Raw genomic sequence first — 135,539 nt, forward strand, 5'->3', positions numbered from 1 at the left:
AGAAACCTGTGGATGCCACCATGGGAGAGTTTTACTAGGGGATTTTGGGAGAAAGCTACTGAAATAGAGTAGTCAAAGGCATTTTCAGATTCTGGAGCTGGTTCCTAAGTATGTTTTAGAGGAGAGAAACAGGGTTTCAATGTTTCCACTTATGCCTTCACTATTTTTGTAAAAATAATGAGAATTTTGGGAAAGAAAATAACGGGGGGGGGGGAGCTACACACACACCGGTTTCCCCTGGGAATGGAGCCCCAAATGGCTTCAATATGTAGAACGGGGAGGGACTCCCTGAAAATGCTCATAGATCTAAGATTATATTCCCTCATTTCCCAATGGCCAGAGCCATAGCATACAAGGAAATAGTTTCAGGGTGTAGCCGTGTTGGTCAGCAGTGAAACAGCTAGGTTGTAGTCCAGTAATGGGTCCCCAAGGTGCTGTCCATAGGGATCATAGCGCCCATCAACACCATTCTTAACCCCCACCAGGTGTTTTAGAAAGTAGGTGGGCTCAGATGTAATTCTTGCCTGGTAGGCTGTCTGAATGGTCCTTGAAGATCTGATGGGCTACACAGATTAAAATGTTGTTTCAATGGCAGCTGCTACCAAAGTGTGTGCTATATTCTCTTTGGCTCCTCCACTTTTCCAGTGTGTTTTAATTACCTCTTTTCTGTCCTCCTCTTGGGCTTTCTTTGGTGTGTGCCCTCCCCCCAACAGCCTTTTTCTGTCTGCCCAGCACCACCCAGTGCTCTAATTCTAAAGGTGCACACAGGCTCAAAAATGTGACTCCTGCAGTTGCATCTTAGGGGCAACAAGATTTTCACGGTATTAGCATTCAAGGGTCAAAGGTGCCTTTTTCGGATAAAAATAGTTAAGAGACAGGAAGTAGAAATACAATGCAAATTACAGGTAATGTAAGTAAACGAAGGTTGGACCATAAGGAAGGCCGAGCGTCAAAGAATTGAGGCTTTTGAACTCTGGTGCTGGAGAAGACTCTTGCGAGTCCCTTGGACCAGTGGTCCGCAACCTTTGTTAGGCTGCGGACCACTGCGCCGGGGTGCGGGGAGAGGGCGACCCGGGGCCCCACGCGGGTGCGGCACCCCCAGCGCAAACGCGCATGCGCGGACTTGCCGTGTGTGCGTGTTTGCGCCCCCGGACGCAAACGCGCATGCGCAGCAAGTCTGCGCATGCGCGTTTGCGCCGCCAGCATGCCGGCGCCCACGGGTCCCTCTCCCCGCCCCTCCAGGTCGCAAGGAAATCGGCCGCCGAAGCAGCCGATTAGCTTGCGGCCCAGCAAGCTTCTCTTCCCGCCCCCTCCCAAAGCAAGAGGCTTGCCAGGCCGCAAGCTGATCGGCCACTTTGGCGGCTGATTTGCTCGCAGCCTGGCAAGCTTCTCGCTGTGGGGGGGGGCGGGAAGAGGGAGCCGCGGCCCAGCGCCAAGGCCGCGGGTTGGGGACCAGTGCCTTGGACTGCAAGGCGAACAAACCGGTCAGTCCGAGAGGAGATCAGCCCTGCCTGCTCCTTAGAAGGCCAGATCCTGAAGATGAAACTCAAATACTTTGGCCACCTCATGAGAAGGAAGAACTCCCTGGAGAAGAGCCTAATGCTGGGAGCGATCGAGGGCAAAAGAAGAAGGGGACGACAGAGAATGAGGTGGCTGGATGGAGTCACTGAAGCATTAGGTGCAAACTTAAATGGACTCCGGGGAATGGTAGAGGACAGGAAGGCCTGGAGGATCATTGTCCATGGGGTCGCGATGGGTCGGACACGACTTCGCAACTAACAACAACAAGTAAACATGACCTTGTAAATTAACAACAAAAAATCGTACTCAAAAATAGCCTGGCAGGGACTGATCATGGTCTAATAGTTGGTTTTTATACCCTGTTTTTCACTATTCAAGGAATCCCAAAGTAGCTTACAAATACCTTTCCTTCCTCTCCCCTCAACAAAGACACTGTGAGGTAGGTGGGGCTAAGAGACCTCTAAAAGAACTGCTATGTAAGAGCCCTAAGAGAACTGTAACTGGTCCAAACTCACCCAGCTGGTTCCATGTGGAGGAGTGGGGAATCAACCCCAGTTTTCCAGATTTGGGGCTGCTGTTCTTAAATGCTACACCACACTGGCTCTAGAAGGAACAGAATGCTTAGAGTGGCCCAGAGTTATAGTGGGGGGCGGGAATCAACCTGATCAAGCCTATGAGAGCTTAACAATTCTGGAAGGGAAGATCCTAGTGGGGGGGGGTTATCAAAGGTTCACAAAAACCCTACCCCTGCTTGTCCCCATGCAGACTGAACTATGGGGTAACTTGAGTCACTCCTGTCATAAGGCAAACACAACAGATTGGTATTTCATCCCCCTTGCTATTTAGGGGAGGGCAGGTGGCAAAACTGGAGCAAGAGGTCAATTCGGCTCCTATGTCCAGAATTAAAGCTTTACTGATATTTGTAGAGTTACTGTTTTGTTTTTAGCAGACAGTGTCATCTGAATTCCTGCAAGCTTCACCCAGGACTCAAAGTTATATCAAGTAGCATATTTATAGAAAAAATGGGGAGAGTGGGTGGCTGATAAGAGCAAAAATGACATGGGCTGTTGATCAAATAGCAAAAGTGATTACTGAAAAATAATGAACAGATTAACATTTATAAACAAACTGTCCCCCCCCCAAAAAAACCCCCATATTTTCAATGAAAGATGATCCATCAAGTTCTTGCTTATACCAGTAGCTTTTTCCTGGCTCTGTTGTCTTAAGTGCAAAGATATAACATCAGCAAAATCTGTCACTGATGGAAACTTTTTCTTGTTTGCTAAAGAATGGCTTGGGTGGCAAAAATTATGTGGATGCTATTGTACAGGGAGTTTGATGGGAACCATTAGGCTAAGATTCAAAAGAAACTGATGGGAGTCAGAAAAACGTGGTTAGATGGTGAAAAATCGAGAATAAATTCAGCAGACCATAAATAGGGAGGAGGGTTTTCTTTTGTTGAAGAAGAAAGGATGACTAAGCCAAATTGGATAAAATTGAAGCCTTGGGATCCTGGGGATGTTTAAATTACATACCTATCATTTTATGTGAATGTCATTTTTGAGTTTTATATTCTTTCATACATTATAATATCCTGAAGACTTGGAATTGATATCTGCATTTCCCCCAGCTAATCAAAACTATTGTACTTTATTTAAAGAAAAAGATTATTATCATAAAAGTTGATTGAGCAACAATAGGTGGTTATGTGCAAATTACAGATAGGTTTTAAAATGTGCACCAGAAGGTGGGATGGCCCCATGGCCTCTTTTGTGCTGCTGAATGATCTCTTGGCATGTGGCACTTAATGTAGCGCTTTATCCCCATAAAATTCTGTTCCATGGGGCAAGAGTCTACTATGTCTTCTCCAAAATAAGCGCCTTTTAGCAAAGATTTTACTTCTTCCTGAAAAGTTTGTTTGGCTCTTAATTTGGAGTCTTGTTTATTACCTCTTCTGTTGTGGGAGTGAATGGAAGTTGTGGGAGTGCATGGGTTAGGTGCTGCTTTTTACTTTATATCCAGCCCAAATCACTGCTAATAGCTTTTATTGTGCACAATCATAATAGCACAGTTACAAAACTAAAGGATAATTCTTAGTGAGTGACTCTGTCTGTCTTCAAAGCAGAAAATAATACCTGAGGCCTTCCATCCTTAACAATAGTTGTTCATTTTCAGTCACTGGAGTCACTGGATGGATGGATGGAGTCACTGGATGAATGGAATATTTTCTTAAGTATTGTATATCCAAGTTAATTTGACTTTTGAATTAATAAAAATACTCTGCGTAAATCAGTAACTTCAAGGGAAGGCAGGACAGGAGGAGGTTGCAAGGCACAGAATGCAGAAGGCTTTGACGTCCCACTCTTCACCAGTGCTTCAGAACTAGCCTATGCTGTGGTAGGACAACTTTTGACAGATGCAGCTCAGAGCAGCTTTCGGGATCCAGGCTTCCCCCCCCTGCAGTTCTCCCACTGGTCACCAGAAGGCGCAAAAGATACACACAACTTTAGTTCCTGCAACTAGCCTTCTAGAATGTTCTTTCTCCAAACTAGCTAACAGAAGCAAAACAGGATGTGGCTCAGAAGCGCCCATGTCAGGATTCTGTTGTTATTGGGCAAGCTTAAAGATGACCTCAGTGGGACGACACTGCAAACAGGGAACTGGTTTGACTGCACTGAACAGGAGGGAGAGAAGAAACTACTGTTGAGAAAGATACAAATGGGTAGCCGTGTTGGTCTGAAGTAGCCCAATAAAATCAGAGTCCAGTAGTACCTTTAAGACCAACAAAGATTTATTCAGGGCATGAGCCTCACGCCCTGAATAAATATTTGTTGGTCTTAAAGGTGCTACTGGACTCTGATTTTATTGTACTGTTGAGAAAGTCCTTGAAGTCTGAGACCACAGCCCCCTGGGAGGAGGCCTAGGCCAATGGCCCAACAGTTGACCCAATAGGGAAACAATATATGAGCCACATTAAAAAGCTGCTGGGCAGCCCCTCCCTTGCACATCATATTAGCCAGAGAGATTTCTGACCTATTTCCGTCAACCTCCTCTGCCTTTGAAAGCAATGTGCTCCTATTATTAGCTTGTGTCTAGTTCAGGACCTGCTATAAATAGAGGGAAACCGCTGCAGGTGAGCTAGCAGGTGAACCTCACAGCCAGAGGAGATAGTGCTTGGGTAGACCTATAAAACATCAGGCCCAGCCTTACCAATCTCCAGGTGGGACCTGGAGATCTGGGATTGCCACTGATCTCTAGACTACATACACCAGTTCCCCTGAAGAAAATGGATGTTCCTGGTGAGATCTCTCTCCTTCTCAAACTTCACCTTCCCACACTCCCCCCACAGATTTCAAGGAATTTCCCAATCTAGAGTTGGCAACCCAACTTAGAACCCATTAAGTCTCTCCCCTCTACAAATCCTTTGCCTAAGCCCCACCCACAAATGACCAAGAACTTACTAGAGTTGACAACTAAACTTACATCGCATTGAAGTCCCTCCCATTTCCAAACCCTGCTATCCCTAGGCCCCACCCCCAGATACCCATGGATTCTCCAACCCAGAGATGGTAAGCCTATCCTCCTTTTACAATATCCTGGATGAATTCCAAATGCCCACCGTATGAGGCCCTGTATCCCACATGCAGTCCAGCGAAACAAATGAGATTCAGACTGTTGGAACCCATTGATAGTCCAAATAAAATAACAAAGCCCTCCTGACCTTTAAGGTGTGCAGTGTGTGTTCCTCTGGGCTACATGGGGAGGGAAGAAATACTGGGAGAACAATACCATGAGAGATGAGAGATATGAAGACTGGAAACCACTTTAGGCGAAAGACTCAACTTGCCCCTTTATTTATTAACTAGGAAACTTCGAACTGTAAGGCAGAAGGAGCAGAACAAATGGAAAGTGCCCAATCTGAGGGCAAACCCTTAAAGTTACAACCTGAACAAGCAATAGATAAAACACAAGCAGCTAACCCAAGGGCAAAACTGGGAGCAGGAGCAGCAGATCCTGCTTGTCACTGGTATGGTTACCCCCACTATCAGACTCTCTTTGGGAATGTGGAGACTGTTTACTCTGCAGTTTTCCTTAGTATTATTTTGGGAGGTTATGGCACCCATTTTCCTGGTGCTGCTTGGGCTGAAACCCAGCAGGCCTCTAGTATGGCTGTTGTGAGAGGAGCCTGTGGAAATTCCTGGGCTTGAAGCGCTGGGGAGGTGGGGCTGTAATGCGTAGAGCCTTTGCAAGGAGTTTATACTTACGGATTTGGTGCAAGATCTCATCCGTCTGAGTGCTAAAGACACCTCTGCCCTCAAAGGGCAATTCTTCCACCTTTGCCCTGATGTCGCTGGGTAGAGGAGTGGCCCGAAGCCAAGCGTGTCTGCGGAGAACCACAGCAGAAGCCATAGACCTGCTGGCTGTGACTGCTAGATGGCGCGCAGCATTGATCTGCTGCTTGCCTATTTTAATGCCCTCAGCTTGGACACGCTTGGCCAGGGACCTCTTATCATCAGGTAAGGTATCAAGGTGTTGTGCGAGGAGTTCCCAAAGGAACATCTGATACCTCCCCATTATTGCATTCAAATTTGCTATACGCAGTGTGAGTGCAGCAGAGGTATAAATCTTCCTGCCTAGAGAATCTAACTTTCTCCCTTCCTTATCTATGGGAAAGATATGGGCTCCAGAACGCCTTGATGGGAAAACCTCAGCCACCATGGAATTGGGCACAGGATTTGTAAAAAGGAACTCACATCCCTCCTGCTTTACTTTATACATCACCTCCAACTTCCTATCAGAGGGAGACACTGAGGCAGGTTTGGCCCAAGCTACTTTAGCAATGTCAAGCAAGCCCTGGGACATTGGGAATGCTACTGGCCTGGATGACACTGGGTAAAGCACTTTGAAGAAAGGATCTGAGGACAGCGGATGCGAGCACACCACATCCAACCCTAAAGACTTCCCCATGCGGATGACTTGTTCTCTACTGAAGTACAAGTCCTCGGTAAGCGAGATGGAGCCGAGGGCCCTGATCACTTTGCTGGGTGAAAGTTCTGTCAGGGCATCGGAGCTAATGTCAGGAACAGGCATGGCCCTCGCTGAATCCGAATCCTCTCCCTCCTGCTTCAACAGGCCCCGCGGTACTAGGGGTTGCGAGGACGACATGGATGGTGATGGGGGATGCTTGGAGCCCCGTCTCGGAACTGGGGCTGGCTGCGCAGACTGGAAATAAGGAGAATGCTGCTCCTGAACCAAATTAGGTGGGCTGTGCGTGGGAGGCAGAGCCATAGAGTAAGGGAGCCACAGGCAACATGGTGGCCCCCAAGGCAACGGAAGCGGTGGAACCGAACTGTTGGAAACCTCGGACATCTTTTTCTTCAGACGTGGGTGAGTTGGTTCCAGAGAGGATGGCTGGACCTCCGTGACCAGATTGTTACTGCAAGATCCCAAGCTAGCGGCTGGAGACAGCGGCGGCGATGACATACAGGGACTGGGTGCCCAAGTAACCGAGGCCTTTGAAGGCACAATATCCTTGGCAGAGGAATCTTTAGGTCTGGCCTTTCCTTCTGTCTTCAGCTTCTTAGATGGTGGTTCCGAAGACCCCCTCCTTGGCCCCGGATCTGACAAGGATCCTGAGGGTGAGGCTGACCCCACTGCAGGGGTCCGGCCCCGAGACTCCTGGCCCTCGGCCCTCTGGAAGGGGGGCTGTGCTTTCTCCAAGGCCTCCAGCGCTCGTCCACAGGACACGCGGGCAGGCCTCTCTTGAGGGAAATGGCGCGAGCCAGCGCGGGCCGCTCCTCTGTGGGACTCCCCCGGGCAAGTGAGACGCCGCTCGTGGTCGCCTGACCGCGCCTCCTTCGCCCCACATTTTTTATAGACAGCCATGGAGAGAAAGAAGAGAAGGGCCTCCCCAAGGAGCGGAGGGAAAACAGGCGAGGCGCTCGAAACGGGAGCCGCGAAGAAAGGAAGGGAAGGAGCCCCCTCCTCCGCCTCTGCCCCGTTGCTGCGGTTGGAGGCGGGAAACGGCGGCTCGGCTTGGAGCGGAGGGGGAGGGCGACTCCGGAGCTTGTGTCCCGAGGGACGCTGATCCTTTTCTACTCCGCAGTTTGCAAAGAGCCGCGAGCCTTACTTTCTCCGGGGCCAGTTTTCGGGGGGGGGGGCTGCCCAGGGGCCGGGGAGTTCTTTTTGGAGCTGCAGCCCAAAGAAAAAGAACTGCAAGCAAACCCCGCGGAACCTTGATTCGAAAACTGTAGTTGGGCTTCCCTGGATTGAAAACTTTGTCCTGGGGTACATTGAAGTTATGTGTGGATGCGGCAAAGGTGCAGGCATTTAAGAAGCTTAGGTGGGCTTTGACCTTAGAGAAAGGTAAATGCAGTGCATCTCCTCGAGGTTTTTGGGTAAGCTTAAAAGGGTAAAGGTAAAGGTATCCCCTGTGCAAGCACCGAGTCATGGCTGACCCTTGGGGTGACGCCCTCTAGCGTTTTCATGGCAGACTCAATAGGGGGTGGTTTGCCAGTGCCTTCCTCAGTCATTACCATTTACCCCCCAGCAAGCTGGGTACTCATTTTACCGACCTCGGAAGGATGGAAGGCTGAGTTGACCTTGAGCCGGCTGCTGGGATCGAACTCCCAGCCTCATGGGCAAAGCTTTCAGACCGCTGCCTTACCACTCTGCACCACAAGAGGCTCTTTGGGTAAGCTTAGAAGCGTCATTTGATCAAAAACTGCAGTTGCCGGTTTGCGACTGGACATATTATGCCAAGTTGAATGCAACCTCACAGTTTGTTTCTGTGCTCAGTTCAAAGGGCTGGGTTTGACCCGTAAAGATAATGTTGAATTAAATCTACTTATTATATGGTGTACACAGTTGTTGTTGTTAGGTGCGAAGTCGTGTCCGACCCATCGCGACCCCATGGACAATGATCCTCCAGGCCTTCCTGTCCTCCACCATTCTCCGGAGTCCATTTAAATTCGCACCCACTGCTTCAGTGACTCCATCCAGCCACCTAATTCTCTGTCATCCCCTTCTTCTTTTGCCCTCGGTCGCTCCCAGCATTAGGCTCTTCTCCAGGGAGTCCTTCCTTCTCATGAGGTGGCCAAAGTATTTGAGTTTCATCTTCAGGATCTGTCCTTCTAAAGAGCAGTCAGGGTTGATCTCCTCTAGGACTGACCGGTTTGTTCGCCTTGCAGTCCAAGGGACTCGCAAGAGTCTTCTCCAGCACCAGAGTTCAAAAGCGTACACAGTAGCTAAATTAAAATCAAAGGGCCTGAATATCAGCCTGCATTAAAAACCAGCACAAGCTTCACATAAGATGTAATACAAAGTGAACTTGTCAAATGCCCAACAAAAGACCATATGTGTTTCCACCTCAAGGGTTTTCCTCAGTGGACAGTAATACAAACTTTATCAAAGAGACATAGAGAAAACACTATAAATCAATCGTGACCAGGTGTTGCTATTTCATATATTGTGTGTTATGCTGTAATTTGTTAAAGCAGGCCATGGATCTCTTCTCACACATCACACAAATTGTGAGACAGGAATTGATCTATAGTGTTTTCTGTATGTGTGTCTTTGGTAAAGTTTGTGTTACTGACCACTGAGGAAGGCTCTTGAGGCTGAAATGCATATGGTCTTAGATTGGTCATTTGATAAGTTTATCAATTTTGTATGTGAAATTAATACAGCTTGTGTGAAGCTTGTTTTGACTTTTAATTCAGCCTGATATTCTGGCCCTTCATTTTCAACTTTGCTAATCGCCAAGGGTCAGACATGACTGAACAGATAACATCATCATCACTGAACACCATATAATATTTGCCGGCATATAAGACGACTGGGCGTATAAGACAACCCCCCAACATTTCCACTCAAAATATAGAGTTTGTTACATTACATTACAGAACCTGTCATTGTCATCATTGTACGGCCGCAGCACAACTACAGCGCCTCCGGCCCGCCCCCGCATCTCCCTGTGACCGGTACTAGTGCGCATATACGAGCTCTGCGTAGACAAGGGATGGGCTGGAGCGCCGCTGCTTCCCCCCGAGCAGAACGGGCCGGTCAGGCTGAAAAGGCTGGCACCCCTGTCTCACTGCTGATGCTCGCCACAGCCACACTGATGACCCGCCGCGGCCGCGCTGGATACCGCACGATACTGGATGATATGTAGAATGAGGTGGGTGGGCATCGGGAGGCCACTATGGGCACCGGGCGGGCATCAGGTGGCCACTATGGGCAGCTATGTCTATCCTAACTGAAGTGCACCCGACGTATAGGACAACCCCCCCACTTGGAGGCATGTTTTTCACGGGGAAAAAGTAGTCTTATATGCCAGCAAATACAGTCATTCAATATAATTTTATTTGATATAGGTTGACTCTTGCAGTGTTATTGGTGTATTTTGTGTTAAGTTTCTCCTTCATTTTCCGCTAACCCTTAAAGCCCTAAATGATTTATAGCCCAGATCCCTCCTCAGATATCAAACTACCTGCTTGAATAAGCTGGAAAGATCCCATGTTCTGCCTCTTTCAGGAGTTTGGCATCTGGGCACACTGGCAAGACCTTTTTGATGATGATAATAGAGATTACACAATTCTCTTGGAATTTTTGTGTTCATCCTTTTCAATAACAGTCCTTTCCCCCGCAGGACTGCCATGATAATAAATAAATAAAATAATAATTTCTGGTTTATTTTGGCTTTTATGTGCTGGCTCTTGATTTTCTTTCTGTTTTGAGGGAAGCTAACTTATAACTATTAATAATGTGCTTGTTATATTTTTATTTGGAACTCCCACGCAAGTTTTTCTTAAAGTTGGAAAGTTTTTCCTAAAGGTGGAACCGAGTCCCTTACAGCAGAGAACAGTTTACAAATTTAAATAAATAAAGCAAGCAAGCATGTATTTTAAAAGAAAACAAATGCAGGGATCTTTCATGCAGGTTTTCCCACTGTTTGTGTGTCAAATTGCAGTAGCTTTCCTCCTAGCTTCCTTACCTTGTTTTCCATTTGTTGTCTTTCACAGAATCATAGAATTGGAAAGAGCCATACAGGCCATCTAGTCCCACCCCCTTGTTCAATGCAGGATCAGTTTACAGCATCTGTGTTAAGTATCTGTCCAGCCGCTGCTTGAAGCCTGCCAGTGAGGGGGAGCTCCTTAGGCAGCTGATTCCATTGCTATATTACTCTGACTGTGAAAATGTTTTTCCTGATATCTGATTTATATATATTTATTAATACTTTAGACCCCACTCCTGGAGTCGCCATAACATTAAAACAACACATGAAATAGCCCAGCACTATCATTATCCAGGATTAAAATACAATATGCATCACAATTACTTGCATCTGAGATCTTTGGACAACATGAGACGTCAAGGTTTCCAGGAGAGACCCTCAGTGGCATTTGTCACTATCCTGGCCTCAGCCAAAAACCTGGCAGAAGAGCTCCATCTTACAGGCCCTGACAGAACTGAGCCAGTTCCATCAGGGCCCATAGCTCCCCCCAGAGCTCATTCCACCAGGTAGGCGCCAGGACCAAAAAGGCCCTGACTCTGTTTGAGACCAGGCAGACTTATCTCAGGCTGGGGACAACCAACCTATTGGTATTCAAAGAGCGGAGAGCTATCCGGAGGGCGGGGCATAAGCAAATAGGTAGATACGCTGGATCCAGACCGAATATGGCCTTAGGTGAGATGGAGCCGAGCTCAAAACCAATACCTTGAACTGCATTTGGAATTGAACCGATGGCCAATGCAGCTGCCTCAGCACTGGCTGAATGTGGGCTTTCCAAGGTGTTCCAGTGAGAACATTTTAAACCACTTGCAGTTTCAGGGCTAGGGACAGGGATAGGCCCGCATAGAGCGAGTTGTGGAAGTCTAATCTGATGATGGCTGTTGCATGGATCACTGTGGCCAGATGGGCACTAGTAGCTTTCTTTGCCTGGCGAAGATGCAAGAATGCCGACTGGGCTACTCTGGTGATTTGTGCTCCCATAGAAAAGGGAGTGTTGAAGATCACTCCCAGATTCCTGACAGACTGTGCCACCTGAATGGTATCCATGGTCCCGTATTTTATTAGCAATAACAATAGCAGATCTGTAAAGATCTCCATTGAGTTTTTGGAGAGCAAAATGTCCTCACACCATGGAACTGTTTAGAATGCCAGCTGAGTCTGCATCCAATCACAGGCCTTCTAACTACTTTATTAACTCCAGCTTGGTCACCCATAGCTCAGCATGTGTTTGTGTTTCCTTTAGAATATTTATATATACCTTTCTCCTGACAATCAAGACTCAAGTCAGGTGACATGAATAAATGCAACATAAAAATAATTAAAATTATTAAAGTAATCAATTAAATAAGAGAAGAAGAAGAGCTTGTTCTTATATGCCCTTTCCTCTCCCCACAACAGACACCCTGTGAGGCGGGTGAGGCTGAGAGAGCCCTGATATCACTGCTCGGTCAGAACAGTTTTATCAGTGCCGTGGCGAGCCCAAGGTCACCCAGCTGGCTGCATGTTGAGGAGCACAGAATCAAACCCGGCTTGCCAGATTAGAAGTCTGCACTCCTAACCACTACACCAAACTGGACCACAGTGATCCATGCAACGGTCACCTCTAGACTGGACTTCTGCAACTCACTCTACACAAGCCTACCCTTATCCTTGACCCAGAAACTGCAACTGGTTCAGATCGCTGCAGCCAGGATTATTACCAATACACCATGGAGATCCCTCATCCAACCTATACTTCAACAACTCAGCTGGTTCCCAATTGAATTCCAGATCAGGCGTAAGGTTTTGGTTCTTACCTTTAAGGCCATACATATGCAGTCTGGGCCCAGTACCTGAGACCCCGTCTCTCTGCCTACATCCCCAAAAGAGTATTATGCACCACCACTGCCAACTGGCTGCTGATCCCTGGCCCCAAAGAAGCATGTCAGTCCTCAAGAAGGGCCAGATCTTTTTCTGTCCTGCCCCCCATCTGGTGGAACGAGCTCCCTGAAGACATCAGGGCCCTGTCTCAACTCTCACAATTTAGCAGGGCCTGCAAAAGGGAGACATTTGCCTGAGACCGACCAAACCCAATAACATCCACAGGTCCCTCCTCAGACATCCCCTCCATGGCCTGAACCAGCCTGACCTCTCTGGGGGCCTTATCTAAGTTGCCCCTGTTATATTATTGATCAAGAGCATATAAATTGTGTTGATCTAGAACCACTGTTGTATTGTTATTGTTACTTTGGACTATATGATTAAGTCATTCCATGTATCACCCCACAACATTATATGTAAACAGCCCTGAGCCATATGTGAGGGCAGTATAAAAATCTAATAAATAAATTTTTAAAAATTAAGTCCATAATTACTACATAGAGGTTGGAGATAGCTAACCACCTCTGAATGTATTTTTTCCCTTTGGAAACCTGAACGGGTCAGTTTAAGTATGCTGCTACTTAAAGGCACTTTCCCCCTTTAATCTTGATATGCCTTCTACTGCTTGTTCTGTTGTTGGCTGAAAGCTGACGTTTCTCTAGTGAGCTACTGGGGCTACCAGGAATAATTTTTAGGCAAGGAACCCATTTCACGTTCCCTGATTGCTTCTACTGTTTCTGTATCCTTTTTACCTGGGAAAAGACCTCACTCCTCTCCCACCTTACACACTCTTAACACTGCCTTTCAAAGGAAGCCCTGATTGTTGCTTTTTATCTAAAAAGCAGGTTAAGGAATCCTCTCTTTTTATTGGAGGGGATGTTTCAGTTTGCATTTTTGCCCCCAGTCAAGATACCTCCACTAAGCTGTCTTCATAGTTCTCTCTCCCAAACCTCTAATGCAGAGGTGGCCAGACTGTGGCCCTTTACATCTGTGGCCCATGGACATCTGGAGAGCCAGTTTGGTCACCTCTGCTATAATGTATGGGTGGGAGAGGTAAGTGAACAGTAGTGTGTAATATGTACTTTGTTCCTGCTACAAAGAAAGGAATAGATTGTCAGTGCTCACTTTAAAAATGACCATTGAAATTATAATTTTCTTCATAATTGGGGTTTTTATAGGAATTTTATTGTGTTTTAACTGTTTATGTTGTAAACCGTCCTGAGACCTATTTGAAGAAGGGTGGTCTAAAAATTAAATAATAATAATAATAATAGTAGTAGGCCCCAAACTGGACTGATTTAAAAGGAAGGATTTTCATTTCTGAACAAGTCTCAGCCCCAACCTGCACTCAGAAATATTAGTTTGGTGCTTTCCCTCATAGCAAAAAGGCAGTCTTTATCAAGTACCTCCACTTGAGCAGGGAACTTCAGTCCAGGGTTGGTACTCATGGGAGTTATGGAACCACACTCCTTGCATTACAAGCCCCCAGATGAGCTGCCATGCAGGAGGAGGGGCTGTGAGGGCGCTCCTGCTCCTAATGTGCATTCCATTAAAACTACATTGTTAGCCCCCTGCTGCTCTGTACACACATGCTGGTAGAAGCCAGGACAGGCCAGTTACTCAAACACTGGAGAATTAATTTTCAGGTCATATTTTCAGCAAAATGGGGTTAAAATTGCCATCGTCACTTAAAAAAAATACAATCTTTTTTTGTGCCTGTGGTAATAAAAGTTATTTTATTTATTTCCTTCTCCCATTGCCTTTCATTCTTCTCTCCCATATATTCTCGTAACAGCAGTGTCAGGTAGATTGCTCCGCTGCAGCCTCCTGGGACTCCAAGCCGATCTTGTTGAAGTAGTTGAGGAGCACTTCAGACTGCTCCTCGGAGGCTGCCTCTGCCCCATCTCTCATTCTTCTGCCAGGGAGCGCCCAGTCAAGCAGCACCCATCCCTCCATGCAGATACTGTTGCTGCTGGGACTGGCTTCCCAGCATCCATTGGCTGTGCAGGAGTATTCCAGAGCTGCTTATGACAGATAAGGTTTAATTTATAAGGGGCTTTTGTTTGGAGGGGGGTAGCAGTTTGAACTTATCCCTCATTCAGCTGACTGAGAGCAGGGCTCAAAGTCACCTAGCCAAGCAGTAGGGCAATCCAACTGGAAGGTCAGGCACAGGTTGCTTGATAGGCAATTCTGCAAAGAACTGCATGAGAAAGCCCTACCTGAGCAATTAGTGGTGTGATCTAACCACTTTGGATGTTTTTGGCCCCACTGAAGGAGAATGCAAATGTCTCCAAAGGGACACATTTATATCCCTCCTGTTTTGAGATTGGCTTCTGGTATCGCTAAACATTAGAAATATATCACAAGGCACACGTTACTACTGAAGCCCCCTATAATGATTTTGCTTTATCTTGACTTCCTCCCACCTCTCTAAAGGTTCATGTTGAAATCCTCTCATAGGCCTTACACAAACTGTTCTTTCCCAATTCCTATCACAGCCCAAATTGATGATAGTCCTGGTTCCCAAACCTGGTTCACGTTCCCTGCAGGCAGAGGTCAGCTGCAGTGAACTAATGCTTAATGCACACAGGTTAGATTTAGCACAGGGAAACACTTTCCCTATTCACCATTTTCCTCCAAGAACTGCACCAGGCAGCCCCTTGCCTTGTTGCATGTCTTTACCTACACAAGATGCCCCTAGGCAGTTTTGGGAAAGGTAAATAACAAGAAGCCTTTCCTCCTCCCCTGCCATAGTCTATAGAGCTTTGAAAAACAATTCAGATAGCTGCCTTCTGGCTTTGCAGAATGCAAGTTGAGCCTCGAATCTCCTGAACTGGTGGGCTAAAAATCCCTAATGCATAGTGTACTCTGCATCTCTTTTAACTGTAACCAAGAGGCTCCTGGGGGATAGCAGTATCTTACGTCCTCTCCCAAAGCCGCCTCCTGACTTTGGCAGTGATGGAGTGGGGGCAAGGAAAGTGCAGGGGAAATTGCATTGTGGTTGCTTCAGTGCCATTCCAAATGTACTCACAGCGGCAATGAAATTAAAGCTGCAGAGTACTGCTGCCATGCAAAAAAGGCTTACCAATTACAGCAGCAGTTCTTCCATAGTTCTGTGGTGGATCCAGGGCAATACTCCCCCCTCCCCAATCTCACTTATCAAGCCTCAGCACAGAAAATGGATTGTCACTGACAGTTCATTCTTATCAGTGAAGTAGCTTTATCATTTCTCTTGGAGGTCTCTCCCTCACTTCTCTTTGTTCTTCCGCTGAACATAGTGGCAGAATCTTTTACAATTATGTACTAGCTCTCCCTTAAATCAGGAATTTTCTATTTACACTGAATTCCTATTTTACTGTTGTGACATGAATGTCTTCAGATTTCCCTGCACAACATTAGCATATAGAATTTGTTTGCTTTATTTGGCTATACCACAAGAATAGTGCAAATGAATGCTATAGTGGCAAATTCCTATGTGATCCAGCTGGAACTTTGAAATGTGTTCATTGTACTTCTGTCTTTGTCTAGACCAGTGATTCTCAACCTGGGGGAAAGGGATCGCGGCAGGGCAAGTAGCTTGGGAGGCTGCCATCCACACAACAGCCTTGCAGGGTAGACATTCATCTGTCTGGAGCAGCGGAAAAGAGTGAGATCGGCACGGTGGGACAAGAGGCAGAACTGAACTGAGAAACCCCGGGGAAAAACCAATTACATGCAATCATGAAAAATGGATCTTCATGCCATTGGTCAGTTTTGGTTTAATTTCTGTGAAAGAACACTTGCATAATTTTATGGTTGGGGGTCACAACATGAGGAACTCTATTAAAGGGCATTAGGAAGGTTGAGAACAACTGGTCTAGACTGAAACATGTACGGCTTACTCGCTAGCTTTGAATGAGGATTGCAGCTCATGGAGCTGTTTGCTCACTGGCATTCTCTAAAAATCAGCACCCTCTCAAAGAGCTAGAATTGAGTATTCATCCAACAGTATTTAATCAGATTATGCAACATACCAAGTGCATTATCAGAAAGCAAGGACACTGTAGGGACTTGAACCCCATCCTGGAAACCAGGAGTGCCAACCACCAGCATCTTTTGCTTTTTTTTAGTAATGCAACAAGGTGAAAAGCAAAACCTGAGAAAACAGATTGTTCTCTCAGGAAAAGAAAAACCTTAGAAGAGATACGAAGAAGTCTGCTTCACAAGCTTCCACTTCTGACCACTTAAAATGACCTGAAAAAGTCTTAGCACATAGTTGCAACAACCCTTCCCACAGCCGCCTATGCTAAACTCAGCTGACACCTGCGATAATGCAAGACAGCTCCCTAACAGATACCCACCCAGATGTCCCTCAACACACACACACACAAATGATATAGCATTAGATGTAGTTATGGATCTTAGCCTGTCATACCTATAATAATTTTTATCAGTGTTTATAAACTCAGTTTTGATTGATCATTTAATTAGTTTCCTTCAAATATGAAGTTTAAATTCCAAGTTAACAGGTACAGGCAAGATAAATTGTCCACTAGATATATTTTTAAAGTCCATATATTTTAATATTTTACCTTGAGAACAGCAGCACTGGACAGGAGCCAAGCTTTAGCAAGGAGTCAACGCTGTGTGGTGTCTGAGCTAGGAACTTAACGGCTGTTTCTGAAAAATTCTTAGGAAAAACTGGTTGTGGCATAATCCCTGCCCTCCTCCCCTTTGTGCACTTCTCAGTGACACGATGTAGACCATGATCTATGAGTTAATACTATCATGGCCACATATTTTGCTGCCCGCTACAGTTACTGTGATGGGCAGCTTTGAGGCATATGCCTTTTCTAAGGATATATAAAGCCATGGTTTACATGAAGCTTTATAGCTGTGACATCAGCTTTACTGTCACTTGGACTTGTCACAAGATATATGAGGCCAACAGCACAAAAGCTGGGCCTTTGCATGAGGAAACCTGCAATGTCTTAAAACAAAACAGGTCTCAACCCATCCTCCCAACGCATCTCAAGGTTTATTACATTTGTATTTCAAGATGTATCATTGAATTGCAATTTCAGCATGAAGCTGGGCATAATACTTAGGAGGACACTGAATAAAGTCTGCTTTTAAATTGTAAAAAAATTTAATTGACTTATGCTTTGCATAAACAGAAAAAGATTATTCACCTGTTTTTTTTTTGTCCACTGAAGTGTGAGCTTTTGTTTCTGGCCCGTTCCTTCTACTGGTCTGTGAAAAGCAATCTCAACACACTAGGTTGTCCCCAAGACCCCAGCAACCCCACAAAAAGTTGGTTACATTTGTTTTTTAAAAAGCTATTCTTACTGATGTGACTTCTTTCCTCATCATGAAGACCTGGCTTATTTGGGTGTTGTGTCTCCTTGAACAGGACTGTTAAGAAACCAGAAGAAACCCATACATTGCACCAAGAACTGTCATTGGCTGGTAGACTGTAATATTCACTTGCCAGTTAAGTTTCTTGAAGCTTTGTTGCTTTGGAAGTTTATATTTCTTGTCACTGATCTCCTAAGATGCATCTGGAAGAGACTAAAGGCTTCAGTACTCCCTTCCCTCCCCCAGTGCCAAAGAAAAACAAAAAGGCATGTTACCTAAAGATGTACAGTCAAATACAAGTGCCTCTCAGTCAACAATGCTGTTTAAACTGCAGGCTTTTTACTCAACACGTAAAGAACTTCTCTCAAACCACAGGCATTTGTCACTCAGCAGGATTTTCTCTTCAACAATCACTACTCCACACTTAAAACGGCAAGCCGATTCATACGCTCTACACAAGCAGATCAAGCACACTGCTTATTACTTGCCAACTCAATAGATCTGCTTCAGACACGGTAATCTCTGTGAAGTCTGTAAAAAAAGAAAAGCTAGAACAGAGTAAGCCCCACCCCCACCCCAGTGTGTAAAAATTCATAACTGTGGATAACTATAAATGAATTCCTCACTGCAAGGGCATCACATGACACACACACGGAGTGTGACAACGGGAAAGTCAATCATGAACTTCAAATGATGGGTTAGGGTCTACACATTATGAGCTGAAGCTTCTGAAAAAAGCACTCAAGAGTTGCCCTGTTTTGCCACCCCCTCAGAACTGCCATGATGTTAACTGGATAGATGGTATTACTAGCTGTACAGGAAATGGATGCAAGCATATTTAAATAGCATGCAAAATTTCTATACATGGACTTAGTGTTATTTTAGTTTTAACTACACAAAAACATGCCCAGGTGCTAATTTTGTACTTATATTTTTGCCCGGTTAAAATTAGAGCTGAAACTCCAGGGGAAAAAAGAGCTTTTTTAGCTTTAAGTTACTCACTACTTTACTTACCCCAAACTGACAAGTATTTTCCCCACTGGTCTAGTTTAACTCATTTTAGATACCGTCTCTTGTTCAGAATGTTTTCCTTAGTTCCTTAGTTGGCCTCTACTGCCAAGTCCCTGTGTCTACAGTTTGTCTCAATGGTGAGGGAAAGGAGGAAAAGCATTTTGCATAGACTTTCCTGCCTGATTTAGAGAATCAGTCTTCCACTCAGTTTCTGCTCTTGTCCAACAAAGACCAGGTGTTCACGGAGAAAGAGTCTGAAAGATCAAGAAGAATTCCCCCCTTCCATAGGCCCCACATCTATGCACATGCAACTATTAAAAGACAGCACATTTTATTTAAAATGAAGACAGCACTTTCTATTCTTAGAAATCATAAGTAATTTTATTAATGTAATGTGAAGTTTAACTCGTTTGGGTTTTTTCCCCAAGTTCTTGAATGTTGTAACAATTTTTTTTACTTTGTTTACAAACTCTCAGAGAGAGTATAACATTTAAGGTAGCCTCCAAGTAGAGGATATGCACTGTCTGGCATCTTTGTTAGTGCTACTTGTAGGGGTTCACACACATCAAGTGGACAAAGCAATTGAGCCCTTAGCATTAAGTTGTTTTAGGAGTTAACCATGAAGTCGACTGGGGGCCAGAGACAACCCCAGTAGAATCTTATTAGCAACCCAAAAGTCAGTGCCAAGATGTCCTACACTTTTAGTATTTAGTAAACCCACCCTTGAACAAGTTTTAAAACCCACCTTTTCCTGACATGCAGTACTAGGAGAATTAATAGAACTTATCTGTAACAGACGCATGCTCATTTAAATGGCTCCCAGATGGAATGAAGAAAGATTTTCTCTCCTTAGGAGTGCTGACCACCTGTCTGAGGTAAACAATGAACACAGCACAAGCCGCCTCTCCTCTCACATCCAACAGACTGTCCATCCAACACTAGAGTGCTTTGCATTATTTTTTCCTTTCAAATTCCATTAAGATTTATGAATATTTTGGTAGGAAGCGCATTTGTTGTTTTCCCCTTGAGGTTTCCTTTTCAATTTAAACACAATATTGCAGACACGGAATTTTTCACTGCTTGATCCTCATTTCATAGAACTTTCAAAATTTCACAGAAAATTATGGTATTTCATAATCAATCCATATACTTCAAATTTGCCTGTTTCACTGCTCATTCTTTTTGTGGATTTTTCCCCTGTTTGTAGATACTGGACTTTCACTTGTTAACATCTGAGATCTTTTCCATCGATTAAGGAGTATTAGAATTTTTCTGCCTTTACTTATCATTCACCAAGAAGCTGCTCCCTCTGCTTAGATGCCATGCTTTTCCCAGGTTCCTTGAGGCTAGATTTCTTAATGCAGATCTGAAAAAGGTCTATAGACAAAGAGTTGTTCCCCACACCACGCCCCCCCACCAGACACAAGACAAAGACACAGTCAAGCCAAAGCATTACATGGAGATTTCTCACTTTTAATTATGAATATTATACTCTGCTTACATTAACTATTTACGTCTGTTGTCATTAATATCCCCCCCTCAATGTTACATGATCAGAATCATTCATACAAAATACGCATGTAATTCCTGGACCCAAAGACTCATTTACAATTAAGCAAAAGCAGAATCTTACTTGGAAAATTACACAAGCTACCATCAGGATTCACACCAGGATCATTTAGACCTTCTTTCTCCCTGAAGTCTCTACAGTAGCATTATTTTAAGTACCTGGAAGAATGCCAAAAAGAAGAGAGCCACAAGCCACTGTATCTAAGTTCTGAAGATTTCAACCCCAAGCCCAAATCAACCATTAGCAAATCACAACAGTCCCCCTAGCCACAGTATCTGCAGTTTTGCTTGAAATCCATTACCAATTGTTGTACCAAAGCTTCCTTTACTCCTCATACCAATTATTTATGCCCCCAAATACACAGCATTCAGCTGGACGGGACTTCCAAATAGCTATTTGCAGTTAACTGTAATTTCTTCTGAATATTTTCCATTAAGATTGCCAAGAATAACTTGCCGGGCTAGAAGCTCAATATTCTTTTTTTTCCAGTCTTAAAGTAATGGTATTCTAGGAAGAGAGTCTGAAAACAGAGTTATCCTGCCCCTCCCACCCCCACATGATCTGTTAAAAGCATGATGCCCTCTCCCACATCACATAACACAAGTTATCTGGTTGTTTTTTTTGTTAAGAAACAACTTAACTTTCAAGTCCCCAGCTGTTCGACCACGACACCTCAACACACTTTCCAACTTTAGGAACTGTCCTTTCTTCCAAGGAAAAGTAACTCCAACCTCTGGGAACTTGCCACTGCAGGAACACACTTCTAAACCAAGCCACTAGGGGCCGCTACAGTATCTGCAGAGAGTCTAGAAAAAAAAGGCTAGGTTTATCCCCTTACCCTCCCCTTCCAGTGAACACTAGCATTATTTTTTGTATACTTAACGCTTGAAGAGAAATGTGCAGTTCTAGAGACCCGTCACGATGGACTCGAGCAATAGCTCTCCTGCTTTTCCACTATAGGGGCCAGAAAAGTCACCTTTCTAATCACTGCCATCAGCAAGTCCTCAATATGCTCTTTTCTTTTTTATACACTGGAACTCCTCTGGCTCTACACATATGTACCTGAGGGGACAAAAACTCAACAACATTTTGCTGCCCACCCTCCCCGCAAAGTAATAGAAACTAGAAAATATACTGTCACCCTTTGCAGATGGTTTTGGCGCTACCTGCTGTGTCCTTTGTTCACCATGCTCTTGACTCGCCCATTCTCGGGGAAGTTACAGCCACAGATGCTAGCTACCACGACAAAGGAACGTTTCTAACCTCAGGAAGACGGTACACACAGGCCAGGCCTCCGCAGACTGCCCATTAGGCTCCCAGCAAGACGCAACGAATAAATATGCCTGCAAAGAAAGACACCTACAACACAACTCCCCTCCCCATAATACAAACCCATATAACAAGACTTCCTAGGATGACCGTCGAAAGCTTTCGGTAGAAATGCATTATCAACTACAGAGCCTCTTCCATTCTTCGCTCATTTTCCCCCTTCTTGCTTCCCCCCAGAAGGCTTCTTGAGCTACAGGCTTCTAATCTAAGATTCTTCCCATTCTCTTCCTCGGCATCTTGTTTTCATGACCCATTCCTCCTTCAAATTTCACCGATTTGCACTGGCTCATCACATGCCTGGCTTCCTATTGTTGCAGAGCACGATTTCAATGACGCCTTCTGTAGCCCGCTGTTAAATGGCTTATTCTAGTTCTTAGTTATGTGCATATTATGAAAATTCTTCCCACTGCACCAAACAAATCATGAGAAATCTCACAAAGTCCTTAAGCCAAAATTACCGCACTGGCCACAAGCAATCTTGGTTTGTTTTCTCAGCAAAGCCCAAGCTAAGCTACAAATGATCTTTTTCAATTTTGCATTGTCCTTTCTTCCCTCCTCTGCTCTTCCCATATGTTGCAGTTGAGTGCTGTTTGTTCCTTCCCCCCCTTTCTCTTCCTGGGTTGTCTTCTAAGTTGTCATCTAATCTTTTCTCTTCTAAGTCATTCCTCTCTTGAAGTCTTCCCAATCTTGGTTTTCTAGCTTCAGTAATTAATTTTAAAAATATCTATATATTTTTTTAAAAGACTTGTTTTTCTCTTCATTTTCTATGTTATTCCTCTCTTGAAGTCTTCCCGACCTTTTTTTCTAGCTTCAATTTTTCTAACTTCAGTATTTTTTAAAATCACATCTCTACTTTTTAAAGAAAAGCCTTGTTTTTCTCTTCATTTTCTATGTTATTCCTCTCTTGAAGTCTTCATAATTTTTTTTTAGCTTGAGTTTTTCTAACTTCGGTGTGTTTTTAAAACACATCTCTAGCAGATTTTTAAAAACAGCTTTCATTTTTTCATTTTCACTCTGCTTGAAGCAGACTTCAGAAACATCTAAATTTTTCATTTTTTCATCCAAAACTAGTCTTCAACTAGTTTAAAGCATGAATGCAGCTTAAAGAGTAATCATGCTACTTTCATCTTCATTTAATCTTCCTTTTTTTCTATCTTCAATAATTTTTCTTAGTTTCTTTTAAAATCTTCAATACTGTTAATTTTCAATTTAAGTTCTTTTAGGGACTTTAAAGAAATCCAAGGGTAAACAATTTACCCTTCTCTAAATTCTACGCTGTCTTCAGTCTTCTATTTTCTTCAAAACTGCCTTTTAATACACTTTCTTCCATTTTGTTTTAAAAGATCCCTAGTTAGATGCATCTTTTTAGTTTAAAACTATAAAGAATATTTTAGTAGAGTAAAATCCTTTGTCTTACTTTATAAAAATATTAGCTATAGTTTACAAATGAATACTAAACTGTCCCTTCGCTTTTAAATTTATCTCCCCCCTGTCTTCTGCCACCCTTCCTCTCTGCCTGGCTCTCTCCCTACAGCTCTCACAAGAGAGGGGTGGCGACAAGTATTTATACCCAGGGTTGTGTCACTCAATGGCATGTAAATGATCCTTCCGCTGCTCTCTGAAAAATCTGTTTATCATAATCACAAGATATAGTTCTTGGCGATGTTAACATTTTAAACATGCTTATCTACTGACAAAGTTTAATGGGACATTAAAATTCCAAAAACAGGCTTACACATTGTTGGCTAACTTTTTTATCACGGTTACGCTAATATTTTATTTTAAATAAAACAAAGGAGTCAGTAAATAGAACTGGAACAAGGACAGCTAATGTCTGTTCTTGATTAGGAATTATTTCAGTAATAATAACTAAATCAATGCAGGCTTTTGTTAGTATTGATGCTGTGCTTTTTCATGTCAGCTAAAACTAGAAAAAATTACATTTTCTCACTGTCCTTTCATTATCAAATCCGAGAAGGCACATTATGTCTGAGCAAAGATTTGCAAATGTTATTAATCTTTTTGGGTTAATGTTAATTTCCTACTAGGTCCTGAGGTTCCATTCCAAGAAATGTTAAAATAAATTTTGGGCCAACTATTATTCTAAAATGGCCTTTGGAATTAAGATACATCCATGCCTGTTTCAAATAACAAGCACCAGAAAGGCCAGCTCCTCCTTTTTAAATAACTGACTTTCCCTTAAAATATCTATAACTATTGTAATATTTTGAAATGTATAATTCAAATAGAATATTGTAAAATTACTCTTCATATAGTTGGACAATTGGAGGAGGGAAAGTGTCATTTTAGTAGAGCTATGGTTATTTTTATTCCAAATGAACCTTCATTTTAACACCTAAGGGAAGCTCCATTATATGCCTTGTTTTTCTGATCAGGGTCTCAAAGAAATGGATTAACTTTACTGATCAGTTCTCTTAATACTGCAGACCAATAACAGTCTTGGCAAAAATAAGGTCTTCGCTTTTAACTGGAGTCATTTACAAAGTCCAACATTCAAACGACGGTAAATGAAGGCGGCTTCAGGAAAGAGATGTTTGGGGGATACATTTTGGACAAAACCCTAATTCCTTCCTTCCTGATCTGCCACCATTCCCTCAGTAAACCAAGACATTGATGTAACTATGAAAACAATGTTTGTCGTTGTGTTTTGTTTTTAACTTCCTGAAACATTCAGCATTTGAGTCAACACCCCGAATGAAGTTTTAGGGCCATATTTTGGGGCAGGTCTCCTCACACAGGCCTCATCCACACCTCCACTAACGAAGTACTTTTTACTAGAAGGCAGAAAACACATAGCGCCATTTTTTCCTCTGCGTCTGGTTTAACAGCTTGGCTGACCAGCCGGGCGGGAGGAGGGGCAATGCTGTGTCGGTATTCAACAGAGCCGGGGCGAGACGGAAGCGAAAGGGGGAGGGACGCCCAGCGCGGAGGGATATCAGGGGTGAGTCATTATGACAAAGGGAAAAAAAAACGTCCGTCCGTGTCGCAGTTGTTCTTGCAGTCGATGGGCGGGGGGGAGTTGGCGGCTGGTGTGAGCCGGTTCAAACTGGTTCCAGCCAGTCTGCGCGGCGGAGGCTGTGCCGCAGTGACCCAGGACGCATGCGCAAGGCCGCTGGGCTGCTTTGGTGCCTTCCCACGTTTCGCGTTGGGGGAGGGGATGAGGAGGGAAGTCTGAGAGAACTTCCCTTAGAAGGGAACTTCCCTTTTCCTCTCCCAAGTTTGAATGATGAGCTGGGGGAAAAGGAGTAAAAGGCGTGAAAGAAAAGGAGTGAAAGAAAACGTTTTGAAAGAGAAGCCCTGTACATTCAGACAGCACACCTTAAAGCAGTAGTTCTCAAGACTTCACCCTAACAACTGGGCCCAAGGCTAGAAGAGTTATTGGTTGCAAATTTGGTTGACTTCATAATTTTGCAGCCTGCTGCTCAGTAATTCTGTATGGTTTATCAGTATTAAAAATAAAACAGAAGGTTTAGTTTTCGCTCTGGCTTAATGAATTCCTGACTTTCAGGAGCAGTTCTCAGGGGAGGGTAGAGATTAGGTTTTAAAAGGAAGCTCAATAGGGATGTCATGTTATAGGGAGGTAACCATTTTCTCCAGAGAAACTGGTCTCTAGTGTAGCTGTCACTTGTCTTTTCAGGACTCCAAGCCCCACCTGGAGTTTCTAGATAAAGTTGGCCACACGGTTAATTGGAAATTAATCCTGTGTGAGGTAAAAAATAATTTATTTCTTAGAGTAATAGCAAAAAGCTTCTTTACCTAGTATAACTGAATATATTTTCTTTGAGTATTTTCTTCAAATAGATGGTTCTTCACAAAATACTTGAAAAAGTAACTTTAATTATGATAATTGTTTTCCTGGAGCTTGGCAACCAACAAAATTCCCATTTTATGTTGTTAAGGGCAAGGGCAAAATGGAGTTACTTTGTATGTGGATGCCTAACCTTTGGAAATGTGGGTCAGTTTAGAAGTGGATCTTGCTTCAGAAAGTTTGTGAACCACTGGCTTGTTGGACTCCAAGTGGAAACTTCTGGAAAAACTGATATCCAGACTTTAGATATCAAATCACTTTGAGAAAATGACCGCTTTGGTTGGAGGGTGACTTTATGACATTATACTCCACTGAGGTCTCTCACTTCCCAAAACCTTGGCCTCCCCAGACACCAGCCCATAAACCTCCAGGAATTTCCCAAACTAGATCTAACCCTAACTACTGTAACCAGTTGTCAATATGTCCTTGAGATTGTGGCCTACATGTATTTATTTAGAAAGTTATACTATCATAATGGATGATAACATTCTGCCCTTTGTTCTTTTTTTTCTTGTAACAACAGCATTGTGAGGTAGGCTAGATGGAGAGAGAATGATGGGTCCAAAGTCACCCAGCAAGTTTTGGAGACTTGCCTAGAAGTTGGTACAATGTGTGGCAGATCACATAGAATCAGTTCTGACAATATGCCAGAGGGTGTCTGGTGCCAGAATGCTGTGTGAGCTAGCAGTCTGCTCGCATGAGCAGCATGGGAGGAGCAAACCCATCTGAAAATTACCCACTTCCTTTCATTAACTAGTTAAGGGAAGGAATTAGACAAGCTTGACCAAGTTAGTGACTCCTGTGCAACACTGCTGACAGGAGTAGCCTGTTTACATGAGTCACTTATTCCGCAAAATTAGTGATGTCACTCCATTCAAACATACAAGTGTGCTGGCATGCAGAGATCATAAAGCCTTCTCAGGTAAAGCTAACACTGATGTACATAGTATAGATAAAGAGAGGATAAAGCAAACCTTTTATAGGATTCCCTGGGAGACAGAAGGGATTTCAATCCACAAAATGCAACATCCCTTCCTCCAGTTGCAGAAACAAATGCCTGCTGAGCCTGAAATGGAACTCCTGGGGGACAGAGGACCCCTCTCAGAACAGCCTAAAGGAGAATGACATCTACAGTGGAAAGGGGCAGTTGGAGAAAATTGCTCACCTTGAATATGTGGAAATAATGTGGTAGTTCCAGGCCAATAGATGGAATGCATTATGGGACAAGAGCCCTTTGTTTAAAGAGCTTTAAAAAGGGTTTGGGTTAGACCATTTATGCACTGGGACCTTCACTGCCCCACCGGCCTGTCAGGAGCACAGATCAGGGGTGGATGAGGTGCACCAGGCCAAATGCTCCCCCATGTGGGTGCAGGAAGAGATGGGGCAACCTGCCACAAGTAAAACTCCAGCTTGCAGCCCGGCATGAAACCTCCAGTGCATAAACGGTCTTAGTGAAGACATCAAACAATGGTTTTGTGTCAGCCTAACCTACTTCCCAGGACAAATTGGGATCCTGCAGCTCTGAACTCCTTAGAGGAAAGGTGGGATTAAAAATGTATAGATAGATGATTGCTAAGTGGAACGCTCATGTTCAGAAGAAGCATGTGGAGCAGCAGCATCAGGCTGGCCACTGTGGGAATTAGGATTCTAGATGCCTTTGGTCTGATCCAACAGGGCTTTTCTTATGGTACGCAAGGAACAACTGATGGTTGCACTACAATTAAAAAAATAAAATCAGAGTCCAGTAGCACCTTTAAGACCAACAAAGATTTATTCCAGGCATGAGCATTCGAGTGCAAGCACTCTTCCTCAGTCGAAAGCTCGTGCCTGGAATAAATCTTTGTTGATCTTAAAGGTGCTACTGGACTCTGATTTTATTGTGCTACTTCAGACCAACACAGCTACCAATTTGATACAAGACTCAGAGTTCATCAGGACAGATATATCATCCCTCAGGCATCCATAACAACAGAACAAGGGCAATCTGCAATCAGCTTCCCCTTTTGCCAAGGACAGCACTCGAGCCTTACTAAAAAGGAAGGAGAGCCAGTCCACTTGCAACTAATAGAGCTGTAATCTGAATCACTGTACTGCAATGCAGCAACACAGAGAACTAAAATGTTCCAGGAAATATTTCTTCTCTTTTGTGCTTTGCTGTTCCTGTAGCATGTTACTACCAGGGGGGATTGTTTTTATTAATTTTAAATATTATTTTTAAAGGAAAAAATTGAAAATATTAGGGATATAATCTCATGTTCCCCCTTCAAGGAGAACTCTGGTGCTGGAGAAGACTCTTGCGAGTCCTTTGGACTACAAGGCGAACAAACCGGTCAGTCCTAGAGGAGATCAGCCCTGCCTGCTCCTTAGAAGGCCCAATCCTGAAGATGAAACTCAAATACTTTGGCCACCTCATGAGAAGGAAGGACTCCCTGGAGAAGAGCCTAATGCTGGGAGCGATCGAGGGCAAAAGAAGAAGGGGACGACAGAGAATGAGGTGGCTGGATGGAGTCACTGAAGCATTAGGTGCAAACTTAAATGGACTCTGGGGAATGGTAGAAGACAGGAAGGTCTTGAGGATCATTATCCATGGGGTCGCGATGGGTCGGACACAACTTCGCACCTAACAACAACAACAACAACAACAACAACCTCTTGTTTCCCATCCTGCTTCTGCTCTTCAAAAGCTCCTTTTTGCATGCTTGCTACACCAAACACAACTTGGATGTAATCTTTCTCCTGTGTAGAGAAATTAAGGAGAAACGAAACAAGAAATAAATAAAACTTTAACATGCTGTCAGGCATGGAAAGGCTACCCCAGGCTACCCCAGGGGGGAGGGGACTGCAACAGGATCCATTTTAATAAAAATGTTCATGGCTGGAAATAAGTATACGTTTATATCGGGCTATGTGGCTGGGTCATATTTGTCAAATATTATCTCACCCCAAAAGATGACAATCATGTTGGGAAACCACAGTAGAGTCTAAAATCAATGCCAGTATCTCACTTATAAAAGTGTGTTATCTGCACCTCTAGTCAAACTTATATTAAAAGAAAATTAGGGACTCTCCAGGGGTTCATGATTCACTTTTTTACAACCATAAAAGTCCTGTGAAGCCTTCTGAGCGTCAGGGGTGGTTGCTAAATAGGCCCAAACAACACTGACAAACACAACATTTGGATACCACCCTTCAGAGGGGACTGAATATTCTGCAACTCAGCTCCGTATGCTAATGCTTCTTCCCAGCACTCCACACCTCTAACAAGGATCTCTTGGTGTCATCCATCCCCTTGTGACATTTCAGCAGAATGTCCTCTTTATCCTCTGCACCGTTGAGAATTTGAGCTGGTACAACAGGTGAAAGAGCATTAATGCCAGAGTGGCAGCCATGTTAGTCTGTCTTAGCAAATCAAAATGGAAGTCCAGTAGCATATTATAAAGACTATAAGGACGTTTATTCCAGCATGAGCTTTGTGAGCCAGCACACTTTTCATGTATAATTTTCATGTATCCCTGATTTTCACCATTCTTCTGACTATAGTTATGGTTCTTAAAGAACCTGGTCAGGATTGTGAGGGCTGAGGCATTAAATAAGTCAATAAACATGTGTCTTCTTGTGTAGATCTTTGTTCACACACCACAGTGGGATTCACCACAGAATGACCCTGCTGATTATGGACAGAAATATTAGAAAATTGAGGCACTTTCTGTGCAGGTAAAACTTGTATGCCAGTTCCAGGTAGCATTTTAGGAAGCTGAAATCACTTCTCTGGTGTGTAGGAAAAGAGGAGAGTCCACACAGAGTATTGCCAGGCTTCCAGTCACATGCATGTGTTCCATGGGCCTAGGCAGATTAAAGCCAGCATTTTCATTTTGTTAAGAATGTCAAGGTATTTCTGTACAACGAGACAGGAACCTAACAGCCACGCAAGCTAAGCTGCCTCAGAAATTCAACAGCGCTCCAAAATGAAGTTATGACATTTTATTCAGAACAAACTCTAGGAGGGGGGAAAAGCCCTGTCATTTGTCTCCTGAAATCTGTGGGGAAACGGAGGTTTCAAGGCTTCTCTTAAGCGAGCTGTTTCATAATGTTACCATGACCATATATGGGAAAGTCCCCCCCCCCCCCCCCCGTGATTCCTTGGCCCCATCCTGTTTTGCTGGCATTCAACACAAAAAGCTCCCATCTGCATTGGGGGATGGAGAACTACACGGTGATCCGAGGCTTGTTTTTCTCTGGAGCGCAATGGAATTTTCCCAGAGCCAGCCACATGCGCAGAACTGGGGTGGGGGGAGGGGGAGGGGAGGAACACCATCCCTTTGTTCTGTATATTAAGCTTCCTGAGTCACTGGCTTTTTGGTTAGATCAGTACTGCAGCCGTTGCTATGGGAGCAAGCTGCTGCTGCCTGGATTGGTCGATCCGTTGTTGCTAGGCCAAAAAAAGCTCGCTGTCTTTTTATTTTGGGCGGCCGTTTGTTATGGAATGGTGCTGACTGTCTCAGCGACCTGCACAGAACAGGAAGTTATGTAACGTCTGCCCACTTCTAATAAACGACTTTTTACAACATTTGAATGGATGTAGGAGGGCTGCAGTCCCCTACGAGTTAAAGAAGGCGTACGCCTGGATGGGGGCTCTTGATTGGAAGGCTGGTTAGGAGAGTACTGAGCCTCCAGGGAGGACAGTATATAAATATAATAAATAAATAAAATAAATCTTCAGATTTACACCAAAACTAGGTGCAGTTTGCAGCAAATGGCTCGCCTGGCCTTTGTGAGGGGTGAATTATGATTGCAACCGTGAAAACAACTGTTGGCCACAATTGGCTCTGGAATCAACCTTTAATAGGGATAGAACTGTCTAGGGTTATCCACTTTTATGTGAGTCTCCTGGCATTACGTTTTATATCCCATTCCCGATTCCCGACTACAGTGATAAATTTCCCTGGAGAAAACAGCATCTTTGTAGGTTGGATTAGGGTTTCAGCTCTCTCTGCTCCTCAATTCTCCCCCCCCCCTTCCCAGACACTGTTCCCAAATGTCGAGGAATTTTTTCAAGTCACAGTTGGTAACTCTAGTCATTTAGGAGCCCAGAGGGCAGGACCCCTTTGGCATGTGTGTGTTTTAATATGAGCAGAAGATACCTTGTTGCCACTGCACACCAAGGCTGAAACTGCATATCACGGTGGCAGACTCCCAAGTCGGACCAAGGGAGATGAACTTTCCTTACATTTCCTGCCTCTCCCAGGAGACTGTCTTCCGCCCTTCTGCAGAATTAAGAGGATGAAAGCAAGCTTGGCACAGGAGAAAAGCACTTTATAGGGTTCTCAACCTTTGCAACAGGTCCAGTTTGCTGTTTGTTTAACATTCGTTTGGTCTGCAGCATTTATCAGTTGATTTTAATAAGAACCATGTTATGAAAGCTTCAAGTACCTATTTCTTCCTAATAATCATTAATTAAAGTAAGGTGACCAGATTGTCCCACTTTTGGAGGGATATCTGGGGACACCTGGCAAATTGTATCTATGTTGAAATTTAAAAAATATATATATTACAATACTATTTTTGCGTTCTATGCATTTTATTAAAATTTTTGTTGCTCCATATAGACCACATTTTAATCAAGAACCCCCCCCCCCCCAACCCGGCCAATGGGCTCCCACTTTACCAATGTTGAAATCTGGTCACCTTAAATTAAAGAAAGACCCTAAACATTTCTACAGGGCCTGCAAAAGGGAGCTCCTCCGCCAGGCATTTGGTTGAGGTTGACTCAAACCACTGCTTCCAATTGGCCCTCAAGTCCCCCCCACATACTACGACTGACATTAATCAGCTTTACCCACTGGGTCCCAGTAAGAGTTGAGCTGAGGCTCTTGCAATTTCTATTTTATAATATTATTGTTATGATCTTGTTAAGTTATTGTTATAATATTATTACTGTTATCACCTGTTACCATATGTTATCTGTATCTTTTCCTGTTTTCTGTAAACCACCCTGAGCCCTCAGGGAGGGCGGTATATAAATATAATAAAATAAATAAATAAATAAATAAAATGGACGTTTTTATTCCCTGTGGCCAGCTGACACTCTGAGGGAGACAGACTTGGGGGGGGGGGATTAAGTCACAGGCCAGGGAAGCTTAGTATGCTCAACCCCCTTGCTTAAAACCACACACAAACAACCTAAGCTTTATACAGACACAACGAACGCTAATCTTTTCCCAACCCAAACTATTATATTCTTTATCACATCATCTAAACCCTTTACTTTCCTCTTCTATGCTTGTGTTACTTTAAATTATGTGAAAGTATGTTAGGGCTTGTTTCATTTCAAATTCTGTCTCTGTCCAAGTTTTCTGACAGGGATTACACCCTCATATACATAGGTGGAGATCTTACTTGTTCCACTCTTACTCAGTAGTCTCCTTGAATACACTGATTTCTCCATCTAATATTCAGGAGAAAAGTCTATTTTGGTAACATACTGGTAAATTTATTTTTAGTTAAGTAGACCAGGTCATTTTAAATAGCAAGGTAGCATGTCTCCTAATAAGTACATTATTTTGATGTTTTTCTTTAACCTTTGCTGCCCTTTAGAAAATTGTACAAATAACTGCAAGGGAAAAATAAGGGAAAAGAGAAACAACAAGGGACAAATCAACATTAAATCTGCATAAATCTCCCAAACACAGGAGCACAAATTCTATCATTAAACAGGCGATAGAGTAAATTAATCACAGTTATTCAGGGAATTCATCAAGGCCTGTGATGTATACTACTGTGTGCTTAGCTTGCTGAAGGTAGAGTCTTACTATATAATTTTCATATGTTTTACTGTAGTCCTGTATTTAGAATTCTGATTGATTCTGTGGTATTGTTTAGAAGAAGAGTTGGTTCTTATGTGCCGCTTTTCTCTACCTGAAGGAGGCTCAAAGCGGCTTACAGTCGCCTTCCCTTTCCTCTCCCCACAACAGACACCCTGTGGGGTGGGTGAGGCTGAGAGAGCCCTGATATCACTACTCGGTCAGAACAGCTTTATCAGTGCTGTGGCGAGCCCAAGGTCACCCAGCTGGTTGCATGTAGGGGAGTGTGGAATTGAACCCGGCTTGCCAGATTAGAGGTCAGCACTCCTAACAAATTTCAGACAAAATGCCTGCTAAAGCCTAAATTAAAATCCAGCATACCAAAACCACAAGATTGGCGGTGAATAATAATCCTCCTTCCACCTCAGTCTGGCAGCCTGCCAGCTGTCATAGGGAAGGCGTGGCGACTCGCCTGATGGACTGGCATAGTCTGTTGGACTAGCCCAGCCAGAGGCGGGGCCTCTGATCTTACTTGCTATAGCCTCAGCCAAAGATCTGGTGGAAGAGCTTTGTCTTGCAGGCCCTGTAGAATTGTACCAGCTCCCTCAGGGCCCTCAGCTCACCCAGGAGTTCCTTCCATCAGGTCGGGGCTAGAAGCAAACCTGACCCTAGTTTAGGCAAGGCAAACTTCTCTGGATCCCAGGATCCCCAGCAGATTAGCACTCACAATGCAAATAGCCTTGTTGGGGGTATAACAAGGCAAACAGTCCCTCAGATAAGTGGGGCCCAAGCTGTGGATGGCCTTAAAGGTTAATACCAAAACCTTGAACCTGACCCGCACCACAACTGGCATCCAATGCAGCTGCCTCAGCACTGGTTGGATATGGGCCTTCCAAGGTGTGCCTGTGAGGACCCTAGCAGCTGCATTCTGCACCAGTTGCAATTTCTGGATCAAGAACAAGGGTAGGCCTGCATAGAGTGAGTTACAGAAATCTAATCCGGAGGTGGCCATTGTATGAATTACTGTAGCCAAGCAGTCCAAGGACAGGTAGGGCGCTGGTGAAGGTGACAGAACACCATGCGGGCTACTGCTGTGACCTGGGCCTCCATTGATAGGGAAGCATCCAAGATCATGCTCAGATTCCTGGCCAAGGGCGAGAAATTGTTGCACCCCAGCCAACGTGGACAGGCGTGCTTCCTGATCTGCCACTTTTCTGCTTTACCGCAGGATCTCTGTCTTGGGGGGGGGGGTTAGTTTATGGCAACTCTGCTCTAACCACCCAGCTATGGCTTCCTAACAACTGGCAAATGTATCTGGGGGGGGGGGGAATCCAGGTGGTTGTCCATCAGGAGATAGAGCTGGGTGTCATCCGCACATTGCTGTCAATCCAGCCCATAGCTCCAGACCAGCTGGGCCATAGGGTGCATCAAGATGTTAAACAAAGTAGGTGAGAGTATCGCCTCCTGTGGAACCCCACAAGGGAGTTGATAGGGGTGCAACAACTCCTCCCCTACAGCCACCTTATATGTCCGGTTCTGTAGAAAGGAGCGTAACTACTGGAAGACTGGCCCCTGAATCCCAATAACTCATGGCTGACCACATCAAAATCCCAGGTGCTGGTGGCAGACAATAAAACCTATGTATTCAGACTTATATGTAAACCAGAAAGGCATGGCATAATAACTTAATTAAATAAGTCTCAGGTACATTTTGATAGTGTAACCCTCTCAAAATCTTTCCAAAGTAGCTGAGGAGACCAGCTTTGGGAGTGGCTTTGGCGATTTATTTTCAGAGACCGACGTCAATGAAGGAAGGGATGGGTGCAAAGTTCTGCATTGCCAAACAGCAATGACAGCAAACGAGGGCAGCAGAAGAGAGGAAGCAACCCTTTTCTCTGTCAGATCTGAAGGCAACTTCCACAGAAGGGAATGAGTCATTCCGCCCAAAATGGCTCCGTTCCACAAGGCAGACCTTGCGTCTGTCCTCTTCATGCAGCCTGTGACTCAGAAGTCCTTCCCATCAGCAGTGTTGTAGGGAGTATCCTTGTCTCCTGCTCAGTTTGGTGAAAGTTAATAACATCAAGGACTAGCTCGGTCAGCATGTTTCTGCTGAGCGGAGAAGCAGAATATTTCATGCTGTTTTCCAGGGGCAACACATAATAATTAAATGGTCCTTTTCTTCCACTGAACTCCATGTACAGCCACCAATGAAGCAAATAGTGCTACCAGAGCCATTGTAAGTTAGGACAGGGGTAGTCAAACTGCAGCCCTCCAGATGTCCATGTACTACAATTCCCATGAGCCCCTGCCAGCATTTCTCCTAACTCAGGAGCCGCAGTTTGACTACCCCTGAGTTAGGAGAACAGCAGGAGGAGCAAGGCAGAAGTTCGTCACATGTTATAGTTCTGATTCAAATTATAGTGTCACATGCTTAAGATTTCCTAATGGGGCACTTACATTTGATGTCTGACTAAAAGTGCCTGTGGCAGTCACACATATAACACAGCATGTAGTCAGACCCTTAGTGTAAACTGGGAAGAGAAGACAGCCTGCATCCTACAGGGACTGCCCCCTAATAAAATCTAGGCGTCATGATATTATTAGCCAAGAATGTCCAAAGGAGGCACATCCTCTGAGACATTCTTCAGAGGAGACTGTCAGTGGTATGAGTCTACGGACACTGAAACCATGTGGGTGATTCATTGTTGCATTGTTTACACATGTACCTGAAGAGCATGAGGGAAAGGTAATTAACAGAGGGCGTCACACCTGATGATAGCAACACATTGTGACAGAACACCTCTGTCTCATGACCTTCCGCTTCTGACTGCATCCACTGGCCTTCTCTATGGAAGGTACTCGAAACTGAAAATGTGCCCCCAAAATAATCACACTCCTCCGAACAGCGTATGATGGTTCAACAAGCCAAGTGCAAATTTGCAATGACCTATCAGAGTTCACCATCCAGACTGGAGTGCACCAAGGAGATGTGGCCTCTCCCCTAATTTTTAACATCGTAGTTGATGCCATTATGAGAAAAGCATGCAAGAATAGATATGGGGTTCAGTATGACCAAAACAACTTCCTGACAGATGTAATGTTTGCAGATAGTGGCATATTAGCTAATATAGATGCAGAAGATAGTGACATCCTCTTTGCCCAGTCTTACGGTTTAAAAATAAATGTGGACAAAACCAAAGTCATAACCACAGATGGATCATCGGTAAATATATACTTCAATGGGGCCCAAATTGAGCAAGTCAAAGAATTTAAATACTTAGGCTTATTGGTGCAAGAAAAGAAAGTGTCATCTACCACTTAAGCCCACAATAGGAGTGGCCAAGCAATATCAGCATTTCCCACACTCAAATGGTGCCTCTGGAAGAAGAAAAACATCTTTATCAAGACCAAAGTTCATCTCTTCCGGACACTAATCCTGCCAGTCCTCCTATATGGATAAGAAACCTGGACTCTACTAAAACCTGACATAAACTCAAGACCTTCCAAATGCAATGCCTGCGGCAGATTCTTGGTGTCTCTCTGTGTGATCATAATCAAAAGGACCCAGTTCGGACAAAATGTGATAACCAGCTGCAAATTAAAAAACAAATCCGAAAGGACAGAATGCAGTGGGTTGGCCATGTCTGCAGAATGAACACCAGCAGACTGCCTCATGAACTCCTGTGGCGAGAATTACCAACTGACTGGAACATCCAACGGCAGGCGTCAAAGAAAGCATGGCTTAAACAGATCAAGGAAGACCTGACAAACCAGCGATTGACTATCCACATGGCCAAATCTACTGCCACCCATCGCCCACAGTGGAAACATATTATAAACAAGGCAAAAAATCCAGCAGCACCTACAGCAGCATGTTGGCTGGGAGGACAACCTGCTCCACCAATTGCCAGATAAAAATAATAAGATCTCATGACCTTTTAATCTCGTGGTTCACATTTTCCCTCCACGTGTACTATGCCCTTCAGGCTTACAAGCTCCCTTCCCATTGCAAGCCCTGGCCTGGACATTAATCCCTTCTGCTTTCAAGGTAAACTTACTTTGCTGTTACATCAGAATAACATTGTGTGGCTTGTTCTCTTATTTGCAATCAGTTTATTAATGGGATCAAGGAAGGAATCAAATCACAGCTTCTAGTTGCATGACAGCAAACTATGATGGCTTTGAGATCTACATGGGTTACCTACTTCATGTTCAATGCTTTTGGGAAGTGGTTTCACAATGCTTTCCCACCGCATTGTGCATTTGTGCACCTCTAGGGGTTCCCCTGGGCTTTCTCTGGTTTTCCCCAAAACTTGCCACAGAGTACAATTTGAATCTAGTGGCACCTTTAAGACCAACTAAATTTTATTATCGTCGTGAGCCTTCGTGTGCATGCACTCTTTCTCGGACAATGGAATCAGGATCATAAGAGTAAGGAGAGAGTAGATCAGTAAACAGTATAACAAAGGCATCCACAAATATGCTGCATGGGACCAGATTATTCCTTGCTAGAATAACAAATCAGTCCTTTGGTATTCTTATGATTCTTGTTCCATTGTCTGAGGAAATGTGCATACACATGAAAGCCCATCGTTGGCCATTTTGGGAGGCCAGGAGGCAGGTCGACATGACTGTATATAGTCATATCACAATAAATGTTAGATTAAAATAATTAACTCTCACCCATTCAGGAAACCCTTCCAGGGCTGTCAAGAAACCCCAGGGTTTCACAAAACCCTGATTGAGAAAGCATGCCCTAAAAATTCAGAATATCCTCTCACTTGCCATTAAGATACAAGGCACCCAGTTTCTTAATATTTCGAGCTTGTGCCCTTTCTCAGAGTACAACAGCTAAAAATTCCGCTACCTGTTCCATTACTTCAGGAGGTGTGTCCGCAAATAGCTTCTTGATATCATGAGCAGATGATTTATTAGTCTCCAAAAGGGAGCCTAACAACAACGAACATTGTTTAGAAAATAATGGACAAGAAGAGGTATATGTAAAATGGATCCAGGTTTGCCAAGATGATAATCACACAGCCTTTGATCATCAGGAATGTTTTGGTCTCTCCCAAACAATACCACTGATGGAAAATGTATTTATTTATATTTTTCTATGCCACTCTACCTGAAGGCTCAGAGTGGTTCACATAAAACAGAAACAATGCAGGTAACTTATTTTTACAATAATAAAGTGATAACAACAAACAACATAGAACAGTATGTTCCATTTATTCTAGGCAGCACGAATGCTCGACAATGGAGAGAACTGAGTACATCAAGAAAATACTGGGCCACTGACCCAAAAAGGAAGGTGAGCAGATCTGGTTGACTCCAGCGTTTTCTTCTCTGAATTGTCTGAAGTATGTAAATTTCCCTCAAGTTAGCCAGTAAATATCAATGCCAAAGGTATTTATTTTATGAAGAATTAATCGGAAGAATTTAGAGCAATGGGAATTAGTGAGTAAATTGGGCATTAAACTAAAGTACTTAAACTGAAAGTGCAGCCTTAACCAATATTTTTCACCTGATCCTTTTAAACTTGAAATGCAGGTGACTGGATCTAGGTTATTTGCATCTAACACTGCTGCCATAATATCGACCACCCATTGGTGACAAAAGAAAAAAAATCCAATTCAGAATCCTATCTCTAAGTCCCATCCTACAGTCTTAGATTGTGTGTGTGTCCCTTTATGTTTTCTTGTATGTCCAGTTACTCCCATGCCTTGTAAATGCAGAGAGAGAGAGAGAGAGAGAGAGAGAGAGAGAGAGAGAGAGCGCTGTGTTCCCTCTAAGCCAGCGGTAGTCAAACTGCGGCCCTCCTGATGTCAATGGACTACAATTCCCATGAGCCCCCACCTGCTGTATGTGTGAGTGGCAGTTCATTAACACAGGAAGATCCACTCAGGAGCAATTTGGAGCCATGCAGGGTCTTGTACTGTCCATTGCCCATTTTAAGATTACAGCAGCTGCATTCTGCTCAGAATGTGAATTGCTTTGCTTAGTAAGGGGGAAATATAGGGAACATTGGCTGCACCCACAAGATCCTCTCTTCTATTGGCCCAGATGGTGGGGTGGAGACATGCATATTCTTGATAAACAAGACACTGGTGACATTTACAAGCAGAGAGGTAGGAAATCAGACTGGCAGTTAACCGTTCAGCATATCATCTTTGGCATGGAAAGGGCCGATTTCATAATGCTATACAGTGTTAACAAAAGCTTGGCACGCCCCCACAGTAACAATATGGTGTGAATTTTGTTGGTTAACTGAATGCTATGTAAGATGCCCAGGAATAGAAGAAAAATTACTCTTCAGAAGCTGATGGCCTGGGGGTAAAGAAAATGATTGCAACCTTCTGACTGATCATAGTTATTAGGGATTGGCTTTAATTCTACATCCTGGTCCAAGTGTTTGGTTCTTACCAGGCAGAGAAAGCAGCCTATTCCTCTCTGGAATGTAGTTTTTGATAAGCGCTCTCACAAAACCAAAGTTTATTTCATAGCTGAGATAATCTTCATCAAAGCTAGAGTAATGGAAGAAGAGTGTGTCACTACTGTTTATGAAAACAATTGGAGGGGGGGGGAAGCATGGAAGCAGCTTTCTGGACGTGTCAGCAGTTCCTGTTGGGCCGGTATAACGGCTATAGAGTGGTCTGTTCCGGGAGGTGGAGTGGGAAGGTAGAGACCCCAGGGCATCATCTTTCCCAACCTCCAAGAACAGGGTATTTAACACTATGTAATCCTATTGTTCTCTGCGCAGGTTTGAGAACTCCTCTGTATCTATATTTCTTCTGCAGTAAAAGTTTTAAAATGTTTTTTTCTCTCAGTGTGATTAATTGGGGCTGGGCATAAGAACCCTAACTAGGCCGTTGGGCTATCAAAGCTACTTACTGTTGTCTCTCCCTCACACCTGTGGAAGAGAATAATTGCTTCTACATGGGGCATGTAGTCTGGATAGGGATGTTCCCAGGTCTGGAGATAAAAATAATCCTGTACCTTTATTTACTTCCATAGCATAAAAAACCTTCAGCTGCTCATTTCAGCACATGCAAACCTCTGTTAAAGGGACTGGGCATTTTTATCTAGGCCCTTGGACAGCCCTAAGTATGGAACAGCTATAATTAGTTCCGCAGAAAATCTAGATGACTGCTTCCAAAACAAACTGCCAGCCACCACCATGAAAAGCAGGAGGCCCCCAGATTAAAGGTGAATAGAATAGAATAGAATAGAAATTTTATTACGGTTTGCACCAGGCATGATTAAAGGGGAACATCCCCTTAATGGTGTAGTCAAGACACCGAGGATTGCCAACATACATGAAGAAAGATATTATGCCCCTTTGATAGAGGTTTATTGTGTGGAAACTGGCAGTCGAAGCTTTTTGTGGCATGGGGATAAATAACATCCTGTTAAACCTCTATTAAAAGGACAGTATATTTTTCTTCAAGCCTGCCAACCTTGAAAATTGCTTCAAGGTTACAGCAAAAAGGGCAAATAAGCTGCTTCAGAACAATCAGGATGTTGTTAGTTGCTGGCTAACCATTCCTAGGCTAGTAACTCAAAATGGTAACAGATTTTCATCAAGGAGAGCCAGTTTTAGGAAGTGGTGAGAGGTGTGCCTGAATGGTTTATCCACAGCAGCTTGTAAAAAGCAACACATAAACAGACTTGGTGGGGGGGCAGGTATGAAGAAATAAAAGTTTGGCATTTTAGGACCAGGAAGAGAGAAATTATGCAGGCACTGAGAACTGCCTGAAAAATTAAACTCCTTGGGATATAGGATCTCTCCCACTCCCTTGGAAACAGATGTGAAGTGGCAGCGTTGTAAGAATGTTTTTTTATTGATTCAGGTGGGTAGCCATGTTGGTCTGAAGTAGCAGAACAAAATTATTATTTCTATCAATTATTATCGCAAGAACAAGTCATGTCAGACCAACCTTATCTCTTTTTTTCGAGAAAGTGACTACCTTGCTGGATCAGGGGAATGCCATGGACATAGTTTATCTGGATTTCAGTAAAGCTTTTGATAAGGTTCCACATGATATTCTTGTTCACAAGTTGGTAAAATGCGAAGTGAATCCTAATTCTGTCAGGTGGATCAGTAACTGGTTGACAAATCGTACCCAGAGGGTACTTGTTAGTGGTTCAGCATCTTATTGGAAAAGAGTGACAAGTGGAGCACCCTGGGATCTATCCTGGGGCCTGTGTTGTTCAACATATTTATAAATGATTTGGATGAGGGATTAGAGGGTATATTTATTAAATTTGCAGATGATACTAAACTGGGAAGGGTAGCAAACACAACTGAAGACAGCAACAGAATACAGGATGCTCTTGATAGGCTCGAGTAGTGGGCTAACTGAATAAAATTAAGTTCAATAGGGACAAATATAAAGTTCTGCATTTACATAGGAAAAACCAAATACACCAATATAAGATGGGGGAGACTTGTCTTGGCAGTAACATGTGCAAAAAAGATCTAGGAGTCTTAGTAGACCATACATTGAACATGAGTCAGCAGTGTGACTCAGTGGCTAACAAGGCAAATGGGATTTTGGGCTGTATCAAACGGAGTATAGTGTCCAGATCACGGGAGGTGATGGTACTGCTTTACTCTGCTCTGGTTCGGCCTCACTTGGAATACTGTGTTCAGTTTTGGGCACCCCAGTTGAAAAGGGATGTTGACAAACTGGAACGTGTCCAGAGGAGGGCAACAAAGATGGTGTGGGGCTTGGAGGCCAAGACATATGAAGAAAGGTTGGGGGAGCTTGGTCTGTTAGCTTAGAGAGGAAACGACTGAGAGGGGATCTGATAACCATCTTCAAGTATTTAAAAGGGTGCCATATGGAGGATGGAACAGAATTGTTCTCTCTTGTCCCAGAGGGACGGACCAGAACCAATGGGATGAAATGAATTCAACAGAAATTCCATCTAAACATCCAGAAGAAGTTCCTGACAGTTAGAGCGGTTTCTCAGTGGAACAGGCTTCCTCAGGAGGTGGTGGGTTCTCCATCTTTGGAAATTTGTAAACAGAAGCTAGATAGCCATCTGACGGAGAGGCTGATTCTGTGAAGGCAAAGGGGTGGCAGGTTACAGTAGATGAGCGATTGGGATGTGAGTGTCCTGCATAGTGCGGGGGTTGGACTAGATGACCCATGAGGTCCCTCCCAATTCTATTATTCTATGATTCTTTGAAAATCAGAGTCCAGTAGCACCTTTAAGACCAATAAAGATTTATTAAAGGCCTGAGCTTTTGAGTGCAGGTACTCTTCCTCAGACTATGAACTACCACCATGAGAGTGGGAATATGAAGCAAAAGTTAATTCTGTTAAATTAGTAAACTGTGTCACAACATCCAAATTCAGCCGTATGATAATTCTTTGCTAAAACAACCAATCATATTATTTGAATTATCATACGGATGAATTTGGATGTTGTGACACAGTTTACTAATGTAACACGCTTTGAATAGATCTTTGTTGGTCTTAAAGGTGCTACTGGACTCTGATTTTTATTGATTTAAACATATGTATTTAGGTTCCGCCTTTTCATCCCAATGGGGACCCAAAGTGGCTGACATCAATCTCCTCCATTTTATCCTCACCACTTCAACATGCTAGCATTCTTCTGGTTTATCTGCAAACAAAACAAATAGTACAAATATACCATTAAGTCTCCAAGCTCCTCTCTTCCTAAGGAAACCAAGCCCAAAGTAGCTGTGCCCTTGGAACTCCTACTGTACTGTCATTCCACTTCCTCTAAGGAACTCAGAGCATCTTACATGGTTCTTTTGTCCATCATTTTAACCATCACAACTTGGTCAATTGGGTTATAGCAAAACAGTGACTTGTCTGGGATTACCAAGTTAGGTTAAAACTAAGGGTTAGGGTTTGTGTGTGACAGAGAGTGTTATTTATTTTTTAATTTTTAGCCCTCCCTTCCCCAGTGGCTCATGGAAGCTTACAACATAAATATACAGTTGAATAATCCATAACATTTATATATACATACATTGAATTATATCAGGCTTTCTCAACCAGGGTTTTGTGAAATCCTGGGGTTTCTCAACAGTCCTGGAAAGGATTCCTGAATGGGTGGGAGTTAAATAATTTTCAATTAATTGGGTGATATGACCAGATATAGTCCTGTCAACCACCCCCTCCCAAAGAGCAATGATGGGCACGGAGGGGGCCGGAAAGGGCCTTTGGTGGGCGTGTCCACAGCTATTCTTCCCAACCATATTCTGCACGATCGTACCACTTCTGGGGTTTCTTGAAGCCTGAAGAATGTTTCAGGGGTTTCTCTGCGGTAAAAAGGTTAATAAAAGCTACATTATATCATAAATATATATAACATTATTTGACCCATTCTGCATTCTATCTGAGGAGAGAGGAGGGGGCAGTGTGTAAGACTATCAACTCTATAATAAAGTGACTAGATGGAATCAGCCAGGGAGGCCAGCTGCAGTCAGGTGTGCCCTGAGGACTCAACCATAGACCTGATGGAACAGTTTCATTTTATAAACCCTGTGGAACTGTGTAAGGACCCACAGGGCCCTGATCACACCTTGTGGAGTGTTCCACCAGGCCAGGGTCAAGGGCAAAAAGGTCCTGGCCCTGATTGAGGCCAGTTTGATTTATCTGGGTCTGGGGATCCTAAGCAGATATTGATTGCTAGATGTAAGGGTTCTTTGGGGGATGTAATGGGAGAGGTGGCACCACAGATACGACAGTCCCAGACTTCTCAGGGCTTTAAAGGTTAAAATGACAAACAACCTGTGCTGGATCCAACATGGCTTCTATTGTTCTCTCTTTAGTTAGGTCTCCCAAATTCTAATCTAACACCTTAAATCTAACATCACATTGGCTCCTACCTCTCAATGATGTAAGAACAGAATAAAATGAATACAATAATCGTAAAAGTGTCTGTGTTCCAATGGTTTGCCAACCCAAACTTGGAGAAGGTGACAGGGTCCCAGAACACAGAGGAGGGAGATGCCTGTGTGAAGAAAGAGCGGGTTGTAATTTTGGAACAGAGAAAGAGAGAGAGAGAGAGAGAGCACACAATAAAATTACACAGATTACAGCAATTCCAACAAATATCACAGTCATAATTATAAGCGACAGGCCATTGTGATAGCAGCAATTAAAAAGTAACAGCGCTTTAAAATCATTAATCAGAACAGCTAAAGCTTTTATGGGCGCCAGCTGTGTGGGGAAATTTAAATGCCCCCTTCCCCTGAGGCTTGAAGATATAAAGCAGGCAACACGAAGTAGGGAAGGAGGTTCCTGACAGAGGGTCCCATCACAGATGGATGTCGCTTGTGGTCATTTGAGGAAAGGGCTTATAATGGCAGGTAGGCAAGGAGACCCTTAACGTACCCTGGACACAGGCCATTTAGAGCATAAATTGGTGCTGCAGATGGTGTTGAAGGAACTTAAGCAGTGACATTGCAGGGATTTGAACCCTGTCCTGGAAGCCAGGTGTGCCAACCACCAATGTCTTTTGCTTTCTTTCCTGTTGATGTAGCCAAAATTCCCCAAAAGGATCCTTTATCGGGGTGGGGGGGGAGTACAACAGAAAATTGGACTGCCCCTTTCCTAACATTCTCTCTTACTTGTTAACCATTTCTTTTTATTTTGAAAAATAGAGAGGATAGAGAAAAAAGGGAAGGGGTAATTATGTGTCATAGTTGCATATATACAGCCATTATTAGTAAAGTATAAAAACCAACCAGTGAATATTATTCTCTGTTATTACCACCATCATTACTATAAATAATAAAATAAAAAGTTATACTTTCAGTTTTTAGGACTGCTTATTTATATAATCTAAATAATACTGTAAATGGCTTTTAAATTCTTTCAAAAGTCTTCCGTTTACTAAGTGCGTCATCTTGGCCCTATTGCATAATTCTCAGTTTGTTGAGCCAAGCTGTTACCTTAAGTAGATCTGTTTGTTTCCATTGTTGAGCAATAACGATTTTTGCCACAGACGTTGCATGAAAAAAAGTTATTTAGCATTGTTTGGTATATTACCTGGAATAAAACTTAACATATAATACATAGGGGATTTCCTCTCCCCTTGCATTCTCAAACTGTTCTTCGGGGCTCCAGGGACCTGGTCCTGTAAACTCAAATTATGAATGTCTAAAGCTTGGATGAGCAAAAAACTCCCAAATAGCCAGGAAACCATCTTTTTGCAAACTGCAAAGACAAAAAGTGAAAACGAATTTGTTCCATTTGCAGAAAAGTCTGCAGGCAGTTAGAAAGACCAGAGCTAGGATGGTAGTTTACATAATTTAGTTACACAGTGGCTAACAGATGTTTGCAAGGTGACACAAACTGTTTGTAGGAACAGGCAACAGAAAGACCTCCACAAAGATGGCTGGCTTTCTAGCATTCAAGTGGTTAGCAATGTTGATTTGAAGCAGCAGAACAGAGTTTGAGTGTAGTGGCATCTTTAAGACCAGCAAAGTTTTAATAAAATGTATTGAATAAAAATCTTAGAAGTTACTCTGCATGGCCTCCATTCTAGTTATACTTGCAAAGATTTGGCCTCTCCCTGGTTTTGCATTTTGTGTTGAAAAGGTAGCCATTACCCTGACATAGCAAAATAAAGCAGGTCCCTTAAAGATCAATAACCTTGAATGACCAGTTCTGGGCAGAACCTGCTGCCTCCTTTCCTATCAGAACCAAATAAACAACAGAGGCCTGCTCTTAAATAAATTGGTATTTTAATGGCGTGATAACTCAGGACGAAAGACAAGTCCAGAGGCACTTTGAAGACTAACATCTGTTCCAGCATGACATTTTGTGAGTCAGAGCTACTAACTCATGACCAGAATGTACATCCCAATAGTATATTACTCAGCCACAAGATCTTACAGTTTACCCTTCAGCCAAAGTATTTTTACCCCCAGTAAAATGACCAAGGTCTACCTAATTTTAACACCGCTTCTTGGTTTTGCAAGTAATATTTCTTACACCTCTTTATGAATGAGTCAGCCTGTCTCTCTTGCTAGAACAACTGTGGAATTATGCATGATTAACATTCATGCTTGGAGGAAAAATGGGTATGAAGATGTCACAAGCCCATTTGGAACCAGAGACATTTCGCAGACAGCAGGAAAGCCAAAAATACCCAACCTTGTTAAAAAGTATTCCCAGCTGTTCAAATGTAGCACCCTCAAATTAGCCACTATGACATTTAAAGACAGTTACCAAGGCTGACATTGGCTTTATGGTATTTTGGAACTCTTGTTTGATTTATAGCAGCATCTAAAAGCAGTTATGTCGAACCAGCCTAAAAAACTTTTATAATTGATGTACTAGCGCTAAATTAAACTCCATATGGCTTTGAGAGCAACATGTAAACCCCCCCTAAATAGGTATCTTAATTAAGCATCTGTTCTCAAAGTTAGCTGCAGATTATAACCATAGTTTTATATAGAGCTTAACTACAACAGCCTATCTTGTTTTGAAACTTAAGAGAGGAAGGGTAAGAAGGTCATGCAACAAGTCAAACACTATTAAAAACGTTGAGTTTTATTATTTAAGTAAATGAAAGGTTGTGGGGGGGGAAACTTTATTTTAATAAAAAACAAATACATGTACAATCAATACAAGGTTTGTCATGTTTTTTGCTGTGGAAGAAAAAGTTAATTTTTTTTTAACTTACGTGCGTAGCTAATACTGTTATCCTACTGCATGGTGTAAGTAGGGATAGAATGCTTTTAGAGAACCCAACTGAAATCCTGCCTTGCCCCAAACTCAGCATATGGTGATCACTGGAATACTTAAAGCACAGTTCAAAATCCTGCCTTGGTCCCAATTCATTATATTTAGCATTTTGGTAATTGTTGGAACATATAAACCACAGATCAGCCTATTAGCACCGGTAGATTGTGTGAAAAAACTTTAAAATTAGGTGCAGTTGGGGAAAAAGGAAGAAAGATGCCAATTAGAAGTTAAGCCAGGTCACTGTAGGATGCCAGGAAGCCCCATTAATCAATGGGACTTAGATCAGAGAATTGGGGGTGCAAAGTAATTTTGTAGGAAGCTCCTGATTACTGAGCAATTCCATCACAAGGGAGGAGACCACTGCCTCATTCTAACATTTTAAAATGCTGCCCAGAGGGAGTTTGATTCAAGCAGGCTAATAGTGTGTTTGTTTAACCCCGCTGATACACAGAAGATTCTCTTTAAATATTTCCACACAGTCTGTAGTTAACAAAACGAGTCACACAATATAAAATGCAGCATCCTCCCCAAAACTCAAGTACTTGCAATTCAAAGCTATTTTCTGAAATAGAACTGATTTGATGTCATGTTTTAGTAATCCTGCCATACTCACCCTCTAGAAATGCTGTGTGTATTTCTGAATGAGCGATGGGAGGCAGAAGTGTAGCTTTGCTCATACCTTTAGAATGGACCACACCTTAAATGCCCCCCAACCTGTATTTTTAGGCTGCTAAATTTAACTCAATCAAGATGCTTCATGAAGACTCACCCTGTAGCTCTTCCCTGTCCCTTGCCACCCACAGAATTACTAACAAGTAAACTTTTATCATGTGAAAAATGTATGAAACAGGAGTTAAAATGTGAAACAGGAGTTAAAAAACCATTTCAAGAACAGGAAAGCTTTTTCTTTTTCACACCCTCATCCTCAGAACGAAGTTCTTTGCACCAAAACAGCACAGTAGATTTTTTTAAAGGATACCGTCAATTAAAAATGCATTCAAGAACGATAAAACCCAGTATTTTTGCATTTTTGGTGTGGTAATTTAATATATAATACAGCACTTTAATGCGTTTGAATTTTTAAAATTCTGATCTATCAGCTATCAAATATATTTTGATCTATCAACTATCAGATCAATGAGGAATAGAATGCCAGTAATTATCGTTTGATGCTTTATCTGGAATGGCAAGTCCTTTTAAAGCATGGCTTTGGCTATATCCTTTTTTGTGAAGACAAATTAGCCTTTGATACTAAGACCTTTCTTAATAGCAGAGAAACAATGACTCTTTCGGTTTGACTTTGCACACAGAAAACCCTGTAAGCTGCTGAGTACACTCAGGGCAGTGGTGGAGATACCAGCTTCAGATGCCCGTCAGCCAAGCTAGCGTAGGGTTGCCAACCCTGGGTTTGGAAACTCCTGGAAATTTGAGGGAGAAACTTGGGAAAGCAGGTTGACAGAGGCAAGGGCCCTTAGCAGGGTATAATGCCATGCAGTCCACCTTCCAAAGCAGCCATTTCCTTCATGAGAAGTGGAATTAATGTTATATATCAATACATAAATAAGCAAGCAAGCAATTTATGTAGACACAAGATCAGTTGTAATTTCTAAAGCTCTCCAGTCCTCACCTGGAGGTGGCAACCCTAAACTAGCAAGCAGTGGGCTTATCTGGGAAGAAAGACACACACACCCCTTTTATTTCCTGTACAATAAATAATTTACAGTGCGGCCCTAACAACCCTTTCCTTGAGAGTAGACCGGCTGAGAATAGCTCTTTGGGCTAGCTTCTTTCCCATCCATAACAACACGGCAGGTAAGATCTTATAGAGCAGCATTTCATAGTTCGCCAATGCAGTCTAACACAGCCCTTCAGCAGCCAGCCAGAAATAACCCTCGGCAAGAGAGAGGCAACAGGGTCCAAAGTTCCTTCTGCTCCGGGTTTCGGCCAACCTCAGTGAGTCGGACGCAACCACTGAAGTCTATAGAAGAAGGATATCGTCCAGCAACAGCTCTTCTAATTACCAGATTTGCATGAAATGAAGGTCTATTGGTGGCTGTTTTAAAGGCTCGTGCAAAGTCCTCTTTCCAAAATAACTTCCGCATTGCAGATCAAGAGCCTTACACCAGTGAATGACCCCCCCCACTCCCCTCCTCCCCCCCAAAACACACCACGGAAGAGGTTGGATGGAGTATGAAAAGGAAGCAAACCCTCCCCACAGCTCTGTCGCTTTGCAGGACACCTTGATAATAAGCTTTTTGGGCTGCCTGGGAAAGAGTGTGAGAATTAAGGGAAACCACTCTGTGCGCCCGTGTGCGCAGATTCATGTGAGCGCTTCTAAAAGCATCAAGATGTGGATGCAGGCTTTCTTCTGAAAAGGCTGTGAGATCTTTCAAAGGCCCTTGGTCATCTCTCTAGGGTGGTGGCTTACAGGCTGCGTTACGTGATCCGTTCACTCTCCTCTTTCTCCCCCCCAGATTCTCTGACGGTCTCCTACTGGCCAAGAGGCTTCCGTTTCTTTAAAGGTCTTGCCAGATTAGACTCCAAGAAGACTGTCTGCTTTTATGCTTATAAGGGGAAATTATCTGGAAGAAGAATCTAGAAATAGCCAGGTCATCGATCCCCACCCCGTCCCCCCCTAGGGAACAGGGACAATCCCTGCCCAGCTATAGAAAGACATGGGACATCCCGACAAATGGGTCGGGTTTGCATGGATGATTTTGTCTCCCCCTTACCCATCAACTGCAGTGATCATGGTTGTTAGACAAATTTTTGACCTAGTTGGCAGAAGGGAGCGGCGGGTGCTGCTTTTCAGTCCAGAACTGAACTCAGGAGGAGCCATCCTTGGGGGATGGAGGGGTGCCGAAGCTAGGATGTGCTCGCTGCCATCTGAAAAAGAAAGCTGCAACAAGACTTTGCACACAGACCCCACAGGCCCTCCCCGGCTATGAACAAGCCCAGTCCCTATCCCATCCTAAAAACAACCTACTACCCTGGAGATTAACTTCCTTTTAACCCCCTTCCCCATACTCACCTTTATCTCCCACCCAACCCCACCTCTCTCCCTCCCTCCCCTCCCCATTTCACATCCAGCGATGCGTTTCCAAGGCACAAGGGGTGTCTCCGCACTGCTGCACTTGTTACCATAGCAGCCTCCACCCCCTCTCGCCTGCAATGACAGCTTTGCAAACACGTTCCCTTTATATAGTCCACAAAGAGTCGCACCACCTCCCAACAGAAGGCCACACGCCCGGCTCCTCCGCAGCCGCGCAATGGGGGAGGGGGGAAAGAAGTCCCTTTCCGAGTAAAAAAAAGAAGCAGCAGCTTTTAAAAACTTGTTCTCATTTCTCCTCGCAAACAATTATTTCCACATCTAACACGATTTATATCGAGGACATTTTCCATCCCACCTTCCCTCTAAGTAGGGCAGGTTTTTCTTTAATCCTCACCCAACCCTGTGAGGTAGGGAGGTTAGGCTAAGTAACTAGCCCAAGGTCATCTGGCAAATTTTGTTTCGGAATAGTGATCTGAACTCGAGTCTTTCAGATCTTAGCACAGTGGCCACCATGACACTCCCGCTCCTCAGGTATAAAACTCACGCTCACGCCCTGAATAAATCTTTGTTGGTCTTAAAGGTGCTACTGGACTCTGATTTTATTGAGGTATAAAACAGTTAGTGGCCAGTCCCGGGGGGGGGTACCTTTCCCACGCACAAAATGAAAAACTTGATTCATTTGTCCACTTGGCTTGTGGTGCCACAGACTGGGGAGGGCACATGGGGGGTGGGATGTCTTCCTTATTGTGCATGGGGTGCACCAGCCCCGGAGCAGCATACATCATATTGAATTGGGTTTTCTGCGTGGAGCATGTGGGGGAGAGGAAAGATTCATTAATTTTGCTTCAGAATTTTATTTGACACTCAGCAGGCCAGGGAGACGCAGGGCTGGGGAAGGGCACAGCGGAGGGATTTCTGCAGATTGCGTTTGGAACCAAAAGCGCTGAGCTGTGGGTGGGAGCTTGGTTTGTTTTGAAGAAATGGCTCTTGGAAGGGAGGTGTCTGAAAAACATTTGACAGCTCCTCCCCCTTCCTGCTCCACTTTTACAGAGCTGCATCGCTTGCCCCCAAATTCCTCTCCCTTCTCTCATCGCCCAGCTCAAGATACTTTCTAACAAGGGCAGAAGGGCTCTAGGCCCGGGCTCCTCTTGGTTTTTAGGGCCAGGGATTCCTTCAGCTTTCTGAGAAGAGTACAAATATACAATTTTTTAGTAAAGACCCACAGTCCATTCATGTCTGAACAAGGGGCAACATTGATTGGGAGATTATGGGGGGGGGGTGTTCAGAGGTTGCCATGTTAGCTCTTAGAAATGTAATACTCCATCCCAAACTGTCCTTACGGAGGGCACCTCTGTATTGGGTTTGGGTTTGTGTCCATTTCTGCTGCCTTCAAGGGCAGGGGAGGTGAATCCCTGCTGTGGAAAGAATACAAACAGGTACCAGTAAACTCTCCCCAGCAGGGACCAAACACATTAAAGAATTCTGCCTTTTCCCATATTTTTTAAAAGGATGTGTAAATTCACTGCCCTGACCAGACTAGCCTCAGAAGCTAAATAAGGTCAGGCCTGGACAGTATTTGGGCAGGAGACCACCAAGGGTGTGGAGGCAAGCAGTGACAAAGCCCCTCCGAGCTTCTCATGCCCTGAAAACCTTATAGCAGGGGTAGTCAAACTGCGGCCCTCCAGATGTCCATGGACTACAATTCCCAGGAGCCCCTGCCAGCAAATGCTGGCAGGGGCTTCTGGGAATTGTAGTCCATGGACATCTGGAGGACCGCAGTTTGACTACCCCTGCCCTATAGGGTCAGCTGTCACTTGAGGGCACTCCCCCCCAATTGGGAGGGAAATAATTTGGGGAGAGAGCCTCTCTCCTGGCACACTGCTCCCCCACCCCAAAAGGGTGAAAAGCCTCCATGAAATGTTCTTTGAGAGGGAACAATACCTACTCCCTTTGCCTCATCTGGCTATAGCCTGTTTGTTATTCAGCTCCTGATGGGGGGAGAGAAAATTTGAAAGCATCACATGTTACCTCAGTCGTTACTTTGGGGAAGTTTCTTCAGGCACCCACTGTTCTGAAGGAGCTCCCCCCTCACTTCTGTGATGCTCCTGCAAGACTGCTGGATGACCGGATTCCAAAAGTATAAAAATGATGTGATATGTGAGAAAAAGATGTGGTTTTTTTACCCCCCTTTCACTACCTGATGGAATCTCAAAGTGACTTACAGTTGCCTTCCCTTCCTCTCCCCACAACAATCACCCTGTGAGGTAGGTGGGACTTAGAGAGCTCTGACAGAATCGCTCAACAATGATTAGCTCAAGGTCACCCAGCTGGCTGCCTGTGGAGGTGCAAGGAATCGAAGCCAGCTCTCCAGATGAGAAACCGCCACCCTTAACCACTACACCAAGCTGGACCAAACCAAATTAGTCTTGTGTTCTGCATTTTGCAATCCTCCTTGAGCCCCCTAAGAAAGGCAGACTACAAGCGGAGGAAATAAATGATTTAAATGTACAAGCCGTGTGATGTGGGCTGGGTTCTGGTTCATTCTATCAGAAGAAACGTCTACGAGCGTTGCTTTTGGTGGTTTCATCCTGGTTCAGTGTGCTTCCCTTCCAGCCACTGATTAAATGGGGCCGCTTCCTTATTCTTCCCATGTCTACTTTGTGTCTAAAATGTGTAAGGGTTTCTAATCCACATTCCTGAAAACTTCCAAGTGAGGCAGTTATCCAAAACAAAAAGGCTATGTCTGTGGGAGAGGCTTATGTACACATAGTTGACCTTTGCTCTTCCACCACCATCCCTGCAAAGCACATAGTTGTGCTAAACCTGTTTGGACACGCAACCACCTCCCCAGGCAGAGCAGCTGTCTTCTCCCTGCCCTGCTCCTCCCCTCCCCCCTTACAGCTGCACAGCCCGGCCTAGTCAGCTCTGTTCAAGCTCACGCCAGGGTGGAATTTTCCACTGCGTCTTTCCAGCTCTGCCTCCCGTCAGCAGAAACCATATACGTGCCAACAGGCATGCGGCTGCCTCATTGCTAAGGCATGCATTTCCTAAGGAACTTGTTTTTTAAAGGGCCCAGGATGGATTCCTGTGACCGGACGATAGACAAAGGAAATTTGTGAATGCCAGCCTTCTCTGTTTTTTAATTTCTAGAAAGATCAGGAGGCCCAAAAGCACTGCAGCTCCGCACATACAAACGATCTGTAACAGGGAAAAACCTCAGCGGCCACACCTTGAGGGTTACCGCTAGGGTTGCCAGCTTTGGGTTGGGAAAGACCTGGAGACTTTGGGGCTGGAGCCAGGAGAAGGGAGGATTTGAGACAGGGAGGAACCTCAGCTGAGTAGAATGCTATGGAGTCCCCCCTCCAAAATAGCAATTTTCTCCAGGGGAACGGATCTCTTTAATCTGGAGATGAGCTATGTAATTCAGAGACCCACAGGTCCCCCCAGGAAGCTGGCAACCCTAATTACTGTTCACAGTAAAAAAGAAAAAAATGTGCGTGAGAGTATACATGTGTGTCCTGTTTCTGGATTCCTGGAATATAAAATCACAAGCAAGCTAGAGAGCTTTAATACTGATGAGACTGGATTCAGCAATAACAAACAAAACCCAAAGTAGTTTGTCATGGTAATGAGACAAACATTGCCAACTTTGCTTAAAAATAAGTACACCTTTGCACTTGAATGTGCTATACAATGACCTTCATTAGTGAAGCCAAGTGTAGGTCTAGTTGCCAGTTCCAGAGCAGGGGTGGCCAAACTAGATCTCCAGGTGTCTGTGGACTACAATTCCCATGAGCATCTGCCAGTGCATGCTGACATGGGCACATGGGAATTGTAGTCCACAGACATCTGGAGAGCTACAATTTCATCACCCCTGCAAGTCCACCTTCCAAAGGGGCCATTTTGTCCAGGTGAGCTATATCACCTGGAGATTAGTTGCAGCAGCAAGCCTCCAGTCACCACCTGGAGGTTGGCAACTGTACATACAAATATGTCCCAAAGGCTAAGAGAACAAAGCCACAACGTCTGATACCCTTCTGAATACGTAGACGCCAACAACAATTCAAACCAGGCCTTCGCATACACCAAAACACACAAGTCCTTTGGTAAAAAAGGCAAGGCCCTCTTTATATTTGCAAAAAACCAGGAGATGAATTGTCAGCATTCCTTGCTTGGATTGTTTCCGCAGTTGAGAAAGTAGCACAGCAGTGCCCTCTGGCAGGAGTTGATGTGCTTGGTTCACTCTGAACACACCCAAGTAATGACTGTCCTAAAAAGAAAACACACCCACCCACCACAAAGCACCCAGGTCATGCAGGATTTCAGCCAAAGCACCTAAAACGATGCAAGAGGATGCTTCATCCTTGATTGCTGTCCAAATGGTTCCTAACAGGCCTGTTCTTCCTTCCCTCCTCGGAATGTCCCTGACATCAGAGCATACGTATGTGAATAGGCGCCATTTTATATATACTCTGCAGAAGATGCTAGGAGCACCATTGCTATTTACACTAGAGGGCTCTGCCCTATCAGCTTCCGGTGGCAGAAGCAAAGTTCAGTCTGATTTGGTGTGTATCTTAGCATGTGCAGCGACACCTTAAAAGATCAATGATAACCAAGGTTCAAGAGTTAAAGCCTCCCCAGGAGCTTATTTTCCAGGACCTGGAAATCTTGGCCTTTAAGGGGCACCGGAGTTGAATCTTGCTGCTGCAGACTAACTGCTGGAATGATCAGTTCAGCTAGTAAAATAACCTATTAACTGCATAATGCTGAGGACCCAGTGGGTTGCTGTGGAAGAGTGAGGTGGGGCTGGCAACTGCTTGGGGCAGTGGTTAAGGGCAGCACCTTCTAATCTGGCAGTTTCTAATCTGGTGAGGGGTTTGATTCCCCTTCTCTTCCACATGCAGCCAGCTGGGTGACTTTGGGCTAGTCACAGCCCTGATAGTGCTGTACTGGTCAAGCAATCCTGTCAGAACTCTCTCAGCCTCACCTCCCTCACAGGGTGTCTATTGTGGAAAGAGGAAGGGAAGGCCATTGTAAGCTAATTTGATACTCCTTCAGGCAGTGAAAAGTGATATATAAAAACCAACTCATCTTGTTTTCCTTTTCTCTTCTGCAGAAAAAGCATGGACGTGAGGACCTATATATATTTAAAAGGCCCATTAAACAACTGCCAGATAGGCAGTTCTGCAGGTCAGCAGGAACTAACAATATCTCACTACAAACTGTAATATGTATATTTGTGTAGTAAAGGGCTACAAGACATGTTTCCAAGACCTGGAGTCCACCAAGCGTTTTTAGAAACTGGGTGGGGCTTTTGCCCAGCAAGGCTTCCAATTGGCTGTGCAGATTTTTAATAGCGTTGATTTGGTAGTTGTTTCCACCTTCATACAAGAAGCTTTACTGTGTGACTGATGGTAAGTTGTAGAAGCTATTTTGTGGCTTGCACTGCCTTGTGTGGCAGCCATTTTGTGTCTGTGTCGTCCAGCCGATGCCAGAATTCCAAAAGGACCTGCAGGTTCAAAAAGGGTGGGGACCTCTGCCTAGTTCATCTTCCTTCATCTGGCCCTCCACTGTTTGCAACACTCCTTTACAAAGAGCAAAAAATGCAAAGGCACTGTTAGCATAATATCAAAATGCAGGGCACTTTCAGCACTCACCACCTATCAAGGACAGTCTCACCCTAAGCAACACACTGCTGCTGGGCCCTGCATGCCTTATGAATTTCACTCAGCACAAGGATCTTCACTATGTTTCTAAATGCAAGCTGTGGCAGGTATTTTGTGGCTGGCTCCACCTCCTGCAGCACCCATTTTGTGGCTGTGCTGACCAACTTATGTCAGAATTCAAAAGGTGTCTGTGGGCTTCAAAAGGTTGGGGACCCTTGTCTTAGGGGTATAACTCAGGCTGCAGAGACCCATAATAGCCATGCTGTTTTAAAAAAACACCAAGATCTTTTCAGGTTGACCTAGGGAAAGCAGTTTATCGGCAGTCCAGAAATTTACCAGGAGCCAAGGACTGCTGGCCACCATCCTCCTTTTGTTCAAACCTTTGTGCTGCGTCAATGTGCTTTGTGTTGCATCATCCAGCACCTGGGGAAACTGTTAAGGATTAAAAAAAAACATGCAAGAGTTTGTTGATTCCACTGTCTTTATTGCAATAAAGAATATCTGTCAAAAGTTAACAACTGTATATACAACTCTGCAAACAGAGATTAAGTAAAAACGCACAATTTCTTTTCATTAAAAGGCACTTGCCTGGACTCAGAGGGATTCATTGGGGAGGGGAGGGGAACAAGCATTTATTAGCAAAGCTTTACTCTACCCATAATGCTTGAATTGCTGGACCAGCGGATATCCTTGAGGACAGACTGGAACAGACTTGGAGCACGTTACGAGTTTTGGACCCGGAATAAAAAAAATCTCCAAACACGTTCTTCAATCGGGATTGTGAGTGTTGTGTGAGGGTGCCATTTAAATCAGTGAGCAATAAGAGCTGCCCAGAGGCTGGTGCACAGCAAAGCTGGTGAGTTGTTGTCCAGATACCCACCCTTGAGCATGTCTTTTGGGCTTACGGTAACTTGTAGCCGATAAAGCACAGAAACAACGGAGTCCAAATTTCCCTCTCTTTCCTCGAAAACAAACCTAAACAGTCTGTGAAGGGACAGCTCGCCTTCTCCCTCACAACTTACAGCAGTGAGCAAACTTTTTAGTAAGAAAAAAAACTAATGCTTAAAGTGTAACCTCAATGCTTAAAGTTCACCTTAGTTGGCTGCAGTGTGGGATTCGTGGGAGGTATATCCCAATCCCTGCAAGACGTGGCTGTCCATCACAGTCTGGTGGTTTTTCTTTTTCGTTCGCCAGCATAGCAGTGCCTTCCCAGACACGCAAAAACAAGACAAAAGGAACAGGATGTGCTTCCTCCTCCCCGCAAACAAATACCTCAACTCATGCTTTGCCCACAGCAGAAGTGTAGCTGGCTATACCATATAAGAAAGGTGAAACAGGTGAAACTTCAAGGTGAGACAAAGGCCCGCTTAACAAAATTCTTTGTCAGTGCCAAGGTGAGGAAGGAACAAGCACGCATCAGGTGCCACCTTCACAACCCTGGCTGCCGTTAATACACACCCACCAGGCTCATGTGACCCCACATGTAAGTAGCAGTGACCAAAAAGAAGCCATTTCCCAAAGGCACTGTTTTAGTAGAGTGTCTCGATTAGAGCATAAAAACAGCTTTTGAAAGACAGCTAAACTCAAGAAAATCCCAGAACCCCGTAGTGTTTTTAGAAGGTTTCCCCTCTAGGGAGACAGTGACCAAGCCATTTGTCACAAGAAAAAGAGCAAAAGTTCATTTTTGGTTCATGGAGGTATACCTGTAAATACCTGTAAAAAGAAAGATCTGGTGAGATTATGAGGTAGGGCAGGGCAAACAGAACCTGATGCAACTTGCAACGGATGAATCAAGCCTTTGCAGCAACGCCAATGGAAATTTCCCCTGTAGCGACTTGAGCTGTCCCGATCGGCCTGACCCTTTCCCTCTGCAAACAGAAGAACTTGCGACAAGATGGGAATAGAAATGGGACGGCCTTTGGGGGCCGTACCACCGAAACGGAAAAAGCAGCAACGTGAACCCATAAATAAATTACAGAGAAGGGACTCAACAAGGGCAGAGCAAGGTAAGGCACTCCGTAGCTCACGACAGCTTGGACTCCCAGGGAACCACGACAGAAGCAGTCAAAAGTCCCCAAAGGGAGAGCGGCGCATGTTTGAAGAAACTCTGCTCTGACTCCACCCAGAGCACAACTCAGGCTGGACAAAATCATTTAGCATACATGGAATCTATAGTTGGGCAGGGTGATGGAGGAAAAGAGTGTTACAGACTGCCTCTGATCCGAGAAGAGAGTGAGCAGGCTGGTATCCCGGTCTCAGGAAGTGGCGCGATCCCTTCCAACACCCAATGCCAAAAAGCAGTCGGTCAGCCCTGTTCCAGGTTCTCGGAGCCCCGCACAACGGAGTAGGAGGCGGGGGCGTTGGACAGCTGGCGGCCAAAGAAGGAGGCAGTCCGCCGGGGCTTCACCCTCCGGATTTCTTTCCCTGGAGCAGAAGAGAGACAGGAACAACTGGGATCTTCAATGAGACGTTACTCACAAGCAGGGCTGTGGCACAGAGCAGATGGCTGGTCCTGCCCAATCCAAAGGGGAAATCCGAGAGGCCCGGAATGCTACAGCCAAATCCCCCCAGTTACGTTCTACATTCTTATCCTGCCCTTCCCTCTGAAGGTGCTCAGGGCGGACAGGCACAATTTCCCCCTTCCTCCGCGTGGTCTTCCCAACAGCCCCGTGAGCAACACTGAGGAAGGCGGAAGGAATATCATTGGCTCAAGAGGATCCCCTCCAGTAAGCTACAAACGCTCTAGCCGCAGCTGGACAGCTAGACAGGCTCACAAATTCAAACTCCTGCTCTCTGTTGGGAGCTTCTTGGGGAAGGCAACAGAGGTACCTCCCCTCATCCCCCGTTGAGACGCTTTGACTGGCTTACCATCGTCGATGTAGTCTATGGTGGAGAGGTGCTGGATCCGGCTGCAAAGCACGCTGTTTTGTCGCTGCAGCTTGGGGTGCTGCCTGCGAGCGGGGGGGCTCTGGGGCTCGGGAGGAGGAGCCGGACTGCCGGCCAGGTCCTCAGCAGCCCCCTCAGTAGCTGCGTTCAGTTCTATGCAGTACTCGATCAGGCCGCTCATGAGTTCTGCCTGGAAAGAAGGCGAGGGAGATTACTGGGATTTCCTCTGCGGGCTCTCAAGGCCAGGTGATGCTAGAAGGAAGCATTGCCACTGCGCAGGGTGCCCCCCCCTTATTTGGTGTAGAGGAGGCTGGGATGTTTCTCCCAGAAAAGAGGAGTGACCCAGGGTGGACTCTGTAAAGCGACTTGCAGAGCAGGTGGCTCAAGCTAGTAAGCCAAGCTACATGTAACAGGAAATACAGCCACCATTAAGGCCTTTCCCGCTACTCTTAGGGTGTCCAAGCAGAGGGTGTAAGAGGCAGGTCCCCTCTGTGCCCACCTGACTTTCAAGCCCTGTACTGGAAGCAGCTCCAGCTCAGAGCAGACCCGAGTCACATCCACACCTCCCTTCCTCGATCCCCACTAGCTGCAGGCAGCATGTCCTCTCACATGCACACACCTGCTTGGAGTAGACCTTCAGCAGCTTGTTGACGGCCGTGCCTTCGTTCTCCCCATCGAACTCCAGCCACAGAATGTGCTCCTCCTCGCTGGGGAAGGTGTGATCCCACGAAAGTTCTTGGAAGTGCAGGCCAAGCAAGACATGCTGTCCGGGAGAGACAGAGATAGAGACAGCTGAAGGGTGGGAGAGAGAACATGGGGGGTGGTCAAGGGGACATATTGCAAGATGCCACAGGAAGGCCACTGGGAAAGCCAGCACTGCTTCCTCTGTTTGTCAGCCTCCCCTTTCCCATACACCCACCAGCAATCAAGGCCACAGATTGCGCAGTTTCCCCTTTCCCAGGAGTGCATCTTGTAAGAGGTTTGCAGGGCAGGTGGCTCAAGCTAGTGAGCCAAGCCACGTGCTACAGGAAATGCAGTCACCACTCAGGCTGCTGCAGGAAAGGCAGTTTTTCTTACAAGAATCTGGCTCTGTTCCTTGCCAATCAATGCCACATGGAAAGCATGTCCCTCCTCATCCCTATCAATGGCAACAGTGGGGACTTCAGGACAGAGGGGGTGAATTCTGTCCTTTTCAAAGTTAGTCTCAGTAGGACATTCTCATCAGCATACTCCAAACGGGGCGGCTGCAAGGGCCCATGGTTTCTGGGAGGGCCCACTGCCAAGGACTCACACATCTCTGCAGATGTAGCACTCACACCCTCCCACTGCCTGCTCGTGACGTCTGTGCGCCCAAGCTGCATGTGCTGCCTACCGGTGTCAGAGAAGGACACATGGGTGGTGCATGAAAGATCAGTGTCCCTGGTGGCCCTGGCAGTGGCGCTCTAGCTGCACCCACCACCCAGCATGATTGGGGGAAAGACACGCAGGCCATACAGGCAGCTTGCAAGTTGGCAGGAGGTGGGCATTTGAGTGGGTAGACAAAAAGAGGGGCCTGGTCATGGGCATAAGGGGGCTCTGGGCAATTCTTGGCCCGGCCCAGCCCCTCCCAAACCTGGAACCAAACCTGGAACAATCCAAACCTGGTCACCTTTGCTTATAAAACAGGCAGCCATCACCTCAAAGCAGGTACCTTTTCCTTGCTGTCGATGATATAGACGCCTTCCAAGCTGATGGCGACTGAGATGGCTTTGCGTCCTGCCCGATGCAAGAAGCCCTGACCTGGCTTGTCTATTTCCCCAGAGAAAAAAGCGCAGCTGGGGTTGAGGGAGAGGTGGGGGGAAAGGCAGAGAAGGATCTTGGGTTACAACACAGGCACAGAGTAGCAAGCAAAGCCTCTGCTGCTTAGAACACAAGTGACTTCCACAGCACAGCACCCATGTGGCACCACCGCCAGAGTCCCAATCCACTTGCCGCCCAGGGACACTACAAAGCTTTCAGCCAGCTCCAGGCTTTCTCAGACAGGGTTTCATGGACCCCTGGGGTTTCTTGACGGCCTTGGAAGGGTTTCCCAAATGGGTTATCTGTTCCACTTAATATTTCTGGTAAGGGCTAGGAAGAGGAGCTGGTCTCATGGCTTAAGTGCCACTCAGCGCTTAATACCCACTTAAGACTACTGTCCCGCCCCTGAGTGCCTCCTCCTCCAACCGGTTTGCCTGTCTGTCCAGTGGCCAGCCAATCGCCTTCTGTCCTCCACCCCTGATCACTCCTTCCTCTTCCCTCCGAGGCTCAGAGGCTGCAGATCCCTGCTTTGTGAGAGCTGCCCCTGCAGGTGAGTTCCCTTCCCGAAGGCCTCCAGCCTGCAGCCTTTCCAGGTCCTGGGGGGAGGGGGGAGCCATCCACAGAGTTCTTACACACACCCCAGTCTAACGCCTGTTGCATTCCTGAATGCAACGGGCTTGGCCCCTAGTATAATATATATTTATTTAAATTCATTAAACATTTATCAGGTGATATGACAATATGTGGTCCTGTTGACCTGTCCCCCACCCCAAAAAAAAGGCCAGTGATGGGCGTGGAGGGGTGGGGAAGGGGCCCCAGGTGGCCGTGTCCACAGCTATGCATCCCAACCATATTCTGCACAATCTCACCACTTCTGGAGGGTTTCCAAGCCTGAAGAAAATGTCAGGGGTTTCTGAACAGTAAAATAGTTGAGAAAGGCTGGCCTACTCCATTTGCAAGAAAGCTGGCCCTCCCTGGTTTTGCCACTAATCTATCCTCCACTAGAGATGCAAAATTCCTGGCAGTTCCTGGCAATTCCTTGGCAGTTCCTGTTGGCAGCCATTAGAAAAACTAAAATTCCCCAGAAAACAGCTTTGTCTGTGACTATTTCTGCCCTTCATCCAAGTTCTTAACATCTCTATTCCGCCCCCCCCCCCCGTTTCTTTCTTTCTTTCATCCCCTCCCACGGCGCCAGAGCCAGCAAACCTACCCATAGTAAGGGAGTTCATGGCATTTCTGCAGGTAGGCATGGTAATGTTTCTGCAGGGCAGCATTCTCCTCACAGGCCCTGTCTTCAGGCACCGTCTGGTAGGCGTGCAGCAGGCCCTGCTCATAGGCAGGTGGCCGGGCCCCGCGTTTCCACAGGGCAGAAAGGAGGCCGTGTCCTCTTCGGCAGAGATGGGAAGGCAGGAAGGAATCCAACTTATCCCTGAAAAGAGAAAACCCATTTGGCACAAGGCAGGACACCAGCCCTAGCCTGACCTGAGGGGGCTCCCTGACTGAAACCACTAGTTTGACCCATACAGAGAAACCCATTTCATGTGCTTACATTCACAACAGAGACCAGGCCCTGTAAAGAAAGGCTGAGGGATGTGGGAATGTTCAGCCTGGAGAAGAAGAGGTTGAGAGGGGACATGACTGCTTTCATTATTTCAGAGGTTATCACTTGGAGGAGGGCAGGGGGCAGTTCCTGTTGGCAGCAGAGGATAGGTCTAGCAATACTGGGTTTAAATTACAGGCGGAAAGGAACTGACTGGCTGGATATCAGGAAATCTTTTACAGTGATAGTTCAGTAGTGGAATCAACTGCCTAGGGAGGTTGTGAGCACCCCCATACCCCCACTGGCAGTCTTCACACACTGCTGGGGCAAACACTTCTTAAGGATGCTGAGAATGATACTTATTGAGCAGGGACCTGGACTAACGGGCCTGTATTCTAATTCCTTTCAGAGTCAGTGTGAAGGAGTGGATGGTGTTGGACTAGGATCTGGGAGATCCTGTTTTGAAGTCACACCTTTGCCATGGAAACCCGCTGCATGACTTGGGGCCAATCCCCTACTCGCATCCCAGCCTACCTCAAAGGGATGTTGGTGAGGATAAAACAAAGAGAACAGCGTAGGCCACTTTGGGTCATTACTGGGGGGAAAAGGCAAGGTATAAATAAGCATAACATAAATGCTCTGGACCTGATTATCAGGCCCTTAACAGATCAGGTTTGAGAAGAGGTGCAGTGCGATTGCTGCAGAGATGAATGTGATCCCACACGGATCGTAAGACAGGCCCACATGAAGCAGCTTTAAATTAAATCAGACCCTTGTTCAATCAATCAGGATTGTCTACTCAGACTGGCAGCAGCTCTCCAGGGTCATCTTTGGCAGAGGCCTTTCACATCCCCCTTCTGCTTCATCCTTTGAAGTGAGGATGTTGTGGATTGAACTTGGGATCTTCTGCATGCCAAGCAGATGCTCTGCCACTGAGCCACAGCTTTTCCCCATGCCACCTTTGGTCTTGGTGGTGAACACCAAAGTCTACCTTAGGGGTTGCCATGGGTGGTGTGCCCCTGGGGACAGTGAGGAATTTGGGGGCAGTAGGGGGGCAGCCGTCTGACTCTTCCTGCTGTGGCTGCATTTTCCTAGTGAGAGCTGCTCCAAGGTGGCTTGCCGTTGCCTGCCTCTGGGTAATGGCGACTCTAGGCTTCCTTGGTGGTCTCCCATCCCAGTGCTGACCAGGGCCAACCTTGCTTAGCTTCCTAGTGAGAGCTGCTCCAAGGTGGCTTGCCGTTGCCTGCCTCTGGGTAATGGCGACTCTAGGCTTCCTTGGTGGTCTCCCATCCCAGTGCTGACCAGGGCCAACCTTGCTTAGCTTCCTAGTGAGAGCTGCTCCAAGGTGGCTTGCCGTTGCCTGCCTCTGGGTAATGGCGACTCTAGGCTTCCTTGGTGGTCTCCCATCCCAGTGCTGACCAGGGCCAACCTTGCTTAGCTTCCTGAAGAAAATGGCAAGTTCAGAAGGTGGGCTGGAAGGGATCATATTCCTGTGCTGAGCTCCTTCCCCTCCTCAGACTTTGTCCTTCCCAGGCTCCACCCCACATCTCCCGGAATACCATAACCCAGGGTTGGCAACCCTTCCCCAAAAGTCTCTGTCTTTGGGAGGCTGGAAAAACCTTCTTGTGCTTGCTCCTGGTCATGGAAGTTTTTCTCTCTCTTTCCCCGTCTGTCTTTTCCCCCCAGTGAGGACCCCAACAGCCTCTTTTACAAAGAACCTATATACTTTTTTCCAGACTAAAATATGGCCATTGCACAACCACCAAAAAAGAAGTGTAGGCAATATATTGTTTTGAATTTGCAGTAGATGTAACACCAGCAAAGAGGTGAGTGTTCATATGTCTGTGAAGGCACTAAGGAAGTGGATTGGGAGCCAAGAGGGCAACAGCCCCAAAAAGTCTGGGAATCACTGGGCTAACTAGACCCAGCAGTTTCATACAAGCAGTTAATTCTGCAAAACGTAGCCACAACCAGTACAGGACCAGCATCCATAGAATCATAGAGTTGGAAGGGACCTCATGGGTCATCTAGTCCAACCCCCTGCACTATGCAGGACACTCACAACCCTATTGCTCATCCACTGTAACCTGCCCTCCTTTGAACCTTCACAGAATCAGCCTCTTCGTCAGATGGCTATCCAGCCTCTTGTTTAAAAATGTCCAAAGATGGAGAACCCACCACCTCCCGAGGAAGCCTGTTCCACTGAGAAACTGCTCTGTCAGGAACTTCTCCCAGATGTTTAGATGGAATTTCTTTTGAATTAATTTCATCCCATTGGTTCTAGTCTAACCCTCTGGGGCAAGAGAGAACAACTCTGCTCCATCCTCCACATGGCAGCCTTTTAAATACTTGAAGATGGTTATCAGATCCCCTCTCAGTTGTCTCCTCTCCAGGCTAAATCCTTGTGAACAAAGCCTGAAAAAGTGTGTTTGTGTGTGTGTGTGTGTGGGGGGGAGGGTGAGCTTGAAAGCAAATGGTTTTCCTTAAATCATCCACGTCAGGAAGGAGACCAGCACCGACCCCTTTGCTCTTCCTCTTGGACCCTCTCCCCACCTCTCAAGGAAGGAGGCTGAGCATCAGCTCTGCAGCTGCCTCTCTTAGCCCTTGGTAAAGTGCTCATGGCAAGCTGTGCATGCCCCAGGGAGGCCACTGTACTCTTGGAGGACCAGAATTCTCCAAAACCACCGTGGACATCCTCACCCAATGACAGCCATTGTTTTGAATCAATAAAGGCAGCTATAGCCTTTTGTTTGCAACACCAGAGAAAAGCTGTTAACAATAAGATGTTTGGAGGTCATTAATTTGTAGGGTGGCCATACAATGGAAGCAACTTGACTGCACCTAACCCACACTCGGTCACCATTTCCCATGGCAGACCAAGCATTAAAAGGCAGGTGTCAAAAGGTCTCCGTCCCTGTTTGTCAAGATGGAAAGACAGGACTCACTGGCCCTCCATGGGGCACCCTCACAGATCTCCCTGTGTGAACTATGCTGGCTTACATCTCCCCTTCAGCCATTTGGTCCGTATTTGACATGGAGAGGGGCACACACAACCCTTCTTTCCTTGTCCATCTCCGTCTGCCATCAGATCACTTCCTCTCTGGAAAGAAGGGGCCAGAAGAGTTCTGAAAGGGAGGGCACTTTGGTACCCAAGATACTTTTGTGGCTGAAACAGAAGCGAGGAACACCCGCTTCGCCTTTTCTTGTGTGAACACAGCAGGATCTCTGCTAGTTCCTGAAAACCCCACCTGTGTATTTCCCCAATTCCTCTCCTTTCCCGAGGCTGTCTGGGGCATCTTCTGGCTAAACTACGAAACAGTGAAAGTCTGTTTAAACTACACAGGCAACATCACCCACGGAGCCATTCATAAAATACCACTTGGCTGCCTGGTTTTATTCTACGTCACCCTGGAAGTGACAATGGGGGATTGTACAGCCCGAAGATCTCGGACACGCTTGCATTCCTCAAGGCCAAGCGGGCTGCAGGCTGTTCCTAAGTTCTAGCCAGAAGCAGCTGCTGCCGCCAGTCTCCTGGCCCTCCCTTAGCACATGGCACAGCTGTGCACAGATCCAAGATGATCTTCTGCTGCCATGAGATTGTTGAACAGAGAGCACCCAGCATGTGCAGAAGCAAGTTTCAAGAGTGAATGGGCGTGGCCTGGTGTCTCATTTGGAGCCGGTCAGCTGCATCTGGATCACACCACTTCTGAAAAGGGGTTTTCCTGCTATCCAGCTGCATGGCTAGACTGCTCCTGGGGAACATTTTCAGATGTATTACCCCAGGAGCAGCTCCAGAACCAGTCCTGTGTTGCAAAGGCCTGAGCAAGCATGGGAAGCTAGAGATGAAGAGGCAAGACCCTTCAAGCCCAATCCAGAGGACATGGGTCCAACCAATGGCGGACGTTGCCATTTAAGAGGCAAATGTAGCCGTGCTGCAAAAGCTGGCCCTGGGTCTGCCGTAACTGTAGCCTGGCCGCTAGTAATCCTTGTTTCTAAGAGGCTGAATGTGATACGGTCACTTTCAAAAGGGTGTTGTGACAGGTCACTTTTAAAGAACAAAAGACTGATGCAGTTTGGAGGCAGAGAGAGAGAGAGAGAGAGAGACTGCAAGTCGGGGAGAGAAAGTCTCTTGGCAGCACTGGAGCGTGGGTGGCGACAGCTCAAGGAAGAGATTTATAGCTCAAGAAGTGCCGTGTTAAGTGTGCTTCCTGCCCCCTGACCCTTTCAGAAGCCTTCTGCTTTGGGCGCTGGATCATTGCTTCCATCACCTGTTGCCAACTGGCACACGAGCTGGCCTGGCACAATCCAGCGAGAACAGGGTCACTTTCTTCCTTGAGGAAACATTTTCCTCAAGATACAGATCACCCATGATACTTGATGCAGGAGAGCAAATCCACCCACACTGCCAGTATTTTCACCAGAGGAGGGACATCCACACGTGACCCCCACTTCAGTGCTTCCCCTGTTCTGCCCCACACCAGCTTACCAGCTGCCCCCTTTCTCCTGCTTCCTTTCACGCCCACTTCACCAGCCTTGCTTTGTGTCTGCATCGTGTCTGCTTAGCCCAGAACCCAAGAGCGGGCAGCCAGTGAGCCACTAATCTGCCCTTGGCCCCACTTACTTTAAGAAACAAGCCGTGTGCCGGTCTGGGTCATACGGGCCCAAGGTCAGCCGGCAGACCAAGGCTCCGAGCATCTCGCAGTCTGCCGGGTCACAGGGGTACCTCCCTTCCAGGAGGTTGTACTTGGCCTCCTCGTACAAGAGCTGCAACACGCCCTCATCCTGGATCTTGGGAAGGAAACGAGCAGCAATCAAAATCAGAAGGAAAGTGGCTGGACATGCCTGAGACAGCCCTCCTGATATCCTAGTGAGGCTCCCTGTGCACCAAGCTTTGCTCACTTGGACAGAATTCATTCTATTGGGCCCACCTTGAGGGCAAGGGAGGAATCAACGGAGCACAGGAGCAAAGGTTCTGCCAAGAATCCTTCAGTTTTCACTAATCTGTTTTAAAAAACAATTCTGGCCTTGACAACTGTGAAGATATGCCACAGGTTTATTGGTGGTATAATAATAATAATAATAATAATAATAATAATAATAATAATAATAATAATAATAATAATAATAATAGTTGGTTCTTATATGCCGCTTTTCCCTACCTGAAGGAGGCTCAAAGCGGCTTACAGTCGCCTTCCCATTCCTCTCCCCACAACAGACACCCTGTGGGGTGGGTGAGGCTGAGAGAGCCCTGATATCACTGCCCGGTCAGAACAGTTTTATCAGTGCCGTGGCGAGCCCAAGGTCACCCAGCTGGTTGCATGTGGGGGAGTGCAGAATCAAACCCGGCATGCCAGATTAGAAGTCCGCACTCATAACCACTACACCAAACTGGCTCTCTATAACATTTATAGCTCACCCTTCTCCAGTGCCTCAGGGAAGATAACATATGAAAAACAATAAAATAAGAATGTAAAACATTAAAGATTAAAATCTGTAATAGGTCCCTTAAGTAACTCCTTCTTATAGCAGGAGGGTTGATATGGGGTCAAGGTTTCGAATTCTGAGGTAAATTTGGCTGGTGTTTTGAACAGGGAGGCCAGGATTTCAACACTGCTTTAGGCCTCAACTGTCAACCTGGCAGAACAGCTCTGCCCTGCAGGCCCTGCGAGTCTGTCCACATGCACCTGCATGGCTTGTCTTCACAATTTATGACAGCTAGAAGAACTGCTCAAAACGGAAGTTAGGATACTGCACTCTCTATGCTGAGCCACTGGGACAGTCAGGGAATGCGGACTCATATTCAGGGCCATGGGCAGGAGGGCACCGGTGGCCTTCAGAACAGCTGGCCTAAATACTGACTTAAACCATAAAAACACAACTGGTAACAGTTAGGACCTTCAAAGGCTGAATGTCATAGCATCACTATTCATTTATTTATTTTCACATTTATATACCGCCCTCCCCGAAGGCTCAGGGTGGTTTACACAGAACTGAGAACTATACAAGCAACAATACATATAAACTATAACATTAATATTATTAACTGATAATAGCAAGGTAACAGTATAACATTAAACAATAATAATACAAAAAGGTCCAGGGGTCTTGATGGATTTCTGGGGGGGGGGGAAGGGGCCCTGCAGATGTTGTCGATTGTGCCTGTTTTAGCTCCGTCAGGGCCCTGATCTCCTCTGGGAGCTCATTCCACCAGATGGGGGCCAGGACAGAGAAGGCTCTGGCCCTGGTTGAGGCCAGGCAGACTTCTTTAGGGCCACGGTCCACTAACCGGTTGGTGGCGGCGGAGCGTAGAGCTCTTTTGGCGGCATAGGCAGGGAGGTGGTCCCTGTGCAGGACACTCACAAGCCTATCACTCATCCACTGCAACCTGTCTGTATTATTGTTAAAATTGCATTCCTTTTAATGCGCATCAAATACAACTTTAGGAATTAGAAACATATATCCAGCCCATAGGCTATTGCAAACCAGTATGCTATGCACTATGGGGTGGCCAAACTGTGGCTCTCCAAATGTCTGTGGACTACAATTCCCATGAGCCCCTGCCAGTGCTGGCAGTGCTCATGGGAACTGTAGTCCACGCACATCTGGAGAGCCACAGTTTGGCCACCCCAGTGTGCTTCAGCCTTAATAGGGCCTTCTTCAAAAGTCTGATTTTAACACACATCAGTTCTTAACACATTTAAAATACGTACAATAGCCAATAAAGGCTCCAAAGAGCTGATAAGTATCAGAGTCACTTAATGAAAGAACATGTCTAGTTTTCAGTCATTAGCTCTCTTCCAAAGGCTGCCCAAAATTTTCAATGGTGTGTTTCCTTATTATTGCATGTATTGCAATGAGGAATGTGTGGGACTGGCTGTGGCACACAGGATTGGGGCTCCAGGCATTTGCCTCCCTTAGGAAGATGTGTGTGCATCACTCCTTTTTAGCTTGCTCTCTTTCCAGCACCCCCAACTACCTCCACACCTTTCCTTAGAGGATTCCAGAAATGTGGAAACACCTGGTTATTGATTTATGCTACTTAAGAGTCCTCGTTTCTCACTTGGACTCAAAGCAGATTACGCTGAGCGAGTCAATATAATTGTCAGATGCGACGTTCAATAAACAATGCAACAGGATCAGGTTTGAAGAACCCAGCAGAAGACTAAAGACAGAAACTGAAGCGAAGCGTAAGTCTTAACCTGACACTGTGCGGAAGAGAACAGGGAAGTCTAATTAGTGTCCAAAAAGCAGCCCAGGAATCCATTGTGTTTTAGACTTCCTTCTTATGCCAAATTCTATTATTAGGACTGTCCAAGGATGGAATCATATTTTTATTTGCTCACATATTGGGATTACTGTAATAACACCCATTTGTATCTTCTAGGCCTTGTAGATTTTGAAGAAAGCTTCTACAGTTCTGTGGGGCAAGAGAGGGGTATCTCCAGCATAACCACTTTCTCCTGACACGTTACCTCTTCTGGACTGCCAAGCACAATGGAACAGGCCTGCTCATAAACTTGGAGCCCCAGTGATTTAAACCAGGATCCCCAGCATGGCACCTGCCAATGGGAAGGCTTTTGACTGACAACTGGAGATCTGACTGGCTGTGCAGCCCTTCGGGGCAGACTCGTTCAGCAGCAGCCATTTACTGGTTGCTCTTACCACACTGTGTCAGAATTCCAAAGGTGCTCGCCCTTCCCCTCTATTGTTGGGGGCCACTGATGTCAACCTTTGACAGTTTGCAGCCGTCTTTATACCATTCTGTGAGATGGGGTGGTAATAGATCGATATGGGGAAGGCAAGCAGGAATGCCAAACCACATCAGTGTTTTCTGTACAGTTAACAGACAAAATCCTCAACTGCAAGAATGTGTTTTTATATCCTTCCCCCCCCCACACACACACATCTACCCATCACTTAACCTTGAACTTACCTGCAGCTCCTTTCTCTTTGGGAAAAATACATTCCTTCGTAACTGCAGACTCGGCTCATCTGTCAACGGGAGACAAAAAGGAAACAAAGCGGTGATCTACGAGTCCAGTTTTCTTTTTTTTTATTTATTGACCAAGATTTATATCTCACCCCTCTCCTGCAACGTGGGGCTTGGGGTGGTATAGCACATAAGAAAACCCAAAACACACCATAGAACTGGACCATAAGATTCATCATTAAAACAAACAGCTAAAATGTTCAATGTTCCTTTTGAGTCTGCAAAGATAAAAAGAGTGCAGGCTTGCTTGTGCTTATGACGGGCGCACCTAGCAGCCTTCTGAGCTATCAATTCAACACATTTGCACATAATCAGATCTCCAGGAAGCAGCTGGAGGCAAGAAGTGAAAATCCTTCCCCCCCACCCCACATTTCTCCAGCAGCACAGACAGGCAGATGAAGAGCAGCAACGGAAGACACTGTCTGTAGAGACGGCTGGTGAATTCAGCAGCCCAGTAAGTGAGAGCTGAGCTTAAGCACTCTGACTGCCACTCTCCCACTACCAGACTCCAACTCCGCATGGTTCCAGAGCAGGGGTAATCAAACTGCGGCCCTCCAGATGTCCATGGACTACAATTCCCAGGAGCCCTTGCCAGCATTCGCTGGCGAATGCTGGCAAGGGCTCCTGGGAATTGTAGTCCATGGACATCTGGAGGGCCGCAGTTTGACTACCCCTGTTCCAGAGCCTCAGGAAGGGCCATTGCTCATAGCCATACCTTCACAGATCTCGTCCTCAGAGTTGCTGGTGAATCGGATGAGGAGCTCATGCCACTGCCGGCAAACCTTGTAGGGCTGGTGTTTGGGCTTCAGCTGCACCTCTGCAAAAATAAACAGGTTTCTATTCTTATAAATTCTTATACACTCCACCACTGCAAACTGGCTGGCGATCCCTGGCCCCAAAGAAGCACGTCAGACCTCGATCAGGGCCAGGTCCTGGCTCTCACCTGGTGGAATGCGCTCCCTGAAAACATCAGGGCCCTGCAGGAGCTAGCACAGTTCTACAGGGCCTGTAAAGTGGAGCTCTTCTGTCAGGTGTTTAGCTGAGGCCGACTGAACCAACACCATCAGCTGGGCCCCCAGAAACCCCTCCCCACAATCTGAACCCAAACCTACTAACCTATAAGGTCATAGTTAGCAGGTTAATGCCGTCATAAGAAATGTTATAGTATCTTCAGTTATGGAAACCACTGTTATTGTTGTTTACCTGATGTTGTGAATTGCGCTGTGCTATCCCAACGTGCAAAGAGTGAGTTGCAGAAATCTAATCTAGAGGTGACCATTGCATGGATCACCCTGGGTAGGTCCAATGTAGAGGGGCAAGGTGTAAGTTGGTATGTCTGGCCCAGGTGGAAAAATGCCAGGGGAGCAACCTTTGTGGTCTGGGAAGCATCCAGAGGGAGGCACTGAGGGGGAGGCATCCAGAATCATGCATCCAGACTCCTGACAAAAGGCACCAGTGCTAGCTGGGCTCTGTTAAGAGCCGGGAGGAGCGCCAACTATCTCTGCATGCCGACCCAGCCAGAGGACCTCCGTCTTGGCAGGATTCAACTTCAGCCGAATCCACAAAAGCCATAATGGTATGGAAATAAAAATGAGCCAGACATATTAGAATGGTGAAGTCATGGAGGCGAGGTGGAATGTGCTGCAGCTGCAAAAATAATTTCCCTCAAGACCAGAACTTGCTGGACTGGATCAATCCATGCCAGCTGAAGAGAAAAAGACACTGTGAAGCCAGTCCCAAGAGCTAGTTGTGCATGCTTATCTGGGGAGGACTATAAATATACTTAGGTGATGTAACCTGCCCAAGATTCTACTTTGCAATCTCCTGCAGTCGTGCAATAAATCATTCCACAGCTTTGGAAATATTTTTAGTTTTTGTCGTTGTTTTTTTTCCCAAGGAGGGTCTGGAGTTTCCAACTCCAGCTTGGGAAATTCCTGGAGATTTGGCGCAGGGTGCCCAAGGAGGGACCTCACCCTCTGGAGCTGTTATTCTGGGAGAATATCAGGCTCCAACTGGAGGGTGCTGACCTTATTTGCCCCCAGGAGCACCCCCCCCCCAGGACATCAGGAACTAAGAAGAAAAACTCTCAAAGCTCTGCAAGGAAGAGGTGGGTTAGCTTTCCTTCTCTAGAGTCTTATTAAAAGGTAAAAGTATCCCTTGTGCAAGCACTGGGTCATGTCTGACTCTTGGGGTGATGCCCTCTAGCGTTTTCATGGCAGACTCAATATGGGGTGGTTTGCCAGTGCCTTCCCCAGTCATTACCGTTTACCCCCCAGCAAGCTGGGTACTCATTTTACCGCCCTCGGAAGGACGGAAGGCTGAGTCAACCTTGAGCCGGCTGCTGGGATCGAACTCCCAACCTCATGGGCAGACAGCTTCAGACAGCATGTCGTTGCCTCACCACTCTGCGCCAGTCTTATTACTTATGCAAAAAAAAACCCGTCCTGAACAATTCAATTTCACATAATCCATAGAATGTTTTCTGATCACATCAGGCAGGCCATTCCACAATGTGAGTACTGCCCATATGCAGGCAGTTGTCAGCTTTGCCTATTTGAGGGGTGACACCCACTAAGGCTCTGGTCAGACCAGCAATGTCGCCAGAATACGTTCTTGGAAAAGTTAGCAAGGCTACAGTTGTTTGACAGTGGGATCTGGAAATGCATGCAGTTTCCCTAATACTGAAGATCAGAATCTGGGGAGCTCTGGACAGTCCATTCACAAGGGCAGCAAGCCAACCACCCTATAAGTTGCAAACTGGCATTATGACCTACATAATCTGACTCACTAACCAAGGTCAACTACTACGTCACACACAATGCAGAACAGCAAAAGATAACCAGCAAGGAACAGAACCTTCCAGGGATTTCAAATGAAAAACGCCTCTTTCTACTCTACAGGGGAAAGCGAAATGACATGTATACATGCATCCCCTTATCACTGAAGCAGGCCCTTGGCCTTGCCTCTTCCAACCTACTCAAGTTAGTTCACACAAAAGTACAGGGCAGTACAATTGGCAGCAGCAGGGGGAATACTTCTGGTGAACTATCACCCACACTTATAAAGAGCTTTTAGGGTTTGACTCCATATTTAGCTCATTACAGCCAGCTTGGTGTAGTGGTTAAGAGCAGCAGCCTTTACTCTGGAGAAGAACTGGGTTTGATCCTCCATTCCACCTCCACAGGCAGCCAGCTGGGTGACCTTGGTCACTCACAGTTCTCTCAGAGCTCTCTCAACCTCACCTACCTCACAGAGCGACTGTTGTGGAGAGAGGAAGGGAAGGTGATCGTAAGCTGCCTTAAGACTCCTGTAGGTTGGGAAGAGCAGGGAACAAAAACCCAACTCTTCTCTTCTTCTCTAGATGGATTACGACATCTCTGCCAGATGAGACCTAAGGACAGCGAATGCTTTCTTGGAAGGGGCAGGATCTGAATTTGGGACTGACTTAATCACCAGTTCTCAATAGCAAACACACAACTCGTGATATGGATCAACTAATATGGGCCCACAGTGACCCCTGCCTTTCTGCTTTCTGCTCTGGAAGTTACAGGCCTATAACTCTATTGTTGGTGTTTACTGGCAAGGGAAAGGCATTTTGTGCGTGTTCTGTATTGTGAGATAACAAAACTAGTTACCCTCCACATTTTGGCCTTCCTCCAAGAAGACAAGGTTCTGTCCCTTTCTATTTTATCCTCACAACAATCCTAAGTAGTAGGCTAGGCTGAGAAGCAGTGGCAAGCCAAAAGGTCAAGGAGAATACCTTAAGGCAGAATAGGGCTTTGAACCCTTGTCTCTCTTTGGCCCTGTAATCTAATTCTCACTACATCACACAGGCTCTCCTAGAACACAAGAAGTCATCTGCATGGGAGTGAAGCTGTGGATAGCGATGAGAGGATGCCATGGGGTGCTTACTTCCAGAAATATTATTCTATTGCTAGTTGGCATTGAAAAGGGGTCCCTGGGGGGGGAACCACGGCTTACAAGCCCAGGAGGTCAGAAGCAGCCATGTAACGAGCTGTATTCCAGAGGGGGAACTTCTGCTGCAGTCAGAACAACAAGGAAGTCCCATGACACTTCAAAGCAGGGGCCATCGACCTTTGGTTTCATAACAGCAGCTTCTGAGCAACAAAACAGCCTACTTCTCCGGCAACAGGATTACTAATTTTTTTCCCTCTACTAGAAACAGAACATGGACTACAAAGAGTACCAGAAATGGAGACGTCCCCTGAGCAGCACACAAAAAACTATGATATAAAAACATAAATAAATAAGTAAATAAAAATAAATAAATTGAAAAGCAGCTCTTTTAGACAGTTTTTTCTGAGTCTTCTCAGACAAACTACTTCATAGCAGCCAGCAAAAGCTGCAGGTACCTCATGAGCTACCTGCTGGCAATCTCAGTCTTAAATTTATGATGGCCTCACAGTAGCTCTCCAGATGTCCAAGGACTACAATTAGTTATGTGAAGAAAAGGCGGAGGACCTCCTCCTCAGAGCCTCACCTAGCAAAGGGGAGACCAGCCACAAAGAAAAGACCTCCAGGGCACATTCTGGCAGCCTCAGGGCGTCCCGGACAAGACGATGTAACTCAAGGGCAGTGGCCGAAGGCAGGTTGTCCACTGTCAGCCGCACCTCTGTGTCATTGATCAGGTACACCACGACATCCAGAGCTGGGAAAGAAAGAACACAGGCAGACAGCTGACCTCCCATTTCTTCTTCCACTCTGTCACTGAGCAGAGATGAAACAAATCCTCAGGCTCCCTCCGTTCTGACCCCTCCCATGCTATGCAACACACTGATGAGCCCTGGATTCCTTCTCCGTTGCAGAGCAGAGTAACTAGATGCCCCAGCCTGAATGGTCCAGGCTAGCTCGATCTCATTCGATCTCAGAAGCTAAGCAGGGCTGGCCCTGGTTAGTTCTCGGAGGGAGACCACTGAGGAAGTCCAAGGCAAGCAATTAATTTTCAATGTAACTCCCACCCATCTGGGAAATCCTTCCAGGGCCGTCAAGAAACCCAGGTTTACATGAACCCCTGCCTGAGAAAGCCTGCTCTAGAGGTCCCCAAAATTCAGGGGTGACGTTGCCACTTTCCACCACGACTCAGAGAACAACAACAAAAAGAGTGTGAAATCCTGGATTCTTTGAAAGCCTTGGTACTGATAACTAAAGGTTTCTTTCAACACAGAATAGGAGCCAACTTGTAAATTGCTCCTGACCCCGCGAATGTATTTACGGTTTTGCATTCTTTCAAGCATTCTACTTGGAAATCCATCTGTCTTTTTAGTGCAGGGGCAGTCAAACTGCAGCCCTCCAGATGCCCATGGACTACAATTCCCATGAGCCCCTGCCAGCATTTGCATTTGCAGTTTGACTACCCCTGCTTTAGTGCCTTCGGTGCTTGCCTCATCCAGTCTGTTCACTTACTTCGGGGTCCCGTGGATGAGATGCTGCTTCGCTGGGAACGCTCCTCCAAACTCGGGGGTAGAGGGAGCCTGTCCCCCTCCATCTGTGGAGACCAAGGCATCAAAGATGGCATTATTGAGCTGGCACCAGAGTTCGGATCTCCCATTTGCAACAGTGTGGGGGTCCCACAGAAAATTCTATTTCATCTTACACTTAGTTACATACCACTGATTAATTTCATGCTTCAACAGCAACAAATACTTGAACTAAAAATTTGACCAGAAAAAAAACAAAAACCAAGTGCATTTTAAATGTTATCTTTATTTCTACTGGAATAATACTTGTAATAGGCCAGGCTATTGGATAGCTGAGGTTAAGCTGATCTTGACCATTCTCAGAAACCAAGCAGGATTGGCTCTTATTTGAATGGGAGACCTTCAAGGAACATGAGAGTCATGACGCGGAGGGCAGATACTGGCAACCCACCTCTGAATGCCTCTTGCCTTGAAAACCCTACAGTGTTGCCATAAAACATTCCACCACCAATACTTGCAAAAGTTCAGATACAATACAGCATGTACTTCCCTTTCATTGTTGAAAAGTAAAAAGATCTCAAAGGTACAGGGAACGGCTGAAATACTAATTTTAGCACATCCAAACAACTCTACAGGATAGACCACATAAGCAATTGTCTTCTATTCATATTTTAACAGACTTCAACTGACATTCACAGAGGCCACCTGGATGCCTCCTTTTCACTCTCACTGGTTTGCCCTTTCTCAGGTCCGCGATCACAAACACCCTTCCTGCCACGTGGCAGAGGAAATACAAACACGAGTTTTGGCTATCACCTGCAGTCAAGTGAATTCATAACTTGATTGCTAAAGTAGTATTACAGGTATTTGCCATCCCCCCTACACGTCTACAAATCAATAAAGCGTCTATGTTCTCCTAGGGAACAACACTAATTGCAAGCTTAAACCTGCCAAACTTGCCTCGTATTTTATTGGCAAAATAATCATTTCACCGTTACTTGAATTCGGAAAGCTACAATTTTTAAGGCCGCCTGTCTCTCTCTCTCTTTCTCTCTCTCCTTCGCCATCCTCACAGGGTTGTTGGGAGGATAAAACGGAGAACGAGAGCGCAACACAGCCGGCCCTGAGCTCTTCACGCGGGATTTGAAAAGCACCAAATCAATCAATATCCCGCGAAAACAGACACAAAAGCCCATGAGGTTAAGAACTCCAAGCCGGCCAAAGACGCAGGAAGACACACTTGCACGGGATTCAAAGCACATGGAAACAGGATGAGTTGCAAGCGGTGCCCGAGAGGCCGCTAATGCCGACATCGGGTAAACCTGGATGCATGATTTGGGCAAGAAGCTGGTCTTTACCTCCCAAAGCCGCCGCCCCCCCCCCGGTTGTTCCGTTTGCTCGTCCCGTTAGGAAGTAGCCCGGAGTGGGGCGAGGTCCATAAGCAGACCAGCCCGGGGGGGGGGCACGAAAGGCTCTGGCAGCAGCCGGGCGAGGGTCGCGCTGCTTTCCTACCTGCCCGCCTCCCTTCCTTCCTCCTTTCCTCCAGGAAACGCCTTTTCGAACTCCAGCCGCGGCCCTGGCCAAGTTCTGCCTGACGTCACGCGGGCTCTCCCCCGACTGAGCTCGCCTATTGGCTCGCCACGTTCTCCTTCGAATCCCGGAATTCCGTGGGCGGGGTGAAAAGAAAGGGAAGATGTTCGCGCGCCAATTATAGGAGCGACGCGGCAGTCGGTTTTGCTCATGGCGCCGCGTATGAGGGGGGGAATAATAGGGCACGCGCCAGGGGAACGGCCGGCCACTTGATCGCTCGGGCGTCTTAGAAGAAGCCAAAGTTGGTTCTTATAGGGCGCTTTTCCCTACCCGAAGGAGTCTCAAAGCGGCTTACAATCGCCTTCCCTTCCTCTCCCCACAACAGACACCCTGTGAGGTGGGTGAGGCTTGGAGAGCTCTGATATTGCTGCGGTCCGAAGGATTGCTCGTGGCAGGCAGTCTAGGGATGAGTGCAAAAGGCCGCACGGATTCGAATGGCAAGAACACTCGTAAAAACAAACAGAGCCGTCTGCGCGTGTAGCAGGACTTTCGCCTGACTCGTGGCCACCTGTTCAGTTGCCTTGAGTCACTGCCTCGTTCTCAGACGCATATTTTCCCTCCTCGCAGTGCAATTAGGACTTTCACTAGTCTTTATTTATTTTTTCAATAAAATTTTAATGCTGCCTCTCCACGAAGCGGCCTGAGGCGGCTTTATTACAAAATATAAAAGTAATAAAAGCAAAACATGAAAAGATACGAGTTAACATCCAGCACTGGAAACCCCTCCCATCATGAAAACATAGCTGTGACTATTGGGGGGGACGACAACAATCAGACTGGGGGGGGGGGTAAAATAGCCGTTTCCAGGGTTAAAAACGGTCAGTCCCCCTTAATTAAAATCCTGGGTAGACAAAAATTTTTGAGCCTGATGCCTAAAAGAGCAACAGGGGCACTAGGGGAGCCTCAGAGAGAAAGGAATCTCCCAGGCAAGGTGTCCTTACTGAAAAAGCCCTGTCTTAGGGGCACAGAGAGCGGGGCTTGAGGGGCAGATCTCAGCTGGCAGGCTGGATACTATGGGAAGAGGGAATCCTTTGAAAGAGAACAGCCCAATAATTGGTTGAAGATGGTTGCTGGGCTGCAGTTTGTATAACCAGTGTTGCCAAACTCCAGCTGGAGCCTGTAGCTCTCCTGTTATGACTGATCTCCAGACCAGGGGGGGGGGGTGGACTATGGCATTGTATCCAACTGAGAGCCCTGCCCTCCCCATGCACCTTCCCCAATCACCAGGTATCTCCTAACCTAGAGCTGGCAGTGTTCTATAAATATAATCTATGCTGGTAGGCCACAGTCTTTACCCCTGTTTCATCTCCCCACTCCTATCTGTGTTACCTGCTTTGCCTTATGAAACATCTGAACCAAGATTGCTAAAGCTATGCAAAGTTAAGATTGACACTGCTAAGCCTTGTGCTTTTAGAGAGAGAGAGTTTTCTTATTTTCTCCCTACTTGGAACTGCTACTGGAACTATATTGCTTTTAAAAGCTCTTTACCTTCCTGAATAAAATTCAAATTTTACCTAAGGTGTGTTGCTGTGAGTTACTGGGCCAAGCCCAGGGTAAACTTGGCTTCCTTACATCAGGGTGGTTTGTTCTAGGATCTTAGGTCAAAGACTGGGGAACAAATCTCTGATCAAGGTGGGTCAGGCCTGACAAGGTAGGGGAGTCTCCAGCTTGTTCATGCAAACTTTCTGTGTTTGATGCTGAGCTGGCACGCTGACACTGTGGGTGTCAAAAAGTGTTTTCTAATCTTATGCCCTCCACTGAGGGTTCTGGTGTGGCAGTGGTTCTGGCTGAACAGTCATTTAACAGTATAACCACCTTGAAGAATTAAATTCAGAATGGCCTTCATGGGCTGGAGAACTGGAAACTTACCAACTGAAGTTCAACAGAGAGAACTGCAAAGTTCTAGGCCAGCCTTTCCCAACTTTTTTTACCATTGAAAACTCCCTGAAACATTCTTCAGGTTTCAAGAAACGCCAGAAGTGGTGCTATGGTAGAGAATAAGGTTGGGAAGCATACCTGTGTCCATGCCTACCTGGACCCCTCCCCTTCCCACAACTCCAGGCCCTTCATTGGCATTTTTGGGAAGGGGGGGCAGGTTGACATGACCATATATGCTCATATCATTTGGTAAATGTTTAACAAATTTTAAAAATATATTAAAATTAATTTCCACCCATTTCCAGAGCTGACAAGAAACCCCTGGCATTTCAGAAAACCCTGGTTGAGAAAGCCTGTTCTAGGCAAAAGGAATCAAGCACAGGCACGCGATGGGGGATACCCGGCTTGGTGGTAAAAGGTAAAGGCAAGCACTGAGTCATGTCTGACCCTTGGGATGACGCCCTCTAGCGTTTTCATGGCAGACTCAATACAGGGTGGTTTGCCAGTCCCTTCCCCACTCATTACCATTTTACCCCCCAGCAAGCTGGGTACTCATTTTACCGACCTCGGAAGGATGGAGGGCTGAGTCAACCTTGAGCCGGCTGCTGGGATTGAACTCCCAGCCTCATGGGCAGAGCTTCAGACAGCATTTCTGCCGCTTACCACTCTGCACCACAAGAGGCTCTGGTTTGGTGGTAGTACGTGTGAAAAAGATCTCTGTTGCAGTCGATTGTGTGCTGAATGTGGACCAGCTGTATGATGAAGCTGTCAAATGCAGGGTGGGGTTAATAAAGTTCTAGGCTGCATAAATAGAAGCATAGAAATCAGAAGAAACACTGTAGTGCAGGGGTAGTCAAACTGCGGCCCTCCAGATGTCCATGGACTACGATTCCCATGAGCCCCTGCCAGCGTTCGCTGTATTGTAGCGAATTGTAGTCCATGGACATCTGGGGGGGCTGCAGTTTGACTACCCCTGGTGTAGTGGGTCGAGATCCAGATTTGAATCCTCACTCTGCCACGGAAACTTGCAGGGTGACCTTGAGCCAGGCATATACTCTGCCTAGCCCACCTCACAGGGGTGTTGTGCTAACAGAATGGAGGAGGGCAGAATGTTGTAAGCAACTCTGGATCCCCAATGAGGAGAAAAGGGATTCTCAATGAAAACTCCCCAGGGGCTCCCCATCCTTTCCACTATCTCTTGCTTTAGTGGCCATAAGCTGTTCCCAATGTTGCTGTGAAAGCAAGGAACTGGATGTTTCCATTGACATGGGGCTGGCATTTTCCCTTACTCCTTTCTCTCCCCTTTCCTCTCAGTCTTCCTTGTGTGTGGCAAAGAGGCTTGGCCAGCTGATTTAACTTCAGGGCTTCTCAAAGGGCCCCTCTGCCGTCAAAAATTGAAAAAGGCTAGTATAAATGATGTGAATAAATAAATAAGAGTTCTGCTGTATTCTGCCAAATTGGCTCTCATCTGGAATGCCCTGCTCCATTCTTCTGGGTGACACAATTTCAGAAAGGCGGAGCAGACAAATTAGAACAGGTTCAGAGAAGGGTGGTGAGCATGCCCAGAGTCCAGGAGGGTCAATTCCAATTGAATGTCTAGAAAAGCTTCCTAGTCAGAGAGCTGTTTGAATGGTACCAGTTACCCTGGGGCAGTCCCCACTGAAGGTCTTGAAGCTGAGACTGGACAAGAACACTCTAGTTGTGGATTTCCTGCATTGCACAGAGAGTAAAACCAGACAGCTTATAAAATTCCTTCTAATTCCAGGATTCCCCAACATTCCCTTTTTCACAGCATCCATTTATTTGTTTGTTTGTTTATATTTAGACTTATATACTGCCACATCTCAGAGACTCACGGCAGTTTACAATAAAAGAATACAAACAACATGACCCTGAAAACCCCAATACATAATACGTGAAAGACATAAAGACGGCTCTTCATTGGAGTAATTTCCGATCTCCTCCCCCCTGTCCAGCTGCAGTCCGGAGTTCTTTTGTCCTGATCTTGGAAGTTCTAATCCTAGGGGATCCCCAGTTGGCTACTCCGGGACTTCCTGCGGGAAGTGGGCTAGATTCTCAAACAGAATCAAACTACAGTTCCCAAGATGCTTTATGAGGAACCCTGATAGGTAACCTAGTATAAAACTGATAAAAGTGTTTGCGGCACAGATAAGGCCTGCCATCATAGACAATGCAGTGCAAGAAACTTTGACCCACGGTTATTTCAGCCATGGCACCAGAGGCGTGAATGAGTCCTGCTGGATTCCTTTTCCTTGCCATAACTGTAACTGATTGTAAGCCTTTGGGGGCAGAGACACTAGGTAGAAATCAGACCTCGGTGATCACTCCCTAAGTACACGGCAGCCTCCCATGCAAGTTCCTCTTCCGATGACGGGATTCTCGGATGGACGATTGAGCCAGGCAAGTGTTCTCACGTTTTTGACTGCCCCTCTTTCTCTTTACACCTTTGGAAGACAGCACTGTTCATTCTTTGAATGTCCAGCCCAGGGGTAGTCAAACTGCGGCCCTCCAGATGTCCGTGGACTACAATTCCCAGAAGCCCCTGCCAGCATTTGCTGGCAGGGGCTTCTGGGAATTGTAGTCCATGGACATCTGGAGGGCCGCAGTTTGACTACCCTAGTCCAGCCCTACACATCTGAGTCCTCCCCTGGCAGCTGTTTTTAGTCTCCTATAATACAATCTGTGCATAAAACAAACCTGGTGGGCTCCTACTGCCGCCTTGTGGTGGCTGGCCGGCCATGCTCATTGCTGATGCAGAACACACCCATATTTGTCCAGGCTTCTGTTGCCGAGACCCACGGGGGTGTTCTGGCTGCCCAAAGCTGCCCGGTAGGGAACAGAGGGGCAAACGTGGAGACTGTGGCATAGCAGAGTTCCAGGATAGGCAGGTTGCATGCATGGAGGTTTCTGCAGAGGCTAGTGGGACATGGGTGGGGCCATGTTGACGAAGTGCCTCCACTTTTCTAGCCCTGTCTCATCCAGCTCCAGAAGAGCGTGTGGGGAGAACTAGTCCCTCATTTCCTAGGAGTGCTGGGATCTGACACACTGGGATGCAGAGGAAAGGACGCCCAGTAATGGGTTTAAACTACAAGTACAACGATATAGGCTAGATATCAGGGAAAAAATTTTCACAGTCAGAGTAGTTCAGCAGTGGAATAGGCTGCCTAAGGAGGTGGTGAGCTCCCCCTCACTGGCAGTCTTCAAGCAAAGGCTGGATACACACTTTTCTTGGATGCTTTAGGATGCTCTGGGCTGATCCTGCGTTGAGCAGGGGGTTGGACTAGATGGCCTGTCTGGCCCCTTCCAGCTCTATGATTCTGGGATACCATAACAGGTCATTTCTGTGCCCACAGCTGGGTTTTGTCAACTTCCAAGTAGGAGCAAGAAAAAAAAGACCTATCCTTAAGGCATTAGGCAACAATAAAGAATGTTTTCAAGCAATGTCCTTTCTTGAGTTTCCTTTTAGCTTATTTCATTCCAACATTTTTGTTTGATTGCTGGTATTTGTGCTTATAGGTTGTGAAACAAATATACTGAGGTTAATTGTACTTAAAAGAAGAGAGGTGTGGTATGAGCATGGATGAGTTATTTGACTTGTAACAAAGCTTAAAATGATTTGTTAATTGTGATGGTGTATAACTTAGGCCTTGCCAGTGAGGAAAAGATAGTAGAAATCAGAGTTTATCTGGAAAGCCGTTCTGGCTGGCGTCCTTGGAATGAAATGAACTGAAAGTAAGCTCAAGAAGGGACATTGTTTGAAAACATTCTTTGTTATTGTTTAATGCCATAAGGATAGGTCTGTCTTTCTTATTCCCAGTTATCTGAGACTGTCCTGTGTTTATCCTATTTTAACTTCCAAGTAGGGTCTGGAGATTTCCTGGGATTATAGCTGATTGCCAGACTACATACACCCCTTTGCTTATTTATTTAAAACCTTTATTCCATTTCTCCTTGAAAAAATGGCTGTTTTGGAAAACATAGCAGTCTACCCTACCAAAGTCCCTCCGCTCTCCTGGGTTCCCACCCTCAGATATTTCCGAACCTGGAGTCAGCAACCCTAATTCACACATCTGCCCCGTGGATGCAAAGGAAACGCACTGGGGTGAGTTTAAAATACAGGACTTCTGCTGCCCTTTTGGGCTACCACAGCACCTTTCCTCGTGTCTTAATTGGGCTAATGGGTTAGTAGTTCCCTCAGAAACTCAGCAGACTCAAAGTGGTCCCTGAAAATGAACCCATGAAAGATCTTGAAATCCTTGAGAGCCAGTTTGGTGTAGTGGTTAGGAGTGCAGACTTCTAATCTGGCATGCTGGGTTTGATTCTGCACTCCCCCACATGCAGCCAGCTGGGTGACCTTGGGCTCGCCACAGCACTGATAAAGCTGTTCTGACTGAGCAGTGATATCAGGGTTCTTTCAGTCTCACCCACCTCACAGGGTGCCTGTTGTGGGGAGAGGAAAGGGAAGGCGAATGTAAGGATTCCAGTTTTTCTTTCTTTTTTGGGGGGGGGGCATCATCTGGACATGGGATCTGGGTCACTGTGGGTGGGCAGGTCATTGTGAGATTCCTACCTTGTGCAGGGTGGGTTGGACTAAATGAGCTGGGAGGTTCCTTCCAACGGCATGATTCTATGATTCTTATGCAAAAAGCGGTGCTGTCAGGACACAGGAGGCAATAGGTAACAAATTGGGATTCATTAACAAGCGGGAATTCATTAACAAGTTCAGCGGTGCTCTTTGTGCCCAGAGAAGTGCTTGGGGGTTTGAGAGCAGGCAGGTTGTCTTGCTGGAACAGTGCAAAGGTCCATCATGCTCCACCAGATGATGGCCCTGTGTGTGTGTTGCTCCAGGAGCTTTGTTTCCATACAGTGAGGCTCCAGCAAGCATTTTGGGTTGGCCCTCTTGGATTGTATTTTTGTGCTCCAGATCCTCTTGCTGCCTCCTCTTGCATGCAGCCTTCCAACCCGCAAGCTGCCTTCCAGCTGACAATGAAAGCCCTGCCAGGAAAGTTGCCAACCTGGAGGTTTCCTCCTCTGGAGGAAAAGGCTTCTTTGGAGGGCTGACTTTATGGCTGGAACCCTTCCCAGGTCCCTCTCCAAAACCTGCCCTCTCTAGGCTCCATCTCCAAATCTCCAGGAATTCCCCAGTCCAGGGTTGGCCACCCTACCAGCCACAAGTAGCCACACCCTACTACTTGTAGGGTTGGCCACCCTGGACTTGTAGGGTTGGCCACACCCTACTTGTAGGGTTGGCCACCCTGGACTTGTAGGGTTGGCCACACCCTACTACGCCAGTTTAGTGTAGTGTTTAGGAGTGCGGACTTCTAATCTGGCGAGCCGGGTTCAATTCTGCACTCCCCCACATGCAGCTAGCGGGGTGACCTTGGGTTTGCCATGGTGCTGATAAGGCACCTCACAGGGTGTCTGTTGTGGGGAGAGGAAAGGGAAGGTGATTGTACGCCGCTTTGAGCCTCCTTCGGGTAGAGAAAAGCGGCATAGAAGAAACAAATCTTTTTCTTCTTCAGCCAGTGTTTATTTAAGATGTACATTTAACATAGATGGAGACTTTGATGGAAGCCCACAGGTAGGGTCCTTTACAGATGCCGTGCTAACACAGCTTTCTTTAAATTCATTACAGGTTTTCCATCTCAGGGCATAGGCCCCAAAGGGCAGCCTCCACTCCTTCAGCTGAGGGATGGGGACAGTGACTCCAAAGTAGCCATTTTCTTAAGAGGAGCTGATTTATGCCATTTGGAGAACACCTGGAAGTTGGTGACCCTGTTCATTGGGCCCTTTTCCTGCTATCTTTCCTCTGTGTCAGTTCTTCTCTGTTGTGGATCTTGACTCAGGTCTCTTTGCAGAGCGTCCTTCTGGTTAACAGCCTGCCTCAACCCAGGTCTGCTGTAGGGAAAAGGGGGGAAACGTGCCTCAATGGCATGAACTTGGTTAAAGATTAAGGCAACGTGAAACATTCATTTGGACCACATTTCTCTCTTCAGGTGCAGATATTCCGGGAGCGCCCTGCTTCTCAGGTGTCATGTCCAGTGTGGAATTCGCTGCAGGATGGCTTTCTGGTAAGGCCTACGTTCCCCCCTACTCAACAGCCCCTTCCTCAAAAGGGGATGGAGCCTGGCTCAGGAAACGAGGTGGGACTGGATGGTTATTTGCATCCTGCCTTGAAGATGCATCAGACACCCACCCATGACCTCTGTGGAGGCCTGCTTGTGGAGACCTCTCTTCTGGAGTAGTCAGTAGTTGGAGAACAGATTTGAGTTGGTTCCACTTCAAGGAATGCTCCCCCCGTCCTTGGCCTGCCAAACGTTTTCTACCACAGATTTCAATTTCCATCAGGGAAATGCGCTTGAGGCAGAAGCTTCCTTGGGAGGTGGTGGGTTCTCCATCTCTGGAAATTTTTAAACAAAGGCTAGATAGCCAGCTGACAGAGAGGCTGATTCTGTGAAGGTTCAGGGGGGTGGCAGATGAGCTATAGGGTTGTGAGTGTCCTGCATAGTGCAGGGGGTTGGACTAGATGACCCATGAGGTCCCTTCCAACTCTATTATTCTATGATTCTATGATTCTAAGTCTCCCTTATTCCTGTTTCATCGGTGAGAGGGCCCCATGGCCACTCAGAGGTTATGGGGCTGAGGCAGCCTTTAAACTCAATAAAACGCTCTGGTAAAGATTGCTAGCTCCAGGTTCAGAAATCCTTGGAGATTTGGGGGTGAATCCTGGGGAGGGGAAGAGGACACAGGAACACCACAGAATCCCCCCTTTGAAGAAGCCAGGAAAACTGACCTCTGCCATCTGGAGTAATTTGAGGAGATCTTCAGTCCCTGCCCTCACATTTGCCCTGGATTCATGGGCACACACTAGAGTTTTCAAGCAGCTTGGGAGAAGGAGACCATGAATTGGCAAATGGCAATTTTCTATCGGCTCCATCTCTATTGATTTTGTTGTCTTAAAAAATAAGTTTTTAAACTTTGTTGATTATACTGGCTGTTTTATGTACTTTCAGACCCAATTGGGGTTGAAAGGTGCTAGGTCTAAAGTTTCCTATTGTATGGTGCATATTTTGGTTTCTAAGAATAGCCTATGGGCTTTGTGTATGTTTTTAATTTTATAAATTTAAAAGCTATGCACAATAAATGTTGATATAATTTTATTATTCAGATTGTACTGACATCCACCTATAGGGTCTGAATCCTTTTTCAGTTAGTTATTTTTATCATTGATCTTCAGTCCCCACCTGGAAGCAGCACCCCCCAGGGACCCCCACTAACCCCTCTTTCTTTTTGCTGCAGGGGCAGCCGGGCTGGTTCTTGGGCACCCCGTGGATACTGTGAAGGTGACTTGTGGAAATTGTGCAGGGGAGAAAGAGGGAGGGTCCCTACGGGGAAGGCCAAAGGGGAAAGATGCCAGCTGGAGAGAAAATGGGGGTTGAAGCATCGGTGCTTTGAGGAAACCTGGAATTCGTTACCACCATGGGGTGAAAACGGCGCTAGTCGCCCTGACGGATGGCCTCTGCTCTGAGCTATATGGAAGGGCGGTATAGAAATCGAATGAATGAATGAATGAATGAATGAATGAATGAATGAATGAATGAATATATATCCTGTCTAAACTGCTGACATGGTGCTTGGTGTGGTGGTTAAGAACGGTGGCTTCTAATCTGGTGAGTCAGGTTTGATTCCCCACTACTCCTCCACATGCAGCCAGCAGGCAAGATATAAAAACTAGGGCTAGTCACAGCACTGATAAAACTGCTCTGATGGAACAGTTCTGTCAGAGCTTTCTTGGTCCTACCTACTTCACAGGGTGTCTGTTGTGGGGAGAGGAAGGGAAGACGATTGTAAGCTGCTTTGAGACTCCTTCAGGTAGAGAAAAGCAGCATGAAAAAATCCTCCTCCTCCTCCTCCTCCTCCTCCTCCTCCTCCTCCTCCTCCTTCTTCTTCTTCTTCTTCTTCTTCTTCTTCTTCACTAGGCTGGGATGGGATGATCTGGGCCTTCAGCAGGCCCTGTCCTGCCCAACTGCATTGCCTTGGGTGATCTGCAGTGGCAATATTACCAATTCCCAGTACAGAAGGTCACACACCACTTTGAACCTGGGCTGCCTTTCCCCAGCCAGGAACAGTTTTCCTGATTCCACCCCACCCTCCTCACTCTACCAACTCTGTCCTGTTTCAGGTGCGGCTGCAGACGCAAGCTGGTTACCGCGGCATCTTGGACTGCGTGGTCAGGACGTACCGCAATGAAACGGTTTGCATGCATCGAACGGGGCCGGGTCTCCCTCTCCAGAGGCATGAAGCTGGCACTAAAAGGGTGCCAGGTGCAGCCCGTACAAAAGAGGAGCCTCAGATAGCCAAGTGCTGAAGCCCAGAACGGAGGGAGCAGACAATGAATGCAGAGGAGTGGGTGGTGTCTGGCGGCAGGGCCTTTTCACATTCCCTCTTTTACTGTACCAAGCCCTCTGTTTCTGTACTTGAATCTTTTAAAAACCAGGGGAATGGTCAGTATCTTATCTCTCCCTTTGCCCGGCTGACCATTAGGGAGACCCGTGAACCTCAGAGCCAGCTTGAGCTGACTCCCCCTGTGGATGGGGTTGCCAACCTCCAGGTAATAACCAAAGGTCTCCTGGCTTTGCCTCCTGACATGATGTGCATTTGGATACATTACTCCTGGGTCTTCTGCATTCATTCACATGTGGTCCATCACCCTGAACATGTGGTCCATTACCCTCTGTACATAGCCATGTCCGGGTGCCAGACAGTGGGGACAAATGAGGGAGGGTCATCCACACACAGCCTCATTCGGGGCTTCTCCACCTGGGAAAAGGTGACGAGGACCTTTGATGTGAAGCATTTCGTGCTTTAAGCTCAACCTTCCCTTCGAGGCTCTGAGCGGCTGCCATGGCTGGGGTCTCTTCCTGCCACGTGCCAGCTGGATCCCATAATGTCCTCTTGCTGCTAAACCTCTTGCGAGGGAGGATGTGGGAGCTGGGCTCTGGCCAGGGCTGGGCACGCAGGGCCTGGACTAATCTCTGATGCTCTCCAAGGCAACCCAAACTGTGTGCAGAGGAAAGCCAGAGACAGTGCCTTGGAGAACAGAAGTGCCAGTTTCCTGTGTTTTCTCCTCTCCTGCTGCTTGTGGGGAGGAAGAGGGGGAGAGACCAGAGTCCTGCCCCTAGGTTGGCTGCTCAGTACCTCCCTTTCCCTCCTGAGCTTCCCTAGGCATTACAGGTCACGTCACAGTAAGGGACAGTATATACCTCAAATGAATGAATGAATGAATGAATGAATGAATGAATGAATGAATGAATGAATGAATGAATGAATGAATGAATGAATGAATTCAGCAGCCATTAGGATTTGAGCCGGCTCCCAAATCCTCGGCTTTGTTTGTTTGTTTGTTTTGTTTTGTTTATTATTAGATTTTTATACTGCCCTCCCATACGGCTCAGGGTGGTTCACATAAAACATTGCAGGGGTAACACATAGAACATTCTAACAAATAACACAGTCATATGTAGGATTATATAGGATCCTGTTGTCTGGTGGACACGGTCTTTGAAGGCTGCCCGTTTCCCCTTCTGCTTCTCCCTTGCAGCTCCTCGGCTTCTTCAAAGGCATGAGTTTCCCGCTGCTCAGTGTGGCCATGGTCAACTCCATCTCGTTTGGGGCCTACAGCAATGCCCTGCTGTACCTCAGCAACACCCACCACCGGGACCGTCACTCCAACCCCCCCAGCTACACCCATATCTTTGCGGCCGGCTGCTTCTCAGGACTGGTGCAAGTAAGGGATGGGTTGTCCTCTGGATTAGGTGCGTGGAAGGGAGGCTTTCTCAACAGGGGTTTCGTGGAACCCTGCGGTTTTGCCAATTGGGTGGGAGTTAATGAATTTTAAAAATATTTAACAACAACAACAAGCCTTGAATAGCATATAAAAGTACAATATAAGAAGGGAAAGTGAAAAGGATCCACTGCTAGTAAGAACAAAGATCATGCTTTAGACATAATACATTCACGATTTCCCATGACAAGATATAAAAACTTTGCAACTGGTTCAATTATATCAGGGTTCTGGGATGTCAAAAGAAACTGAGTCTTTGGGTGATATGACCATATATGGTTCTGTTGACCCCCCCCCAATGGCCAATGGTGGGCCTGGAGGGGGGTGGGAAGGGGAAAAGCCCCAGTCGTAAAAATCCTTGCTGGCCAAGACTCATTTCCCCTGGAAGTATCTGGAGTCCAGAGAGATAAGTACTCTCATTTTAATTGCATTTGGGGTGTGTGTGTGTGTGTGTGTGTGGGTGGGTGGGGGGGGGGGAACACAGAGTGGCAGATGCCTACCCCTGCTCTGTTTACAACCTCATTTGCCTGGAAAACCCCTTGCTGGAATTGCTGTAAGTCAGCCGTGACTTGGCAGCACCTGCATACTCAGAAAGGGTAACCAGCTATTACTGCCGTCCTCTGTGTTGCTGCAGGCTGTGGTCCTGGCCCCCGTGGATCTTGTCAAAGTCCGGCTACAGAACCAGACCCACCCTTATAGCCGCGGCACCCTGCCGGCAGAGGCCCAGCCGTTGTACAGGGGCCCGGTGCACTGCGCTGCCAGCATCCTGCAGAAAGAGGGTGTCCCAGGCCTGTTCCGAGGCTCTTTGGCGTTGGTGCTGCGTGACACGCCCACCATAGCGATGTACTTCATGACTTATGTGGGTCTCTGCAGAGGGATGACTGCGGAAGGGCAGGAACCAGGTGAGGGGCGAGGCGGATCCTAAGGGGGAGGGCAGTTGGCTGGGACAAGTCTGGTCTCCCCTGGCTTTTGCTTTTGAATACCCAATGAAATGTAAGGTCACTAGGGAAGGGGAGAATGATAGGAAGGAGACAATCCTGATTTCAGGATGGAGGGAAAGGGAGATGGAGAGAATGTATCAATGGGATATTAAGAACGTATTGAATCAGGCCAGCACTCTGTGTCACACAAGTGGCCAAAACCCTGGTGGCATCAGGGAGTCCACTGGCAGGGCCAGAACTCCAGAAGCCCTCCCACCGTGCCCCCCACCCCAAGCACCAAGGATACAAAGAAATATATGATGGAGGATACAAAACTTGCTGAAAATCCCTGGCCCCGGAGAAATTAAACTGGCCTCAACAAGAGCCATGATTTTTCCGGCCCTGGCACAGACCTGGTGGAACATTCTCCCAAGTAAGATCAGGGCTCTGCAGGACTTAAAACAGCCTGCATAATTTTGTAAATTTCTGGCATGTCACCGCTCAATTGTCGTTTCTCCAAGCTGAAGAACCCTAACCTCTTTAACCATTATTCGTAGGGAAAACGTTGCATCCCCTTAATTATTTTAGTTGTGCCTTTTTTGCCCCATTTCCAGTGTTATAATACCTTTTTTAAGGTGTGGAGACCAGAATTATACACAGGGCCATTTCGCACGGCTTCAAAATAGCACAATGGTTGCTAATTGGAAACGCTACTAATTTGCCATAACCCACGACGTCGTAGACAATCTGCAACAATCCTGAAACCAACCCGCCAAAAGCGCTTCGTTGTGGCGCTTTCAGGGGAATCCAGAAAAGTGGATTCACCCTCCGGATAGCGATACACTCCTGCAACCAATCTGCAACACTAGCGCTAAAGACCTGTGCGTTACCATTGTAGCTGGTTCTTCAAAGTCCCTCCCCCTGGATCTCTCCTCCAAACTTCCGGCGAAGCGATCGCCATTTTTTTTTCTCGGAGCGAGCGGGGATAAACGCACCGGCGAGCCTCTTTCTGTTTAGAGGCTTCCCTGGCTTCAGTCCTTCACCTTTAGTCACTAAGCACAAACCACTTAAAAGCCCGTTTGCTGAAATAAAGTCCCTTTATTTTATACACATAAATTCAGCCGAAAATCGAGCCCGTGAGAAGGGGGGGGGGGGATTTTTTTTTATCACTCGAGGCAGCGTGCAAACGATCATACAATCAAACGATAGCTCACATTAGGCAGCTGGATGGGTCTCTCCGTAGCAACGAATCTACACAGATTCGTTGCTATGGGTCTGTTTTTTTTAAAAAAAACCTTCCTTAAAGGGAAAGCGGCTGTTTGGGAGCATGCTAACGGCTGCCCATTGGCTGCTTGACGGCCAGGGGCGGGACGAGCTTGGCAATAGCGCTTCCTTTCTAGCGATTTCTGCCGAGACCGGAAGCCTGTGGGAAACGCTAAAAAACGCAACTGATTCCACTACAAAGCCAGGTGTGCAAAACGACGAATTCCACTATTTTAAATGGCGATTTTTCATTCCGCAAACAATTTGCAACAAAGATCCCCGTGCGAAATGGCCCACAGTATTCCTTATGAGGCTGCACCATAGATTTCTACAGGGGCCTTATGAAACTGGCGGATTTGTTTTGAATTCCTTCCCTAATAATCCCCAGCGTGAGTTGACCTTTTCAGTGAGTTATCTACCACAACTCCAAGATCTCTCTCCTAGTTCATTAATGCCAGTTCGGACCCCATCATTGTACATTTATAGTTGAGATTTTTGTCTTCAATATGCATTACTTGGCACTCGCCTGTGTTGAACCTAATTGGCCACTCACCCAGCCTTGCCAGATCCCTCTGGAGCAGGGGTAGTCAAACTGTGGCCCTCCAGATGTCCAGGCTCCTGGGAATTCCAGGCTCCTGGGAATTGTAGTCCATGGACATCTGGAGGGCCGCAGTTTGACTACCCCTGCTCTGGAGTTTCTCACATCCCTCCGTGGTTCTCACTGCCCTGAACAACTTAGTGTCATCTGCAAACTACTTCACTGTTTACTCCCAACTCCAAATAATGAATGAACAAGTTAAAAAGCACCAGACCAAGTACTGAGCTCTGTTTACCACCTTCCAGTGTGATCACTGCCCACTTTTTGTTTCCTGTTAATCTTCCAGTTTTTAATCCACAAAAGGTCTTAGGAGCCTTTGATAAGGAAATGTTTCAAAAGCTTTAGGGAAGTTTAAATCTATTGGGACATCCTTGCCCAAGACCCTAAAAGCTTAGTGAGACAAGACCTTCCCTTGCAGAGGCCATGCTGATTCTTCCTTGTTAGCTTTTGTTAATCAGTGTGCTTACTTATTCTGTCTTTAATAACCAATTCTACCAACTTACCTGGTATCAGCATTAGACTAACTGGCCTGTAATTTCCCAGATCTCCTCTGGAACCTTAAAAAAAAAAGATGGAGGTTCCATTAGCTTGGGAATAGTGGCAGATTTTAGTGACAGACTGCAGATTTTTGTCAGGAAATCCACAAGTTCACATTTGTGGTCTTTCAGCACTCCTGGACATATGCCATCCAGGCCTGGTGGTTCTCCCTTTGAGGATGGAGAACGGAAGGGGAGGAAACTCAGTGGGGAATAATGCCATATCATGCCATACATCAGCCTCTTAGTCAGATGGCTATCCAGCCTCTGTTTTAAAAGTTCTACATCTTTGGAAATTTTTAAACAGAGGCTGGATAGCTATCTGACGGAGAGGCTGATTCTGTGAAGATTCAAGGGGGTGGCAGGTTACAGTGGATGAGCGAGAGGGGTGTGAGTGTCATGCATAGTGCAGGGGGTTGGACTAGATGACCCAGGAGGTCCCTTTCAACTCTATGATTCTGTTGTTAGGGTTGGGAGTGTCCTGCATAGTGCAGAAGGTTGGACTAGATGACCCAGGGGGTATCTTCCAACTCTATGAGTCTATGATTCTACCATCCCCCTTCTAAAGCAGTCATTTTCTCCAAGAGAAGTGGAAAAAACGTGTTATGAAAATAAATAAGCAAATAATAAATAAACAGGCCATCTATGTAGTCTGGAGTTCAGCTATTATTCCAGTTGATGTCCAGCCCACACCTGGAGGCTGGCCACCCTAGAATTTCTCCCTCCCTCCCTCCCTGAATGCATTCCCACTCCCATCTGGGATCAGGACTTCCAGGCTGGGCTCGGTTCCATTTTACAAAGTCAGCGGGTTCTGGAAGAAGACAATTCCACCCCTCCCGAAGCACAAGCACAATTTTTAGTTATGATGTACGGCTCAGAAAGCTCCCTGAAAAATGAACACTGCAGAAAACCACAAAGACTTTGAATACGTAACTGTAAATTGGAATTGCGGTATATGTTCAGCCAGTGGGTAGCGATAGCTTTTTCCCTGGCAAAGTTTTCAGCGTAAGCATCGTAAACCAAATCCAGCAGTTCTGTCGGCAGGCATCTTTTCAGAGCAGACCAAAGAAATGAACGGCAGCTGAGGTGCAGAGGCTTCCCTGCTCTCATGTGTCTCTGTGCTCCCTGTTTCCCCAGGCAATTGTTTTGAAGGTTGGGTTAGGAAGGCTTGGCTGCCAGATGAGAGCGCCCTGGAAAATCAGGTCACATGCAAGTTGTTTGTCCCAGCTTTTGACACACCTGTTAGTGGGGAGCAGGTTTTTCTCCTATTCCTTCTGTGCATCTCCCAGCCTGCTCCCTCCCGCCCCCCAGTCATCCCTGCAATCTTTCCCAAGCCTACTCTGCTTGAGGGTCTTCATCTGGATCTTCCCATGAATGCCACTTTCCATGCCTCGGTCCCCCGCAGTGGGGTGCTCCTTTTCTTTGCTTTTAAACTAGCAATTGACATATCGTTATAATATTATAGCAATCTGTCTATCAAGTTCTCTGCTTTTCATTTTTTTCTAAAAGAGTTGCCAGCCTGTTTCATTGAGGAGATATAAGGGGAAATGCATACCTCAGCCACAAAAGGGGCTGTCGATACCGGTGAAAACTGGGACTTCAGAAAACCTGACCAATTGTTATAACCATAAAACAATATGCCAATTGCAGATTTTTAAAAAAAACAACTTTAAAAGCCCTCCCGGGTGGTACAGGGTGGAAATGACTGCTAGAGGGAACTACAGCGGGAAAAATGGATGAGATCTTGCCCCACAGAAGCTCCAAGGGTGCTGCACTCTCAGCTGCACAGGAGCAACAGGGATAACCACACAAGCTCATCATCATGTGGAGAACCCCTTATTTTAGTATGACTTGCCTTATTCACCGCTATACACGCAGAGAGGATGTGCCGATCCTCTCTCTTCCAAAGTCCACATTGCCATACATGCTCAAAAGAATTCCCTTTCCCCCTTGCTGCGGAACCATCTTCTCCAACCTCTTATTCAAGAAGGGAGCTAGCTATCAGGAGATCCATCTCCTGACAACTAGCTCCCATTAAGGAAATCGACAGTCATTAAAAAACGTCCATGTCCTTTTGACTTTAGACCAGCGGCCTCCTGCAGCAGCACCACCACCTTTTGGAGGAATCTGCTCCGGTCCTCCTCGCTATCAAGACCTCATTCTCTCCCCTTCCTCAATCCTTCGTCTCTCCCACTCCAGGCCCGGTAACGGTGCTGCTGGCTGGCGGCTTTGCTGGAAGTGTTTCGTGGGCCTTGGCCACCCCCATGGATGTGGTGAAGGCTCGCTTGCAAATGGACGGGATGAAGGGGAAGGAGTACCGGGGGATCTTCCACTGCATCCTCACCAGTGGCCGGCAGGAAGGTCTGCAGGTGTTCCTGAAGAGCCTTGCCCTAAACAGCTTCCGTGCTTTCCCTGTGAATGCAGTCACCTTCTTGAGTTACGAGTGCATCCTCAAACTTGTCGGCTGAACTCTGTGGCCGCCGTGACTCAACTCTACCTCACCCCGTGGGAATGGAGTAGCACTCCCAGACAGGCTTGTGCTGTGACTTCTTGCTGCACAGAAACCTGTGGAGAAGAAAACAAGAGGCCTGCGGTCCCTTCTGTTCCAGCATCCTGTCTCACACAGTGGCCAGCCAACCAGTTCCTCTGGAGGGAAAAGGGGGCACAGAACAGAGACTGAGGCCTTCCCCTGACGTTGCCTCCTGGCACAGGCTTTCAGAGGCTCACGGCCTCTCTATTTGGAGGCTGCCTTTGCTCACCGTGGCTGGGAGCTACCGATGGGCCTCTCCTCCCTGAATCTGTGGTTGTTATGTGCGAAGTCGTGTCCGACCCATCGCGACTCCATGGACAATGATCCTCCAGGCCTTCCTGTCCTCTACCATTCCCCGGACTCCGGGGAATCTGTGGCAACCCCCTCATTATGACGTTCATTGGCAGTGAATCCCACAATTGAATTTCTCATTGAATGAAGGCGTATTTATTTTGTTCCGTCCTCAAGTAGCTGATTGTCAACTTCATTGGTGGCCTGCGAAGTTTAGTATTATGGGAGTGGGAGAGAAAATGATCTCTAGTCACCTCGTTCATGCCTGATTTTACAAACTTCTATCATGCCCCCCCCCTCCCTGGTCATCTTTTTGGAACCAGCTCGATCTGAGCAGTGTGGAGGCCCAACAAGATTTAGGGATTATGAGCTCTCTGGAGTCAACTTTCCTTTCGCATCTGACAAATGGAGGTTTGGATGCTCTCAAAAGATCATACCCTGAAAATCTTGTTGGCCTTTAAGGTGCTACTGGACACATATGGATAGTCCAACACATCTGTCCTCTGAAACCTGTTCTCACCAGGCTGTGATCGCAGGGGCTGATGGGAATTGTAGTCCATGGACACTTGCAGAGGCACAGTTTGGCTACCCCTGGTTTAGCCTTTCCTTACAGGAATGTGACTTGAACCTTTTAATCATCTTGGTTGCTGCCTTCTGTACTTTCTCTCCTTCTCTGCAGTATCTTTCTTGAGATACTTATGTATTTATTTATCATATATGGCAGGGTCACATACAGGGAGAAGAGTTGTTTTTTTATACCCCACTTTGCACTACCTGAAGGAGTCTCAAAGTGGCTTAGAATCTCCTTCCCTTCCTCTCCCCACAACAGACACCCTGTGAGGGAGGTGGGGCAGAGAAAACTCTGAGAGAACTGTGACAGGCCCAAGGCCACCCAGCTGGCTGCATGTGGAGGAGCAGGGAATCAAACCAGGCACTCCAGATTAGAAGTAGCTGCTCCATGCTGGAAGACGAAGAAGAGCTAGTTTTTTGTACCTCGTTTTTTACTACCTGAAGGACTCTCAAAGTAGCTTACAATAGCCTATCCTTCCACAACTGACAACCTGTAAGGTAAGTGAGATTGTGAGAGCTCTGAGAGAACTGTGACAAGCCTAAGATCACCCAAAATGTAATAATATCCAACTTGATACAAAGGGTATGCAGACTGAGTGGGCAGTCCCCCTAAATACTAATATCTATTTTTTTTAATCTACTCAGTTTCATCTGGGGAGAGTCCAAAATGCTCCATCACATCTCCCTGGGAAGCACGATGCTCACATTTATGTGACAGATGGAAAATAGTTTGGTGGGCTGTATCACAGCCGCATTCCAGTCCTGGTATTTTGCTCCCTTAAAGAACAGATCTGTTCAGCTATCAAAGCATGCTCCTATTATATTAGCTGTCTTCCATATTTTACATGAGAGCCTCTTGTGGCGCAGAGTGGTAAGGCAGCAGATATGCAGTCTGAAAGCTCTGCCCATGAGGCTGGGAGTTCAATCTCAGCAGCCAGCTCAAGGTTGACTCAGCTTTCCATCCTTCTGAAGTTGGTAAAATGAGTACCCAGCATGCTGGGGGGTAAACCGTAATGACTGGGGAAGGCACTGGCAAACCACCCCGTATTGAGTCTGCCATGAAACCGCTAGAGGGCGTCACCCCAAGGGTCAGACATGACCCAGTGCTTGCACAGGGGATACCTTTACCTTATATTTTACATGGCAAACCAAATCCTGCAGGCGGAAGTGAATTATTAATTAATTAATTAATTGAATTTCTATCCTGCCACTTTCTGTAGACTCGTGGCGGGTTACATAAAAAAAATATAAAAACACCAATAAAAACCAATCTGCACTCCCCTTAAAAACAGACTCAAAAAAGTGGCATAATCTCTCGATTACTCTCCCTCATCCTCATCCTTAGCCAGCACTGCAGGGTGAGTTTGCATGATGTTAAGCGTTGTAAAGAGGAGAGGCCCCAGTTCTTCCTGACCCCGGCCTCAACCAAAGACCTGGCAGAAGAGCCGACCCACCCCAATCCAACTGATGCCGGAGACCATCCATCAAGTCAACCAGCACAGTCTCCACCCTGTTGCCAGGATGAAAGCCCGACTGGTATTGGTCAAGCCTTGAAGTTTCTTCCAAGTATGCCAGGAGCTGGTCCACCGTGGCCCTTTCATCTTGCCCAAGAACACAAGATACAATAATGGGTCGTCCAGTGATAGTTCTTTCATACCCCTTTATAAGCGTGCAATAAGATGCTCTTGCAGCTTTGTCGTGAGTTTCCTCCACACTCACTCTAGCTGTCTCACCTCCCACTTCCTACCCCTTAGCTCCCCCATGTACCAGGGAGCCAGTTTGAAATGAGGGTGGAGAGGGTGCTGGGGAGCAATCTCATCAATGGCGGCCGTCAATTGGGATGCCAGTCCTCCACTAAGGCTGCCAGGGAGGATTGGGTCCCGCAGAGCACAGAGCATTCAGGAATCAAATTGGATCCATAAGTCTCTGCAGGTGGGCTAAAATGCACCTGCTACCCACACGGGGGGGGGGGGGGAGAAGATCCTGAGCCGGGACTTCAGGGCGTAGTGGTCCGACCATGGGACGGGATTGGCCGCCATCAGGACACATCTACCCCAGTAAGGGATGGGATATTAGGTGGAGTGGATTGCATCCATGTTCTCAGCCATTCATTCCCTAGTTTGAATGTTTGCGACTTCAGGATGTGTGCAGCTCTTATGGCTGGGTATTCGGGATCTTAGTCTGGATAGGCCTGCATCAACCGTGTCCTTGTGGATGGGCGTTTTCTCCACTCCAAGCCATAAAGTTGTGGCTTGCAGTGAACTCTGCATCTGAGGCGTTTAAAGGGATCTCATTCCCTTTAAATGTCTCGAACTCCTGGAGCTGAAAAAATCCAGCATTTCTAAATATTTACTGACTCTGGATACCATACCAGTATTGGGATTCTGGAGTATTAAGAGATACTGATATCAGGTTCAAAATACCCAAATTTGAAAAATACCATTTTTTTTCTTTTTTTGCACACTCCTAATTCCTTCCTTCCCACTGTTTTGGTGCTGTCCCTTTGATCTGCAGATCTTCCTTTCTTCCCCCTCTTTCTCCTCCATCTGGCATCCAGAAGAGCAGAGCGTGCTTACCTGCATTCCCATCCGCCCTAGCTGAGCCAGTTTGTTTAGAATGCGATCCGAACTCTATCCTGTCTAGAATGGTTCCTAATAATAAACATGATAAATAAAAAAATAAATAAAAGACTCATAGTTGTTTAGTACAGTACAGAAGGCTCGTTGTGAAACTTAATCGCCGAAGCAGCCACGCAAATTCCACTGTGCCATCTGCACACTGCAGTCTCAGCCATCTGGAGCTTGTTGGACGTAGAGGCTAAGAATATAAGTTGTGATCTGAGAGGTCTTGAGTTCAAATGTTGCTTCTGCCGCCGACTCAATCGCCTTAAACCAGCTACACACTCTCAGCCTTCCTGCTGCCAGAATTCCAGCCTTCCTCACAGCACTGTTGTAAGCGTGGCAACAGAAAAATGGGTGTCACATACTCTGGACACTGCAAGTGCTATATATAAGACGCACCTAGTGTTATTGCTGGCTGTACTATAATCCTTCTGGCAACTCTCCCTTTGTTGCTTATTCCAATATCGCACACAGACCAGACAAGGCTTAACTTAAATAATGCAGGCAGAAAATGCTGGTATTACCGCACAGCTCTTCACCACCCTGCGGCAATGGCCTTGAGGGGAGGTGGGAGCAAGGGAGAGAGAAAGAGAGAGGGAGAAAGAAGTTTATTCGAGGACCAAACAAATTAAACTAAGCAAGGATTTGGCACTTTTCTCCACGGAGATGAGAGGTGCGTCCTCTGGACTGGAAAATATTGCACAGCCTGTGCCAGTGAAATCCAAAGGCAATGTGCCCAGAGAGCATGCATGTGCCCCCAAATATATGTGCTTTGCATAATTGATTTGGAGTGCAATACGCAGGTCTTGACAGAAGGTGGGAAAAGTTGGGATTATCAAAGAGAAGGAGGAGGAGATCAGGAGGTAGAAGGAGGGATTGGTGTGATGGGTGTCCTGCACAGCATACAGAAGTGTCTCCTGGGTGGGCAACCAGAATGCACTTTCCTTACTGCACTATAACTCTCTCTCTAGAGTCAATGAGAAAAGGAGATCCCCCAAGCCAATTGCACAGCTTTCCTCCCCTCCAGAGCCCTAATTCCGCACTTTTTATTCTAATGGGCATGTTTTTGGAAGTCCTGGGTTGAATCAGTATTTTATTATACGGTCGAAGACCAGCAAGTCATAAAACTCACGATCAATGATTTAGCCTACGATGTTAGGAAAATATAACCAACTGTTGAGTTTAAAAGCCATAAAATCATTTGATAAGTTAAAAAATTATATACTTTTTATCCTACCCTGGGTTCACTACCAGACAATAGGTTTTACAAACTATAGCAAAAAAACGTTGCTGCTGGGACTGTAAATTGCTGGTTTCCCTCTTCCAGTAACTGCCTGGCATTTTCCAAGTTCGAGTAACGCTTGTCCAGTAGAGGAGGTATTAGCTTATTGAGAACCTCTGAATAAAACGGGCACCGAGGTTGAACTTCACTTGCTGCTTTGTTTCCCAGCCCTGATTATGGAAAGGTCTTTTGAGAGTTCTTTAGAGCAGGGGTAGTCAACCTGTGGTCCTCCAGATGTTCACGGACTACAATCCCCATGAGCCCCTGCCAGCAAATGCTGGCAGGGGCTCATGAGAATCATAGTCCATGAACATCTGGAGGACCACAGGTTGACTACCTCTGCTTTAGAGACTGCATTGAATATGCAGGTGTGTGTAAAGTGCCCTCAAGTCACAGCTGGTAATGGCAAGCCCATGGAGTTTTCGAGGTCCTTGTTTTAAGCAGAGGTGGTGTTGCCACTGCCTTCCTCTGCAAAGCCTTCCTTGGTGGCCTCCCTTCCAAGTACTGGCCCTGCTTAGCTTCCCAAATCTAGCAAGATCCAGCTATCTTATACCATTCCACATCCAGCTTTGCATTTATCCATCCTAAATTCTTCTGTGTTAGCCTCATAAGTTGCTACTTAACTCCTTTCCTCTTATCCCTTTGCAAAAGAAGGGATTCAAGGCTTTTTAAAAATGAAGGGAACTTGATATAATTCTACAGTACTATAAGGCTGCAGCAATATGTCAATAACCAAACAAACAAACATGAAAAGCCATGTGATTGTGGCATGGGAGAAATGGCTATCCCACAGGCTGGGGAAGGGAAGCCAGGCACATAATAGATCAGGGGAGGCCATAATAGATCATGGCTTTCCAGATGTCCATGGATTACGATTACCATGAGCCCCTGCCACCATGCTGACAGGGGCTCATGGGAATTGTAACCCATGGGCATCCTGAGAGCCACAGTGTGGACACCTCTGTAATAGATTCAGGTGGGTAGCCAGGCTGGACTGCAGCAACAGAACAAAGTTTGAGTCCAGTGGCATCCTTAGAACCCACTGTTTAATTCTGGGTCTAAGCTTTCATGTGCAGCGGTTAGAAGCCTGGCGCTAGTAGCTGGAAGACCCGAATTCAAGTCTGCACTCATTCTCTGGAAGCTCATGGGCCAGTCATGCACTCTCGGCCTCACCTACTTCACAGGGTTGCCATGAGGATAAAATTAAACAAAGAAAACTGTAAACAGCTTTGGGTCCTCATTGGGGTACATGCTGGGCTGTCAATTAATCAAATAATGTATAGTACTAATTTAGCCATCATGGTTAATAGGACTGCAGACTGGGTTTTCAGATGGCTAGGTCGATAGGGAACTGGCTAGAAAACTGCACCCAAGAGTGGTCATCAGTGGTATTTTGTCAGGGTGGAGGGAGGTGAGCAGTGGGGTGCCACAGGGAGCGATCCTGGGCCTTGTACTTTTCAACATCTTTATCAGTGATCTGGGCGAGGGGATGGAGGGACTCCTCATTAAATCTGCAGATGATACCAAATGGGGAGGAGTAGCAAGCACCACAGGAGACAGAGATAGAGTTCAATGAGATCTGAACACACTAGAAAAATGGGCAAATGAGAACAAGGTGCAATTCAATAAGGGTAAGTGCAGAGTTCTACATTTGGATCACAAAAATGAGAAGCATGTATACTGGATGGGAATATACTGGGTAGCGGTGTGTGTGAACAAGATCTCAGGGTACTTGTGGACTGTTAGCTAAGAGCCAGTTTGGTGTAGTGGTTTGGTGTAGTGACTGGGAGCCAGTTTGGTGTAGTGGTTAGGAGTGTGGACTTCTAATCTGGCATGCCAGGTTCAATTCTGCACTCCCCCACATGCAACCAGCTGGGTGATCTTGGGCTCGCCACAGCACTGATAAAACTGTTCTGACCTGTTCTGACCGAGCAGTGATATCAGGGCTCTCTCAGCCTCATCCACCCCACAGGGTGTCTGTTGGGGGAGAGAAAAGGGAAGGCAATTGTAAGCCGCTTTGAGCCTCCTTCAGGTAGATAAAAGCGGCATATAAGAACCAACTCTTCTTCTTCTAAATATGAGCAGACAGAGTGATGCGGTAAGAAGGCAAATGCAGTCTTGGGCTGTCTCCACAGAGGCATCAAAATCACAAGATGTCATAGTCCTGCTGTTTACTGCATTGGTCAGATCCCCAGCCTCACTTCAAAAAAGAGATGTGTAGGAGAACAACATGGATGATTTAGGCCTGGGGACCAATCCCTATGAGGAAAAGCTAAGAGACTTGGGAATATTTAGGCTGGAGAAGAGGAGGCTGAGAGGAGACATGATGGATCTCTTTAAGTATTTGAAAGGTTGTCACTTAAGAGGAACGCAGGAAGTGGTTCCTGTTGGCAGCAGAGGAGAGGAACCACAGTAATGGGTTTAAACTACATGTAGAACAGTAACTGCTAGATATCACGGGGAAATTCAGAGTAGTTCAGCAGTGGAATTGGCTGCGTAAGTAGGTGGTGAGCTCCCCCCACACTGGTAGCAGCTGGACCGATACCTATTCTGGATGCTTGAGGCTGATTCTGCGTTGAGCAGGGGGTTGGACTAGATGGCCTGTATGGCCCCTTTCAGCTATATGATTCTATGATCTGCCCTCCCTGAATTGATCTAAATTCCTTTTTAAAGCCATCTAGGCTTGTATCACATGTGAACCTAGAAGAGTTATACACTTTTAAGCCCTCTGAAGTCTATGGGTTTAGTTTCCTGCATTGTGCAGTGGGTTGGACTAGATGACCCTGTAGGTCCCTTCCAATTCTATTTTTATAACAGTGTATGTGTCTAGCACAGTGCTGCAAATTCCATATAAGCATTTTGTGCGTGTGGAATTGGTCTGTCCTGAATCTTCTGCCTATGAAGTTCTCTGAATGCCCTCGAGTTCTAATATTATGCAGGAGTCAGAAAATGGTTTGCTCTCTTTCTCCCTTCTCCACATCATGCATAAGTTTAAAAACCTCTTTCAAGTCTTTCCTTAGTACTTTTTTTCCAGTCTAAAAAGCCTGAGACTTTTCTCAAAGGGAAGGTGCTGGAACCCCCTTGATCATTTCCGTTCTCCTTTTATATATCGTTTCCAGGTCCTTTATGTTCCTTTTTTTCCAGCTTCCCTCCTTTCTTTTTTTTATTCTCTTCTTTTTTTTGAGGCGGGTTGACGAGTCCTATATGTGGCATTCCAAATGCGGCTCTACCAGCGATGTATAGATTACTAGTCTGGCCATTTTATTTCCAATTCCTTTCTTCATAGCCAATAACACAGAATTTGCTTTCTTCCCTGAGCTGACATATTTATTAAGCTGTTCGCCATAATCCCATGACTTCTTTCTTGGCTCATTCAGACTCTCGGTTAGGATTTTAGCCCTAGTGTGTGTTACTTGACATTTAGTTATGAGGAACCTTGTTTGTTTGTTTATTTGCAACCCACCTGGGTTTTAATCTTGAGAGTTTTGGTGTCGCCATGAATTTGTGGCGCAGAGTGGTAAGGCAGCCGCCTGAAAGCTTTGCTCATGAGGTTGGGAGTTCGATCCCAGCAGCCGGCTCAAGGTTGACTCAGCCTTCCATCCTTCCGAGGTCGGTAAAATGAGTACCCAGCTTGCTGCTGGGGGGTAAACGGTCATGACTGGGGAAGGCACTGGCAAACCACCCCGTATTGAGTCTGCCATGAAAACGCTAGAGGGCGTCACCCCAAGGGTCAGACATGACTCGGTGCTTGCACAGGGGATACCTTTACCTTTACCTTTAAAACAGACGGCAGGAAGGCATGAACCACTGTTTGGCTCTCGTGGCCTTTCTTATATGCCCAGGGTGATGCCTATCGCCCCTTTGGGGTCAGGAAGGAATTTTCCTCCAGCCCAGATGAGCCCAGGGCTCCTGGAGGTTTTTTGCCTTCCTCTTAGCATACAGCACGGATGACTGTAGGAGTGGGGAGAATAGCTGTGAATTTACTGCATTGTCAAGGGGGTTGGACTAGATGACACTTGGTATCCCTTCCAACTCTCTGTTTCTGTTTGTCACTTGCACACCTGTCTCCTTCACTGCTTACGTGGGTACCAGGTTGCTTCCACATGGAGGTTTTGCTAAGGTTTGGCATCCAAATGAAGTGAAGTGCTCTCGAATTTCCATATTACGCTATTCTCTGTTTCTGTGTCCCCTTCCTATCCCAGCTTGGCTATCTTTTGCTAACATAGGAGCAGCACAATATGCCATGAGTGTGTCATCACATCCCTGGCTTGGGACTACCTTTTGGAAAGGTCGCAGTTCAAGGGCTTGCTGCTGGGCACCTCAGGCTGGCCACTTTCCTGTTTCCATAATTTTGCGATATGGAAGCACGAACTGGGTTTAAGGCTTAAATTCTGAGGAGAACATCTGGAACTGAATACATGTTTGTGCCTCAGGTGCTATTCTCAGGAAACTGTGCTATGAACTCTGTGTGTGCTTGTGTGTGTGTGAGAGAGAGAAGGAATGAGACCCAGTTGGCATACAAGCCTTTTACCCCAGTTCATTTGTAATACTACCTTCGCCCTTCCTGGCTAATTTTGCCAATCAGATCCCCACAGAACATTCTTTTATCACTTGAACTAATCTCAACAAATGAATTGGTGCTAAAAGTTCCAGTAAATGTTGCTGCGTATTAGAGTTCAGAAGTGCACATACTGGAAGAAATTGCTTTCCTTTTCTTTATTTAATAGAGGCGGTTTGGGTCTGAATAAATCTGGGGAGTCTTAAGCCAGCGGTGTCTGCTTCCACGTGTCATTGGTTCTTTAGCACATGGTCGTCACACTACTGTAAACAATAGCCTGCTTTGTTGTTGTTCTTTTCTTCATGCGTGTTCCGTGCTGGTATAGCAGTTCTATTTAGATTTTAAATAGATAAGTGCTATGCTGTAAGCCAGTGGTCCCCAACCTTTTTGTCACCGGGGACTGGTCAACGTTTAACAATTTTACTGAGGCCTGGGGGGGGTAGTCTTTTGCCGAGGGACGTCGCCACCACCTGAGCCCCTGCTCCACTTGCTGTCCCACCGGCGCCCCTGACTTCCCGCCACCCACTGCCAGGAGCGGGGAAGCTCCAGCCACGGCAGCCACTGGAGAGCACCAAAGGTGAGCTGGCGGCAGAGTGGCAGGGCAGCCCCCGAGGCAGCACCCGGGGAGGAGGACAAGGAGGAGCCGTGGCCCGGTACTGAGTGATCCACCGACCGGTACCGGTCACCAGACCGGGGGTTGGGGACCACTGCTATAAGCCAAGGGTGGCAAAACGGTGGATCTCCAGATGTCCATGAACTACAATTCCCATTAGCCATTGCTCATGGGAATTGTGGTCCATGGACATCTGGAGAGCCACTGGTTGGCCACCCCTGCTTATAAGTAATAGCTGTTTTTTGAAAGCTTCCTTAAAACCATCCAGTAGCGAGGCAAAAAACCCCAAACAAAACAAAACAAAACCCTGGAAAAATGGTACCCGAAAGTTTGTGGGAAAACATTGCTAACATGGGCAGGACCTTTGCAAAGCAAGAAAAGGCACACTGTGTCCTTCCAGATGGTTTGCTAGCATGCTTGAATTGCAGTCCTTCCAAAAAAGATCAAAGTAAAACCTCTTTGAGAAAGAGTGCATCAGGGTCAGGAAAACATGGAAAGAGCTCTCTCCCCCATCAGCCTGACTAGCTCAGAAACAGCCCAGAATAGCCCAGGCTTGGAAGCCAAGGAGGGATGGCCTGAGTTGGATGGGAGACCCCCCCCCCCCGCCCAGGAAGACTAGAGCTGCCATGCAGAGGACCACAATGGCAACCTCTGTTCCTCTGTTGCCTTGAAACCCCCATGAGGTTGAAACTGGCTGCAACTTGATGGTGCTTAATTATTATTATTGGAAGCTGAGGCAGAGAAAATCCTCCACACAGATGCCACCAGTGGCTCGCAGACAACCGAGATCAATGGCTCACAGCTCTCTGCGGACACCGCCACGAGACCCAAACACGGTGTAAGTGTTATCCTATTAATCAGAACTCACTGCCACATTGTCAGGAACTCAGAAATGCCGGTTTGGATTAGAATCCTTATTTACACAGCCAAAAGATGAGTGTGGTGGAGTAATTGAGTGGCATTCTAATACGGGTAATCTGATCTTGAGCGTCTGTCAGGGAGGAAGAGACCAGAAGGCCCTGCCCAGCCCCCAAGCGTGCAGTCAAAGAGAGACACTGAACTCCTTGCAGGGTTTATTTGACCGCCTGCATCAGAGAGATGGCCAAGGTCCCGATAGAAAAGGGGTGGGGGAGAGTTTTATTTATGCTCGGGTAGAAGATTTCAGAAACTCACAATGAGCTATTGTTAGAATGAGTGTATGATCCTTTGGTCGGTGTAAGCGGCTTAGAATTTACAGGAAGGGAACCTAGTAAATTAAAATTTAAAAAAGGTCTTCAAAGAGCACTTCATCGCATTAAGGGCTTGAAGAAGGATTCTCCCTGATGGGCTAGAGGTGACAGTTTCTATGCCAGTGAAAATTGTAGTTTTAGCTTCAGCTGTGTGTGTGGGAGCGTTGGTTGTACGAACCAAAATGGGGTGTGATTTTTGAAACCTAGGGAAATTCCCCTTTCACAGCCTCTGGATGTCTTAATGCAGCTTAATTGACCCCTGGCCGATTGCAAGGGTCCTTCCCCCACCAACCCTGATGCATTTACCAGGAGATCAGCTGCATTGACCTGCCTGGTGTGACGGGATGCCAACTCCAGGTTGTGGAAATTCCTGGAGATTTGAAGATGGAACATGGGAATTGTGGGGTTGGGGGAGGGGAAGGATTTCAGCAGCTTAGAGTTAGGGTTGCCAGCTTCCCGGTGGGGCCTGAAGATCTGAATTATGGCATACATCATTTTACCTGGAGAGGAGGGTTCCTTTGGGAGGTAGACTAAATAGCATTATACTCTTCTGGGGTCCCTCTTATTCCCAAACCCTGCCCTTCCAAGGTTCCACCTTCAAATCTCCAGGAATTTTTCAATTTCAGGCTGGCAACCCTCTACAGAAACCTTCCTCTAAAGCAGCCATTTTCCTCAGATCTATGTTGTCTGGAGTCTAGCTAGGATTCCAGAAGATATCCAGGCCCCACCTGTAAGTTGGCAGCCCTGCCTGTCAGCTTCCAGCACATTTCTTCTTGCCTGTGCCAGGTGGGCTCCTCCCAGGGGTCTCGGGGAGCTCGTCAGTGGCTTTCAATTTGTTCCTTTGCAAAACTTCCTACCTCTCAAATTCTGGATCTCAGTTCCGTGGGAGGTTGAGAAGAGCAGTCAAGGTGGAAGGGCTTTGCTCCCTCTCCTGCCATCGGCCACCTCGGTGCCAGAGGTCTTGCCAAACACACCAGATCCCTCACGGGATGTCTGGATGAAAAATTGGTTTTCTGTTTGCATGGGGGCAAGCACTCTGTGTCAGAAACGCTAGCGATGCCACAAAGGCAGCGCTTACAATTAAATGCGAAAAGCTTCTCCCAAGCTAAACACATTGATTTCCAAAAAGCCCTTAAACCAGATTAACCTTTGTTCCTATTGATGCTGCTGCAAAGGCCAGCTTGCAAAGGAGAGAGATATCCTTCCCCTCCCTTTCCTCCGTTGTTCCTTGCCACCCTGCAGTGACGGATTGCCAGTACGGAGCAGATCTGTCTTCCAAATTGCACCTTAACCATTTCATTCAAACACCCTTATGGAGGACTTCTAGGAGCAATCCTGCCTTCTGTTGTACGCCCCCCATCTCCTTGTCTTTCAGTGTGGCTTGATTCCGCACACAGGGTTTGTGCTGGGATGGTTGAGGGGTTGGAATCCAGGCCTTACAAGGAGAGGATGAGAGAGTTGGGTACGTGTAGCGTGGAGGAGAGGAGGGCAAGGGGTGGTAAGGTAGCTTTGTTTAATTATGTGAAAGGCAGACATTTTGAAGAAGGGGCCAACTTGCTTACTGCAGCTTTAGAGGCAAGAACTAGGAGCAATGGATTGAAATGAAAGGAAAGGTTCTGTTTAAATACGAGAAAACGTGTTCTGACTGTAGATGGGAGTACGCTGCCTCTGAAGGTGGTGGAATCTTCTTAGTTAGAGGTTCTTAGGAGGAGATTGGATGAGTACCTGACAGGAGTATGTGATGTTTTTAAAAGTCTCTGAGAAGGATGGTGGTGGTGGTGGATACGATGGCCCTTCAGGGTCTCTTCCATCTCTGTGTGAGTGATCCCGATTCTTTTAAAAACTTTTAAACAACTTTAAAACAACAACAACATCCATACGATGTTGTTTCCCAATTGTTAACTTTCTAGATTTCCCCCTGATTCTCCCCCAGTCAGGTTTCATATGTCCTTATTTGTTTGAAAGTGTTCTGTCAAAGCGCATTTGTGTACTGTGTGGACAGGAAGCTGCAGTTGTGAAGGTTCAGCCTGCATTGGTGCCATATTCCTTGCACCAGTACCCTGTGGCCATCATGTCTCTCAGCCCTGTGCCACTACAGCGTTTTATTTAAGTTTTAAAAATCAGCAGGTGCCAAATTATGGACGCAATCTACTAATTCCTCTGAATTCCCAGTAGGGCTGGTTTATCCATGTAGCATGTGCTACAGATGACCCTGTGCTTCTAGGGGCCCCACACAGTGCCTCCCCCCCATGGATCAGGACCTCTCTGCTCCCCCCTTCCTCCTCTGGAACGTGGAGGAAGGATCGTGGTGGAGAGCCTCCTAATGAGGGCCTCCCAGCCTGCTTACTGCTCGTTAAGGACTGCTAAGGAGCTGACTAGTTGCCTGCTCAGGAGCTCTGTCCTGGCCCTGCTAACGAGCTGCCCACCCCACTTGATCTGGATGACAGCTGCTGCCCAAAGTCACCTCAAGCTGCCTGGCTGGGGTCCAGGGGAGGGGACCCTTTCGAGGCCCAAACGGGCTTTGAAGCTAGTTTGTGTATATTTTGCAACTCCTTCCTCCTCAGAGACAATCGGTTTCAAAAGGCAGAAGAAATATCCATCTGCATAAACAAAAGCCTGTTTCCGCACAAGGGATGCAAAAAGCACACCTGTTGCCAACTCTGGCTTGGGATATTCCTGGAGATCAGCATTTGGGGAGGCAGCTCAGTGGGGATGGGATGCTGCAAGGGAGACCCACTTCTGAAACTGGCATTTTCTCCGGAGGAACTGATCCAGGCAGTCCGATGATCCAGTGTAATTCTGAGAGAAGGTTCCACCTTGAGGCTGTCAATCATGTGCCACAGTAGTGTCAAGAGGAACAAATCAGAATGGTGTCCACATATGCCTCCCCTTCTGCCTTTACATTTCCCCTTCTCTTCTGTCGCATTTGTGTAAAACCACAGACATGACTGAGATCACGCTAGCCCTCTTCCCAGTGGGAAGACTCTTGAAGCTAAACTAAACCTCCCCATCCAGGGGAATCAAACCTCTGGATACCAGTGCTAGGAGGCAACATCAGGGGAAGGCCCTGGCACTCTGTCTCCTGTTTGTTGGCCCTCCACGGTAACAAGTTAGAACAGAAGACCTACTTTTTTGTACTCTGCTTTTTACTACCCTAAGGGGTTCCAAAGCCGTTTATAATCGCCTACCCTTCCTCTCCCCATAACAGGCACCCTGTGAGGTAGGTGAGGCCGAGAGAGCTCTGAGAGAACTGTGACTAGCCCAAGGTCACCCAGCTGGCTGCATGTGGAGGAGGAGTGGGGAATCGAATGCAGCTCTCCAGATTAGGGTGCCATTCTTAACCACTACACTAAGCAGGCTCTTTTAATTAGCTAGGTTTCACGCAAGTTAGGCTTTGTGTGAAACAGGATGCAGGATTAGGGAGGCCACTGCTCTGATCCAGCAGGGCTCTTCTTTCAGCTTGTAGAGGCAGAGAGCAAAATCTATTCAGAGAGAGAGAGAATAGATCAAAGGCCTATGGAGACAGAAAGGCTGGTGGCAGGGAAAATAGGACAGAAATAAGAAAAGAGACCGCTTGAAAAAATTGCAGGGAGAACGGTTCAGTAGAAGAGCCTCTGCTTGGCATGTAGAAAGTCCCACATTCAACTCCTGTCCTCTCCAGTTCGAAAGGACCAGGCAGTAGGTGATATGAAAAACATCTGGCTGAGACCCTGGGCAGCTACTGCCAGCCTGAGAAGACCAAACTGATCTTGATGGGCCAATGGTCTATTTCAGTAGCTGGCAGTTTCAAATCAGGGCAGGAATAGCCATAGAAGGACCAAGGAGGAAGACAAAGGCTTCGGTAAGGGGGAAGAGAGGAAGGGATATCAAAGGAAGGGAAATGAAGAAGGGAACTGGGGAGGGCAGCATAACTAGGCAGCAAGGTGTCTCTATATAGCACTCCACACCAAGGGCGAGAGGAGGAAGGAGAGTTGAAAATAAGGACAAGTGCCAGGGAATCTATACCCTCCCTTGCCATTGGATAGTGTTCTGGATGACCTTCCTTCCTTCCTTCCTTCCTTCCTTCCTTCCTTCCTTCCTTCCTTCCTTCCTTCCTTCCTTCCTTCCTTCCTTCCTTCCTTCCTTCCTTCCTTCCTTCCTTCCTTCCTTCCTTCCTTCCTTCCACTTGTATCCCACTTTCTTTGTGAAGTACCTTGCAATCCTCCCTTTCAACAAACAAAGCAAAACAGCAGCACCCACATACACAAGAATCAGGCAGCAAACCAGCAGATCAAAAACATAAACCTAACAGCCTAAAAGAAACAGCCACCCACCTTGAATGGGCAGAAAGGGCTAAAACTAGCAGAGATAAAGAATATTTCATGATAGAGCTGTGTGTGTGTGTGTGTTGGTGTTGGTGTGTATGTATGTGAGAATTTATCAGAAGTCGTGGAAAAAATATGTTTAGCCATCTGGTGTTTTAAAGCTGCCAGTGGTGGCACTGGGTGAGTTTCTGTGGGGAGGGCTTTCCAGAGTCCCTCTCCTCTGCCCCATCATTCTGCCCCATAGGCAACTGTTTCGGGGAGGTGGCACCTACTGTGGCCATGATTCTCGCCTTGGAGTGTTTAGTGTGCCGCTAAGAGGGCCTCAGTGCATTTGTGAGCATAACAGCATATTATGGAATCCTGACAAAACAAATGTTTGGAACTGGGTTTTCTGAAAGGAAAAATAATTACAAATCTGTTGGTTTGATACAGCTTTTAAAAGCCAATCCAAAACAAAAAGAATAGACTTGGAACATGTGTGAGCAATAACAGAACAGAAGTGCCTCCTCTGGCAACACGGGGGGTGCATTTTCCTCAGCGTGAGGCAAATAACACTTTGGAGATGTTACGCTTTGAAGACGTGAGTCATCGAGAGTCACCACCATCCGGGTGAATATTTAAAAGAGCAAAAAATTTGGCCAGGAAGGGCAGAACAAATCCTCCCTGCTTCTCCTTTGCTGACCACTATGAAGGACGGTTAATCACTGCTTCTCTTACATGACCAGAACCAATGGGATGAAATTAATGCAAAAGAAATTCCATCTAAACATCCAGAAGAAGTTCCTGACAGTTAGAGCGGGTTCTCAGTGGAACAGGCTTCCTCGGGAGGTGGTGGCTTCTCCATCTTTGGAGATTTTTAAACGGAAGCTGGATAGCCATCTGCTGGAGAGGCTGATTCTGTGAAGGCTCAAGGGGATGGTAGGTTACAGTGGATGAATGATAGGATTGTGAGTGTCCTGCATGGTGCAGAAGGTTGGACTAGATGACCCAAGAGGCCCCTTCCAACTCTATTATTCTGTTGTTAGAGCTGTGAGTGTCCTGCATAGTGCAGGGGGTTGGACTAGATGACCCAAGAGGCCCTACCCCAGGGAAGTCTGCTGATTGGCTAGGATGCTTAAAGTTGGGGAAAGACTTGCTTCTGACTAGGTAGTTGGGCAGAACACAGCCAGCATAATTCTCTGATATCTTCCCAATGACACCTACTGAAACTTCGCTAAGAAAGAAGTCCTGACAGCACCTTCTCACTGGCACCAGGTGGCATGCTCAGAACCTGGGAGAGAGCAACCCAGGCCATGGAGACCCTGGTGGCTTAAAAGGGGTGTGAAGATAGCAGCAAAGGTATGAGCCAATGTGATGGTGTGGTTAGGAATGTCAGACTAGCATTTGGGACACCCAGGTTTGAACCCCTCCTCATGCCATGGAAACTTGCTGGATGATCCTGGACCACTTTTAGCCTAACCTACCTCACAGGGTTCTAGTGTGAGAATAAAATGGGGGAGAGGACCCAAGCTGCTTTGGGTCTCCATTGGGGAGAAAAGGAGGGCTATACAAAAAATAAATAAAATAAACTGATGCTCTCTGCATAATGAAACAGAAGGACACTTCTGGCAGGATTGTGGGGGGAGGTTATAGAACGGGTGTCCCAAGGGAAAGCCACCGCAGAGAAGATCGCTAGGCCAGAAATAGTGTGAGAATTAGTCAAGGAGTTGAGAGAAGAAGAAGGCTACAGCTTGGTGTAGTGGTCAGGAGCGTGGACTTCTAATCTGGTGAACCGGGTTTGATTCTCTGCTCCTCCCCCACATGCAACAAGCTGGGTGACCTTGGCCTTGCCACAGCACTGAGAAAGCTGTTCTGACAGAGCAGGAATATCAGGGCTCTCTCAGCCTCACCCACCCCACAGGGTGTCTGTTGTGGGGAGAGGAAAGGGAAAGTGATTGGAAGCCGCTTTGAGACTCCTTCGGGTAGAGAAAAGCAGCGTACAAGAACCGGCTCTTCTACATTTTTGCTGCATTGAACAAAGAACAGTAAACGTGGCAGAGCCAGGATGAGCTCTGCCGCAAAATATAAACAGGAGTCTTGTGGCACCTCAAAGGCTAGCACGATTTTCCCCTAGCATAAGCTTTCCTGGACTACCACCTCCTTCAACAGATGCATGTAGCTGGTCATCAGTAAGGAGACACCTACACAGATACGGATTACCTTTAATGGCATAGAAGAAAACTCAGATACATACAGAAAAACACAGCTGAAATATATATATGTACAGCTGTGCTTCCCAACCATATTCTGCAGAAACGCACCACAGGTGGGGTTTTTCTCGAAGCCTGAAGAGCGTTTCATAGGTTTCTCAACAGTAAGCATTAGACTAATGGTAATTTATTTATTTGTTTGTTTGTTTATATTCGGATTTCTTCCCTGCCGCTATCGCCATGGTGGGTTATATAAAACAGTGGTCCCCAATCACAGGGCTCCCTCTCCCCGCCCCCCTGCAGTAAGAAACTTACCAGGCCGCAAGCTTGCAGCCCAGCAAGCTTCTTACTGTGGGAGGGGGGGAGAGGGAAGCAGGGCCGTGCACACGCATCGTGCATGCATGGCCGAAAATGCACATGCGCAGCACTTTTTGCATGCGCAAAAGTGCCTCGCATGCGCGTTTTCAGGCGCGCATGGCGCGTGCGTGCATGCACAGCCCGGCCAATCGCCCTCCTTGCTGACGCCGGTCCTTAGCCTGAAAAAGGTTGGGGACCACTGATATAAAAGATAAAATCCCACATAAAAATTAAAAACATTATCAATCCTCCCTTATAGTCAAATCCCGTCGGCAAAAAATAACAACCCCTCAACTCCACCCCATTTTCCAGCCATCCCTCCCCATGCCTCAGGAAAAAGAATTTTGGATTAAAGCACAACAATTTCACTTAGCAGAAACTCAATACTCACAATTCCCCTAATACCTAAACCAGCCTTTCTCAACTTTTCTACCGCTGGGGGGGTCAACATGACCATATCACCCAATAAATATTTAACACATTAAAAATATTTATAAAAATGTTATTAACTCCCAGCCATTCAGGAAACCCTTCCAGGGCCTTCAAGAAATCCGAGGCTTTCATGGCACCCTGGTTGAGAAGGTAAAATATTTTAATTAAATTATCTCCATTCTACAAAACACCATATATACTGCTGATTTTTCAAAAAAATATGTAGCTCTTTTATGTACAAATCTTTCAAGTAATTAACTCCAGCTTACAAATCACACAATTCAACATTAGCAACTTCGAAAATTATAAATTATAAGAGTCAAAGTTACACCAACCACAAAACAACACTCCAAGGGTTAATTTTTTCTCCCCCAGCAGTAATTTATCCCCCACCTCCTGGCATTTCACAACCCTCCAGCCACAGCCACCATCTGCGCCAAACTTGTACTGTCTGAGAAGGCCTGGTCCAACTTGAAGGACAACCAGGAGTCTGAATCTTTCCTAGTTTAGGCTGAGCTGCTGCAGCCATCAGTGGGAACGGTGCATCTGGCTTTGGTCCCACTTGCCACGACAGAGCCTGAACTACTGTAAGGTGCTTTATTTGGCTCTGCCCTTCGTGGCCAGTCACCTGGGGCTGGGTGGCCGTGTACCCCATCAATATGAGGGCACAAATTACTTGGGAGAGAAAGAAGAAGATGTTCCCTCCCGCTGCTGGGAGTAGTCACCCCTTCCCAGTGGCAGCAGCACAGACGAGTCTGGTTTGAGGCCTGCCAGCTTCGATCATACAGGAGCCTGCCTGCAGTGTGTCTCTTTGGACGTGTGTCAAACAGTGTCAAGCTGCTCTTCCGCTGCGGTTGCCTACAACCTTGCAGCGACGTCAAATCTATCTTTACAGTCGGCAAGAGAGTATTAACAAACAGTGTGGGGAAGTGAACGGTCAGTTTGGCAGGGAACAGGGCCTCAGACAGGGCCTCTAGGCAGGGCGTGGGCTGTGGACCAGGGATGCTGAGTGGCTGTTTGTGTGTATGTGTGTGTGTGGATGCGTGCTCACACCCATATTGATGTGAACGAACCAGGCAAACCTTTGGCTGCAAATCACCCCAAAAGAACACCATGAGGTATGTTTTTGTCTGCGAAGGGATCTTTTTGCTCACCAGATGGCAGCAGAGGACTGCATCGTGGTCCCTTTGGCACACCTTGTGGGTTTTGTTTGCCCTTTCTTGGCTGAGGGGCTGGGTGTCGGCCTGGGCTCTCGAACCCTTGCCTGCATGCCATTACAGATGTTGATGAGCCCAAAGAATCCACAGCATGAGACTCAACCCCCTTCCTGGCAGGCGAGATGTGTCCAGCTGCCCCTGTGATTCCATGACCCATCCCTTATTATCTTTACACAGCCTCTTGTCGGTGGCTAGCCTGGTGTTCCTATTAAAGTGGAGCCCAGAAACCAGATCTGAAGTCTGCCGGAGCCTCTTGGGATGCTTGCCAAGGCCTTTTAACGTGTCTCGAGCTATCGCCCTCCTCTTACCCACCGTGAGCGCATGATTGCTAGGAAGCAAGTCTGTCAGAATATTCCGGTTCCATGGTTTGAGCCCCATGAAGCCCCAGGTCTGGTACGTTTGCAGATTATCCTGACTTGGTGCAAAGACTACCTATCCAGGACGATATGGCTTCATTTCTCCACCTGGCTCGATCCACACATTGCTGGATACTAGATTGTTGCAACCCTTTGCAATGGGGGAATGACCGAAACCTTACAATAGCCACCTAGGTGTGGCTCCTACCCATGCACAACATAATCCATGTAAAGGTGTATTGAAAGGCTTCTGGCTCTCAGTGGGAAGGCCTGAGACATTTTGCTGCAACATGTAAAGCTAAGGAGGGAACCCAGGTTCTTGGTTCTGGCACCCCTTCCAGGCTGAGCCTTCTTCTGTCTCTGTTCTGCAGAGAGCCCTGGCAGATTCCACAGCCCCACCGTGCATCTCGGTTTCTGTTTCTTCCTGAACAGAATGCTGAAAACATATTTAAACTGCAGCGGCAGGAGGTGTGTGTGGGGGAGAAATTGGGTCAATTCTTCCACTGCTCCAGGGGACTTGGTGAGGAGGAAATGAGAAGCAAATGATATATGTCCCTCACCACAAGAAATTGGGGCCCCTAAGAAAAGACAGACCATTTGGATGTTCCTGCTAACTATAGAGAGCCAGCTTGGTGTAGTGGTTAGGAGTGCGGCCTTCTAATTGTCCCCCACAGGCAGCCAGATGGGTGACCTTGGGCTCGCCACAGCACTGATAAAGCTGTACTCATCAGCAGTAATATCAGGGCTCTCTCAAGCCTCACCTCCCTCGTAGGGTGTCTGTTGTGGGGAGAGGAAAAGGAAGGCGAATGTAAGCTGCTTCGAGACTCCTTCAGGTAGAGAAAAGCAGCAAATAAGAACCAACTCTTCTTCTTCAGTAATATCAGGGCTCTCTCAAGCCTCACCCACCTCACAGGGTGTCTGTTGTGGGGAGAGGAAAGGGAAGGCGTCTGTAAGCCGTTTTGAGACTCCTTCGGGTAGTGAAAAGTGGCATATAAGAACAAACTTTCCTTCTGATATAAACCACCCTGAGCCCTTGGGAAGGGCAGTATAAAATTTTAATAAGTAAGTTAGTTAGTTGTAGGAATGAAAGAACTTACATGACACAAGTATCTGGAGAAAAAAGCATTTTCTCTTTCCGAGGCTTCTCCGCACCCCAGTCTTTATTCAGTACATCTTGCTTACACACTCTTTGCATAGCTAGACTCTGACCTCTGTGTCTGCCTGGAAAAGTACACACTGACCAGAGCTATCCACAGATCTTAATCCTTGCTGATTTGAGGGTTTCACTCATGTATGCAACCTGGTTGTCAGTATCTGTGTGTTCTGTTAACTCATTCAGCTCCCATCAGTAAGTAAATAAATAAATTTATTGGAATCATATATTTGTCCCAGGGCTGTAATTTTTCAAGCTGGTCTGTGATGTCCCATTTGTTCCTTTAAGCTACAAAGATGCTGGCATAGGGTGACTAACCACCAGACGGGGCCTGAAGATCCCCCAGAATTTCAGTTCGTCTCCGACCTGCGGAAATCGATCCCCCTGGAGAAAACGGCTGCTATGGAGGGTGAGCCCTTTGCCATTGTACATCACTCGGCCCCCTGCATCCCCCAAACCGGACTTCCCCAGGCTCCACTCCCAAATCTCCAGGCATTTCCCAACATTGAACTGACAGCCCTACAATCTGGCACTTGGTGGATCAAACACATTGGGCTTGGCTCCCCACAAAGCTGTATCAAGCAATAACCAGGTGCTGAACTGAACTCAAAGACATTTTCTGCGGCTGGTTTCTGCTCTCTGTGACTCCTACGTGTTTAGTAACGCCAGTCTTGTTGGTGTGGTCCTGTATGCTGGAGGGTTTTGCCTTAAGGAAATGTACATTCCAAAATGTATATAGATGGTCTTGCAGGTTCTGTTCCTCATCCAGCCCAGCCTTAGAACTCACACAGCAAATTACTTATCCGCCCCGCAACACATGGAGGAAGGCTGTGGATATCGTTCTTCCCTTTATGCCTTTTTTTGCTCTTGTTCCTGATGGTTACCACTTCAGTAATGCCCAGGGGCCTCCTCCTGCAATGCACTGCGGTTTTCATCTCTCCTAAATTTGAGATGTGAGGACAGAATCTGACCGCAGGAAAGTTTCCTGGTGGGTTGCGCACCCTCCATTTTTTGGATCAAGCCCCTGTCTCTCTGATGTGGCCATAAGGGCACCCCAAACCCTCTGCCTCACTTTTGATGTAGAAGAAGAGTTGGTTTTTATACCCTGCTGTTCTCTGCCCAAAGGAGTCTCACTTACAATTGCCTTCCCTTCCTCTCCCCACAATAGACACCCTGTGAGGTAGGTGGGGCTGAGAGAGCTCTGGCAGAACTGCTCTGTGAGAACAACTCTAACTGGACTGTGACTTACCCAAGGTCACCCAGCATGTGGAGGAGCGGGGAATCAAACCTGGTTCGCCAGATTAGAAGCTGCCTTTCTTAACCGCTGCACCACGCTGGCTTTGCTTCACAGTAGGACTGCCGTAGCAGTCACTACAACTAGCCCAGATCGGGGTTGGGAAATACCTGGAGATTTGGAAGGGTGGAGTGTGGGGAGGGTGGGGTTTGAGGGGAGGGACCTCAAGAGGGTATAATGGCATAAACTCCAGCATTCAAAGCCGCCATGTTCTCCAGGGAAACTCATCTTGGAGATCAGCTGAAATTTCCAGGTCCCACCTGGAGGTCAGCAACCCTACCCATGTAACTGGGGTTTGTGACCTTAGTCCACCTGGATTACGAATTTGGTGCATTTCCCTCTGCCCAGGCTGCCATTTCTCTCCACAGACCACCCCTTGGGGGCTGATTTTGCACAAATTCACATGAACAGCTGAGGAGGGGGAGGGATAGTCACCAGTGCTAGGCGAGGAAATTCCTGGAGATTTGGGAATGGAGTCAAGGGGAGGAGAGAGACCTCAGTGGGCTACAAGGCCACAGAGCCCCCCCTCCAAAGCAGCCATTTTCTCCAGGGGAACTGCTCTCTGTTGTCTGGCGGTCCACTGTAATAGCGGGAGACCTCCTGGCCACCCCGGGAGGTTGGCAGTGCTAGAGAGATCCCTTCCAGCCATCCATCATGTGTTCACATCCTTCATCTCCTTCAGGATGTGGTCGCTGGCCCCGTGTCGCAATGACTAGCCGGCACAACGTTCAGGTGAATGATTGATCACCACGCTGCCAGGGTGTGTGAGGGGGGGATCTACCCCCTTAGCCGTTCATCCGAATCCATCCATTCTAGCTGCGGTTCCGTGGCACGTGGCAGGCATGGAAAGAAGCTCTTTATCTGCCCAGTGGCCACGACAGCCGCCGTCCGAGGCCGCTCCGGAGAAGGGCCACCTCTAGGCCGCAGACGTGCTCCTGGGCCTCCTTCGAGCAGGTGTGGGGGGGGGGCTGTTGCCTCTGCTCCTTCTCCTGCCGTAGACGGAGGCGCGTGCCTGTCAGGCCTTTAATTATAAGCCTCCCCTCGGATTCAGTTGCGGGAGGCTGTTGTTTAAACACTGTTGACAGCTTGGCAGACTCTTTACTTCTGAAGCTGGGGTGGGGTGGGGGTGGGGGGAGGGGCAGGGAGAAAAGCAAAGCAGGCATCAAAGGGGATTCTTGAAAATGCCTCGAGACGGGCTTGGCTCCCCCAGCTGAGGAGATCCTTCTGCAGTACTATGAGAAGAAGATCAAATGATCTCCTCCTTTATACTCTGTCATTGTCCTGCAGAAGGGAAAACTGAGGCAGGGTGGAGGGGGGCGGGGAGATGAAATCCAGGCAGTATCTCTTCATCCAACCCAAAATAGTTTGCTTTCAAGCACTGTCTCTTGCAATGAAGCAGGTCCCCCGTTGCTGATGGCAAAAATGTGTGTCTCGCACGGAAATATTTTGCCGTCGATGCAGGAAGGTTTAATAAAGTTGCCCCCTCCCAGGCTGGTGTTCTCCTGGAATTACCACTGATCAATAAATGACGGAAATCAGTACCGCTAGAGAAAATGGCTGCTTTGGAGGGTGGACCCTGTGGCACTGTACCTGCTGAGCACCCTCCCTGCTCCAACCCCACCTTCCCCTGGCTGGACTCCCAGAATCTCCAGGTATCTCCCAATCCAGAATTGGCAATCCTGATGAGAAAAGCAACAACTGTGCTAAGTGGCCAAGGAGCAAAGGGGATATGAACTGCAGAGAGGAATGGAAAGGGGAACAGATTATAGATTATAGAGTGGACACAGATGTCTTCTCATCTTAAAAGCTTTCCTTACCACCCTGAGGACTAGAAACTTGTTTGATTTTAATGTGAACAACTTGGGAGCCTGTAACGGGTGACATTGCAGGAAAAGACTGTTCTTAAACCTATGAACAGCTCAATAACTGGCCGCTGTTGAAGACATTTGGGCTGGTTTAGTGAGACACCCTGTGAGGGAGGTGGGGCTGAGACAGCCCTGATATTCCTGCTCCGTCAGAACAGCTTTATCAGTGCCTTAGCGAGCCCAAGGTCACCCAGCTGGCTGCAGGTGGGGGAGTGGGGAATCAAAACCTAGCTCACCAGATTAGAAGTCGGCGCTCCTAACCACGATGCTGAGCTCTGTCCGAACTGGCAGCAGTGAAGATGCTTATCACATTAAGTGGGCAGCTCTTCTCCATTGCTCCAGACTGGGGAGGTGGGTGGGGAACAGAAATGAAGACAATGGTAGGGGCAGAAGAGAAGTTCACCAGAAGTAATGCAAGACAACCTAATCTGGCATCTATACCTTTGACAAGGATCACTCCTGGTTTTGTGCTTAGCTTGAATGGTTCAGGAGCTTGATTTGGGCTGAAGGATGAGTGTTTAATAGGAAGTGATGCCTGGAGCTTCAGCTTTTGAAAGCCAAAGTCAGCCATACTACAGACGTCCTGCTAGATCAGGCCCAGGGTCCTAATCCAGCATACTGCTTTCCATAGTCGCCATTTTAAATGTTTCAAGAAATCCACAAACTGGACAAGAAGGCCATGAGTGTCTCCTCTTTTCCTGATAATCAAGAGTCACTGTCCCAGGGCACGGCCTTTCCATTAAGCTACTTTCCTTTCATAGACCTCTCTTCCATTAATTTGTCTAACCAGAGAGTGCTCAAAGAACTTTCTGGAGAGCTTGCAGAACCCTTGTCCATCATCTTTGGGACCTTTTGGAGGACTGGAGAGTTGCCAGAAGACTGGAGGAGAATGAATGTTATTCTAATCTTCCAAAAAAGGGAGGAGAGATGATATGGGAAACTACAGGCCAATAAGTCTGACCTCAGTTGCAGGGAAGATAATGGAGCAAATTTTTAAAAGGGGGCGATCTGCAAATAGCTGAAAGAAAATTTAGTGATCTGGGGAAGTCACTGCAGATTTATCTTCAACAGATGCAGTCAGGTTTCCTTCTTTGCTGAGTGACGGGTTTATTAGATTGTGGAAACTCAGTTGATGTTGTTTACCTAGATTTCAGTAAGGCTTTGGACAAGGTTCCCCATGATGATCAGAAGGTTAAAATGGAGGACTGCAGGCTGGATTTTCAGATGCTTAGATTGACGGGGATCTGGTTAGAAAACCGCACCCAAAGAGTAGTTGTCAATGATATTTCATCTGACTGGAGGGAGGTGAGCATTGAGGTATCACAGGGTCCAGTACTATTCAACATTTCTATCAGTGCTCTGGATGAGGGGGTGGAAGGACTCCTAATTAAATTTGCAAATGACACCAATTTATCAGGAGTAGTGAACACCTCAGAAGACAGAGAGAGAGAGTTCAATGGGATCTGAACATGCTGGAAAAGTGGGCAAATGAGAACAAGATGCAATTCAATAAGGGTAAGTGCGGAGTTCTACATCTAGGTCATAACAATGAGAAGCATGTATACTGAATGGGAGATACTCTTCAGGGTATACTGAATGGGAGATACTCTTCAGTGTGTGTGAACAAGATCTTGGTTTACTTGAGGACTGTAGGCTAAATATGAGCAGACAGTGTGATGCAGTGGAAAAGAAGGCGTATGCAGTCTTGGGCTGTATCAACAAAGGTATTACATCAAAACTGCAAGATGTCATAATCTTGCTGTACTATGCACTGGTCAGACCTCACTTAGCGTACCATGTACAGTTCTGAGGCCCCACTTCAAAATGGACGTGGACAAAATTGAGAAGGTGCAGAGGAAAGTGACGATGATCTGGGGCCTGGGGACCAAGCCCTCTGAGGAAAGGCTGGGGGACTTGGGAATGTTCATCCTGGAGAAGAGGAGGTTGAGAGGGGACATGATGGCTATCTCTCTAAGTATTTGAAAGGTTGTCACTTGGAGGAGGGCGGAGTAGTTCAGCAGTGGAATTGGCTGTCTGAGGAGGTGGTGAGCTCCCCCTCATTGGTAATCTTTAAGCAATGGCTGGACAGATCCTTAACCTGGGTACTTTAGGCTGATCCTGCACTGAGCAGGGGGGTGGACTTGATGGCTTGTATGGCCCTTTCCAACTCTATGATTCTAGTATAAACTAGGTCCCATCTCAGTTTGGGGCAGTGGATTCCTTAAATTTGTTATACTTTGTGTGAAATAGAGTTGTTGTTGTTGTTGTTGTTGTTGTTACCATGAATCTAAGGCCCATTCTAAACTCTGGATGGCGTCACTCCAAGGGTGCTTGGGGTGCTTGCACAGGGGTTACCTTTAAGGCCCATTCAACTGAGCAATCCAAAATTCTAATATTATAAAACAGGATGAAAAAGTTTCCTCTAGCCACTTTATCCACACCATGCATAATTTTATAAACACTTTATAACCCCTCAGTAGTCTTTCTATAATGAGAAGATCATGCTCCTGAGCATGCATAGAGGACCTTTCTTTTCTTGTTGAGTGACCATATCCATTCTCACATCTATTATTAAAGACCTCTTGAATTGGAAATTAGCAGCTGAACCAGCACTGACAGGGGAGTGGCTCTTTTTCGTCTGGAAGGTAAGGATTTCTTCCCTTAAAGGCCTGACTATGTCAAAAGAATAAATTGGGTTGGGGAACCAGAGATGGCAGGCTGGGAGAAAAAACAGCAAAGGGGTCTAGCTCCTTGTGGGGTTGAATCCACAAGTCTAGAACCTTCCTAGTGAGAGCCTTCTCTGTGCTCGGATTCCTCCCTTGCTCACAATTTACAGCATCCCTTTATTTTCTCCCCAGTCCCTTCAGCCCGATGCCTGGTGCAGTGGCCAGAGTGCTAGACTGGGAACTGGGAGCCCTGTGTGCTAATCCCCACTCAGCAAGAAAACCACCATCTGTTCCTCAGGTTGCCACTCTCTGTCAGCCTAAGTCACAGGGCAATTGCGGATGGTGATACAGAGGGGTACAGAGGAGAGCGACGAAGATGATCTGGGGCCAAGGGACCAAGCCCTATGAAGATAGGTTGAGGGACTTGGGAATGTTCAGCCTGGAGAAAAGGAGGTTGAGAGGGGACATGATAGCCCTCTTTAAGTATTTGAAAGGTTGTCACTTGGAGGAGGGCAGGATGCTGTTTCTGCTGGCTGCAGAGGAGAGGACGCGCAGTAATGGGTTTAAACTTCAAGTACAACGATATAGGCTAGATATCAGGAAAAATTTTTTCACAGTCAGAGTAGTTCAGCAGTGGAATAGGCTGCCTAAGGAGGTGGTGAGCGCCCCCTCCCTGGAAGTCTTCAAGCAAAGGTTGGATACACACTTTTCTTGGATGCTTTAGGATGCTCTGGGCTGATCCTGCGTTGAGCAGGGGGTTGGACTAGATGGCCTGTATGGCCCCTTCCAACTCTATGATTCTATCATTCTGTGATTGTGTGTTTCTACGCCTAGAGAACCTTGTGGAGGGTGAAATGAACAGATATTTGGCAAGTGTTTGATTCTGTTACCAGAAATGCGTGTCAGGAGACACGTAACACGTGGGGAATGGCTGGTGAGAGGTCAGGAGGGGTTTCACCCACACGTAACTGCTCCTAAAATAAACTCTGTGGAGATGGATTAAGTATTCCCACTTTAGGGGTGGGGAGCTTAGGTGGAGAGGACCTTTGGCCAGCCATGGAGCATGAAGTGCGTACTGGGCCTCAGTCTAGGCCCAGACCAGCCCTCTAGCCACTGAAACACACAGCCTCACAGGCCCCACCAGCAGCACCTGTGCTTGGGGCCTCTCTAGGGAACCAAGTCCCTGCAGTGCAGGGCAGCCTGGCCCCGAGGCAGCAGCAGGTGGGCAGGCCGCCATCTCCGGTATCCGCTCCCTCTCCTCAGCTGGCACAGCTGTAAAAATGAAGGGTGACTCTGCGTGCTCTTCTCCATCTGCCTGGGAGAATAATGAGCCGCTTCATGTGTGTTATGAATTCGTAGGCTTTCCCCCTTCCCACGAGGGGCTGAGGAGTCTCTGGGGAGGCCCCGGGAGACGAGCAAGCAGCTCCATTTAAAACCGCCTCTGTGGCACCTATAAAAATTGCCACCCAGCTTGGAGATTCCTGTTCTGGGAGAGAGGGATGGACAGAGGGATGAAATGAGGGACACTGCTTGGGAAGAAAGCCTTCCTTTGGAACAGCACTTGCCTCAGGAGCCTCCACTGAGAGAATTGGGCTCCATGAAGACAGGCACGCTTAGCTACCTCTGTTTTTTTCAGGTTAAGGGTTTGCACTCTCCCTAGAATCACAGAGTTGGAAGGGACCTCCAGGGTCATCTAGTCTAATCCCCTGCACAATGCAGGAACTCACAGCTGCCTGCCCACCCGCAGTGACCCCAGTTCCATGCCCAAGGGATCCCCTCCACCAAAAATCTCCAGAATCCAGCCTGGCCTGCCTTCCCTCCTCCCCGAATGCACTTGCTGGGTACTGAGGCCATGTGGAGAGCACCCTCTTGTCCTGAGTCCCACTTTCCCTGCCAGACTCTTTCCATCCCTGTGAGCCCCAGCCTGGCTACTCACGAGTCGTCCATCACAGGTGCATAAACACAGAACAGCGTTTTGTGTCATGCTCCGGGCATCCCCTTCACTCAGGAGCATCAGCCAAATCCAGGGAGCTACATTTCATGGCCTTCATTGGGCACCCGGTGACAAGACGGCTAGGCAGCAGAGGCTAGGCAAGAAGAGACCAGCCCTTTGCCATGGCTGGGCTCAAGGCTGGTGGAAAACAGAGAAGCTCTGGAGCATAAGACTGAGCTAATGGGCAGTGGAAGGCAGACAGAGAGGTGCTGGGCTCTTGGTTAGGTTCATGATCAGTAAAAGGCAAAGAAGTGGCGGGGCTCAAGTGTCAACGGAAGCACTGGGACTTTTGAACCAGACTTGGTCCTCGGTCCCCCAGAAAATTAGAGCTGCAGGGCAACAGAATGTTTTGAAAGTATGTAGTTATTAGTTACCTTTGTGGATGAGGCACAGATCAAGACTCATAGTGCTTTGAGGTTTAAAAGATAATCTTTACTGGAAAGATTATGTACAGCAATATGTCATATTCATCTGCTTCAGTCTCCGTACCCAGGCCCATGCAGGCTTGATTTAGTTTGGACTGTGTCATCCCCCTGCCTTGTTTTCCCAGCCTGAAATTGGGGCTCAAAGCAGTTGGGGCTCAAAGCAGCTTAGTGACCACCGCCGCTATATGTTATGTGATATGTTATATGTAACTTTTAATTGGGGTTTTTATGGGGATTTTATTGTGTTTTAACTATTTATGTTGTAAAGCGCCCTGAGACCTATTGGGAGAAGGGCGGTCTAAAAATTAAATAATAATAATAATAATAAAAGAATATCGTATTCACCACTTCCATTTTTCTCACAGCAACCTGGTTAGGCCAGAACAAGAGTTTGTGAAGGACCCAGTGAGCTTTCATGACAGAAGTGGGGATTCAGATTTGGGTAATCCACGATTACCGTCTACCACTCTCTACAGAACCACACTGATTCTCATTTGCCTCTCTGGATGTTCCATATGCAGTGATGGGTATACATTGTTTTCCTGAGCGGGCACAAATAACCCTGGGCCTTCTCGTACCAAGAACATCTCACCCCAAATCTCCAGATATTTCCCAACCTGGAGCTGCAACCCTGCTTTTGCACAGTGAAGGGAAGGGGTGACTACAGGAACTAATGGGATCACAGCCAGGGCTCTCAATGGACCGGCACTCAGACATTTGCATTTCCTCTGGTTTGGAAATGGATCCATTTACAGGAACCGTAATTTGCCTTCTTTGCTGCCAGCATTCAGGGAAATAAAAAAGGGATGGTGGCCAGGAATAGTCTGGAGTGTGTCTTCCTGGGCCACATTGTAGACAGATGGAAGGATTCAGGATCTGCTTCCAGTTGGGTTTTTGTGGTTCATGCCCACTCAGCAACCTTCTTCCTTCTCATAAGAGCAGTAGTACTGGATCTGACCAGCAAGACATCTCCAGAAGGCCAGTGTAGGATGTAGACTGGGGGGGGGGGCTTCTGGGAAGGGGCAATGCCTCCTCCTGGGCTTCCGGGTAGCATCAGGAAACTGCTTGGGCTTAAACTGTGCAGTCTCATCCCCTCCATCTCACAGGGGTGGCCAACCCCTCTTTGTTTCTCTGGGACCCTGAGACATTGACTGGCCCCACAGGAGCAGCCGCCCGCTGCCTTTTCCTTGGGATCTTTGGAAGTTCTGCCTAAAGCACTTACTCTCTACCTGTGGATCATCACAACAGACAACGTCCTGGAAGTCAAGGTGGTTTTGTTATCCTGGGACTTGCAGCTTTAGAAAAAGAGAGATGGAGGACATGGGAATATTTCTGCCTTCAGCCATGTGACGTTAAGAAGAGGAAATTAAGCTGATTTGTGTATCATGAAACTTGGAGCTTTAGAAAGAAAGAAGTGGAAGATATGGGAAGTGTGTGTGTGTGAGAGAGAGAGAGAGACTTTCTGTGGGGGGGCATATAAAGCTGGTTTACTGACTGTGGAAAATATGATTCTGGATTCTACTTCAAACAAACAAATGCCCACATCATTTCAGGTCTGGGTGTCTGAGAAGCCAGTATTTACTGTGGATTCTGAGATGCATTTGGAGATTTGAGCAGAGTATCCAGTAGCTGAATGTTGTAGTTGTTTAGAGTGTTGGTCTCAGATTGGGGTGGCCAGAGTTCAAATCCACACTTAGCCAGGCAGTGTACTATGTGACTTCGGGCCACTCAGTCCAAACTGTGAGGAAAAGGGAGAGGGGGAGGAAGTATTTCTTCTCATCCACAAATATACTCAAATTGTCTCTGCGAAGGAGTTCATGACATCTTTCTTCTCACAGAATAATCTTTCTTTGGCTGAGATCTAGATTATTAGGAGTTAGGGTTATTTGGAAATATAAATAATTTCATATTTGAATGTTATTGAATTGAATTAATTTAGAAGAAGAAGAAGACTTGGTTTTCATACCCTGCTTTTCACTGCCAAAGTGGTTCACAATGACTGTCTCTTCCTCCCCCCACAGCAGACACCCTGTGAGGTAAGTGGGGCTGAGAGAGCTCTGGTATTACAGCTCTGTGAGAACAGGACTGTGACTAGCCCAAGGTCACCCAGCTGGCTGCATGTGGAGGAGGAACAAGGAATCAAACCCAGCTCTCCGGATAGAAGTCGCCACTCTTAATCTCTACCATGCTGGCTCCCTAAAATTATATTGATGAGCAGTCCTCAGGCTAGGAGCAGGCCTTAAAACAGTTTGAAAGAAGTGGAACCCTTCCATTAAAAGCCTGGGCAAAGGCAAATGTTTTTGCCTGGCTCCTAAAGGAAAGTAGGGTAGGCATCAATGGGCCACTACCATGAAAGCCTTGTCTCTGGTGGCTGCCTGCCTCACCTTTGCAGGCTGGGCCACAGAGAGCATCGCTTGTGAAGAGGATCTGAACTGGAGGGCTAGAGAGCGCATGAAGAGGCAGTCCTTCAAGTCCTTTGTATGAATCTCAGTCATGTCCCCCCTTTTTTCCTGCACCTTACAAAGCCCCAGACTCCTCAGCCTTTTAGGGACTCCAGCTCCTTGATCATTCTGGTTGTCTTTTCTTGGCGTGTGTGCCTTTTCCAGCGCTCTGACCTCCTTTTTGAGACAGGGCCACCAGAACAGAACACAGTGTTCCAAGTCCCTGTTTTTGGTGCTATTACCTGCTCATTGACCCAGCCTCATTGCCTTCCTCCAGGATGCATTATGATGCATGCAGCAGGGGTGGAGCGCATCAAAGTGCACGGCGCGACTGTGGTTTTCAGCTGACAGCAAATGACGGAATTGCTGGATGCTGTTGCGAGGAGCAGGCCAGTTACAGGAATGGCAGTCCAGCTGAGAAAGCCCATGCATTGCCAGACATTTGGAAGGGGAGTGGGCGGGGAGAAACGTGATGTTTGGGGTCGGTTTGGCTCTTTGGGTAGAGTCTAAAGAGGGCACCATCAGAAGCGGAGGGCTGTCTCAGCTCATGGCCAAAGAAAGCTTTAATATTTGGATGGGCTACCCATCATTAAGTTCACTCTCTTGATGTGAAGGAAGGCCATGTTTTAACAAATCCCCAGAGTGTCCTGAGCAGGAAATTAGCACATTACAGGAAGGTGGCTTCTTCAAACACCTCCAGCAAATCTTTCTTGCGAGAAATGTGTGATGTCTCAAGTGGTCCTAAAGTTTGGGGGGTGGGGTGGAGAGGAAGGCTATAAAAAGATCTCTACCGGATCCGACCAATGACTGTCTTTCTACAACAGCATGCGGTTTTCCTCGGCGACCAACTACATGCCTCTGAAAACCTCTCCAAAGTTGAGAACGTGGGCCACAGCCTCCCCTCGTCGATAAACCCCCTTGGCAGTCGTTTTTCAGAGGAACATTGCTGGTGAACATGGAGGCTCGTTCTAGCTGTAATGAGAAATCTGCGCCCCATTCAGCGCCCTTTTGACAAGGCTTGTGTCTTGAGGTGATAGTACCACTGTCAGGTGGCAACGTAGGGGGAGGCCTTGGCCCTTATGCCCTGTTGTTGGACCTCTAGAGCAGTGGTCCCCAACCCCTGGGCTGGGGACCGGTACCGGTCCTTGCATCAGTCGGTACTGGGCCGCGGCTCCTGCTCGTCCTCCTCCCCGGCTGCTGCGTCGGGGGCTGCCCTGCCACTCTGCCGCCGGCACACCTTTGGTGCTCTCCAGCGGCCGCCATGGCTGGGCTCCCCCTTGGCATGGCACTGCGCAGCTGCTGCTGGCAGCGCCCCCCAGCTGGTGGCGGGAAATCAGGGGCACAGGCAGGAAAGCAAGCGGAGCAGGGGCTCAGGCAGTGGCAAAAGATTACCCCCCCCCCCCCAGGCCTCAGTAAAATTGTCAAGTGTTGACTGGTCTCCGGTGATAAAAAGGTGTTCTCAACCTTCCCAATACCGCGACCCTTTAATCCAGTTCTTCCTGTTGTGGAGAACCCCAACCATAACATTATGCTCATTTGCCTCTCTGGATGTTCCATATGCAGAAATTAACCCGGAACTGACCTATGGTGTGAAGATCCATTGTTCATGACTGTATATAAATTGTTTTTTTTCCAGGGGTTTCTCAGTTCAGTTCTGCCTCATGTCCCACCATGCCGATCTTGCTCTTTTCCGGTGCTCCAGACAGATGAACGCTCTATCTTGATCTACCCTGCAAGGCTGTTGTATGGATAGCACCCTCCCCCGGCCAAACTGCTTGCCTTGCTGCGACCTCTATGAATGGGTCGTTCGACCCCAGGTTGAGAACCGCTGATGTAGAAGAAGTGGTTGAGTGAGATGGGATGCTAGACTACCTGGATCACTCGTCTGATCCAGCAGGGCTCTTCTTGTGTTCTTCGTTCTATTAATGGCCCATGAACTGGGCAGCCACCTTATTCTGCCCTGTTTGGCTTGAACGTTCTCAATCAGAAAGCTGGTGGTCTCTTCCTCTGCCAGTATGCACCAATAGCACCACTAAACATTTCAGAGGACTCTAACCCCCCCCCCACTAATAATTTTGAACTGATTTGCATGTTAATAACTTGCTGTCTGCCTGGTTTCCTTCTCTCTGCTTTTTAGGCACCCGTCCGCACACAAGTGCCCCGAGATGGGGAAGATTTCTCCAAATCCTGCCGTTTGATCTCAGCCTACTCCCGTGCTCCTAACTAGCATACCTTTTGCTGCAGTCTTTTTCTTCATGAATACCTAATGCTGGTGGAATTCTATGCAAAGCACCTGAATAAATATAAAATTAATTTGCATAATAAATCCCGCTCCCTTTTTTTAAAAAAGCCTCCCCTCATCCCATTCCCAAGCGGCTGAACAAGGCGACTGTATTTTGACAAGCGGATCCTTGTTTGCAAAAATGCCTCCGCTTTCATTTCACTCTCTCTGCCGTTCCCCTTCCCCCCAAGACCCCCGCTGCTACCGTGTGAAGAATCCACAGCTGATGTGCAGGGAAAGAAACACAACCCAGGCCTACCCGGATGATGGCTTGATTCCAGCTGTCAATGCCAGCCGCAAGGAGAAGGCTGAGCTAAAATTGGCATCAAAGATTCCGGGGTCACAGCTGGAGTTGTGCCAAGGTTTACCTGGAGGCAGGAGAATCTGTAGGGCCAGAAAGAGGCTTTTTTCTGGGCTCTGCTTTGCAGCCTCCTGGAAGGATACCTGCCCTAGCTTTTCCTCCAGGCCCCAAGGCCTTGTTTCAGCCTCAATATTCACTGCTAGCTAATCAGCTTTCTTTCATGTGCTTTTGAGTCTGTCCAGAATAATCGCCATTGCTCCGTACATGACTATGGAGCAAGCTTTTGCTGACTTTTGAATGCATACATGAAGCTGCCTTATATTGCCCGCTCAGACCGGCAGCAGTTCTCTGGGGCATCTGAGAACTGAGCTCTGCAGGATATTCAGTGTCCCGCCAATTGCCCCCCACAAAGCAACAAACACCTCGCCCCTCCCGAAGTTGCTAGGCCTTAATGGAGCTGGAGGCAGAAATCAGACGGGGATTTATTATGCCCTGTCAGATGTCAGGCAAATGACAGCGTTTTGACAGCTTCTATCACCATCTCTCCTGATTGACAGCAGATGGTTAGTTTCCCAGTCATGTGTGTTTATACACACTGGGGGGGGGGTGGCTTATATAGTGTGCCATTGGAAAACATCTGGGCGTTGCACCTTCCCCCGGAATCTCAGGACTTGGCCACGTTTCAAGTGCAGGTTTTTACAGAGCCTTGGGCAGTTCTGTTCGGGATCCTACCAGCACTATGACAAGTCCTGTACTGCAGAGGTAGTCAACCTGTGGTTCTCCAGATGTCCATGGACCACAATTCCCATGACCCCCTGCCAGCATTTCCTGGCAGGGGCTCATGGAAATTGTAGTCCATGGACATCTGGAGGACCACAGGTTGACTACCCCTGCTGTACTGAACTATGCCTAGTCTCCAAAGAGGTTTTAGCCCTGGAAAAAGAGGTTTTGGCCCTGGCCTGTTCTAGATCACATAAGCTCCAGGGGTCATTTCTTCTAGAGGAAGAAGCCACTGCTGAATTTTGCCTTTTTGATCTGCGCAGTTTGGAACCAGCTTTTCTTTGCCACCTGGTCAGCCTTGCTCCTTTTTGCATTCATTTAAATGAATTAACATTTGCAAATGAGCAACGGCTTCTTCTTCTCCCCCCCTCTGGGGAAAAGCCGCTTCTCTCTCAACGCTGCTAGGCAAGTGTCGGAGAATGAATTTCCTGAAGGGAGGGGTGAGGAAGCAGGCCGCTCACGGTGGCCACCACTCCATTCTGCCCTGGCGTTCAGGGGACCCTGGGCCACAGGGAGATTAACTGGCTGGGAGAAAAACTCCCTGTCTTGGGCAGCTGAAGCTTTTCATGGCATGGAGGTAAATAATATCACGTGGTGAATAGCAGCCCATTAAGCCTCTATGAAAGGGGACAGGGCTTTCCCCGCTAGGCCATTGGCAAGCCTCCCTGGCAGGAGCGAGGGGCTGTTAGCCAGCGTGTTCCTTATGGCAGAGTTCATAGCACTGCCTGCTGGCTGATCAAGAAAAATGGCCACGCGATGCATTTTTATTGAGCCACATTAGCTCCAACGCACCTCGGAGGGAGACGCAGCGCTTGCAGCACGGCTCCAGCTTACGAAGGCAACCTAGAGGAAGGTCTCTTTATTGGGACTGAGCGTCCCTATTTCGCAAAGGATTGCTAGGAGGAAAATGGCTGCGGTGGGTGGGTGGGTGGGTGAGTGGGTGAGTGGGTGAGGGAGTCGCACTTCCCTTTCCCCACTCAAGCTCTTCCATTTTCCTTCGTCAGCCTGGCAGGATCCCATCCACTCGCATCCCGGTGCTCAACACAGTCCTAGGATGCTCTCTGCAAGTACGTCGGCTGACAGCACATCAGCAAGGGTGGCAGAAGCCCAAAAGTTAGGGAGAGAAGAACAAGATACAGAGCTTGGATTACAATCGTTGCCAGAGGACAACTGGCAGGCCTCCTGTACCTTTAAGGCAGGGATTCTCAACCAGAGCTTCACAAAAGCTCCCTGGGGGCTCCCTGGACTTTCCCCTGTATGCTGCTTTAATGGACTTGGCCACAAGCTATCCCCAGCATTGCCATGAAAGCAGGGAACTGGCTGCTTCCATTGACCTGGGGGTGGTGTTCTCATATGGTTACTACACCTGAGAAAGGGGGCGGGGCCTGGATGCCTACTCCTGCCTCAAACCACCTCCTTTCTCTCCCACACCATCCTCCTCAGGCGTGGCCAGGAGGCGTGGCCAGCTGACATTCCTTCTGGCCCAGTTCTGGGGCTCTTTGAAGTCTGAAAAATATTTCAGGGGCATCTCCATAGTCAAAAAGGTTGGAAAAGGTTGCTTTAAGGGTTGGGCAAAAATGGTACTTCACTCCTGCACAGCAATTTACCTGTTCAGTTATTTATCTAGTTTGTTCACTTGTCTCATTGAGACTCAAGGCAGATGGCAGAGTAAAGAACAATGCAATCATACAGCAGAAGTCGTCCAAGGAACAATGGCAGAGAAACGACATCACGGAATTAGAAACAATGCTTTCTTTTCATAGCCTGCCCTTCCCAGATGGCTCAGGGCAGGTAACCACATAATAAGATATACGAAACGATATACTATAATAAAATAATTAATATATATTGTTTTAGGTTAAAATTATAGCATTAAAAGTCGCCTTCTTAAAAAACGTACGGGTGGTGGTGGTGGAGGATAACAGGCTCTCTAACTTAAAGAATAGTGGAATTTCAAAGATAGATCACAATGCATTAAAAACAAGATGATTCCTGCAATTACCGAGTTAGATTCCAGTCCTGCTCCATTGCAGAGGGGGCCCCCTTGATTGTCCCTTTCCTTATGACAGCCTTTTTCAATCTTTTGACCATGGAGGAACTCCTGAAATTTTTTTCCAGACTTCAAGGACCCCCAGAAGTGATGTCATCTGGCCACATCCCCTGCCACACCCCCAGAAGTGATGTCACTACCTGCTTCCGTAGCCCTCCTTTTACTCCCTCCCCCTGCCTTTACTACTACCATGGCAGTTCTGCCTCATGTAGGCTGGAAAGAAGTATAGTAGCTGAGAAGATAGCAAGGCCCTGCCCCCCAATACCACAGCATTTCAGAGTTTCCACAAACCCCCTTCAAAGCTCCGGTGGACCCTAGGAGTCCAAGGACCCCTGGCTGGGAACCCCTGCCTTATGAAAAAGCCATCAGGAATGCTTCTGTTCTGTGTATTCTGTGGTGTGATAGGGGCCTGACCTCCTCTGTTCCAGGCTGTTCCAAAAGGTGGGAACGACCGTGAACGGGCAGGTGCCAATCTTATCCATTTGCAGGCTGGCACCTTTAGAAGGCTTTATTAAGATGAGCAAATCTGTCTCAATGGAGCACAGCAGGAGAGGCAGGCTTGGAGGTGGGTAGACCCAAGGACACGAAGGGCTTTGCAGGTGCTGATCACTGCGTTGAGCTGGACGTCTTTATTATTATTATTATTATTTTTTAGATTTATTTCCCGCCTCTCCCGACAGGCTTGAGGCGGGTCACAACAACTAACCCCATTAAAATTCCCATTAAAATATCAATCTACTAACATGACGGCTAAAAATCCCATCCCTCCCCCAGTTATCAAAGAAGTGAAGAGAAAAGGATAGGGGAGTAGAGCAGTGGTCCCCAACCCCTGGTCCGGGGACCGGGACCGGTCCATGGATCAGTCGATACCGGGCCTCGGGGGCTGCCATGCCACTCTGCCACCAGCTCACCGTTGGTGCTTTCCCATGGCTGCCATGGCTGGGACTCCCCCTCGGTGTGGCACTGCATAGCTGCTGCTCTCAGAGCCCCCCAGCGGGTGGTGGGAAGTCAGGGGCGCCGGCGGGAAAGCAAGTGGGGCAGGGTCTCAGGTGGCGGCGGCCCTCAGCAAAAGACTACCCCCCCCCCCGGGCCTCAGTAAAATTGTCAAGCGTTGACTAGTCCCCAGTGATAAAAAGGTTGGGGACCACTGGAGTAGAGTAGGGGGGGAGCGATGTCCCTGATTCGCTGACCCCAGCCTCAACCATAGACCTGGTGGAAGAGCTCTGTTTTACAGGCCCTGTGGACCAGCAGCCAATGGAGTGGCTGCAGAATGGGTGTGACCTATATATTCTTCCTCGTGCCCTAGCGTGGGATGTTCTGTACCAGCGGGAGTTTCTGAGTTGTTCTTAGGGGTGCACCTATGTAGGGCGCATTACAACAGTCTAGCCTCGAGGTAAGCAAGGGGGGGCCATTTTCTGGGCTCAATAAAGATGCATTGCATTTTTTTTCTGCAGCAGCGTTAATTTGCGGAGAAAGCCCTAGCTCAGGTCAAGGTCATGTGAGCTTCCCTGGGGCTGGGGATCACCAATCTGTTGGTGTTAACAGGGCATAGTGCTTTGTTGTTTTTGGGGGGGGGGTAGAAAGGCAGTTCCTCAGGTACTCAGGACACATACCACGTATAGCCTTGAAGGGGATTTCCAGAACCTTAAGCCTGATACGATAGGCAACTGATAGCCAGTGCAGTGGTTGGAGTGTGGGCCAGATATGGACCCTCTAAAGCAGGGGTAGTCAATCTGTGGTCCTCCAGATGTTCACAGACTACAATTCCCATGAGCCCCTGCGTTTGTTGGCAGGGGCTCATGGGAATTGTAGGCCGTGAACATCTGGAGGACCACAGGTTGACTACCCCTGCTCTAAAGTGTTCCCATGAGAACCCTGGCTGCTGCATTCTGCACCAGTTGTTGTTTCTGGATCAGGGTAGGCCCATGAAGAGCGAGTTGCAGAAATCCAGCCCAGAGTTGACTTTTGCCTGGATCACTGTGGACAGGTGATCTGGGGCCAGGTAGAGCGCTAGTAGGTTGGCTTGATGCAGGTGGAAGAATGGTAGCCAAGCTACTCTTGTGATCTGTTCCTCGATGGAGGGGGATGTGTCAAAGATCATGCCCAGGTTCCTGGCTGAGCATACAACTGATAGTTGCACCCCATTGAGGGGGCAGTCATGTTTTCTTGCCTGGACAGTTCCTACCAAACCACAGGACCTCTGTCTTTGAAAGGTTTCGCTTCAGATGGCTCTGCTTGAGCCAGCCTGTCACTGCTTCCAGACATCTGGCTAATGAGTCTAGGCAGCCCCAGAGTCAGGGTAGCTGTCAATCATGAGGAAAAGCTGGATATCATCAGCATATTGATGGCATCGCAGTCTGAACCTCTGTATCAGCTGGGCAAGAGGACACATCAAGATATTGAATAGGACTGGGGAAAGAACTGCTCCTTGTAGTACCCCACATAGGGGCTGTCTTATTGCTACCTTCTGTCTGTGACCTCCAAGAAAGGAGATCAGCCACTGAAGGCCCTGCCCCTCATATCCCAGTGTCAGCGAGACGGCAAGCTACTAGCTTGTGATCTACTGTGTAAAGGTAAAGGTAAAAGTATCCCCTGTGCAAGCACCGAGTCATGTCTGACCCTTGGGGTGACGCCCTCCAGCGTTTTCTTGGCAGACTCAATGCGGGGTAGTTTGCCTTCCCCAGTCATTACCGTTTACCCCCCAGCAAGCTGGGTACTCATTTTACCAACCTCGGGAGGATGGAAGGCTGAGTCAACCTTGAGCCGGCTGCCGGGACTGAACTCCCAGCCTCATGGGCAGAGCTTCAGACTGCCTTACCACTCTGTGCCACAAGAGGCTCTTGATCTACTGTGTAGAGGTCGAGTAATATTAGCAGTATTGACCCACCTCGATCCAGGTGGTGGTGGAGGTTGTCTATCAGGGTGACCAGTGTTGTGTCAACACTTTAAGAAAATCCCCAGATGATTATGAGCATTTTGCCAGTGTGATACTACGATTACTTTTATGACAATATATTGGAAGAGCAAGCACTGACGAAGATAGAACAGAAAGCAGGTCACTTAACCTAGGATCCTGTTTTGGTTGACTCTTTATGTTTGACCATTTAGACTTTATGTTACCACTACATCATTGTGCCTCGTGATTTCCTTTTTTCTTCTGTGTCAACCCCATGGCCAGGCCGGAAACCCAATTGGGCTGGGTCTAGGACTGAAGCTTCCTCCAGGAATCATGTCAATTGGTCTGTTATACCCCCAAACTGTTCTTGAGTGGGGCTCAAATCTAGCTCTTTAAACAAAGTTACTGCAATTCTGAATGCAAGCCACTCTACTAACGATGGTTAATGAGTGTCCACCACGTCAGGATAGGAAGTTGGGTTTATTAGCTTCAGTTAATCTAACTATGCTTTAACATCTGTCTGACTGTAGGCACCCTGCTTATTCATGGTTGCTGGCTTGTTCGCAGGCTATGGAAATTAAACCAGAAGGATTTGAGTGAATTTATGCAAGCTAGATTTATGCGAGCTAGATCCTGATTTCACATACTAAATATCATTTATTTTTATTTATCAGGGGGTTGCATTCTGTGAACACCAGGCAATAGAGTCATAGAAAAGTCCAAACACTGGACAGGGCCTAGTAGACTAAGATTCTGATAACATAGGCAGATTGTGAGTGGGTGAGCAGGAAAGGCTGTGTCAGTGCTTGACTCTTCTGGCCCTTTCTTGCGTGCCCAAGAGAAATGCCGATTACCACTTTGGGATTAGGAGGCGAATTTCCTCCAGGCCAGGCTGGCCAGGGATTCTGGTTTTCTTGGGGCAGGGCATCATCTGAGCATGGGATTGGGGTCACTGTGGGTGTAAATTTCCTACACTGTGAGGGGGTTGGACTAGATGACCCTAGAGATCACTTCCAGCTCCATAATTCTTTGATTTGAGGCCCTCAGTCTTTTGTCCCATGTAGAAAAACGAAGCCTGAGTTTCATGGCAGGTGGCTATTCAGCTGTCTGTTTGAATGCCTCCACCAAGAGACAGCCCCTTTTCCACAACAGACACCCTGTGAGGTAGGTGAGGCTGAGAGAGCCCTGGTATTACTGCTCGGACAGAACAGCTTGCCAGATTAGAAGTCAGCGCTCCTAACCATTACGCCAATCTGGCTCTCAAGTAGAACTATCGTCACATGAACACATGAAGCTACCCCAGGCAATGGGTCTGTGAAGACCAGTACTGTGGCTGAAATCAGGTCTACAGAGTATCTAAAGTGGAGCTCTTTCATATCTCTGTTGGTGCTGGAAAGTGCTATGAAGTCACAGCCAACTTACAATGACTTGGAGGTAAGGTTATTTTCCTTGGAGGTAAGGTTATTGAGATTAAGGTTTTTGATCCTTTTCATCAGAGATGTGGGGAACGGAACCTTGTGGGTGCAAAGCAGATGCTCTTCCGCTGAGCCCTGACCTCACCCAATGTGTTTACATTAGTATGTCCTTACATTCCACTGAAATCTACACTCGGGTTGTTGGCAGAGTTTGAATATGCATAGAAGTGTGCAGCAGCAGGATACTGAAAAGAATAACATTGTTTATTTAGAAGAGAAAGAACTTTGGGGAGAGAGAGAGAAATTTTTAACTGTCTAACTGTCCTGTCCTGTTCTTCATTCTTTTGATGTAGAGCCAAGGAAATGTGCTCAAAGGAGCAGGAAGTCTCCAAACGAGCCAATAAGATCATAGGA

The 135,539-nt window shown here is 46.9% G+C and overlaps 2 protein-coding genes and 2 long non-coding RNA genes across 6 annotated transcripts; 2 read left to right on the forward strand and 2 right to left on the reverse strand.

Moving 5' to 3' along the window:
- Positions 1-14,115: 14,115 nt before the first annotated feature.
- LOC143832742 (uncharacterized) lies at positions 14,116-23,185 on the reverse strand. Its single transcript, XR_013229389.1, has 2 exons — positions 16,966-23,185; positions 14,116-14,415 (listed from the first exon to the last, which is right to left on the reverse strand). It is a non-coding gene; the product is annotated as an uncharacterized LOC143832742 (long non-coding RNA).
- Positions 23,186-24,530: 1,345 nt separating this feature from the next.
- On the forward strand, positions 24,531-28,975 carry LOC143833120 (uncharacterized). Its single transcript, XR_013229536.1, has 3 exons — positions 24,531-24,603; positions 25,300-25,371; positions 27,739-28,975. It is a non-coding gene; the product is annotated as an uncharacterized LOC143833120 (long non-coding RNA).
- Positions 28,976-55,196: 26,221 nt separating this feature from the next.
- FRMD8 (FERM domain containing 8) lies at positions 55,197-76,028 on the reverse strand. 2 transcript variants are annotated; one of them, XM_077327602.1, is made up of 11 exons: positions 75,879-76,028; positions 74,353-74,434; positions 73,430-73,597; positions 69,644-69,745; positions 68,872-68,930; positions 65,560-65,726; positions 60,609-60,827; positions 59,310-59,433; positions 58,239-58,382; positions 57,602-57,809; positions 55,197-57,157 (listed from the first exon to the last, which is right to left on the reverse strand). In XM_077327602.1, the coding sequence occupies exons 2-11, from the start codon at positions 74,432-74,434 to the stop codon at positions 57,039-57,041; spliced, it is 1,392 nt and encodes a 463-aa protein (XP_077183717.1). In that variant the 5' UTR covers positions 75,879-76,028; the 3' UTR covers positions 55,197-57,038. The 2 variants fall into 2 exon arrangements, with proteins under 2 accessions (XP_077183717.1, XP_077183726.1); XM_077327611.1 differs by lacking the exon at positions 75,879-76,028 and adding an exon at positions 75,725-75,869.
- A 5,877-nt stretch (positions 76,029-81,905) lies between these two features.
- Positions 81,906-94,008, forward strand: SLC25A45 (solute carrier family 25 member 45). 2 transcript variants are annotated; one of them, XM_077327623.1, is made up of 8 exons: positions 81,906-81,957; positions 83,491-83,748; positions 83,852-83,926; positions 85,155-85,198; positions 86,038-86,109; positions 87,457-87,642; positions 88,334-88,601; positions 93,216-94,008. In XM_077327623.1, exons 3-8 carry the CDS (start codon positions 83,890-83,892, stop codon positions 93,482-93,484), a joined length of 876 nt encoding a protein of 291 aa, XP_077183738.1. In that variant the 5' UTR covers positions 81,906-81,957; positions 83,491-83,748; positions 83,852-83,889; the 3' UTR covers positions 93,485-94,008. The 2 variants fall into 2 exon arrangements, with proteins under 2 accessions (XP_077183738.1, XP_077183748.1); XM_077327633.1 differs by lacking the exon at positions 81,906-81,957 and having other exon boundaries at positions 83,383-83,748.
- The last annotated feature ends 41,531 nt before the right edge of the window (positions 94,009-135,539 follow it).

The sequence above is a fragment of the Paroedura picta genome, chromosome 1 (assembly GCF_049243985.1).
Source record: "Paroedura picta isolate Pp20150507F chromosome 1, Ppicta_v3.0, whole genome shotgun sequence".
Taxonomy (NCBI): Eukaryota; Metazoa; Chordata; class Lepidosauria; order Squamata; family Gekkonidae; genus Paroedura; species Paroedura picta.

Bases quoted from the DNA above. Each gene is read 5' to 3' on its own strand.
- SLC25A45 (XM_077327623.1), top strand. From the start codon at position 83,890: ATGTCCAGTGTGGAATTCGCTGCAGGATGGCTTTCTG. The intron at 83,927-85,154 runs GTAAGGCCTACG...TTTTTGCTGCAG, and splicing joins CGCTGCAGGATGGCTTTCTG to GGGCAGCCGGGCTGGTTCTT. The intron at 88,602-93,215 runs GTGAGGGGCGAG...CTCCCACTCCAG, and splicing joins TGCGGAAGGGCAGGAACCAG to GCCCGGTAACGGTGCTGCTG.
- FRMD8 (XM_077327602.1), bottom strand. From the start codon at position 74,434: ATGGAGGGGGACAGGCTCCCTCTACCCCCGAGTTTGGAGGAGCGTTCC. The intron at 65,727-68,871 runs GTAAGTTCAAGG...TTCCTTCCCAAG, and splicing joins CAAAGAGAAAGGAGCTGCAG to ATCCAGGATGAGGGCGTGTT. The intron at 57,810-58,238 runs GTGTGTGCATGT...CCTTCTTTCCAG, and splicing joins TGAAGGTCTACTCCAAGCAG to GCAGAACTCATGAGCGGCCT.